The 109,347-nt window shown below is 36.5% G+C and overlaps 5 protein-coding genes, 1 long non-coding RNA gene, 1 other non-coding gene and 1 pseudogene across 12 annotated transcripts; 6 read left to right on the top strand and 2 right to left on the bottom strand.

Moving 5' to 3' along the window:
- Window positions 1–2,782: 2,782 nt before the first annotated feature.
- Window positions 2,783–9,367, top strand: LOC114924066 (pentatricopeptide repeat-containing protein At2g22410, mitochondrial). Of its 6 annotated transcripts, XM_072197382.1 has the most exons (6): window positions 2,840–3,228; window positions 6,017–6,658; window positions 6,976–7,082; window positions 7,194–7,971; window positions 8,090–8,169; window positions 8,893–9,367. In XM_072197382.1, the coding sequence occupies exons 3-4, from the start codon at window positions 7,080–7,082 to the stop codon at window positions 7,962–7,964; spliced, it is 774 nt and encodes a 257-aa protein (XP_072053483.1). In that variant the 5' UTR covers window positions 2,840–3,228; window positions 6,017–6,658; window positions 6,976–7,079; the 3' UTR covers window positions 7,965–7,971; window positions 8,090–8,169; window positions 8,893–9,367. The 6 variants fall into 6 exon arrangements, with proteins under 6 accessions (XP_072053482.1, XP_029143478.1, XP_072053484.1 ...); XM_072197381.1 differs by lacking the exon at window positions 6,017–6,658 and having other exon boundaries at window positions 2,783–3,228; XM_029287645.2 differs by lacking the exons at window positions 6,017–6,658; window positions 8,090–8,169 and having other exon boundaries at window positions 2,783–3,228.
- A 527-nt stretch (window positions 9,368–9,894) lies between these two features.
- Window positions 9,895–59,073, top strand: LOC112805791 (probable leucine-rich repeat receptor-like protein kinase At1g35710; annotated as a pseudogene).
- On the bottom strand, window positions 17,493–19,234 carry LOC114924190 (uncharacterized). The gene is made up of 6 exons (XR_003810992.2): window positions 18,965–19,234; window positions 18,728–18,786; window positions 18,331–18,433; window positions 18,190–18,253; window positions 17,960–18,093; window positions 17,493–17,699 (listed from the first exon to the last, which is right to left on the bottom strand). It is a non-coding gene; the product is annotated as an uncharacterized lncRNA (long non-coding RNA).
- On the bottom strand, window positions 49,881–49,984 carry LOC112700205 (small nucleolar RNA R71). Its single transcript, XR_003153119.1, has one exon. It is a non-coding gene; the product is annotated as a small nucleolar RNA R71 (small nucleolar RNA).
- A 6,737-nt stretch (window positions 59,074–65,810) lies between the features above and the next one.
- On the top strand, window positions 65,811–70,458 carry LOC112697126 (V-type proton ATPase subunit C). Its single transcript, XM_025750159.2, has 11 exons — window positions 65,811–66,132; window positions 66,215–66,283; window positions 66,418–66,545; window positions 66,641–66,740; window positions 68,070–68,137; window positions 68,214–68,355; window positions 68,543–68,659; window positions 68,885–69,010; window positions 69,333–69,416; window positions 69,503–69,582; window positions 70,070–70,458. Exons 1-11 carry the CDS (start codon window positions 66,019–66,021, stop codon window positions 70,161–70,163), a joined length of 1,122 nt encoding a protein of 373 aa, XP_025605944.1. The 5' UTR covers window positions 65,811–66,018; the 3' UTR covers window positions 70,164–70,458.
- An 878-nt stretch (window positions 70,459–71,336) lies between these two features.
- LOC140173498 (uncharacterized) lies at window positions 71,337–73,301 on the top strand. Its single transcript, XM_072197379.1, has 4 exons — window positions 71,337–71,656; window positions 72,128–72,409; window positions 72,523–73,016; window positions 73,089–73,301. The coding sequence occupies exons 1-4, from the start codon at window positions 71,470–71,472 to the stop codon at window positions 73,215–73,217; spliced, it is 1,092 nt and encodes a 363-aa protein (XP_072053480.1). The 5' UTR covers window positions 71,337–71,469; the 3' UTR covers window positions 73,218–73,301.
- A 655-nt stretch (window positions 73,302–73,956) lies between these two features.
- On the top strand, window positions 73,957–76,062 carry LOC140173497 (uncharacterized). The gene is made up of 7 exons (XM_072197377.1): window positions 73,957–74,158; window positions 74,623–74,688; window positions 74,787–74,885; window positions 75,010–75,075; window positions 75,160–75,643; window positions 75,718–75,817; window positions 75,942–76,062. Exons 1-6 carry the CDS (start codon window positions 74,034–74,036, stop codon window positions 75,769–75,771), a joined length of 894 nt encoding a protein of 297 aa, XP_072053478.1. The 5' UTR covers window positions 73,957–74,033; the 3' UTR covers window positions 75,772–75,817; window positions 75,942–76,062.
- Window positions 75,945–77,043, top strand: LOC140173726 (uncharacterized). Its single transcript, XM_072198273.1, has 5 exons — window positions 75,945–76,007; window positions 76,161–76,295; window positions 76,431–76,543; window positions 76,614–76,707; window positions 76,793–77,043. The coding sequence occupies exons 1-5, from the start codon at window positions 75,945–75,947 to the stop codon at window positions 76,964–76,966; spliced, it is 579 nt and encodes a 192-aa protein (XP_072054374.1). The 3' UTR covers window positions 76,967–77,043.
- Window positions 77,044–109,347: the final 32,304 nt, after the last annotated feature.

Here is a 109,347-nt window from a genome sequence, read left to right as displayed (position 1 = left end):
GGTAATTCCATAATATTATAAAAAAAAGAGAAAAGCTTTACATCCATGTAAAAATTACATGGATGGTATCCAAGTAACTTTCACTCCACGCCCCACACCCCTGTTTGTTTTACACGCGCCTCTTATAACCTATATAACGAATTCTTATTTTGCGTTATCAACGTTTCTCAATGTAAACTTTTTCATATAACATAAACCTCTTTTGCGTTCTTCTTTATGTTATTCTTCAACCTAATTAAATTCGTTGTTCTCCTCTTTCGTGTTTTTCTTCTCTGCATTATGGATCTGGATTGATTTAATGCAATTATCTTCGTCGTTCATCTTCTTCTTCATTTTCTTCTTCGATATGCACTTTTGAATTGAAATAATGAATGAATCAACTTCAAATCAGTTGAATGAGTGCAATTTTGATTATTCTCCTCAAACGCATCAATTTGATGAGGTTTGGATTATTGAATTCTGAATCAAATTTAATGGAATGAAATTTCTAATTTTATTTGAAGTGAATTAAATGGACTGAGACTGAATTGAATTCAATTGAATTGATAATATGTAACTGTGAGTAATTTTGAGTGTCAGTAATTATGAGTACCTTTTCGGTTCGGTAAGTACTAAAGAGATAGTTCATCACTTTCATGTTTTCGGTTCGGTCCGCGGAAAGGAGTCTAACAAAAATTAGACCAATATGTTCTGTTTTCTTCCCTAAACACTATATAATTGTTTCACCATAATTAAGATTTCGGTTCACCATAACAAAGATTTTGGTTCAGCATGAGTACTGTGTTCGGTTCATTCTGCACTATTCAAAACTCTTCTTCCTCACCTTCTACTACTTCTTCACCAGAGAGAGAAGGAGGAAAAGACAAAAAAATACAGCAGCAACAACAACAAAAGAACGACGATAGGATTTCAGGGTTTAGGGTTTTAGGTTTTAGGGTTTAGGGTTTATGGGTTTAGGGTTCAGTGTACAAAGGTTTAATGTGTTTCAAACTTTTGGTTCGCCCCGTGTATTAATTTATGTTCACCGTGTTCATGGTTGAAAGTTTAGAGTTTAGGGGTCTAGGGTTCAGGGTTCAGGGTTCAGGGTTTTAGGGGTTTATGGTTTATGGTAGGGTTCAGGGTTTAGGGTTTAGGGTTTAGTGTTTAGCATTTAGGGTTCAAAGTTCAGTGTTCAGGGTTCGGGTTCAGGGTTTATGGTTTAGCGTTCAGGGTTCAAGGTTTAGGATTTAGGGTTTAGGTTTTAGGGTGTAGGATTTAGGGTTTAGGTTTTAGGGTTTTAGGGATTTAGGGTTTATGGGTTCAGGATTCAGTGTTCAGGGTTCTGGTTTTAGTGTTTAGGGTTTAGGGTTTAAGGATCAGTATTTAGGGGCTCATAATTTTTTGGTAAACAGGAGAGCGATTTGGATTACTCTTCTGAAACGAATCTAACTGACAAAGTTTGGATTATTCAATTTTGAATCGAATTGAATGGAATGCAATTGCTAATTTGAATTGAATTAAATGGACGGAAGTGTACTGAATTGAATTGAATTGAATTGATAATATGTAAATTGTAGGTAGAGTTATTTGAATTTAATTTTATATAATGGATTATGTTTCGTTCACTCAATACTATACAATTATATTGTTTTCAATTCACCATGAGTATTATGTTCGGTTCATTCTGTAGAAAGCTGTTTGAATTTGATTTTATATAATGGATTATGTTTCGTTCACTCAGTACTATATAATTGTATTGTTTTCGGTTCACCATAACTAAGATTTCGGTTCACCATGAGTACTGTGTTCGGTTCATTCTGCACTATATAAAACTCTTCTTCCTCACCTTCTACTGCTTCTTCACCAGAGAGAAGGAGGAAAAGACAAAAAATACAGCAGCAACAACAACAAAAGAATGACGATAAGGAGAACACGTGAAGAAGAAAGAATGCGAAAAAGGAGGAGAAGGAGGAACGCGAAGAAGAAGGCGAAGAAGAAGAAGAAGAAGAAGACGCTCCATGCGTAAACGAGCGTGAGAAGAAGAAGAAGAAGAAGAAGTGCGGGATAAGAAGAAGAAGCGTGTGGGAGAAGAAGCGTTGGAAGATTTCGTGTGTATTGGGCGCGTATATTTCACGTTTCATTTAATGGTATTGATTTTTTTGTGTTGGGCCAACTTGATTACATGGTTACATGGATGTGTAGCATCTCCGTAAAAAAAAAATTACTAAAATAGTACTACGTTACAATTCTAATCATCCACAATATGTGTATCAAAATACAAAAAAAAATGATCTTTAAAAATTAATATTGTACCTGTAAATATGATGTTATAGTTTTGAGATACAAAAATATTTTTCCTTCTTTCAGTATAATGCATAAATAAATACTTTTTATTCGTTCACGTATGAATGGTTCTATAACCAAATCTATGCAAGGGTTTGCAGAATTTTGTTATAAAAATTCTATATTTTGCTAAAAAAAATACATTACCATATAATTACTGAGATTATTCTCCTGAAGTGATTCACATAAGTCAGAATGAAATACAAACAAAAAAGAAGACCGTTGGTTATTCCGAGACTCAGAAGTGACAACCAGTGTTGTTAGAATCGGACCGACCCATCCGGTCGGATAAAAAAATCGGCAAACCCGTCACAAGGTTGGTCTTGATTGAGTAATCTGATCGTAAAAAAATGGTATGGCTTAGTTGGACCGTCCGGTTTTGATAAAAATCGGAGAACCGACGGATTTGAAACCCGGACCGTTTTTTCAGGAAAAAAAAAGGAAAGAAACCCTACCCAAGCACCCAAACCCAGTAACCCTTCTCGAAGCAACCAGCCCCCAGCCCCCAGCCCCCAGCCCCCACCCCCCCGGTTCCCCTTCCCCCACCCCCCTCTTTCTCTCAAATCTCAATCTCACTGAGTGCTCTTCCTCTCACCCTCAAAAAAACCATCCGCTGACCGCCACCGCACGGCTGCTGCCACCTCGCCGGCTCCTTTGCCTCGGCTCTCCGGCTCCTGTGCATCACCTTCACTGCGTCTTCGCCTCTGCCTCTCCGTCTGCGTCGCCGTCGTGCTTGGTCTCCCTCTTCTCTGCTCGTTGTCTCGTGTGCGTCTCTCGTCATCATCAGTCTCCGCACGATCGCCGTCTCTCGTCTTGTTGCTGCTGCTTCCCCTATCCAGTCTCTGCTTCGCCGTGCTTGGTCTCCCTCTTCTCTGCCTGCGTTCTGCCTTCACATCACATCATCAGGTAAGCTTTTTAATTTTTTTTAGTTATTCGGTTACTGGATTGTAATCTGTTTAACGGATTAATTGATTAACTGATCAGTTGATTCTTGATTTTTGTTGATTATAATTTGTTGATTCTTGGCAGATTATTCAAGTTTTGTTGATACATTGGAATATATGTAGTGTAATATATGTAGGTTTAGTGGCTGTTTGATGCTTTTTTTTTTTTTTGCTGATGATTGGTGTTTAGCGTTGATTTGTTGCTGTTTTTATATTAGTGTGGTGAATTGAGATGCTGTTCTTATATTGTTGGTGTTGTTTTTTATATTGTTCTATGAATTTATATTGTTGGATAGTGGATAGGTTCTGTGAATTTGAGTTACTGCTTTGTTTATATTGTTTTGGATAGTGGATAGGTTCTGGAAATGTATATTGTTATGCTCATGTTTATTTTGTTGCATAATCTTTGATGGCTTGGTTTTGTTTGCAGGGGTTTAAACTAGGAGTATTTGGCACTTCTCAATTCTAAGCTTTATGTTTAAAAGTTTAAACTTTTGAAACTTTATTGCATTCTTTTATCCCTTTTATCTGCAACATACGACTTTGACAAATAATGATTTGGTGGAATTAGGTCATATTCTGTGCATGAAGGGTTTATGATTATACTTTTGAAAATTCTAGTCACAATTGTCTTTTATGGGAAGCAATAAAAACAAGTCTCAAATTAGTTATTTTTAGAAATTGAGACAATTGTTATTAAAATGTTAGTGACAATATGTATTTCAAATTTTAATTTTAAGTTTTTGATTATTTTATAATTTTTATTTACGTGAGACCGAATCAACCGGTTGAACCAATGATCCAGTGATCCAGTAGTTTGACCGGTTCGATTCCCGCTTCGGTTCTAACAACTATGGTGGCGACTTGTTCTGCCGATAACCCATGTCTCAATTATAAGAAAGTTGTGTTCTTTTTCTGTTTTTCTTATCAAAAGGGGTTCTAATGCATAGTACATGTATAGTAATTCATTGCATTATTCACTTTAGCTTTTTTATTGGACTATGTTGTTATGTTTTTGTTTTGTTTTTCCTTCGATCTTAAACCATTGTTGATGTTGTTGTTGTTGTTGATAATGCCTGCATATGTTTTTGACATCTTAATTTTAGCTTTCCTTGTGATTCATATTTGTTGTTGATTGTTCCTACGGTTTATGTCAAAAGTGTTGTGTACTGAAGTTTGTCATCTACCATGTTCATGTAAGTGACAATAGTTTTTGGCTACATTCTTAAGAAGCAGGGGAAATTTCAGCCATGCTCTTTCTTTATGTCAGCAAACTCAGATCATTGTCTTCTTTGATCCCAGCCGAATTTTTAGGCTTTTGTTCTTGTTTACATACTCGCTCATTGTTGCCCTATGCCAAACACATCAATTGGAACACAACCCACAGTTTTGTTCAAAGAAACCCACTTATTTCTCTCTTAGAAATATGTAAATCCTTGGTTCAGTTAAAGCATCCTTGGTTCAGTTAAAGCAAATTCAAGCTCAAATGACCTTAACAGGCTTAATAGACAATAGCTTTGCTGCAAGTCGCCTTGTTGCTTTCTGCGCTCTCTCAGAATCTCAAACCCTTGGATATTGCACAAAAATTTTATATCATACAAACGAACCAAATGTCTTTTCTTGGAACACGACAATTAGGGGATATATAGAAAGTGGAGACTTAGATGGAGCACTTGTTTTGTACAAGAAAATGTTGCAGTATGATGGGTTGAAGCCAGATAATCATACTTATCCGTTATTGCTTAAAGCATGTTCTTCTCCTTCTCTAAATTGTGTAGGTCATACTATATTTGGACATGTATTAAAGTTTGGGTTCGAATTTAACTTATTTGTGCACAATGCATTAATCTCTATGCTACTGTCCTATGGGAACTTAGAGGCAGCATATGATGTGTTCAATAGAGGATGTGTGAGGGACCTGGTAACTTGGAATGCGATGATTACGGGATGTGTTAGAAGAGGACTGGAGATTGAGGCTATAAAACTCTATCGGGAAATGGAGGTTGAGAAGGTGAAACCAAATGAGATTACAATGATTGGGTTGGTTTGTTCTTGTTCTCGGTTACATGATTTGAATCTTGGTAGAGAATTTCATCGTTACATCAAAGAACACAAGCTTGAGTTGACAGTTCCACTTATTAATGCACTTATGGACATGTATGTGAAGTGTGGAGACGTATTGGCTGCACAAGTTTTATTCGATAACATGGCACAGAAGATCATTGTTTCATGGACTACAATGGTTCTTGGATATGCCAGATTCAGTTATCTTGATATTGCTAGGAAAATTTTATATAAAGTTCCAGAGAAGAGTGTTGTTCCTTGGAATGCAATCATCAGTGGCTGTGTTCAAACCAAGCATAGTAAGGAGGCATTGACTTTATTCCATGAAATGCAAATTAATAATATAGAGCCTGACAAAGTGACCATGATCAACTGCTTGTGTGCATGTTCACAACTAGGAACACTTGATGTTGGAATATGGATTCACCATTATATTGAAAGAAAAAATCTTTCTGTAGACGTCACCTTGGGAACTGCTCTAGTTGACATGTATGCCAAGTGCGGGAATATTGACAGGGCTCTCCAGGTTTTTCAAGAGCTTCCTCAAAGAAATTGTTTGACCTGGACAACTATTATTTGCGGTTTAGCATTTAATGGGAATTCTCGTGATGCTATATACTATTTCTCAGAAATAATTCGTATTGGATTGATGCCTGATGAGATCTCCTTTCTTGGTGTCTTATCAGCTTGTTGCCATGGAGGTTTAGTTGAAGAAGGCCGCAAATATTTTTCTCAAATGAGCTCCAAATTCAATATATTCCCTAAGTTCAAACACTACTCTTGCATGGTGGATCTTCTAGGAAGGGCTGGTCATCTGGAGGATGCTGAAGAGCTTATCCGAAATATGCCTATAGAAGCGGATGCTGCGGTGTGGGGTGCTTTATTCTTTGCTTGTCGTGTTCATGGCAATGTTCTGATTGGGGAGAGGGCAGCTATGAAGCTCCTTGAGATGGATCCTCAAGATAGTGGGAATTATGTTCTCCTTGCTAGCATGTACAGTGAAGCGAAAATGTGGAAGGAGGCAAGGAGTGCAAGGAAACTAATGAAGGAAAGAGGGGTAGATAAGCTTCCTGGTTGCAGCTCCATTGAAATCAATGGCATTGTTCATGAGTTTGTGGTAAAGGATGCATTACATCCAGAGTCTGAAATGATTTATGAAAGCCTGATTTCTTTGACAAAGCAACTGGAGCTTCTTGAAGTTACATCCACAGTTCCAGCTTCTGGAGATAATCTTTCCTTCTAAACTAGCCTACTTACTTGGTGTACCTCTGCCAACATCTCATAAAATCATGTATCTGGACCTCAACGCTACATGAATTTAACATAAGGTGCATTATGGCACACTGTCAAAGTTTGAAGTGTTGGACTCTACTAATGACTTTTTTCCTAGTTTCTCCTATATTCTGTGGGAAGACAAGATCAAGTTAAAGAAATTTAAGTGCTTATGTGATATATAAAACACTTGCTCTTATATATATATTGCTATTATGTTTTGTATTATTAATATACAGAATCAACAATACCTAAATAATATCGGTTTAAGACATTTGCAGAAATTATATTGTTGACACTTGACACTTATTTGCTTGTTTCTCCTACTTCTTTATGCTTCTTGTTTCTAATAGTTCCGCAATTTTGGGTTCAGGGCTTAGGAGTCCAGAAGAAGCTGACATGGTAATTTTGCCTGACATTGAGGAGAGCAATTGAGAACTGGATTCGATTCAAGATCTTGTATATCAATGCGCTGAAATGGTAAGGCAGCAGAAGTGTTTTATTGCGACTATTTCCCCACATCTCCCTTCACCTTTGAATTACATTGAACCATTGATGTTTACACTAACAACAATTTTCTGCTATAAATAGACTTCATACAAGGAGAATAGAACTGCCCAAATTCGGCTTGTGAGTTCACATAACGAGGTTTATGAACCATGTGATGATTCTTTTGCGCTGGTTGACGCTCTTCTTGCCGATCGCTCTAACTTATTGGAACATAGTCCTACAATGTGTATGGAGATTGGCTGTGGCAGCGGATATGTCATTACTTCCCTTGCTCTTATTCTTGGACCTGAAAGAGGTGGCGTCAACTATATCGCAACTGACATAAACCCAAATGCAGTTAAGGTGACCCATGAGACATTGGACGCACACGGGGTTGACGCAGAGTTGATATTAACAGATATTGCATCTGGGCTAGAGAACCGTCTAGCTGGTTTGGTTGATGTCATGGTTGTAAACCCTCCTTACGTACCTACTCCCGAAGATGAAGTCGGCGCTGAAGGTATTATCTCTTCTTGGGCTGGAGGGGAAAATGGAAGGAGAGTAATTGATCGGGTTCTGCCTGTTGCAGACCATCTTTTGTCCGAAAAAGGATGGTTGTACATGGTCACCTTGACGGCAAACAATCCGTCTGAGATATGCCTGCAAATGAAGAAAAAAGGGTATGCTTCTAAGATTATCATTCAAAGATCGACAGAGGAAGAAAGTCTACATATAATTAAGTTCTGGCGGGATTCCGATACTACAGTAGATGAGGTAACAGACCAATCCCTTATTGGGTTCCTGGGCTCCTTGCTTTCACAAATTCCTCTATTTTCTCTCTGGAGAGGCAGCACTAGTAACGATAACTGCTGATTAGAAGGTAATCAATTGTTATTATTTATTCGATATCTTTTTGCTATTTAAACATGAATGTCTTGCTATACCTTGTCTATTCAAAATCCTATAATAAATCCAGTAAATAATCATTGCTTTGCTAGGTGGAGTTAGACATATGGATCAACTGAGGCTAGTGGACTCTGTCAAAGACCAAATTTTAAGAGAAAGCATTTAAAGCAAGGTTTTTTATAGGCTTGCCATGGTTCTTCCTTTGTTCTTTCCCTTTCAATTGTAGTGTGTTCTGCTTGATCCAATTTTCTCACAAGAGCCTCAATTTTTTTTTCTCAATTGAGCAATTTATCACAGGCCAGTTTCTATCGTTGTCACTTCACTAGTTGCAATTTTTTTCGAGTTCATTCATTTCTGATGTTATCATTTCTTTTCTTCTTAATTCACGGATCACCAATTGGTTCTGCTCATATCTTTTGCTCCTTTGGACTTCATTTCCCAAAATTTACTACCATAAAACACTGCTGATCTTATAAGCTTAGACTGAATTTTTCTTTTGACTTCACTTATGATTTGTATTTATATTTGCATTTGCTATTGCATGCAAATATTTTTTTTTCAATCGGAAAAGTGATTTCTTTTCTGTTAGTAAAATGCAAAAATACGCACTTTTAAATACATGACTTCCTGTTTTTACTTTAGTTTTTACAAGCTAATTTTGAAAAGCGATCCTTTAAATAGTTTAAAAAATACTCCTAACTTTTAAAAGCTGCAAGTACAGGTATATCATCTTTTTTATTTATCAATTACAAAATTAGATGCTCGTACTTTTGAAAAGGACAATTTTCTTTTTAAAAAGTTTTTCCAAACCAAGTTTTAATCTAATCAGCGGACATTATGTGTCCTTGTTTGTTTCATTTTATCTATTTGTGGCTTTTTTCTTTTTTCCCTACAGGGATGAGTTAAAATTTAGCATATCATGGGGGTTCGGCTATATTTTTATGTTGGTTGCCGAAGACCTAACACAACCTTCCTCCTTTATCCGGGTTTGGGACCGGCTATGTACCGCAAGTGTAACATAGGCGGAGTTGGATGAGTTAAAATTTAGCATATTGTCCTAAAATTGGAGTATACTACAGGATGAAGGACAGAGGTTGCAAATTCATTAAGGAGAACACACCATAATTATCAGTTATAGATGGATGAATTTGCTCAAGATCCAGTTCTATTAAGTAATTATAAATATTTTGGTAGAATCACATTTTAACTTCCAATTAATGTATTATTACATAGTTTTATATAACTTTTTTTTTTCAAATTTCAACTGATGCATAATGTTGTTAAAGTGACTTAACAAGAAATTGCAGGAAAAGATAGAATAACAGTCAGAGTCAAGCTAAACATTTTCTCATAGAGATTCTATATCCCCATCTCAGACGTTCTTCATATTTTCTTTTCAATTTTGTTTATCAAATCAATATGAAGCCCGTTTTGGTAACTCAACTTTATTAGCTTTATGACTAACTTTATCCATGAACTGGAAATAAATTTGATGCGTAATGTGAGGAATGGACAAAGTAAGAGTCAGAGCTTGTAGGAAATGGTATTTAAGAGTTTAAGATAGTTAAAATAAGTTATTCCTCTTTGGCAAATGGCAACCTATTTTTTTTTCCTTTTTTCTTTTTGGTTTTTTGAAGTATCTCCAAGCATACATCAAGAACTAATTCCACATGGATTTGAGCTTCAATTAAGATTCTGTCTTTAGATTGTTGTATATATATTAATGATAACTAATTAATAACTATAAATCACAAAATATACTGATATTCTAAGACTACTGTTTTCCGCAATGAAGCCGTGTTTGTGCATGCATCGTATTGGTATATAAACATACACACTAACTCATTGTATGTACAAGAGCCTCTTCTTTCAATTTGAGAACAAAACAATATATAAAATGGTGGCAAAATGTAGTAACTATGCTTTACTTATTACAGCAGTGGTGCTTTTGTTTTCTACCACAGGCTCTTATAGGATATTTCCACCAAAGCACCCAACCTCATTACCGTGGAGCCGCCTTCGTCTTCCTTCAATAATTCGGAAAGACAGTCAGAGTGGTTGGTGGGGTAGTCATCACGCCAATGGCTCAAACCGTTGCAAATGGAGGGGCATCAACTGCGACAATGCTGGAAGTGTTGTAGGGATTTACGGATGGGAATTGAATTACGAGTCCAAATTATTGCGGCTACAGGCCTTGAACTTCACGGCCTTCCCCAATTTGGTTTTTCTGAACCTATAGAATGGGACTTACAACAAGCATTTTTAAAAAAATTGGTACTCTCACAAAACTTTCTTATATATGTTGTTTTGTCGAATAATAGTTTTCATAATAAGGTGCATTCAACACTTTCAAACTTCACTCAACTTGAGTTCTTTTATGTTTTTTTCAATTCTCTTAGTAGCATCATTCTTTCTATTTTTGGTCTATTGAAAAATTTGATATATCTCAAGTTAGATTCAAATCAAATTAAAGGTCCCATATCACTACAAATACGGAATTTGAATAATCTTATATCATTGAATTTTTCATATAAGTTACTCAATGGTTCAATTCCTATTACCTTTGGACAATAAAAAAATTTGACATATCTCTACTTAGATTCAAATCAAATTGAAAGACATATACCAATAGAAATAGAAAATTTAAAACAATTACAAATATTAAATCTTTCATTATACATATAATTCTATCAATAAATGATTCCATTTTTTCAGAGTTTCAAAATTTGATCAACCTACACATTTTGTATCTTTCTCATAATATGATATCTGGTATTATACTACCTAAGATGTCTCAGCTCATGAATTTGGTCTCTTTTCATATTTTTAACAATCAATTTGGTGGAAACATACAATCAGAGATAAGAAATCTTGATTCCACCTATCTAATAACAAATTAGAATCATTGATCTCATCTTCGATACTAAACTGTTTCATGAGTTTTGTTATGTGAAAATATTTTTTCAAAAATCGGTTATATTGATAAACTTGACATGAGCTACAATTTTTTCAATGGTAGTGTACTCTTTTTGTCCATTAATGATAATTTTTATATTTCTTGAAGAGAATTTTCTTTATCAAGTTTGGATCTTAACTACAATAATCTTACAGGTACCTTACCTATAGAACTTACAACTATATCTCATATAAATTTGTCATTTAACTTTTTTGAGTGTTCACAAGGCTGCAAAGATTTTCATGTAAAATTATTAATTGGTAATATTCCAAAGTTTATCAACTCTTCCGTTCAAGTTCAAAAAATCAACAAACCAAGAAACCTAATTGTAATTGCTCTTCCCATCAGTTGTTGCTTCCTAATTATCATTTTTGTGGGCATATTATGTTATACTTGATGCACCAACAAAGTTAAATTTGAACAAACTTAAAAAAAGAATGGAGACTTGTTTTTCACATAAAACTATGATAGAAAAATTGCATTTAAAGACATTGAAGCAACACAAAATTTTGATATCAGATACTGCATAGGAACTAACGCTTATTGCAGTGTGTACAAAACCCTACTTTCAAGTGGCAAAATCGTTGCATTGAAAAAACTTCACCTAAGAGAGTCACAAAATCCATCTTTTGACAAGAGCTTCCATAATAAGGTTAAGATGTTATCACAAATTCGTCATAGAAATATTATCAAGCTTCATGGATTTTGTCTCTACAATCGATACATGTTTTTGGTATACAAATACATAAAAAGAAAAAGCTTATTTTATGCGTTAAGAATGGATGATGTAGTAACCAAGAGAGAAAGAAAAAAAAAAGTAAAAAGGACGAGCACATGGGGGCACATGCCCCCACTTCAATATTCCTTGTCCCCCTTTCTGTCTTTTTTTTTTCATTTCTTCCCAAAAACAAAATTTAAAACCCTCTCTTCTTTTTCCTTTCCAATTACATTTCCTTATCTCTTTCTTATCTCTTCTTTTTGCAACTAATCACCCAATATCATCAAACTCACCTTCATAATCTTACTTCTTTTTTCTTCTCTACTCTATTTCTATTTATTCAAAATCTCATTTTTTCAAACTTCTAAATCATGAAATTTCAACTTAATGATTGGAGGAAGCATTCAACTTTTGAGTTCTAGTTATTATTGAGACTTCAAGATAATTCTGACTCAATAATTAGCTATATTTCCAATTTTTGTCATCTCTATATTAATGGATATGCATAAATCTGAATTAGAGTTATTAGGGTTAGAAAATTTGGGGCTTCTGTCAAATTGAGTAAGATTTTATTAATTGATAACATTGTTAGCTTACAAATATTATTAGTGTCATATTTCTTGAGTTGTAAAGTTATTAGAGATCAATTGGTAGCTCGGTGGCGTGCTCAGAGTTGCTTCCAATTCTTTAGAACCAAGTTGTGAGTGGATATTATGTCTATAATTATTTTTAAGTGTATTATTATCAACATTTAAATTGAATCGTTATTTTTAGAGTTTGAAGATATTTGATTATTGTGACTTTGAATTTTTGAAATAAATATTGACGCCGGGACGTCGCTTGGGTCACCAACCTTGGCGAGGTTAGCAACCCCACTATGGTGAAAATAGCCATAAACACACCTTGGTTGGTTAAGCGATGCACCTCTTACTCTCAAAGAGTCTAGAAAAAAATAAGCACACAACTTATTTCATATTCAAATCAACTTCAACTCTATTTCATAAATAAAAGGTACATGAGCTATTTATACTAGTGGGAGAAAAAAAGCCTTCATAATTTGGACTATGTGGGACTAATACATAACACAAAATTCACTATTCTAAACAATATGGTACTTGTATTTCCCTTATTGCAATTAACTAATATAATTAACCTACTAACTCTACTTGCTCCCGCATCATTCTCCCTGGGTTGGAAAGAACTCTTGCGTGAAAAGACTTGTGACAGATGATCTCATTGATGAATCCACACCAAAAGATCTTATTGATGACTCCACACCAAAGACTCGCACTCACAAATCAGATAAATTTTACAAGATTCGTGGTAACAGACGATCTTATTGACGAATCTATACCAAAATATTCCATTAGCAAATCCACACCAAAAGATTCTATTAGCGAATCCACGCCAAAAATCTGCACCCACAAATCAAATAAAATTCTACTAAAGTAAGGTGAAGGCCGCAAGGACCGACCTTGCTCTGATACCAAACTGACGTCGGGACGTCGCATGGGTCACCAATCTTGGCGAGGTTAGCAACCCTACTATGGTAAAAATAGCCATAAACCCACCTTGGTTGGCTAAGCCAAGGATGCACCTCTTACTCTCAAAGAGCCTAGAGAAAAATAAGCATACAGCTTATTTCATATTCAAATCAACTTCAACTCTATTTCATAAATAAAAGCTACATGAGTTATTTATACTAGTGGAAGAAGAAAAATACTTCATAGCTTGGACGATGTGGGACTAATACAAAACACAAAGTTCACTATTCTAAACAATATGGGACTTGCATTCCCTTATTGCAATTAACTAATATAATTAACTTACTAACTCTACTTGCTCTCGCGTCAAATATTGATTTGTGAAAAACTCAAAATTTTATAAAAATACACACGAGATGATATTTATATATTTTGTAAAGCATACATATTTTTTTACTTGACTTTATTAAACTTTGATTAAATTTTAGTATGCATTCTTATATATATTTGATTTATTATGAAATTTATTAATATGTTATAAGTATTAGAAATTGTTATAAGTGATTTGGTTTGGATTGGTTTGGGAGACTCTGACTAGAAAATCGTAGTTAACAACGGTTATAACATTAACTTAGATGCCTCTAACTCAGACCTCAGCTAGCTGAAGCGTTGCTAGCCCAACGTGTAGGCCACATGTTGGATCTGTTATACCGTACAAACACACTAGAGGGAAGAACTACCCTTAGAAATGGATCTGTCCTAAGTGTGTAATATTTGATTTGATTTGGCTTCTGGAATGAGAACTCCCATTTCAGTTCATCTGCTTAACTATTTATCTATTTGTTTACATAATTAATTAATATAAATTTCTCATCTCTCAAAAAGAAATATAACTTTTAAGGTAAATTTTGTATTGTTTCGTGTGGGTTATAGATATAATGTTTGCTCTATAAGTTGCAAAACTCACCCTATTATATTCCCATATTTTTCAGATACAAGTGTCATTCCAGGTTCCATTCCACCCATCCCACAATAGATCTTATTTATTTTAGTGAGTCCTTCTTCTTTTCAAGTGGTATGTGATATGTAATGGAACCTTCATGCAAAAATCTAGAGTTTGTCAATGCTCCATATGTCACAAGCAGGGTCCTCATATGGGATATGTTATTTTGGATCTCGAACTGTTTAGATAGTAATTATGACTTGGTTATGTAAAATGTATGAATTTAACTATATACTTTAGTTATCAACTTAATATATATGATGCGACTTTTAACATGTTGGGTTATGGATATGATTGGAATATGTTGTTGTTGTTGTCCTTGAAAATGAATGTTTACTATTGATAAAGAAAGATAATATACATTTTGGTAAGATTCTAGGAATAGGAGAGATTCTGTCTGTTTTTCTAAAAATTTGGTCGTTTGGCTTACTAAGGGACTTGTCCCTTGAACATCAGTCATAGCTTGGTTCGGGCCATGATAAAGTGATATCAGAGCCTTAGGTTTTTCTGTGTAATATGGAGCAAGTGTCCTTTAGAAAGATCACAATTGTACAAATAAAATCCAGTCCATTTTTACAAAGTGTGATGTTACTAGAGGCCTATGGGAAGTTGTCATTAATCCTTTGTTCTCATAATTCTTTCTATCTGTCCTATTATCTTTGAACCTAATATACATATGTCGTTTATGATTTAATCGCCTTACTTACTCAATAGGTGGAAGATGCCACCTATGAAAAGATGTAGTGGAGCTGTCTGTACTCCTGATACTGCTAAATCCAATAGGACAGTTCTTTTTCACTTAGAGCTCTTTGACGAAGACCAATGAGCCAAATGATAGATGATAGGTGCGGAGGAGAGATACCTCGCGAGAGAGTTCAAGAGAACCCCACAATAGGAGAGGCTTAAGTGGACTTAGCAGCTGAATTAAGGGGAATGAATCAAATCCTTAATGGGTATTATTGGTCCTAACAAATCAAAATAGGGACAAAGTGGGACTTCCTAATGTGCCAAATCCTCAGTCTCATAGAGTTCACCAATTGTTTGGGGATCAAGAGCCACTAATTAAGAAGTATTTGAAGTTAAATTTCTCCACTTTCAATGGAAATTCATTGGATGAATATCCATAATAATATCTAGAGGATGCAAAGAAAGCTATTCGGGCTCTCAAGTGCATCAAGAAATGGGCTGTTAAGTTAGTATCCTACAACTTGCATGGTTCAACAAGATATTGGTATGAATCTCTTCTTGAGAGCAAATAAGCAATTGGACTTCCTTCTCCTTCTTGGGAAGAGTTCACTGAAGAGTTTTTTGCTCAGTTTTATCCAGCTAACAAGCAAGCAGAGGATGCAATTGCCTTTGAAAAATTAAGACAAGAGAATATAACAATGACCAAGTATGCTAAGAAGTTTACTAGACTTTCTAAGAGTGCTCCATACTTGGTAAATTCAGAAGAGATGAAAGTTTGTCGGTTCGTTCGTGGGTTGGCAGAACATATGTTCACTACTCTTATGCCTGAAGTCAGCCGCATATTTTTTAAGGACGTCCTAAACTCTGCTTATGGAGTTGAAGCTAGAATAGTTTTGCGGAATTTTAGAATGTCCACACTGCACTGGGTCGTACCAAGTAATACCTTAGGTGAGTGAGGGTCGAATCCCACGAGGATTGATAGACTGAGCAACTATGGTCGAATGACTCACTTAGTCAGGCTATCAGAAAGTTGTGTTTTGAGGGTTATGAAACGCATTAAACAGGAATTCAAAAAGTAAGAAAGCAAATAATAAAAGTGAGGTGAAATCTATAGGAGAAAGTAGTTAAGGTTTCAGAGTTGTTTATTCATCCGGATTAAGTTTTCTTACCAACTATTCTAATCATGCAAGATTCATTTCATGGAAAACTGTAATTGACTAAACCCTAATGTCTTAGTGATTTAGTCTCCTCTAACCCAAATCAACCGCCAATATCTTGGTCATTTAATGTAGATTAGAGGGTTAAGTTCAATTCTAGTTTATGGCCATAGAAACTCTAATTATCCAAAGCTAAGAGGATTATATATCATGTATCCCGATTAGTTCAAGTAATTAACAATTTAGGAGGAATTTGCTTTCAAGCTGTTGTTCAAGCGAGATAACTCTGTCGAGAATCACAAGAACACATGTAGAATAAGGGTTATACTGTCGTTCTACCCAGATTCATAAGATGAAGATCAAAAGCAATCATTGAAACTGAATCAATAGATTAATTAAAATAGAAAAGAAATAGTCTTAATCCATAGAAATAAACAGAGCTCCTAACCTTAATCGAGGAGGTCTAGTAACTCATGACATACAGAGAAAACAAGGGTTCCGAAAAGTAAAACGTGCGGAAGTGAGAAGATTCCCATGAGGGGTGAATCTTTTCCCTTTTATATCTAACCTAATTTGATTTGAAAAGAAAGTAAAATAATAAAACTCAAAGCTAAAAGATTTTGTTTGTAAATAAAAATTATAAAAATAAAATATAAGATAACAACTAAGAGCTAAATCCACTAAAGATGCTCCTTTGATGAGATTTAACTTCGGATTGCCTGGCGCTAAATACCAGCTGGGTGTTTAGCACCCAAAGAGGGCAGAAACTCTTCTGAGTTCACTGGTTGCTAGCGCTAATTGCTAATTGGGCGTTTAGCGCCCAATGGGGGCAGCTTTGAAACTTCTCTTTTTTGTTTAAAACTCTACCAAATTGATCTGAATTTTACCTGAAATGAATAAAATACTAAAACAACTCAAAGTAGCATTAAAGGAGGATTTTAACACTAAAATATGATTAAACTCATTAAATTCTAACTAAATTCAACTAGAAAATAAGCAGAAAATGGGTATAAGATGCTCATGCATCAAATAGTGGAGAAAAATGCTTATAAGGATGTTGGTAAGAAGACCAAGATGAAGAGACAATTTTCTAGTGGATCCAGTTCAGGAGGATTTTAGTCTCATCATGGTAAGACTAATCAGCAAGGTTATTCGAGTTATCGAGCTCGTCCTCAAATATCCTTCGGTGGGGTTGCTTTTTCTGGATCTATTTCCATGAGTGTTTCGAGTCAAAGACCTTTTGTTGGGGGCACCTTTCAATATAGTGCACAAGATTCTAATCAGACAAGTCTAACTAAATTTTACTGCCAACAGTGTGAGATTTACTATTCCGATATATGCAAGGTTCTGAGAATTGAACCGGTCATCGAACCGCTTTAGATACTGGTTCACTGGTTCATAGGTTCAACCGGTTCGACCGTGGTTGAACCGAAAAAATCGTTTTATAATAAAATAATAAATAAAATATAAATAAATACATTAAAATATAATTATAGTCTAATGTAAACTTTAAAATATTATTCAAATTAAAAGTACTACATACATAAACTATAATCTCATTCAAATATAAATTCAAAAGTCAAATAACAAAACAACCAAACATAAAATGGCAACATCTTCAGATGCAACCTGGAGATCATCACTAGAAATTACTGCTTCTATACCAACTAATGGCAAGGTCATAAGCTCCTCGATACCTGCACAAATAACATGAGTTAACATTCAAAGGGAAAAGCAACATTGCATAGAAAAGCATGCAAAATGGCATGAAAAGAAACAAGGGTTCTACAAAAGAATGGATGGAAAAAAATTGAAAATGAAAATTTCACCAGCAAACAAAAAGGATGTACAGGAGGAAATAGTAAATCCCAGATACAAAAAAAGATTAATAAAAAAGAATTCACTGTTCCTGGAATATAAGATAACACAATCTTCTGTAAAATAGGGTAACCCTTACTTGGCTATATCCTTGAATTTATTAACAAGAAACAGCTTTGCTGCATCACACAATTGTTGGACTGTTTCTTGCTGAAGTATTGGTCAATGTACTACTATACATAAAATTTAATAACTGCATAAGAGCACCTTTTTCTGTAACAAGAAGAAAGAAACATGGAATTTGTAAAAAAAAAATTATTTGGGGGTACGCTCAATAAATAGGTACTATAAAGCTTTTATGTTTTATACCAAAGGCATTAATTTTCAGGGTGACATGTCTTTGTTCTGACTGCTTCGTCTCACTTGAAAAAAGCTGCAACACGTAAACAAATAGCTCTAAGCAGTTGAAAATATATTTAGCAAAATTAATCAGGACAAAAGAAAATCTACCTCGTAGAAATAGGGACTTTTAGCAGCCAAGATAGGGGAACTGATATGTAATGTTTTAACTCTCACAGAACAAAGTTTCAGTCTGCATCATCAGCTTCATCACCTACATTAGCAAAAACCAGAATTAAAAAAAATTGTAAATCAGTGCAGAACCAACAACTTCATTATTAAGTAGAACATATCTATTATCTAGTCAATAGGTAACTGTTATACTCTTTGTAAAACACTAATTTCTAGTTCCAGTTATACTCTTGTTTATATCAAACAATACATTTATATTGATTAATGTTCCACATTTCCAATTCCTATAAACACAATTTTAAACATACCACTAATGGATAAACTAGACACCATAGCAAGTCATCAACTGAAAGCAGATATATGGGAAGGAACTAACATATGGAAAGCCGAGGAAACCCTTGGGAACCATCCAAATGGCCCATTACATCTTTCAACCTGTAACAACCTAACACTTGTTATGCATGATTTCACAGATCAGTATATCATAGTTCATCAGTTCACACTTCAGCGACTTCAGTTCACAAAATCAAATAACTATTCAATCATACTCATCAGGGAGACAGAGACATGCAACAGTTATTCAATCAAATAATCATATCTAAAAAAAAATTACCTGGAAGCTCGAAGACACCTTCAACAGAGCATGCAACAGGGAGACAAAGACACCGAGTGACCAAGCAGTGGTGGAGTACCTTCGAAGGAACGAGGCTGCTGCGCAATGGAGGTGGCTGTTCGAAGGAACAACGGCGGCGGCACGAGGCGGTGGCTGGACGGAGGTGAGGGACGACCGAACGACAAGCTTGATGAGTCACAGAAGCCCTGTCGTGTGAGAGTCTGAGAGAGGCGTTCTCACTTCTGGAAGCTGGAAGCTCGACGAGATTGGGAATTTAGGATTGAATTAGGGATTTAGGGCTAAGCAGAGGTTGAAACGGCAACGTTTGGCTGCCCAGCCAAAAAACCGGCCGGGTCACGGTTCGGTTCGACCGACCGATTATCGGCCGGTTAATCGGTTCAATTCCGGTTTTTAGAATTTCCGGTTTTGCTTTTTGCCCGAGTCATTTTTATGTGCGGTTTGCGGTTCAATCGGTTCGACCGGCCGGTCCGAACCGGTTTTCAGAACCTTGGATATATGTTTCAAGGCCACTGGAACATATTTTGGTTGTGGTCAATCTGGTTATTTTAGGAGAGATTGTCCAAATCCTAGAGGAGGTTTCGTTTCAGGTATTACATGTCCTACAACACTGATTGCAAGAGTTTATACCAGTTCAGAATTCCACAAAATATATCCGTTGTTAGTATAGTCCATACCGATAGTCAATCCTTGAATCAAATTAAAATATGGTTTTGTTACATGCACAAACTCCAATGAAAAGTAATCGAAGTATTTAAACATCAGGTCATCTCACAAAGAATTGTAATGAAGTGAATAATTATTGGCTATGAAGGAACAATGGGGTTTGATTGATAAAGGGGCAAGAAGTTAAATGGGCAAGAATTTAAGACAAGAAAAGTAAATTTAGCAAGTAAAGGAAACAAGGAATAAAGAGAGACATCCTTGGCAAGATTTGAGAATATAGGCTTTCTATCCTAGTCAAACAATGATCAATTCATCCTATTTAGTCAACTCCAACAAATGGAAGAAGGTATCATGTCATCTTCACATAGGGAGAATGTCAAACAAGACTAATCAATCATATCACAATAATAAACAAGAATTTATCTTATTACGTCATCCCCAACGATGGAGGAATGTATCATGTTATCCTTGTACTCGAAAAAAGTCTAATAAGACTAGCTAATCTTAATCCAAAAGTCTTAGTCAACTTACTAATTGAATTAGCAAAAAAACTAATGTCAATAGAAACAATATTAGCTAACAATTCTAGATCACCAACATAGGTTTGGGTTTTCATGACTCAAGATAGTCTAATTACTCTTTCCAAGCCAAGAATGCTCAAAATCTACTCTAACATCCTACCAAGCATTTTGTCAAACACTTGGAAGCAGGGGCGAAGCTCGAACCTCTTTTAAGAGGGGGCTAACATGAAAAATACAACTAAATAGAGAACAAAAAATAAAATTAGGGAGGAACCAAATTATAAAATTAGAAGACTTTATATGTAAAATTTATTTATTTGGGAGGGCCATTGCCCTCTTTATATGTACTAAGCTTCGCCCCTGCTTGGAAGGCATAAAAGGAAAGCATAATAAATTACAAAGAATAATAAAATTTACCAACTACCAATTGCAAGAAAAGTAAAACTCACAACTCAAATCATCAATAAAAAGAACATCAAACATCAATTGCATTAATAGAAAATCCAAATCCAACAAGTGTTCATCAATCCTAAACAAAGAGTAATGAAAAGGGAAATTAACAATAGAGAACAAGAGATTTACATCATTAGAGCATGAAAATGTAGAAGAAACAAGATGAAAGCAAAGAATTAAACATGGATCTATGATGCAAATAACCTAGGAACCCTAATTCTAGAGAGAAGAGGGAGCTTCTCTCTCTAGAAAATAAGCTACATGATGCAAAAGCTCTAAACAATTGCTCCTCCTTTGCCCAAGCTTGAATTCTACATGAAATAGCATCAGAAATGAGTTGGATTGGGCCTAAAATGCTTCAGAAATCGCTTGCCACGAGTTGCTTTTAATGAGTCACGTGCAGCAACCGATGTGGACGCGTCATGCGCGTACGCATCCCTAGGCACCAAGCAACTATAACAAATTTTATATCATTTTGAAGCCCCAGATGTTAACTTTCCAACGCAATTAAAATCGTCTCATTTGGATCTCTGTAGCTCAAGTCATGGTCAATTGAGTGCGAAGAGGTCAGGGTTGACAGCTTTTACGGTTCCTTCATTTCTTCATGAGTTCTCCCACTTTGCATGCTTTTCCTTCATTCCTTCAATCCAATATTTGCCTTCTAAATCTGAAATCACTTAACAAATATATCAAGGCATCAAATGGAATTAAAGTGAATTAAATTTAGCTATATTAAGGCCTAAAAAGCATGTTTTCACACTTAAGCACGAATTTATGGAGGATTACAAAACCATGCTATTTCATTGAATAAATGTGAAAAAAGTTGATAAAATCCCCCAAAATAAGCACAAGATAAACCACAAAATTGGAGTTTATCAAACCTCCCCACATTTAAACTAAGCATGTCCTCATGCTAAACTCAAGAAAGAAGTAAAAGGTATCAACATTTATTCAATGTAAATGATGAGCGGATATTTTATACGCTTTTTGGGGGTAATTTCATGTAGATTTTAGTATATTTTAATTGGTTTTAGTAGAATATTATTAGTTTTTAGGCAAAAATCATATTTCTGGACTTTACTATGAGTTTGTATGTTTTTCTGTGATTTCAGGTATTTTCTGGCTGAAATTGAGGGAGCTGAGCAAAAATCTGAGTTAGGCTGAAAAAGGACTGCTGATGCTGTTGGATCCGGACCTCCCTGCACTCGGAATGGATTTTTTGGAGCTACAGGAGTCCAATTGGCACGCTCTTAACGGCGTTGGAAAGTAGACATCCAGAGCTTTCCAGCAATATATAATAGTCCATACTTTGCGCGAATATAGACGACGTAACTTGGCGTTGAACGCCAAGTACATGCTGCTGTCTGGAGTTAAACGCCAGAAAAACGTCATGATCCGGAGTTGAACGCCCAAAACACGTCATAACTTGGAGTTCAACTCCAAGAAAGGCCTCAACTCGTGGATAGCTTTAGTCTCAGCCCCAGCACACACCAAGTGGGCCCCAGAAGCGGATTTCTGCACCAATTATCTTAGTTTACTCATTTTCTGTAAACCTAGGTTACTAGTTCACTATTTAAACAACTTTTAGAGACTTATCTTGTACCTCATGACATTTTCAGATCTGAATTACATACTTTTTGACGGCATGAGTCTCTAAACTCCATTGTTGGGGGTGAGGAGCTCTGCGACGTCTCGATGATTTAATACAATTCCTTTGTTTTCCATTCAAACACGCTTGTTCTTATCTAAGATGTTCATTCGCGCTTAATTATGGAGAAGGTGATGATCCGTGACAATCATCACCTTCCTCAATCCATGAACGTGTGCCTGACAACCACCTCCGTTCTACATCAGATTGAATAAGTATCTCTTAGATTCCTTAATCAGAATCTTCGTGGTATAAGCCGGATTGATGGCGGCATTCATGAGAATCCGGAAAGTCTAAACCTTGTCTGTGGTATTCCGAGTAGGATTCTAGGATTGAATGACTGTGATGAGCTTCAAACTCCTGAAGGCTGGGCGTTAGTGACAGACGCAAAAGAATCAATGGATTCTATTCCAACCTGATTGAGAACCGACAGATGATTAGCCATGCTGTGACAGAGCATAGGAACGTTTTCACTGAGAGGATGGGAAGTAGCCATTGACAACGGTGACACCCTACATAGAGCTTGCCATGGAAGGGACTTTGCATGTGGAAAAGGATTTCAAGGAAGAGTTGAAGTTCAGAGGACAAAGCATCTCCAAAACTCCAACATATTTCTCATTACTGCACAACAAGTAACGCTTTTATTCTCTTTTATTTTTCCAATCTAATAATTCCAACTGATAATTTTAATTGATATCCTGACTAAGAATAATAAGATAAACGTAGCTTGCTTCAAACCAATAATCTTCGTGGGATCGACCCTTACTCACGTAAGGTATTACTTGGACGACCCAGTGCACTTGCTGGTTAGTTGTGCGAAGCTGTGTTAAATAGTCCATTAATATTGGCCACACAATTTCGTGCACCAAGTTTTTGGCGCCGTTGCCGGGGATTGTTGAGTTTGAACAATTGAAGGTTTATTTTATTTCTTAGATTAGGAATAATTTATTTTTGTTGTTATAGAGTCATCAAATTTTGATAGGATAGTTTCTTTTCAAAAATTTCTTTTCAAAAATATTATTTTTCTTAATTAACTGTTAATTTTTCGTGAGTTTAGTGTCTTATTCTAAGTTTGGTGTTAATTGCATATTTTATATCTTCTTTAAAAATCTCGTGTTAGTGTTCTTGATTCTTTCTTGATTTTTAAGTTGTTCTTGATAATTGGTTATCCCCTTTGGAACCTTTTTCAAAAATAATTTTTCTTGGATTTAATCTTGTGCCAAACTTTAAGTTTGGTGTTTTCTTGTTAATCTCTTTATAATTTTCGAAAATTTTATTAAAGTTTTCTAAAAATTTTAAGTTTGGTGTTCTTCCTTTTGTTCGTGGTGTTCTTGTGAATCTTCAAGGTGTTCTTGAGTTTTTCTTGTGTCTTGATCTTAAAATTTTTAAGTTTGGTGTTCCTTGGTGTTTTCCCTCCAAAAATTTTCGAAAATAAGGAGCATTAGATCTAAAAATTTTAAGTCTTGTGCCTTTTGTGTGTTTTTCTCTTTCATCATAAAATTCAAAAAAAATATCTTTTCCAACTAATTTTAAAACTACATTTTCGAAATTTTTATATAAATTTCAGATTTCAATTTCAAAATTTTTCGAAAAATTTTCACAAAATATTTTTAAATTCTTTTTATATATTTCGTTTTTATTTATTCCACTTTTATAAAATAAATAAAATCAACATATAAATTATCCCTTGTAATCCATCATGGAAGCAAGTAGGAATGAACAGTCCAAGAGGACTCTGGGGTCATATGCTAACCCCACTACTGCTTCATATGGGAGTAGTATCTGTATACCCTCCATTGGAGTTAGTAGCTTTGAGCTGAATCCTCAGCTCATTATCATGGTGCAGCAAAACTGCCAGTATTCTGGTCTTCCACATGAAGAACCTACAGAGTTTCTGGCACAATTTCTGCAAATTGCTGATATAGTACATGATAAGGAAGTAGATCAGGATGTCTACAGATTATTACTGTTTCCATTTGCTGTAAAAGATCAAGCTAAGAGGTGGTTAAATAACCAGCCTAAGAACAGCATAAAAATATGGAAACAGCTGTCAGAAAAATTCCTGAATCACTATTTCCCTCCAAAACGGATGACACAGCTAAGGCTAAGCATCCAAGGCTTCAAACAAGGAGATAATGAATCCCTTTATGATGCCTGGGAGAGATACAGAGAGATGCTAAGAAAATGCCCCTCTGAAATGTTTTCAGAATGGGTGCAATTAGACATCTTTTACTATGGGCTTACAGAAAAAGCTCAGATTTCTCTAGACCACTCAGCTGGTGGATCCATACATATGAGAAAAACAATTGAAGAAGCTCAAGAGCTTATTGATACAGTTGCCAGAAATCAGCATCTGTATCTAAGCAGTGAATCTTCCATGAAAGAAGAAGCTAAAACAGTAACTGCTGAACTCAGTCCGGTGGATCAGGCTAATGAATTTAATCAGCAATTAGACTTTCTAACTCAGCAGCTAGCCGAATTCAAGGAAATATTACAGGAAACAAGAATGGCAAACAGGAATATGGAAGTGCAATTAAAGCAGACAGAAAAGCAATTGTCAAAACAAATAGCAGAAGAATGCCAAGCAGTTCAATTAAGAAGTGGGAAAACATTAAATACCTCACTTCAAAGCAGCAGAAAACCAAGAAATGAACAATTGGTTACTCAAAATCCATCTGAGGACAGTCAGAGCCCAGAGAGGAATAAAGCTGGCGCTGAACGCCCAGACCATGCTCATTTCTGGCGTTCAACGCCAGAAACAAGCATGAATCCGGCGTTGAACGCCCAAAGGGAACATGGTTCTGGCGTTCAAACGCCAGTAACAAATGGGGAGATGGCGTCTAACGCCACTCCAGCTTTTACCCCTGGCATTCAAATGCCAGTGGGTGATCAGTCACATACAAGTGCTGATAACAACCCTTCTAAAAAGGCTTCCCAACCCACTTCTGTAGGTAATAAACCTGCAACAACTAAGGTTGAGGAATACAAAGCCAAAATGCCTTATCCTCAAAAACTCCGCCAAGCGGAACAGGATAAGCAATTTGCCCGCTTTGCAGATTATCTCAGGACTCTTGAAATAAAGATTCCGTTTGCAGAAGCACTTGAGCAAATACCCTCTTATGCTAAGTTCATGAAAGAAATCTTAAGTCATAAGAAGGATTGGAGGGAAACTGAAAAAGTTTACCTCACTGAAGAATGCAGTGCAGTCATTCTGAAAAGCTTACCTGAGAAGCTTAAAGATCCTGGGAGCTTTATGATACCATGCACATTAGAGGGTACTTGTGCCAAGCAAGCTTTATGTGATCTTGGGGCAAGTATCAACCTAATACCTGCATCTACTATCAGAAAGCTTGGTTTAGCTGAAGAAATCAAACCAACCAGGATGTGTCTTCAACTTGCTGATGGCTCCATTAAATACCCATCAGGAGTGATTGAAGACATGATTGTCAAGGTTGGGCCATTCGCCTTTCCTACTGACTTTGTGGTGCTGGAAATGGAGGAGCACAAGAGTGCAACTCTCATCCTAGGAAGACCTTTCCTAGCAACTGGCCGACCCCTCATTGATGTCCAAAAAGGGGAAGTAACCTTGAGAGTCAATGAGGAGGAGTTTAAGTTGAATGTTATCAAGGCCATGCAACACCCAGACACCCCAAATGACTGCATGAGTGTTGATATTATTGACTCTCTGGTAAGAGAGGTCAATATGGCTGAGAGTCTCGAATCAGAACTAGAGGACATCTTTAAAGATGTTCAGCCTGATTTGGAGGAATCAGAGAAGATAATAGAACCTCTGAAAATCCCTCAAGAAGAGGAGAAACCTCCAAAACCCGAACTCAAACCATTACCACCATCCCTGAAATATGCATTTCTGGGAGAAGGTGATACCTTTCCTGTAATTATAAGCTCTACCTTAGAGCCACAGGAAGAGGAAGCACTAATTCAAGTGCTAAGGACACACAAGACAGCTCTTGGGTGGTCCATCAGTGATCTTAAGGGCATTAGCCCAGCCAGATGCATGCACAAGATCTTACTGGAGGATGACGCCAAGCCAGTGGTCCAACCACAAAGGCGGCTGAATCCAGCTATGAAAGAAGTAGTGCAGAAAGAGGTCACTAAATTACTAGAGGCTGGGATTATTTATCCTATTTCTGACAGCCCCTGGGTGAGCCCTGTCCAAGTTGTCCCTAAGAAAGGAGGCATGACAGTGATTCATAATGAAAAAAATGAACTGGTTCCTACAAGAACAGTTACAGGGTGGCGCATGTGCATTGATTATAGAAGGCTCAATACAGCCACCAGAAAGGATCATTTTCCTTTACCATTCATAGACCAAATGCTAGAAAGACTAGCAGGTCATGAATACTACTGCTTCCTGGATGGATATTCAGGTTATAATCAAATTGCAGTAGATCCCCAGGATCAAGAGAAAACGGCATTCACATGTCCATCTGGAGTATTTGCATACAGAAGGATGCCATTTGGCCTGTGCAATGCACCTGCAACCTTTCAGAGGTGCATGCTCTCAATTTTCTCTGATATAGTGGAAAAATTCCTGGAAGTCTTCATGGATGACTTTTCAGTATTTGGAGACTCATTCAGCTCCTGCCTTAACCATTTAGCACTTGTTCTGAAAAGATGCCAAGAGACTAACCTGGTTTTAAACTGGGAAAAATGTCACTTTATGGTGACTGAAGGAATTGTCCTTGGGCACAAAATTTCGAACAAAGGAATAGAGGTGGATCAAGCTAAGGTAGAAGTAATTGAAAAATTACCACCACCTGCCAATGTTAAGGCAATCAGAAGCTTTCTGGGGCATGCAGGATTCTATAGGAGGTTTATAAAGGATTTTTCAAAAATCGCCAAACCTCTGAGCAACATGCTAGCTACTGACACGCCATTTATATTTGATAAAGAGTGTCTGCAGGCATTTGAGACTCTGAAAGCTAAATTGGTCACAGCACCAATCATCTCTGCACCAGACTGGACATTACCATTTGAATTGATGTGTGATGCCAGTGACCATGCCATTGGTGCAGTATTGGGACAAAGGCATGACAAGCTTCTGCACGTCATTTACTATGCCAGCTGTGTTCTAAATGACGCACAGAAGAATTACACAACCACAGAAAAAGAGCTACTTGCAGTGGTTTACGCCATTGACAAATTCAGATCCTATTTAGTAGGATCAAAAGTGATTGTGTATACTGATCATGCTGCTCTTAAATATCTACTCACAAAACAGGATTCAAAGCCCAGACTTATAAGATGAGTGTTGCTTCTGCAAGAGTTTGATATAGAAATAAGAGACAGAAAAGGGACAGAGAATCAAGTAGCAGATCACCTGTCCCGAATAGAACCAGTAGAAGGGGCGTCCCTCCCTCTCACTGAGATCTCTGAAACTTTTCCGGATGAGCAACTCTTTGCCATCCAGGAAGTGCCATGGTTTGCAGACATTGCAAACTACAAGGCAGTGAGATTCATACCCAAAGAGTACAGTAGGGTGCAATCAAAGAAATTAATCACAGATGCAAAGTACTATCTTTGGGATGAACCATATCTCTTCAAGAAATGTGCAGACGGAGTAATCCGTAGATGTGTGCCTAAGGAAGAAGCGCAAAAGATTTTATGGCACTGCCATGGATCACAATATGGAGGACATTTTGGAAGTGAGCGAACAGCCACAAGAGTCCTCCAAAGTGGCTTCTACTGGCCCACTCTCTATAAAGATTCCCGAGCATTTGTGCTTAATTGTGACAGTTGCCAAAGATCAGGCAACCTACCTCACAGTTATGCCATGCCTCAACAAGGGATATTGGAGATTGAGTTGTTTGATGTATGGGGTATTGACTTCATGGGACCTTTCCCACCATCATACTCAAACACTTATATTCTGGTGGCAGTGGATTATGTATCCAAATGGGTGGAGGCTATTGCAACACCCACTAATGACACTAAAACAGTGTTAAAATTCCTCCAGAAACATATCTTCAGCAGATTTGGTATCCCTAGAGTATTAATCAGTGATGGGGGCACTCATTTCTGCAATAAACAGCTTTACTCTGCTCTGGTGCGTTATGGAGTTAGCCACAAGGTAGCTACTCCATATCACCCACAAACTAATGGGCAAGCTGAAGTCTCAAATAGAGAACTTAAAAGAATCCTGGAACGGACTGTAATTAACCGTAGAAGGGATTGGGCAAGAAGCCTGGATGATGCTCTGTGGGCATACAGAACAGCATTCAAGACCCCCATAGGGACCTCTCCATACCAGCTTGTGTATGGAAAGGCATGTCACTTGCCAGTGGAACTGGAACACAAGGCCTACTGGGCAACCAGATTCCTGAACCTTGATGCCAAGTTAGCTGGAGAAAAACGATTGCTTCAGTTAAATGAGCTAGAGGAATTTAGACTCAATGCTTTCGAGAATGCAAAAATTTACAAGGAGAAAGCAAAAAGATGGCATGATAAGAAATTGTCATCCAGAGTCTTTGAGCCAGGCAGAAAGTTCTGCTATTTAATTCAAGGCTCAAATTATTCCCCGGGAAATTAAAATCCCGGTGGAGAGGTCCATATGTAATTACAAGTGTATCACCATATGGATACATAGAACTTCAGGATAATGACTCTAACAAAAAGTTCATTGTTAATGGACAAAGAGTTAAACATTATCTTGAAGGTAATTTCGAGCAAGAATGCTCAAGACTGAGACTTAATTGAAGATCAGTAATAGTCCAGCTAATGACATTAAAGAAGCGCTTGCTGGGAGACAACCCAGCCAATCACAAAATTTAATTTTATTCGTTTTTCTAATTAATAAAAGTTTTACAGGTAGATGCTAAAGTATCTTCAAAAGGTGAAATAGCAATTGGTTGAAGTCACAGAGTTACAGGGAAATTTGGAAGCTCACTGGCGTGAAAAAGCCAGTAAGAAACACTTTGAGCGTTGAACGCCCAAAAGAAGCACCCACTGGGCGTTTAACGCCAGTAAGGGTAGCCATCTGGGCGTTAAACGCCAGAAAGGAGCATCTTCTGGGCGTTAAACGCCAGAAAAAAGCACCTTCTGGGCGTTTAACGCCAGACTGCTAGCATCCTGGGCGTTCAGAAAAACGCCCAGTGACAAAGGACTTCCTGGCGTTCAACGCCAGAAAGAAGCATCAGCTGGGCGTTGAACGCCCAGGAGAAGCAACAATTGGGCGTTAAACGCCCAAAACATGCATCGTTTGGGCGTTTAACGCCAGGATGGTGGGAGGAGGTAAAAAAATTCGTTTTTAATCCTAATTTTTCTAAATTTTTATGTTTCAATTCATGATTTCTTACATAAACATGTTCCAAATTGTCATCCATCATATCAAGTTAGTTTTCTAAAAACCCTGATTTCTAAAATTCCATGTTTCAAAAATTTTAAATATATCTTAATCCAAAAAAACAAATGGTTTTCCAATCCAATCCAATTTTTTTAAGTTTGTTCTCAAAACTCAATTACATTTTTAAAAAATCTTTTTCAAAATTAAAAATTCAGATCTATCTTTTAACTATTAGTTAAATCTTTTTTTAAAAAAAAAAACTATATCTTTTTCTTATCATATCTATCTTTTACAAATCATATCTTATATCTTATCTTTTCCTATTTTCGAAAATTACCCACCCCCTCCCTATATTTTGAATTCGGCGCCCCCCTCCTCATCACCATCAAACACTTGCTCTCCTCCTATTCCTCTTCTTTCTTCTCTTTTGCTTGAGGACAAGCAAAGCTCTAAGTTTGGTGTGTTTTATCCGTGATCACAAAAACATACCCACTAAAGATCATGGCTCCTAAAGGAAAACAACCCAACCCAAGAGGCAAGAAAGAAAACACTCCAAAGCCACTTTGGAATCAAGGGAAGTTCTTAACTAAAGAACATTCAGACCATTACTACAAGATAATGAGTCACAGATCAGTGATCCCGGAAGTTAGATTCGATCTGAAAGAAGATGAATATCTGGAGATCCAAGAGCAAATTCGAAACAGGAATTGGGAAATTCTGGCCAATCCTGAAACGAAAGTGGGAAGGAACATGGTTCAGGAGTTCTATGCTAATCTATGGCAGACAGACAGGCAAAGAATAATTGGAGCTGCTCTCTTTGACCATCGGACCATAGTCAGAGGAAAGATCATTCATACCAATTCTGACAAGATCAGGGAGATATTTAAGCTTCCCCAACTAAAAGATGACCCAGACTCCTTTAATAGGAGAATGATGAGGGTCAATAAAGGGCTGGATAAGATTCTGGAGGATATATGCATCCTTGGAGCCAAGTGGACCACCAGCACGACTGGCATCCCAGTTCAACTCAAAAGGGAAGATCTAAAACCAGTAGCCAGAGGTTGGCTAGATTTCATAGGGCGTTCCATATTGCCCACCAGCAACCGTTCTGAAGTCACTATTAAAAGAGCAGTAATGATTCACTGCATCATGTTGGGAAAAGAAGTAGAAGTCCATCAGCTGATCTCATGTGAGCTATACAAAATAGCAAACAGGAATTCTAAGGACGCCAGATTGGCCTATCCGAGCTTAATTTCTATGCTCTGCAAAGATGCTGGAGTAAAGATGGGAATAACAGAATATATCCTAATTGAAAAGCCAATTACTGGAATATCAATGGTCAGACAACAGCAACAAGATGATTCAACCAAGAGAAGAGCACAAGAAGCCCTCCCAGAACTGCCTCAATTCGAATATTGGGAACATCTTGAGGCTTCTATTTCCAAATTGCAAGAAGCTATGGACCAAATAAAGGAAGAACAGAATAATCAAAGTAGCATGCTTTGCAAACTGCTCAAGGAACAGGAAGAGCAAGGGCGTGATCTAAGGGAGCTGAAGCGCCAAAAATTAATCCTTGAACAACACCCCACAGATTAGAGGAACATCTACTCCTCAAAACAACAGGTTGCTGAGTTCCAATTTTTCTGCTTTAGCTTAGTGATAGTATTATTATAGAAATTCACCTTAGGAGATATTTAGTAGTAATTAGTATGTCTATTTTGATTTTATTTCCAATTAAGCTATAATTTATTTTTCTCATCATCATCAGGCATGAATAAAGTAGTAGATTTTTTTTAGAATAAAGAAGTAATCTATATTTTTCGAGTTCTCAATAATAAAAATTATAATTAATTATATGTGGTGGCAATACTTTTTGTTCTCTGAATGAATGCTTGAACAGTGCATAATTTGTACTCTGAATTTGATGAATATTGGCTCCTGAAAGAATGAGGAACACGAAAAATATTATTGATAATCTGAAAAATCATGAAATTGATTCTTGAAGTAAGAAAAAGCAGTCAAAAAAAAAGAGAGAAGGAGCAATAGAAAAAGCCAAGAGCCCTTAAAACCAAAAGGCAAGGGTAAAAAGGATCCAAGGCTTTGAGCATCAATGGATAGGAGGGCCCAAGGAAATAAAATCCAAGCCTAAGCGGCTAAACCAAGCTGTCCCTAACCATGTGCTTGTGGCATGCAGGTCCAAGTTACAAACTTGAGACTGAGTGGTTAAAGTCGTGATCCAAGGCAAACAGAGTGTGCTTAAGAGCTCTGGACACCTCTGACTGGGGACTTTAGCAAAGCTAAGTCACAATCTGAAAAAGTTCACCTAGTCATGTGTCTGTGGCATTTATGTATTTGGTGGTAATACTGGAAAACAAAGTGCTTAGGGCCACAGCCAAGACTCATAAAATAACTGTGTTCAAGAATCAACATACTACACTAGGAGAGTCAATAATACTATCTGAATTCTGAGTTCCTATGGATGCCAATCATTCTGAAATTCAAGGGATAAAGGGAGATGCCAAAACTGTTCAGAAACAAAAAGGTACAAGCCCCGCTCATCTAATAAGAACCTGAGCTTCATTTAAAACTCTAAAAATGTTATTACTTCTTAATTTCTGTTAAAACCTATTTTATTTATCTAGTTGCTTGAGGACAAGCAACAGTTTAAGTTTGGTGTTGTGATGAGCGGATATTTTATACGCTTTTTGGGGGTAATTTCATGTAGATTTTAGTATGTTTTAATTGGTTTTTAGTAGAATATTATTAGTTTTTAGGCAAAAATCATATTTCTGGACTTTACTATGAGTTTGTATGTTTTTCTGTGATTTCAGGTATTTTTTGGCTGAAATTGAGGGAGCTGAGCAAAAATCTGAGTTAGGCTGAAAAAGGACTGCTGATGCTGTTGGATCCGGACCTCCCTGCACTCGGAATGGATTTTTTGGAGCTACAGGAGTTCAATTGGCACGCTCTCAACGGCGTTGGAAAGTAGACATCCAGGGCTTTCCAACAATATATAATAGTCCATACTTTGCGCGAATATAGACGACGTAACTTGGCGTTGAACGCCAAGTACATGCTGCTGTCTGGAGTTAAACGCCAGAAAAACGTCATGATCCGGAGTTGAACGCCCAAAACACGTCATAACTTGGAGTTCAACTCCAAGAAAGGCCTCAACTCGTGGATAGCTTTAGTCTCAGCCCCAGCACACACCAAGTGGGCCCCAGAAGCGGATTTCTGCACCAATTATCTTAGTTTACTCATTTTCTGTAAACCTAGGTTACTAGTTCACTATTTAAACAACTTTTAGAGACTTATCTTGTACCTCATGACATTTTCAGATCTGAATTACATACTTTTTGACGGCATGAGTCTCTAAACTCCATTGTTGGGGGTGAGGAGCTCTGCGACGTCTCGATGATTTAATACAATTCCTTTGTTTTCCATTCAAACACGCTTGTTCTTATCTAAGATGTTCATTCGCGCTTAATTATGGAGAAGGTGATGATCCGTAACAATCATCACCTTCTTCAATCCATGAACGTGTGCCTGACAACCACCTCCGTTCTACGTCAGATTGAATAAGTATCTCTTAGATTCCTTAATCAGAATCTTCGTGGTATAAGCCGGATTGATGGCGGCATTCATGAGAATCCGGAAAGTCTAAACCTTGTCTGTGGTATTCCGAGTAGGATTCTAGGATTGAATGACTGTGACGAGCTTCAAACTCCTGAAGGCTGGGCGTTAGTGACAGACGCAAAAGAATCAATGGATTCTATTCCAACCTGATTGAGAACCGACAGATGATTAGCCATGCTGTGACAGAGCATAGGAACGTTTTCACTGAGAGGATGGGAAGTAGCCATTGACAACGGTGACACCCTACATAGAGCTTGCCATGGAAGGGACTTTGCGTGTGGAAAAGGATTTCAAGGAAGAGTTGAAGTTCAGAGGACAAAGCATCTCCAAAACTCCAACATATTTCTCATTACTGCACAACAAGTAACGCTTTTATTCTCTTTTATTTTTCCAATCTAATAATTCCAACTGATAATTTTAATTGATATCCTGACTAAGAATAATAAGATAAACGTAGCTTGCTTCAAACCAATAATCTCCGTGGGATCGACCCTTACTCACGTAAGGTATTACTTGGACGACCCAGTGCACTTGCTGGTTAGTTGTGCGAAGCTGTGTTAAATAGTCCATTAATATTGGCCACACAATTTCGTGCACCAGTAAACTACCTAAATGCAACCTATCTACATGCAATCTATCTAAATGAATGCAACCACTTGGTCAAAATAAGTCAACTTCCAAGAATGCATATATAAGTACAAGGGCTAAAGCCATAGCAGTCAAATCAAACCCACAATTGAATTGAATTATTGAAAGATTTTATAAACTTGCAAGAATAGATGATCATGGGTGGAAACATGTAATTGAGCGATCGAACCCTCACCGGATGTGTATCCGCTCTAGTCACTCAAGTGTATGGGGTTGATTCACTCAATTCTCCCTTAATCATACTTTTCAAGATTTGTTTTTCATCTAACAATCGACAATTATTTCATGCATTCATACAAATATCATGAGGTCTTTCCCATAGGTTGTAATGGGGCTAGGGTCAAGGTAAGGATGCATATGGTCAAGTGGACTAGAATTTGAATCTTTGATTAACCTAAACTTTCCACCTAACCTATATAAAAACCTATACAATTCAAAGCTAACCTAACTACCCATTCTTCACTTTTTCACACACTCATGCATTCTAGTTTTTGTCACCACACATATGCATTGATTTTTATTGAGCTTTACTTGGGGCATTTTGTCCCCTTTTTATTACTTGTCTTTTTCTTCCTTTTTTATTTATTTATTTTTTATATATATATTTTTTCTTTATTTTGTATTATTTAGTATTTTTTTCTTTTTTTTTTGTAATAAAGTATATACCAAAGTATCAATGCATATGATTTTATATTCAATGCATGGGTATGTACCCAATTCCCAAAATTTTGACAAAAATACAAAAATACACTTTCATCCCAACCAATGTTCCCAAATCTCCCAAACTTGAATGATAAGCACTCTCACTAGCCTAAGCTAATCAAAGATCCAAACAAAGGACATATATTGTTTTGCACTTAAGGCTTGTAATGTGCTAACATTAAGAACAAATGGATTAAGCATAGGCTCAAAATTAGTTACAATGGAAGATAAAAGGTAGGCTATTTGGGTAAGTGAGCTATTTGAAACAATGGCCTCAATCACATAAGTGCATGTATACACAAAATAATGGACATATAGAATCAAACAAATTAAAGATCACAATCATAGAAAGAGAACAATGCACGCAAGAATGAAAATAAGTGACTATATGATGTAACCACACAATTAGGCTCAAATCTCACATGCTTGTGTTCTTAGCTCAAAAATATGATCCAAAATATATAATTCAAGCAAGTTCTAAAAAAAATTTCAATCAATTGGGGTGCCCTACAGGTAAAATCCTTGGAAAATATCATGATTTTGACTAAGCTTAATATATACATATGAAATGCACAAAAATGCAACTAAAAATCCTAAAATGAAATGCAAAAGTGTTGGGATTAGAATTTGTTACCCAAAAACGCCGAGTGGTTGGATGACCTCCCCACACTTAAAAGTTTGCACCGTCCTCGGTGCACTCATAGATGAGCAAGGGGGTACGGTGACTTTTCTAGTTGCCACTTTCAGCTGGTGGGTCAACCGGTTGCTACGTGTTCCTTTTCCCGCTTCCATTTTTGCTTATGATGATTCATCCTGAACAATAGAAAACAGGATATTAAGAAAAGTGAATGCGCAAGCAAGGAAGCATAAATTATTGGAATGAGGTAATTCACTAGAATTGAGTGAGTGAGTTAATGTGATATTGATGAAAAATAGGTGTGTGGGTCCTAACTTGCATGCGGTTTAGAACTCACACGCTAGTATTTAGGAACCATGTCACAATTATACAAAAGAAAACACACATTTCACTTATTCTAGTGTGCTTGAAATACTTCAAAAGACTTGTAGGTTAAGTCAACCAACAAGTAGTGAAGAGGCATGAAAGCATTCAAGCAATTAATCATGCAATTGTGAAATTGGATAATGCATGGACATTGATTGATGTGTAAGTAGACTTAGTGAACAAAATGGTATATGAAACTTACATAACAATTAATGACACATATTGATGTTGTTGCAACACCTAAGTGACATAGAAGTGAACACATGGATGCTATAGAACTTAGAAAAAAGAAGATAGAAGTGAAAATCAATCACATAGCAAGCATGGTCCACAAAGCTTTACAAAGCTAAAAAATATGTCATTAGGTAAGCTTTCGATCCAATTTCACAATTCTACAATCTCAATGCATAAAATAGGTGATGTTAATAAAGATAAATCGTGAACAAGCATCACCTAAAAAAATGCGATGATAATATACAATTTCCTAGCAATGGATGATGAATGCATGGTGGCCAAAACATGCAATTCAAAAGAGTTAAGAAGCTCAAAGGCAATGTAAAATGTAATTGGTATTCATAATTGTCAATCACGAAAACTCAAAACCAAGTAACCAAATGTAGCCTCAACAAAGAAATCCAACAATAAGAATTAACAATAATTATGCTAAGATAGCATTCAGTTAATACTAAGCAGCAAGAATTAGCAACAAAATTAGTAATCCAACACTTATAATGAAAAATAAAAATTAAATAAAAAATTAAACTAATTAAACAAGTAACTAACTAACTAAAAAAAATGGTTATGGATGGTGTTTGGTAGTGTTGGATGATGATTGAAGGGTGGAAAGAGAAGAGAAGAAGGAAAGAAATGGAAAGAGGAGAAGAAAAGAAGGTGGGTGAAACAAGGCAATCCACGCGTGCGCATCATGTACGCATAAGCGTGGATTGATGAAATGGTAGCGACGTGTACGTGCGGGTGACGCGTACGCGTGCATGGCAAAGCAGAGAGTCAACGCATACGCGCGAAGCACGCGTACGCGTGGGTTGACTTGTGCCTCAGACACAAGTTTGGCACACGTTAGGCATAACTCTCTGGTTTTTGGCTAGGAAGTGAAACTTCTGGATCCACGCGTGCGCGTCATGTACGTGTGCGCGTGGATGGTCGAAAATGCTTGGGGCCGCGCACACATGAGTGACGCGTATGCATGGGTTGGTGCTCTGTTTTTCAAAATTTTTCTGTGTTTTTGCACCAAATCAAGCATTTCAAACCTTCAAACAACTACCAAAACATCATAAAACCTTATTTAACATATTAGACTCCCAATTAAACTTAACTAATCAAACAAAACATAAAACTAAACTAATTATTAGCAATATTTACAAAAAGGAAAAAGGAAAGATGTTACCATGGTGTGGTGTCTCCCACCTAGCACTTTTGTTTATTGTCCTTAAGTTGAACTTATGGGGAGCTCTCCATCAAGGTGGCTTGTTCTTGAATCCATCCTTGAACATCCACCAATGCTTGGACTTCTAATAAGCTCTATCCTCCAAAGTTAATAACTCCAAGCCTTGATGGAGTTCTCCACAAACCATGGGCTCCCACAGTTGATCTTCTTTGTGCGAGCCAGGATCCCACACTTTGTTTTCACACCCGTCTTTGAGTTGGTCATGGTGATTTCCTCTGGGTGACAAGAGAGATGAATTCTCATGGAAGCACCAAACTACCCTTCTAGACCCATCTAATTGAGTACTAGTCCAACCCTTGCTCCTTGAAGCTTCAACCACAATGAGCCTAGACTTACAACGCCAATCACTAAACATCCTCCTCTTACGCTTTATTCCACAAAGCACCCTAAGTTGGCCATCCGTTTCAAGCAAACCAAATTCAAGCGGGATAATAAAGCTAAGAGTTAGAAGTTTTACCCACTCAAATGAAGGATTAGATGACAACCTAGGTAGAGAAATTCCCAATGATCTTGATAGAGCACGTTTCACTCCCGCCCATCCTCTTCTAGAGGCTTTCATCACTTGGCAAGGTTCTTCAAGCTTTACCTCTTGCCAAGCTTCCTCAAGTTCAAGTTCTTCTTCACCAATGTCCTCTAGCTCTTTCCCATCACTTAAATAATAAATAGGAGGTTGAGTGAAATCTACCTCATCATCAATTCCAAGTATAATAGGGAAGGACTCTTCAAACTCAAAAGGATCATATGTTGATGCGGAATCATCATAAATAGGAGGGCCTATTGCTTGGGACACTTCTTCCAATTCTTCAATCACATTGTGCCTTGGAGGTTGTGCACTCTCCTCCTCAACATCAACTTTAAATTCCATGGAAGAAGACTCTTCAACTTGTGATTCCTCTATGTACTCAACATATCCTAAGGTGCCAACCATTACTTTCTTTGGTTCAATCATCTCTACCTTCTCCTCTTGTTGCACTTCTTGTTTTAACTCTTCTTCTCCACCTTGAAGCTCTAATTCCACTTCCTTACTAAGCTCTTTGGTTGCTTCTCCACATTCAACAATGGGAGTGCCTTGATCGTGCAAGCTTAGGCAGGATGAGATTATGTTGCCAATGGTTTCTACCATGACAGCCATCTTAGCTCCTAGCTCCTTAAACTTCTTTTCATCCTCCTCTTGTTGCCTTAAGATACGAGATTCAAGATCTCTTAGTTCTAGCATGAGGGCTTCATCGGGAAGTGGTGGTGGAAGAGAGGGTTCATTGTTTGAGGTAAGGGTATTGTAGTTGGAAGGTGGTTCATATTGGTAAAATTCTTGAGGTGGTGTGTATGGACTTTGTGGTTCATGGGAGTATTAGTGTTGGGATAGTGGTGGCTCTAGATATGGTTCATATGGTGGTTGGTATGGTAGGTATGGGTTAGGGTCATATGGAAGTGAATGGTGGTATGAGACTTGTGAGTATGGTGAAGGGCTATATTGAGGAGGGGGTTCATATGCATATGATGATTGTGGTTGACAACCACAATGAAGGTCATCACATACATTAGATTGAAATGCATCTTGGAATAGTTCTTGTTGATAGTACATTGGTGGAGGTTGTTGCCATGAAGGTTGTCCATAGGCTTGTGGTTCCTCCCACCTTTGGTTGTTCTTTCCTTGATGCATATCCTTATTATAGCTTTCATCTCCTACAATATAGTTAGAACCACACTCATAGCCAAAAGGATGAGAATTCATAGAGAAAGAGAAAATAAAAACAAGTATTAATAAGAAACAAAGAGAACAAAATTCTAAAACTAACAAAAACTAACAAACAAACCAAAAATCAAACTATTCACAATATATACAATAGCCAATAACATAGCACCATTGCAATTCCCCGACAACGGCGCTATTAATTTGATAGCAAGAATTTATACCAGTTCAGAATTCCACAAAATATTTTCGTTGTTAGTATAGTCCAAACCAATAGTCAATCCTTGAATCAAATTAAAATATGGTTTTGACACATGTACAAATCCCAATGAAAATTAACCGAAGTATTTAAACCCCGGGTCGTCTCACAAGGAATTGCAATGAAGTGAATGATTATTGGTTATGAAGGAACAAGGGGGTTTGATTGATAAAGGGGTAAGAAGTTAAATGGTCAAGAATTTAATTGACAAGAAAAGTAAATTAAGCAAGTAAAGGAAACAAGGAATAAAGAAAGACATCCTTGGCAAGATTTGAGAATATAGGCTTTCTATCCTAGTCAAACAATGATCAATTCATCCTATTTAGTCAACTCTAACAAATAGAAGAATGTATCATGTCATCTTCACATAGGGAGAACGTCAAAAAAGACTAATCAATCATATCACAATAATAAACAAGAATTTATCTTATTACGTCATCCCCGACGATGGAGGAAGGTATCATATTATCCTCGTACTTGAAGAAAGTCTAATAAGAATAGTTAATCTTAATCCAAAAGTCTTAGTCAACTTACTAATTAAATTAGCAAAAAAACTTATGTCAATGGAAACAATATTAGCTAACAATTCTAGATCACCAACATAGGTTGGGTTTTCATGACTCAAGATTGCCTAATTACTCTTTCCAAACCAAGAATGCTCAAAATCTACTCTAACATCCTACCAAGTATTTTGTCAAACACTTGGAAGGCATAAAAGGAAAGCATAATAAATTGCAAAGAATAATAAAATCTACCAACTACCAATTGCAAGAAAAGTAAAATTCACAACTCAAATTATCAATAAAAAGAACATCAAACATCAGTTGCATTAATAGAAAATCCAAATCCGATAAGTGTTCATCAATCCTAAACAAAGAGGCATGAAAAGGGAAATTAACAATAGAGAATAAGAGATTTACATCATTAGAGCATGAAAATGTAGAAGAAACAAGATGAAAGCAAAGAATTAAACATGGATCTATGATGCAATTAACCTAGGAACCCTAATTCTAGAGAGAAGAGGGAGCTTCTCTCTCTAGAAAATAAGCTACATGATGCAAAAACTCCAAAAAAGTGCTTCCCCTTTGCCCAATCTTAAATTCTGCATGAAATAGCATCAGAAATGAGTTGGATTGAGCCCAAAATGCTTCAAAAATCGCTAGCCACGAGTTACTTTTAATGAGTCACGTGCATCAACCAACACAGACGCGTCATGTGCATGTACACATCTTTAGGCGCCAGGAAAATATAGCAATTTTGATATCATTTTGAAGCTCCAGATGTTAGCTTTCCACTGCAACTGGAACCGCCTTATTTGGACCTCAGTAGCTCAAGTTATTGTTGATTGAGTGCGAAGAGGTCAGAGTTAACAGCTTTTACGGTTCCTTCATTTATTCATGAGTTCTCCCACTTTGCATGCTTTTCCTTCATTCCTTCAATCCAATCTTTGCCTTCTAAATCTGAAATCACTTAACAAACATATCAAGGCATCGAATGGAATTAAAGTGAATTAAATTTAGTTATTTTAAGGCCTAAAAAGCATGTTTTCACACTTAATCATAAATTTAGGGAGGATTACAAAACCATGCTATTTCATTGAATAAATGTGAGAAAAGTTGATAAAATTTCCTGAAATAAGCATAAGATAAACCACAAAATTGGGGTTTATCAAACACCAATGCCATCATCTTTAGCTATGTCTATTGGAAATTCTTCTGGTCTTAGTGGCAGAGGAGTAGGTGACAGGGGTCAGACTTATAAGAGTGGATGGAGTCAGAGAGGGAGAGGTAAGGCACGTGTGTACGCTTTAATACGTCAGGATGCTCAAACTTTTAATGCAGTGGTGGAAGGTACTTTACAAGTTTGTTCTTTAGATGCTCGAGTGTTATTTGATATAGGTTCTCATTATTCATATGTATCTCCCCATCTTGTATCTCGTTTCGATAAACAATCTGAACCGTTATCCCACCCATTTCATGTTGGCACTCCACTTAGAGTCTCTGGTGCACGAAATTGTGATCTCTAATAATCGCATTCAACTTGGTATGCGCGTTTATAACTCAGCACTTTCTTCACAACTTCGCACAACTAACCAGCAAGTGCACTGGGTCGTCCAAGTAATAAACCTTACGTGAGTAAGGGTCGATCCCACGGAGATTGTTGGTATGAAGCAGGCTATGGTCATCTTGAAATTCTCAGTTAGGCGAATAATATATGGTTATGGAGTTTTCGAATAATAATAATAAATAAACAGAAAATAAAGATAGAAATACTTATGTAAATCATTGGTGAGAATTTCAGATAAGTGTATGGAGATGCTTTGTCCCTGTTGGATCTCTGCTTTCCTACTGCCTTCATTCAATCCTTCTTACTCCTTTCCATGACAAGCTGTATGTAGGGCATCACCGTTGTCAATGGCTACATCCCATCCTCTCAGTGAAAATGGTCCAAATGCTCTGTCACAGCACGGCTAATCATCTGTCGGTTCTCGATCATGCCGGAATAGAATCCCTTGATTCTTTTGCGTTTGTCATCACGCCCAACAATCGCGAGTTTGAAGCTCGTCACATTCATTCAATCCCTGAATCTTACTCGGAATACCACAGACAAGGTTTAGACTTTCCGGATTCTCATGAATGCCGCCATCAATTCTAGCTTATACCACGAAGATTCTGATTAAGGAATCTAAGAGATATGCGTTCGGTCTAAGGTAGAACGGAAGTGGTTGTCAGTCACGCGTTCATAGGTGAGAATGATGATGAGTGTCACGGATCATCACATTCGTCGTGGTTAAGTGCAACGAATATCTTAGAACAGGAATAAACTGAATTGAATAGGAAATAGTAGTAATTGCATTAAAACTTGAGGTACAACAGAGCTCCACACCCTTAATTTATGGTGTGTAGAAACTCCACCGTTGAAAATACATAAGTGATGAAGGTCCAGGCATGGCTGAATGGCCAGCCCCCAAAACGTGATCAATAGTCTCCTAAGATGAATAATGGAATAAAACCGAGACCAAAGATCCCTAATACAATAGTAAAATGTCCTATTTATACTAGACTAGCTACTAGGGTTTACAGAAGTAAGTAATTGATACAGAAATCCATTTCCGGGGCCCACTTGGTGTGTGCTTGGGTTGAGCTTGAGCTTTATAGGCGTAGAGGCTTCTTTTGGAGTTGAACGCCAAGTTGTAACGTGTTTTTGGCGTTCAACTCTGGTTCGTGACGTGTTTCTGGCGTTTGACTCCAGAATGCAACATGGAACTGGCGTTGAGCGCCAGTTTGCATCATCTAATCTCGAATAAAGTATAGACTATTATATATTGCTGGAAATCTCTGGATGTCTACTTTCCAACGCCGTTAAGTGCACACCATTTGAAGTTCTTTAGCTCTAGAAAATCCATTTCGAGTGCAGGGAGGTCAGAATCAACAGCATCAGCAGTCCTTTGTCAGCCTTCTATCAGAGTTTTGCTCAGGTCCCTCAATTTCAGCCAGAAATTACCCGAAATCACAGAAAAACACACAAACTCATAATAAAGTCCAGAAATGTGAATTTAGCATAAAAACTAATGAAAACATCCCTAAAAGTAGCTAGATCCTACTAAAAATTACCTAAAAATAATGCCAAAAAGCGTATAAATTATCCGCTCATTAGTCTCCACAGTGGTTCAAGTCATGTTTCGGTCTTGTGTTGTTAGAATTAGTATGGTTGATATATTAGCTGACTTAATTCTTCTAGAACCAATGGAAGACATTGATGTTATCCTAGGCATGGATTGGTTAGCAGCTTGTCATGCTGATGTGAGTTGTTACTCAAAAATTGTAAAGTTTGACATTTCGGGTATCTCACCTTTTGTTTTTAAGGGTGACAATTGTCCCACTTTAGCTAGCATCATCTCATCTATGAGTGCTATGCAATTGATGGATAAGGAAAACCAAGGATTTCTGGTAGTTGTTAGAGTTGTTGATGTTGAGGTGCCTAGTCTTGGTCAGGTTCCTATAGTTAAAGAATTTCCTGACATGTTTCCTGATAAGTTACAAAGGATGCCACCTGACGGCAAAGTTGAATTTTCCATAGAATTAGTTCCAGGAGTCCATCCTTTGTCCATTCCTCCCTAGCGTATAGCTCCAACTGAGTTATGAGAATAAAATGTTCAATTGGAGGATATGTTAGAGAAATGATTCATTCATCCTAGCACTTCTCCGTGGGGAGCTCCTGTTCTACTCGTAAAGAAGAAGGATAAAACAATGCAACTATGTGTGGACTATCGTCAGCTCAATAAGATAACTGTTCGCAACAAGTATCCATTGCTAAGGATTAATAATTTGTTTGATCAACTTCAAGGAGCTACTTGTTTCTCTAATATCGACCTGCGTTCAAGGTACCATCAATTGAAGATAAAAGAGGGAGACATTCCAAAAACTACCTTTCATACTTGTTATGGACACTATGAGTTCTTAGTAATGTCCTTTGGTCTAACGAATGCGCCCGCGGCTTTCATGGACTTGATGAATCGAGTCTTCAAACATTTCTTATATCGTTTTGTTATCGTCTTTATCGATGATATCTTGGTGTATTCGAAAAGTGCTACGGAGCATGAGTATCATTTGAGGATTATTGCAAACTTTAAGGGATCACAAGCTTTATGCTAAGTTTTCTAAATGTGAATTTTGACTTGATCAAGTGACATTTTTTAGGCATGTTGTATCAAAAGATGGAATCATAGTGGATCTAAAGAAGGTTGAAGCTGTTTAGAAGTGGCCAAGACCTACTACAGTGATGGAAATCCATAGCTTTCTAGGGTTGGCAGGCTACTATCGGTGATTCATCAAGGACTTCTCAAGAATTTCTACACCATTAACCAAGTTAACCCAGAAGAATGTAAAGTTTCAATGGTCAGAAGCTTGTGAGAAAAGTTTCATACTCTTAAGACTTGTCCAACCTCAGTGCTGGTTCTTGTTTTACCTTCTGGGTCTAGAAGATTCACAGTCTTCTGTGATGCGTCTCGAATAGAACTTGGTTGTGTATTGATGCAGCATGGCCAAGTTATTGCCTATGCATCACGACAACTCAACAAGCATAAGCAGAATTATCCAACTCATGACTTGAAAATGGCAACAGTCATTTTTGCTTTGAAGATTTAGAGACACTACCTTTATAGTCAGACCTGTGAGATCTATATGGATCACAAGAGTTTGAAGTATATATTTCAATAGAAGGATTTAAATTTGAGGTAACGGAGATAGATGGAGTTGCTAAAGGATTACGATTGTACTATTTTGTATTATCCTGAAAAGACAAATATTGTGGCGGATGCCCTCAGTAGGAAATCTATGGATAGCTTGGCCCGTATCACTCTTGCAAGGAGACCAATTATTGAAGAAGTCCACCAATTGGAGGCTGGTGGAATCCAATTTGACCTTGGAGAATCAGGAGTTTTCTTAGCACAAGTCCGAGCTCAATCTTCTCTGATAGAACAAAAAATAAGTCTGCACAAAGTGATGACCCAAAGTTAAGGAAGCTTATGGAAGATGTTCGCAATGGAAATAACTTAGAGTTTTCCCTTGATCAATATGTTTTGCGTTGTGGTCAATGCTTATGTGTGCCAAACAACCGCGACCTGAGGAAAACTATTTTGGAAGAGGCTCACAATTCTAAGTACATGGTTCACCCGAGCTCCAACAAGATGTATCAAGATTTAAAACAATTGTTTTGGTAGGAAGGTATGAAGAAAGACATAGGAGTTTTTGTTTCTCATTGCTTAACTTTCCAAGAAGTTAAAGCTGAACATCAAAGACCTATTGGATTATTGCAACAAATTGAGATACCTGAATGGAAGTGGAAAAGGATTATGAGGGATTTTGTAACAGGTTTACCTCGTAACTTTAAGGGTTTTGATTCAATTTGGGTAATTGTGGATAGAATGATGAAATCAGCCCACTTTCTTTCGGTGAAAATAACTTTTAGTGCAGTTCGGTATGCTCAACTTTATATTGATGAGATAGTTAAACTACATGAAATTCCAGTGTCCATTTTTCTGATCGCCAACCTTAGTTCACCTCTCATTTTTGGAAATCCTTTTAGAGAATGTTAGGAACTCCTCTGGATCTTAGCACAACTTTTTACGCTCAAACCTATGGACAATCAGAAAGGACGATCCAAACATTGGAAGACAAGTTAAGGGTTGTGTTCTAAATTTTGGTGGAAATTGGGATAGCTATCTACCTTTGATCGAGTTCTCTTATAATAATAGTTATCAAGCTAGCATTCAAATGGCACCATTTGAGACTCTTTATGGGAGAAGTTGTAGGTGACTATTAGGTGGTTTGAGGTTGGTGAGATTAAGCTTTTGGGACCAAATTTGGTACAAGATGCAATTGAGAAGGTTTTCTTAATAAGAGAACGTTTATTAGCATCTCAGAGTAGGCAGAAGGCTTATGTTGATAATAGAAGGCATAACTAAGAGTTCTTAGTGGGTGATCAGGTATTTCTTAGAGTGTCACCTATGAAAGGAGTGATGAGATTTGGGAAAAGAGACAAGCTTATTCCTTGTTACAATGGTCCATTTAAGATATTAGATAGAAAAAGGTGCAGTTGCTTACCGCTTGGCATTGTCGCCTGAATTGCGCATGATCCATCCAGTGTTTCATGTATCAATGTTGCGCAAATATCTTTCTGACACATCTCATGTGCTCACACCACAAGCCATAAAGCTAAGGGAGGATTTATCATTTGAAAAGGAACCAATGGCTATAGTTGATCACCAAGTAAAGAAACTATGTTCTAAAGAGATAGCATCTATGAAAGTTTTTTGGAAAAACCATTCGGAAAGAAGAAGCAACTTAGGAAGTTGAGGATGCCATGCGCAACAAGTATCCGTATTTGTTTGAGACTGAAGGTAATTATCATATAATTTTCAAATTTGGGGACCGAATTTCTTAAGGGGGAGAGAATGTAGTAACACACACACACACACACACACACACACACACACACAGAGAGAGAGAGAGAGAGAGAGGGGGGGGAGGGAGGGAGGGAAGAAAAGAAGAAGAAATGGAGAGAATGTGGGGGCACGTGTCCTGATAAGCAGATAATTTATACGCTTTTTGCCATTGTTTTTACATAGTTTTTAATGTTTTAGTTACTTTTCAGTATATTTTTTAGTTTTTATGCAAAAATCACATTTCTAGACTTTACTATGAGTTTTTGTATTTTTTTGTGATTTCAGGTATTTTCTGGCTGAAATTGAGAGACCTGAGCAAAAATCTGATTCAGAGGCTGAGAAAGGACTGCAGATGCTGTTGGATTCAGACCCTCCTGTACGCGAAATGGATTTTTTGGAGCTACAGAAGCCCAATCGGTGCGTTCTCAATTGCGTTGGAAAGTAGACATATTGGGCTTTCTAGAAATGTATAATAGTCCATACTTTGCCCGAAATTTGATGGCCCAAATGGGCGTCCAAACGCCCACCAGAGACTCTTTTCTAGCGTAAAACGTCAGAACTGGCACCAAAGTTGGAGTTAAACGCCCAAACTGGCACCAAAACTGGCGTTTAAACTCCAAGAAGATCCTATGCACGTGAAAGCTTCAATGCTCAGCCCAAACACACACCAAGTGAGCCCCAGAAGTGGATTTCTGCACTATCTACACTTAGTTACTCATTTTTTGTAAACCTAGTTTACTAGTTTAGTATAAATAGACTCTTTTTACTATTGTATTCATATCTCTAGATCATTTTTGAGACTATGTTTGGATCACTTTTGATCTCTTGATCATGTTTTGGGGGCTGGCCATTTGGCCATGCCTGGACCTTCATCACTTATGTATTTTCAACGGTGGAGTTTCTACACCTCATAGATTAAGGTGTGGAGATATGCTTTTCCTCATGAATTAATGCAAAGTACTATTATTTTTCTATTCAATTCACGCTTATTCTTGTTCTAAGATATTCACTCGTACTTCAACCTGATGGATGTGATGATCCGTGATACTCATCATCATCCACCCTTATGAATGTGTGCCTGACAACCACCTCCGTTCTATCTGCAAGAGCTTGAGTGTGTATCTCTTGGCCTCCTGGTTCACAACGCATGGTTGCCTCTCCTGACAACAGAGCCTTCCATTCCGTGAGATCACAGTCTTCGTGGTATAAGCTAGAATCAATTGGCAGCATTCTTGAGATCCAGAAAGTCTAAACCTTGTTTGTGGTATTCTGAGTAGGATCTGTGATGGGATGACTGTGACGAGCTTCAAACTCATGACTGTTGGACGCAGTGACAGTGTGCAAAAGGATCAATGGATCTTATTCCAACACAATCGAGAACCGACAGCTGATTAGCCATGCGGAAAACCGTAGCGGATATGTTTTCACTGAGAGGACGGATGGTAGCCATTGACAACGGTGATCCACCAACATACAGCTTGCCATGGAAGGGAGTACGCATGATTGGATGAGGACAATAGGAAAGCAGAGGCTTAGAGGGAACAAAGCATCTCCATACGCTTATCTAAAATTCCCACCAATGAATTGCATAAGTATCTATATCCTATTTTATGTTTTATTTCTTTTTTAATCAACAAAACCTCATAACCATTTGAATCCGCCTGACTGAAGTTTACAAGATGACCATAGCTTGCTTCAAGCCGACAATCTCCGTGGGATCGACCCTTACTCACGTAAGGTATTACTTGGACGACCCAGTGCACTTGCTGGTTAGCTGCGCGGAGTTGTGAGAAAAGTGTGAACTCACGATTTCGTGTATCAAGTTTTTGACGCTGTTGCCGGAGATTATTCGAGTTTGGACAACTGACGGTTCATCTTGTTGCTCAGATTAGGCAATTTTCTTCTTGTTTCAACCTTTATTTTATTCAAAAAGTTTTCAAAAATCTTTCAAAAACATTTTTCTCTTCTTTTTTGATTTTTCCTAAAAAAAATTGAAAAATTATAATATATATATATATTTAATGAAATCATAAAATCAAAAATTTTTGTGTTTCTTGTTTGAGTCTAGAGTCAAATTTTAAGTTTGGTGTCAATTACATGTTTTTATTCTTTTAGCATTTTTAGAAAACTCATGCATATGTTCTTCTTGATCTTCGAGTTGTTCTTGATGATTGTCTTTGTTTGATCTTGTGATTTTCTTTTTTTGTGTCTTTTCTTATTTTTCATATGCATTTTCGAATTTTTAGAGTCAAAAGTTAAAAAAATTTTATGTTTGGTGTCTTGCATGTGTTTTTTTTTCTTAAAAAATTTTCAAAAATGTGTTCTTGATGTTCATCATGATCTTCAAAATGTTCTTGGCGTTCATCTTGACATTCAAAGTGTTCTTGCATGCATCATTGGTTTTGATTCAAAATTTTTATGTTTTGAGTCAATTTTTTTGTTTTTCTCTCTTTCCTCATTAAAATTCAAAAAAAATATCTTTTTCTTATTTCACTCATAAATTTTAAAATTTTTGGGTTGACTTAGTCAAAAATTTTTAAAAATTTAGTTGTTTCTTATTAGTCAAGTCAAAATTTCAATTTAAAAAAATTCTATCTTTTCAAATATTTTTCAAAAATCAAATCTTCTTCATTTTTCTTCTTAATATTTTCAAAAATTTTAAAAATTGATTTTCAAAATTTTTTTCTTGTTTTTATTTCATATTTTTGAAAACCTTGCTAAACAATTAAGGATTTGATTCAAAAAATTTCAAGTTTGTTACTTTCTTGTTAAGAAAGGTTCAATCTTTAAATTCTAGAATCATATCTTTTAGTTTCTTGTTAGTCAAGTCATCAATTTTAATTTTAAAAATTAAATCTTTTTAATTTCTTTTTTTCAATCATATCTTTTTAAAGATACCTTTTTCAATCAAATCTTTTTTAAATCATATCTTTTTCAAATTTTAATTTCAAAATCTTTTTATAACTTCTTATCTTTTTAAAACTTACTATTTCTTATCTTTTTCTTATCTTTTTCAAAACCACCTAACTACTTTTTCACTTCTCATTTTCGAAAATCACCTTCCTATTTTCAAAAATCTTTTTAACTAACTAATTGTTTTAAACTCTAATTTTATTTTATTCCTTTCTTAATTTTTGAATATTAACTAATATTTAAAATAAAAACAAAAATATTTTTCTTTTCTTTTCTTCTAATTAATTTTCGAATTTCTTCTCTCTCTCATCTCTTTCTATTTATTTATTTAATTACTAACACTTCTCTTCTTCTTAAAATTCGAACCCTCTCTCCCTCTCTGTGTTCAAATTCTGTTTATGTTCTCTCTACCTCATTCTTCTCTTCTTCTCTTCTTCTACTCACATAAAGAAATCTCTATACTGTGACATAGAGGATTCCTCTTCTTTTCTGTTCTCTTCTTTTTCACATGAGCAGGAACAAGGATAAGGATATTCTTGTTGAAGCCGATCCTGAACCTGAAAGGGCTCTGAAGAGGAAGCTAAGAGAAGCTAAAGCACAACTCTCTGGAGAGGACCTGACAGAAATTTTTGAAAAAGAAGAAGACATTGCAGCCGAAAATAATAACAACAATGCAAGGAAGATGCTTGGTGACTATGCTGCAACAACTTCCAACTTCTATGGAAGAAGCATCTCAATTCCTGCCATTGGAGCAAACAACTTTGAGCTTAAGCCTCAATTAGTTTCTCTAATACAGCAAAACTGCAAGTTTCATGGAGTTCCATTAGAAGATCCTCATCAGTTCTTATCTGAATTCTTGCAGATCTGTGATACTGTTAAGACCAATAGGGTTGATCCCGAGGTCTACAGACTTATGCTTTTCCCCTTTGCTGTGAGAGACAGAGCTAGGACATGGTTGGACTCACAACCTAGAGAAAACCTGGACTCTTGGGACAAGCTGGTCAATACTTTCTTAACCAAATTCTTTCCACCTCAAAAGATGAGTAAGCTCAGATTGGATGTCCAAACCTTCAGACAGAAGAAAGGTGAATTCCTCTATGAAGCTTGGAAAAGATACAAGCAATTAACCAAAAGGTGTCCTTCTGACATGTTTCTAGAATGGAGCATCATATGTATATTCTATGATGGTCTGTCTGAGTTATCCAAGATGTCATTAGACCACTCTGCTGGTGGATTTCTTCATCTGAAAATACCTGCAGAAGCCTAGGAACTCATTGAGATGGTTACAAATAACCAGTTCATGTACACTTCTGAAAGAAATCCTATGAATAATGGGATGACTCAGAAGAAAAGAGTTCTTGAGATTGATACTCTGAATGCCATATTGGTTCAGAACAAAATATTGACTCAAGAAGTCAATATGATTTCTCAGAGTCTAACTGGATTGCAAGCTAAAGATGCCTCCTCTGAAGGTGAAGCTTATGACCCTGAGAATCCTGCAATGGAAGAGGTGAATTACATGGGAGAATCCTATGGAAACACCTATAATCCTTCATGGAGGAATCACCCAAATTTCTCATGGAAGGATCAATAGTAGCCTCAACAAGGCTTCAATAATAATAAAGGTGGGAGAAACAGGTTTGGCAATAGCAAGCCTTTCCCATAATCTTTTTAGCAATAGATAGAGAATTCTGAGCAAAGCCTTTCTAGCTTAGCAAACATAGTCTCTGATCTATCTAAGACCACCCTCAGTTTCATGACTGAGGCACGGTCTTCCATAAGAAATTTGGAGGCACAAGTGGGTCAGCTGAGTAAAAGAATTACTAAAACTTCTCCTAGTACTCTCCCAAGCAATACAGAAGAGAATCCAAAAAGAGAGTGCAAGGCCATTAATACAACCAAAATGGTCGAACCTATAGAAGAGGAGGAGGATGTGATTCACAGTAAGGAAGACCTCATGGGACGTCCACTGGACTACAAGGAGTCCTCTATTGAGGAACCACAGGAATCTGAGGCTCATCTAGAGACCATAGAGATTCCACTGAACCTACTATTACCATTCATGAGTTCTGATGAATATTCTTCCTCTGAAGAGGATGAAAATGTTACTGAAGAGTAAGTTACTCAATATCTAGGAGTAATCATGAAGCTGAATGCCAAATTATTTGGTAATGAGACTAGGGAAGATGAACTTCCATTGCTCATCAATGAACTAAGTGCATTGGTTCAGCTGAAGTTACCTCAAAAGAAAAAGGATCCCGGAAGGTTCTTGATACCTTGCACCATAGGCACCATGACCTTTGAAAAGGCTCTGTGTGACCTAGGATCAAGTATCAACCTCATGCCACTCTCTGTAATGGAGAAACTAGGGATCTTTGAGGTACAAGCTGCAAGAATCTCACTAGAGATGGCAGACATATCAAAGAAACAGGCTTATAGATTTGTAAAGGATGGCTTGGTAAAGGTTGAAGTCCTTTACATCCCTGCTGATTTCATAATCCTAGACACTGGGAAGGATGAGGATGAATCCATCATCCTTGGAAGACCCTTCCTAGCCACAGCAAAGGCTGTGATTGATGTAGACAGAGGAGAGCTAGTTCTTAAGGTGAATGAGGACTACCTTGTGTTTAAGGTACAAGGATCTTCTTCTGTAAACATGGGGAAGAAGCATGAAAAGCTTCATTCAATTCTCTCCATGTAGAGTCAAGCAAAGCTCCCACATTCAAACTCTAAGTTTGGTGTTGGGAGGCCACAATCATGCTCTGAGCACCTGTGAAGCTCTGTAAGAGCTTCCTATCAAGTTATTGACATTAAAGAAGCGCTTATTGGGAGACAACCCAATTTTATTTATCTATATTACTTACTCATTCATTTTATTTTCCATTGTTATTTTATGTTTTCTTTAGGATGATGATCATGTGGAGTCACAAAAACAACTACAAAAATTAAAGCAAAATAAAAAACAGCATAAAAAATAGCACACCCTGGAGGAAGAGCTTACTAGCGTTTAAATGCCAGCAAGGATACCAAAATGGGCGTTTAACGCCCAGCCTGGCACCATTCTGGGCGTTAAATGCCAGAACTGGCAGGCAAACTGGCGTTTAAACGCCAGTAAAGGTAGAAAAAATGGGCGTTTAAACGCCCATCCTAGCACCATTTTGGGCATTTAAACGCCAGAACTGGCAGGCAGACTGGCGTTTAAACGCCAGAAAAGGGCATCAGCCTGGCGTTTAAATGCCAGGATTAGCATTCAAAGGGCGTTTACACGCCAGAATGGTGCAGGGATGAGAAATCCTTGACACCTCAGGATCTGTGGACCCCACAGGATCCCCACCTGCCTCAACTCACTCTCTCTCTTTTCTTCACACATTCCAATAACACCCTTCTCCAAATACCCTTCACCAATCACCTCTATCTCTCTTCACCATCACCCCTTCACCACTCACATCCACCCACTTTTCCCCAAAAACCCCACCTACCTCAATATTCAAATTCACATCCTTTCCCTCCCAAACCCAACCCCTAATACACGAACCCTACCCCTCTCTCCACTCCTATATAAACCCCTCATCCCTCCTTCATTTTCACACATCATAAACAGTTCTTCCCCCTTGGCTGAACCACTCACACCTCTCTATCTCCTCCATTTTCTTCATCTTCTCCTCCATTATTTCTTCTCTTGCTCGAGGATGAGCAAACATTTTAAGTTTGGTGTTGGAAAAAGTGTTGCTTTTTGTTTTTAATAACCATTAATGGCACCTAAGACTGGAGAAACCTCTAGAAAGAAGAAGGGGAAGACAATTGCTTCCACCTCTGAGTCATGGGAGATGGAGAGGTTCATCTCAAAGGTCCATCAAGACCACTTCTATGAAGTTGTGGCCAAGAAGAAAGTGATCCCCGAGGTCCCCTTCAAGCTCAAAAGGAGTGAATATCCAGAGATCCGACATGAGATTAGGAGAAGAGGATGGGAAACTCTCACCAATCCCATTCAACAAGTCGGAATCTTAATGGTTCAAGAGTTCTATGCTAATGCATGGATCACCAAGAACCATGATCAAAGTATGAACCCGAACCCAAAGAATTGGCTCACAATGGTTCGGGAAAAATACTTAGATTTCAGTCCAAAAAATGTGAGGTTGGCGTTCAACTTGCCAATGATGCAAGGAGATCTTCATCCTTTCACAAGAATGGTCAACTTTGATCAAAGGTTGGACCAAGTTTTCATGGACATCTATATGGAAGGAGCCCAATGGAAGAGAGACTCCAAAGGCAAGCCGGTTCAACTAAGAAGGCTTGACCTTAAGCCTGTGGCCAGAGGATGGTTGGAGTTCATCCAACGCTCTATCATTCCTACTAGCAACCGATCCGAAGTAACTGTGGATCGGGCCATCATGATCCATAGCATCATGATTAGAGAGGAAGTGGAAGTTCATGAGATCATACCTCTAGAACTGTACAAAGTGGCTGACAAGCCCTCCACTTTGGCAAGGTTAGCCTTTCCTCATCTCATTTATCACCTATGCAGTTTAGCTAGAATTGTCATAGAGGTAGACATCCTCATTGAAGAGGACAAGCCCATCACTAAAAAGAGGATGGAGCAAATAAGAGAGCCCACTCATGGACCTCAACAAACGCATGAGGAAGTCCCTCATCAAGAAATCCCTGAGATACCTCAAGGGATGCATTTTCCTCCACACAACTATTGGGAATAACTCAACACTTCTCTAGGAGATTTGAGTTCCAATATGGAGCAACTAAGGATGGAGCACCAAGAGCATTCCATTATCCTCCATGAAATTAGAGAATACTAAAGAGCCATAAGGGAAGAACAACAAAGGCAAGGAAGAGACATTGAGGAGCTCAAGCACTCTATAAGATCTTCAAGAGGAAGAACTAGCCGCCATCACTAAGGTGGACCTGTTTTTTAATTTCCTTGTTCTTATTTTTCAATTTTTATGCTTTATATTTGACTATGTTTTAGCTTCATTACATGATCATTAGTGTCTAGTGTCTATGTCTTAAAGCTATGAATAATTCCATGAATCCTTCACCTTTCTTAAATGAAAAATGTTCCTAATTACAAAAGAACAAGAAGTACATGAATTTTAAATTTTATCTTGAAATTAGTTTAATTATTTTGATGTGGTGGCAATACTTTTTGTTTTCTGAATGAATGTTTGAATAGTGCATATTTTTTATAGTAAGGTTTATGAATGTTAAATTTGTTGGCTCTTGAAAGAATGATGAAAAAAAAGAGAAATATTATTGATGATCTAAAAAATCATAAAATTGATTCTGGAAGCAAGAAAAAGCAGTGAATAATAAAGCTTGCGAAAAAAAAGTGGCAAAAATTAAAAGAAAAAAAAAAGAAAAAGAAAAAGCAAGTAGAAAAAGTCAATAGCCCTTTAAACCAAAAGGCAAGGGTAAAGAGGATCCAAGGCTTTGAGCATCAGTGAATAGGAGGGCCCAAAGGAATAAAATCCTGGCCTAAGCGGCTAAATCAAGCTGTCCCTAACCATGTGCTTATGTCATGAAGGTCCAAGTGAAAAGTTTGAGACTGAGTGGTTAAAGTCGTGATCCAAAGCAAAAGAGTGTGCTTAAGAACTCTGGACACCTCTAACTGGTGACTCTAACAAAGCTGAGTCACAATCTAAAAAGGTTCACCCAGTTATGTGTTTGTGGCATTCATGTATCCGGTGGTAATACTGGAAAGCAAGATGCTTAGGGTCACGGCCAAGACTCATAAAGTAGCTGTGTTCAAGAATCAACATACTGAACTAGGAGAATCAACAATGCTATCTAAATTCTGAGTTCCTAATGGATGCCAATCATTCTGAACTTCAAAGGATAAAGTGAGGTGCCAAAACTGTTCAGAGGCAAAAAGCTACTAGTCCCGCTCATCTAATTGGGACTAAGTTTCATTGATATTTTGAAATTTATTGTATATTCTCTTCTTTTTATCCTATTTTGTTTTCAGTTGCTTGGGGACAAGTAACAATTTAAGTTTGGTGTTGTGATGAGTGGATAATTTATACGCTTTTTGGCATTGTTTTTACATAGTTTTTAATATCTTTTAGTTGTTTTTTAGTATATTTTTATTAGTTTTTATGCAAAAATTACATTTCTGGACTTTACTACGAGTTTGTGTATTTTTCTATGATTTCAGGTATTTTCTGGCTGAAATTGAGGAACCAGAGCAAAAATCTGATTCAGAGGCTGAGAAAGGACTACAGATGCTGTTGGATTCTGACCCTCCTGTACGCGAAATAGATTTTCTGGAGCTACAGAAGTCCAATCGGTACGCTCCCAATTGCGTTGGAAAGTAGACATCTTGGGCTTTCCAGAAATATATAATAGTCCATACTTTGCCCGAGATTTGATGGCCCAAACTGGCGTCCAAACTCCCACTAGAGACCATTTTCTGGCGTAAAGCGCCAGAACTGGCACCAAAGCTGGAGTTAAACGTCTTAAATGGCATCAAAACTGGTGTTTAAACTCCAACAAGAGTCTATGCACGTGAAATCTTTAATGCTCAGCCCAAACACACACCAAGTGGGGCCCGGAAGTGGATTTCTGCACTATCTACACTTAGTTACTCATTTTCTGTAAACCTAGTTTACTAGTTTAGTATAAATAGCACCTTTTACTATTGTATTCATATCTCTAGATCATTTTTGAGACTATCTTTGGATCACTTTTGATCTCTTGATCACGTTTTGGGGGCTGGCCATTCGGCCATGCCTGGACATTCATCACTTATGTATTTTCAACGGTGGAGTTTCTACACCTCATAGATTAAGGTGTGGAGCTCTGTTGTTCCTCATGAATTAATGCAAAGTACTATTGTTTTTCTATTCAATTCACGCTTATTCTTGTTCTAAGATATTCACTCGTACTTCAACCTGATGGATGTGATGATCTGTGACACTCATCATCATCCTCCCTTATGAATGCGTGCCTAACAACCACCTCCGTTCTATCTGTGAGAGCTTGAGTGTGTATCTCTTGGCCTCCTAGTTCACGACGCATGGTTGCCTCTCCTGACAACAGAGCCTTCTATTCCATGAGATCAGAGTCTTCATGGTATAAACTAGAATCAATTGGCAGCATTCTTGAGATCCGGAAAGTCTAAACCTTGTCTGTGGTATTCTGAGTAGGATCTGGGATGGGATGACTGTGACGAGCTTCAAACTTGTGACTGTTGGGCGCAGTGACAGTGTGCAAAAGGATCACTGGATCTTATTCCAACACGATCGAGAACTGACACCTGATTAGCCATACGGGAAACCGTAGTGGATATGTTTTCACTGAGAGGACGGATGGTAGCCATTGACAACGATGATCCACCAACATACAGCTTGCCATGGAAGGGAGTACTTATGATTGGATGAGGAGAATAGGAAAGCATAGGCTCAGAGGGAACAAAGCATCTCCATACGCTTATCTGAAATTCCCACCAATGAATTACATAAGTATCTCTTTCCTATTTTATGTTTTATTTCTTTTTTAATCAGCAAAACTTCATAACCATTTGAATCCGCCTGACTGAGATTTACAAGATGACCATAACTTGCTTCAAGCCGACAATCTCTGTGGGATCGACCCTTATTCACATAAGATATTACTTGGACGACCCAGTGCACTTGCTGGTCAGCTGCGCGGAGTTATGAGAAAAGTGTGAACTCACGATTTCGTGTACCATATCCCCACTTAAATATTCCTTGTCTCTATTCTCCTATCTCTTGACTCCCCCTTCTGTCTTTCATTTTCTTTTCATTTCTTCCCAAAAACAAAATTTAAAACCCTCTCTTTCCTTCTCTTTCCAACTACATTTTCTCATCTTTCCTTATCTCGTCTCTTTGCAACCAACCACCCAATATATCAAACTCAAATTCATCATCTTTCTTCCTTTTTCTTCTCTACTCTATCTCTATTTATTCAAAATCTCATTTTCTTAAAACCCTCAAATAATGAAATTTCAACTTAATGAGTGAAGGAAGCATTGAACTTTTGAGTTCCGATTTTTATTGAGGCTTCAAGATAACTCTTTGACTCAATAATTAGCTATATCTCCAATTTTTGTCACCCCTATATTTAGGGTATGCATAACTTTGAATTAGGGTTAAAAAATTTGGGACTTCTATCAAATTGAGTAAAATTTTATTAATTGACAACATTGTTAGCTTACAAATATTATTATTTTTATATTTCTAGAGTTGTAAAGTTATTGGACATCAAGTGGTAGCTCGGTGGCACGGTTAGAGTTGCTTCCAGTTCTTTAGAACCAAGTTGTGAGTTAATATTATGTATATAATTATTTTTAAGTGTATTATTATAAACATTTAAATTGAATCATTCTATTTAGAGTTTGAAAATATTTGATTATTGTGACTTTTGAATTTTTGAAATAAATATTGATTTGTGAAAAACTTAAAATTTTATAAAAAATATACACGAAATGATATTTATATATTTTATAAAGCATACATGTTTTTTTACTTGACTTTATTCAAATTTAATTAAATTTTAGTATGCATTTTTATATATATTTGATTTATTATGAAATTTAGTAATATGTTATAAGTATTAGAAATTGTTATAAGTGATTTAATTTGGATTGGTTTGGGAGACTCTGACTAGAAAACCGTAGTTAGCAACAGTTATGACGTTAACTTAGATGCATCTAACTCAGACTTTAGCTAGCAGGGATATTGCTAGCCCAACGTGTAGGGTAGACGTTGGATCTGTTATACGTACGGGCACACTAGAGGAAGGGGCTACCCTTAAAGCTTAGAGGTGGAGCTGTCCTAAGTGTGTAATATTTGATTTGATTTGACTTCTGGAATGAGAACTCCCATTTCAGTTCATTCGCTTAACTATTTATCTATTTGTTTGCATAATTAATTAACATGAATTTTTCATCTCTAAAAAGAAATATAACTTTCAAGATAAAATTTGTATTATCTCATGTGGGTTATAGATATAATGTTTGCTTACTAAGTTGCAAAACTCACCCTATCATATTTTTATATTTTTCAGATACAGGTGTCATTTCAGGTTCCATTTCACCTGTCCCACAGTAGATCTTATTCATTTTGGTGAGCCCTTCTTCTTTCTAAGGGCTATGTGATATGTAATGGAACCTTCATGCAAAAAACTAGAGTTTGTCAATGCTCTATATGTCACAGACAGGGTCTTCGTATGGGTTATGTTATTTTAAATCTCGAACTATTTAGATAGTAAGTATGACTTGGTTATGTAAAACATATAGATTTAACTATATACTTTAGTTATCAACTTAATATATATGATGTGACTTTTGACATGTTGGGTTGTGGATATAATTGGAATATTTTGTTGTTGTTGTCCTTGGAAATGGATGTTTTCTATTGATATAGAAAGATAATATTCATGTTGGTAAGATTCTAGAAATAGAGGTGATTATGTCCATTTTTCTGAAAATTTGGTTGTTTGGCTTGTTGAGGGACTTGTCCCTTGAGCGCCAGTCATGGCTTGGTTTAGGCCATGACAGATGATGATGAAGCTAAGAATCTAAGTTGGAGCAAAAAGGTGAATATCATTAGTGGAACAGCTAATGCTTTGGCTTACATGCATCATGACTGTTTCCCATCGATAGTTTCATAGAGATGTAACAAGCAACAATATTTTGTTGAACTCAGAGTTGCATATTATTGTCTTGGACTTCGGAACTGCTAGACTTCTTGATCTTGATTCTTCAAATCAAACATTATAAGTTGGAATATATGGATACTTGTACCAGGTGATGTTTTCTTGTAAAATCTTTTGATATTTTATTAAATAGATTTAGTTCTTGAATATGAGATAGAAATTGGGTTCATTGACACCATTCTTGGTCTGTGCTGTAAAATTGGCCTATACAATGACTGTGACAGAAAAGTGTGATGTTTATAGCTTTGGAGTGGTGGCATTGGAAACATTAATAAGAAGACGTCCAGAAGATCAAATATTGTCACTGTTCAACTTGTCTAACAAAAACATAATGATAAAAGATCTCTTGGATTCACACATCTGCTTACCATTATGTCAAATTAAAGAGACACTCAAACAATAATTCAAGTACTAACATTGGCATTGGCATGCTTGCGCTCTGTCTAAAGTCAAGACCATCAATGCCGCAAGTGGCATATGAACTTTCTAATTTTGAACAATTATCATTGACATTGTCATTTTCTAAAAAATTTCAGTTTATCAGTTGATAGCTTAAGAGATATATTTTATTTCAATTGTGCATGAGTTGTTTAAGCTAAGCTTAATAATAATGTAAATCTTGTTCTTCCTTTTATTATTGCATCTTGTGTTGTTTAAACATGAAAAAAATGTTGTTTGTTTTAAGAATAAATGTAGGCTTTTTTATATTGAATTTAATCTTTGCATGCAGCCAAATGAAGTGCTATTAGTCTCTTATAATAGTACTTAGTTGGATTCTCGTCTAACCTATCTTTTACCTTTTCTCTTGGTGCCGATTTTTTTACTTCCATTTTTTTTTTTTTTTGTGAAACACATGACAACCAAGCATATTGAAGGTTAATTTATATTGGTTAAAGTGAAGTTTTCAGCTTTGACGTTTCTCTTAGCCCTTGTTGTATGTCAAATACTGTATCCAAGCATAAAGATACTCGATTAAAATTGATCATTTTACTAGTTAAGTAATTTTTTTTCAGTTTTAACATCTCAATATGACTTTTGTGTATAGTAAATATTGTTTTTGTTCTTGATCACATTGTTCATTTTTGTGAAAAGTTGTTTAATTACAATCCTTGAATAGGCAAATATAATAACTTGCACAAATTCCTCTGTTTTCACTATAATCTCTGGGGAGATAACAATAGTGAAAACAACTGCTGATTAGAGGATGAATAAGGTAAGGAATTGTTATTATTTAAGCAATTAATTTTTTTTACGAGTAATTATCCAATTCAGTCTCAAAGATTTTAAAAGCGAACATTTTTTGTTTCTCACGGTACCTCCAGCTCAACAAGTTAAGGACTAATCCGACGACGTACTGAGCTCGATTTAAGGTTTTGCTGTTAGCTAATGGGTTGTTGCATGCACATAACAGGATTCGAATCCCTGACACTTATTTAAGCAGATTAGTGAGCTAACCACTAGACCAACCCAACTTGGGTAAAAAAAAGCTAATATTTTAGTCTCAAAATAAATTAATACACAAAAATATCCCCAAAATTTTACTCTGTTAGACAAATTAATCTCTATTCTCCAAAGTAATTACCCAAATCAGCCATTAAGGATTTTAAAACCGAATATTTTAGTCCTTAAAAAAATTAATATACAGATCAATCCCCAATATTTTTCTCCATCAGGCATAACAGTCCCAGCCTATTTTTCGGCATGACTCACTAAATCCTTCAAGTATTTATTAGAAAAAAAATATTAGTATTTTGGTCTCTCTGGATCTTTATAGCATGAGGCTTAACAGAAGCATCTCCAAAAAAATTGGTACTCTCACTAAGCTTTCTTATCTTGATCTGTCCCATAATAATCATCATGGTGAGCTGCCTCCAACACTTTCAAATCTCACTCAACTTAAAGCACTGACGAATGGATTTTTGACGGTTTAGAATTTTACAAATGAAATCTCGTCGAAGTATAGTCTCTAAACCAACAATAATCCTCTCATACAGAAATTTGTTTGTCACAAGTACAAACCCCTAAAATCTATAAACCGAAGTATTTAAACCTCGGGTCGTCTCTCAAAGGACTTGCAGGGTAGTGTTCTTGTTATTGGTTATGGATTTATTTATTTTGGGGTTTTAGATGAGAAAAATGAATAGTAAATGGTAAGAAAACTTTATTAACAAAATGGTCTTGGCAAGATTTGGTTGTCAAGGGTCTTCATCATTATCACTAGCCACAAGTATGGTAGTTGCAAGGATTAATCCCACTTAGTCATCCTTAAATCAATTAACAAAGGAAAGTCAAGTGAGTTATATCAATCCTAGTCCATAAGTCCTAGCTTTCCACTAATTGGATTAATGAAGGCTAGAGTTAATGGCTATCAACTAGCAATCAATTGGACACTAGTGACTCAAGAAATCCTAAGTTACCTTCTCAAGCCAAGAACATAAAATCGTACTCTAACATCCTCTCAAGCATTTCATCAAACACTTGGAGGGTAATGAAAGAAAGCATTTTTGTTTGTAAGAATAAAAGGAATCAACAACCAACAATTACAAAGAATTAACAAAACAACAATCAACAACATCACATTCACATGAATTATCTCAAATTGCATTATTAAAAGAAAACAAAAGAACAACAATATCTCAATTACAAAACCTAGAAACAAAATAAGAGAAATTACAACAAGAGGATAGGGATAGAAAGAAGAACCAAAGTGTAGCAATCATCAATTGAAGGTAGAAGTAGAAGGAGACTTGAATTGAACCTAGAACTATGAGATCCTAATCTAACCCTAATTCCTAATCCTAATTCTAGAGAGAAGTGAGAGCTTCTCTCTCTAAAAACTACTTCTAACTACTAAAACTATGACTAATGATCAAAAGTATCTAAAAGTATCTTGATTCCCCTTCAATACTTGACTTAAATAGCATCAGAAATGAGTTGGATTGGGCCCACATGGCTCCTAAAACCGCTGGGGACGATTTCATTAAAGTGGGCCACGGACAGAATCGGCGCGCGCGCGCAAAGTGCGCGTGCGCGCCCCTGAACGCGAAGCAACATATGGCAAAATTTATATCATTTCGAAGCCCCGGATGTTAGCTTTCCAACCCAACTGGAACCGCATCATTTGGACCTCTGTAGCTCAAGTTATGGTCAATTAAGTGCGAAGAGGTCGGCTTGACAGCTTTCCGGTTCTTTCATTTCTTCATGAGTTCTCCAACTTTTCATGCTTTCTTTCTTCATTCCCTTGATCCAATCTTTGCCTCCTAAATCTGAAATCACTTAACAAACATATCAAGGCATCTAATGGAATCAAGGAGAATTAGATTTAGCTATTTTAAGTCCTAAAAAGCATGTTTTCACTCTTAAGCACAATTAAAGGAGAATATACAAAACCATGCTATTTCATTAATGTGGGTAAAAGGTGATAAAATCCCCTAAATTCAATACAAGATAAACCCTACAAATGGGGTTTGTCAAGCACCTTGATATTTCTTTTAATTTTCTTATTTGCGTCATTCCTTCTTCTTTTGGTCTATTAAAGAATGAACTCTCTCTTCCTTTAACTCAGTTGCAAGAGCTGTACATAGAACTAATTCAAATTAGTGGTTCTATTCTTTCACATTTTATAAATTTGCATAATCTAATGGTATTAGATCTTTCTCATAATAAATTATCCGGTGTTATTCCTCCACAACTTTTTCCACTTGCCAACTTGCATTCTTTACTTCTCTCATCAAATCAATTGTTTGGTACAATACCATCAAATTTTGCAAACACAAGTATTTCATATTTGGATCTCTCTCACAACAAGCTAATATGATCTATTCCATTTCCTATTGATTTTTGTTCCTCAGCATTAGTAATACTAGACTTAAGCTACAACTTGTTGAATGGAAGCATTACTTCCCAAGCTAGTTGTGTTGTTAACCTCAACCTTAGTCATAATTTGCTTCACTGTGAGGTCCCAGTTATGGTTAGAGAGAATTCTATACTAGATACGTTGGATCTTAGTTATAACAATTTCATAGGTGTATTACACAAGGAACTTGCTACAATATGGCATATAAACCTTTCATACAATTCCTTTAACTTTTCTTAAGAAGTGGGCATGAAGTCAGAGTTTACCTGACTATTGTTCTTTTAAAGAAGATTCCTTAATTGGTTGCAATACACCAAACTTAAGATCTTGCCATTCTATCTCACAAACTAGTAAAATTAACAGTGTTTGTATAGAAGGTTAGATTTAACAGTGTTTGTATAGTTTTCTGGAGTGTTTGAGAATACTCTAGATGGTTCCGGAACGTTCTAGAATGTCCTAGAAGGTTCCGGAATATTCTAGAAGGTTCTAGAAGACTCTGGAAGGTCATAGAGTATTCTAGAAGAGTATAGATGTATATAAAAGTATAAAGAGTGGTATGGAATAATCTAGAAACATTTAGAGAGTTGTGGTAGGATAGATATTTGTAAAGAAGGTTCTGGATGATTAATCTGGACCGTTGATTAGATTTAATCCTAACCATCCATTGAGGAGGTGGATGGCTATAAATAGGGGTGAAAGTTAGAGTTTGGGGGTGTGTGAATCATTTGTAACAAACACTTGAGCAATAAAGTGTTCTTTCCACCAAAGCTTCCTTTCTCTTGTGTTCTCTTGTGTTCTTAGCTTTCTTGCTAAGTATTGAGGGTTAGGCTGACTTGGTCTTAGCTCAAGAGGTTGAGTAAGTCCGAGTGCCGGCACGGTAGCGTTGGAGTGTGTCCAAGGCCGTGACAACTTGGTATCCGAGCAAGGTTCGAGAGGGAGCACAAGTGATTTGTGGGTATGGCTTCTAGTATCACCATGGAGCATATTGAGTCTCAAAGGGGAAGGAATGCTATTCCTTCTCAATGGGGAGGCAAGAAGGTCCGTTCTTCAAGTGAACCTAGAGGTAAGGACTCTAACTTCCTAGAAGAGAGAGTTTCTGTGTTGGAGAATGTTCTATCCTCTATGGATGAGCGTTTCCAAAGGATAGAACATGATAAGGAGACCCTCGAGGCTCACGTGTTAGGAGAACTAGATGCTTTCAAAGAAAGCATGCTCTAAATTGAAGAGAAGCTTGAGAATTCCTTAAAGCTATTTGAGGAAGTTCGAATTTGGTTCGAGGAGGCGAAATCTCGACCAACCATTATAAGGGAGACAACAAAGATTGATCTCCCCAAGCCAAAGGAGTTCAAGGGCGTAAGGGACGCTCGCGAGGTGGAGAACTTCCTATGGCAAATGGAGAGGTACTTCGAAGGCCAAGGGGTGGTCGAAGAAGCAATAAAGGTACGCACTGCAGCTCTCTACCTTTCTGATAATGCTACTTTGTGGTGGAGGAGAAAGTGCGTAGATATGGAAAAGGGTACTTGCAACATAGCCACATGGGAAGATTTCAAAAGGGAATTGAAAAGACAATTCTTCCCTGAGAATGTGGTTTATGAAGCAAGGAAGAAGTTGAGGGAGTTGAAGCACAAGAGTACGATTAGCGACTATGTAAAGGAGTTTACTACTCTCACGCTTCAAATCCCCAACTTAGCATCAGAGGATGCATTGTTCTTCTTCATTGATGGACTCCAACCTTGGGCAAAGCAAGAACTACAAAGAAGGAATGTTAAGGATGTCGATGAGGCCATCGTGGTGGCCGAATCACTCACTGAGTATCATAGGGGAGACTCTAAACCCAAGTCTTCCTCCAAGCCTAGTTTTGCTAAAGGTGGGGGAGACAAGGGGAAGAGTTTCTCAACCAAGAAGGAAGGAAAATACTCTTCAAAGAAAGATTACGAAGAAAAGAAGAAGGCTTTCGTGCCCAAAGGAGGCATGCAAGCTATCAAGTGGGAGACAAGGTAATGATCAAACTTCTTCCACAACAATTCAAAGCCTTTCGCAAGGTTCATAAGGGCTTAATCCGCAAATACGAAGGGCCATTTGAGATCATTAGACGTGTTGGGGAGGTTGCTTACAAAGTACAACTTCCTCCCTCTATGAAGATTCACCCGGTCTTCCATGTGAGTATGCTTAAACCATATCACGAAGACCAAGATGAACCGAGTAGAGGTGATTCGAGTCGTGCTCCGCCTGTGGTGATTAGATCTTTTGATAAAGAAATCGAAGAGATCTTAGCTAATCGCGTCGTGCGACGAAGAGGAGTACCACCAAGTATCCAATACTTGATCAAGTGGAAAGGACTTCCGATAACTGAAGCTAATTGGGAAGCTCGTGAAGATCTGTGGCAATTCCAAGAACACCTAGAGCGCTATCATGAACAGAACGCAACGAGGACGTCTGCGCATTAGGTGGGGGAGAATGTCACGGTAAATTTTTAGAAGGTTAGATTTAACAGTGTTTATATAGTTTTCTGGAGTGTTTGAGAATACTCTAGATGGTTCCGGAACGTTCTAGAATGTCCTAGAAGGTTCCGGAATATTCTAGAAGGTTCTAGAAGACTCTGGAAGGTCATAGAGTATTCTAGAAGAGTATAGATGTATATAGAAGTATAAAGAGTGGTATGGAATAATCTAGAAACATTTAGAGAGTTGTGGTATGATAGATATTTGTAAAGAAGGTTCTGGATGATTAATCTGGACCGTTGATTAGATTTAATCCTAACCATCCATCGAGGAGGTGGATGGCTATAAATAGGGGTGAGAGTTAGAGTTTGGGGGTGTGTGAATCATTTGTAACAAACACTTGAGCAATAAAGTGTTCTTTCCACCAAAGCTTCCTTTCTCTTGTGTTCTCTTGTGTTCTTAGCTTTCTTGCTAAGTATTGAGGGTTAGGCTGATTTGGTCTTAGCTCAAGAGATTGAGTAAGTCCGAGTGCCGGCACGGTAGCGTTGGAGTATGTCCAAGGCCGTGACAGTAGGATAAATAATAAAAAATAAAAAAATTTCGCTAAAAAGATAATAAAAAATTTAAATAATGTGAATAATAAATTACAAATTTAGTTCAATAATCAATACATATAAAAATTAAAAAATATTTTGTAAATTACTTAAATTAAATAATTTACTTATTTATTCTAACAAAATAATTATTTTAAATTTTAATTTATTAAAACATTTTATTTTAATATTTTTTTCTTTCTCAATCAGTCACTTTTACCTTCATTAATAATTAAATAATAGATAAATAAATTTAAATACTAATCTTAATTTTTTAAATTTTAAAATTTAAAATTAAATAATTAATTAATAATCTGATTTTCAATTTTAATTTTACTTTCAAATTTTAATTCATTGTTCACATTCCTCACCATTAGTATTATTTTTCTTCCTAGGGGTAATGATTGATAATTGATAACTGATAATAGATATAGACACATAGTACCGAACCATAGCCACATTTTAACGTTGCCCCAGGCAAAAAGGTCTTCTCTCAAGTTATGAATTACTGAATTGTGTTGAGCATCGTAAAAACAACGAAGGAACCTCACAGTTAAAGAAGAACCCATCAGAGCACAGCAGAGAGTCACACAGCGATCAATAATGGCGAACAGGTACTGGGTGGTGTCACTTCCCGTTCACAACTCCGCTTCCACTCTCTGGAACCAGCTCCAGGATCAAATCTCCAAGCACTCTTTCGACACCCCTCTCTACAGGGTATATATAATTAATCTTCTTACTTCTTTCATTTTCTTCTTTTTCCGATTTAACCCTTCATTTTCTTCTCGATACTTCGCAGTTCAACATCCCTAATCTCCGCGTCGGAACCCTAGACTCTCTCCTCTCTCTCAGCGATGATCTCGCCAAGGTGAATCTACTCAATTCCCCCTTCTTCCGATTCGATTAGCTTGTTCCGTTGATCGTGGATCCGCAAATTCACGATTCTCCGAGTTTCTGTTTTGTCTTGTTTCGCTGTTGAAAAATGCGAAATGTTTGATGCAGTCCAACACTTTCATGGAAGGAGTGTCGCACAAGATCCGGCGCCAGATTGAGGAACTTGAGAGGATCTCCGGCGTCGAGAGCAGCGGTCTCACTGTCGATGGTGTCCCTGTTGATTCCTATTTAACCAGGTTTCATTTGAATTCCGTAGTTGGAAATTTGTGACCTCTGTGTGATCTTGTTTGATTTGCATCTGTGTTGAAAGTTAGTGTTTTGATGAATTCAGATTTGTTTGGGATGAAGCAAAGTACCCCACTATGTCGCCATTGAAAGAGATCGTTGATGGAATTCATGGTCAAGTAGCAAAGATAGAGGATGATCTCAAGGTTTTCCTATTTTCTTGCTCTTCTGTAGTGATTGTTGGGTTTAAGATATAGGGAGCAGTAGCATATGATGAATTATCTTTTATCATTCATGGTATCCATAATACTGAACATTGCCTTATAGTGAGATAGTAACTTAAGGAACTGTCCTGCTTACCTTACTAGCCTAACTGCTGTGGCAGAATGCTTAGTCCTTGTTTTCTTATGATTTTTTTTTTTGTTAGTTATTTTCCATGATTGCTACTATAATGTTTTTTCCAAGCTTGTAACTGATGTAAGAAAGAAGTTGATAATCAGTTTTGTGCAGCCTTGGTCTTGTTTTGGGGAAAGAAGGTGCTGTGTGCTTAACTTTTATATTGATGAGAAGGGTACATAATATTGAATCAATGGACTCTGTTTTTTCATTTTTCATTTAGTTGTTGTAATGTCCCGTTGAGATAAATACAGTAAAAGTATGCTACAATTTGATCCTGTAGATCTAGCTTCTTAAGGCTCATCTAAATTGATTTAAACTCACAAGTTAACATCTGATCCAGAAAAAGTTTATGCTATTCCACTGTCAAAGTGTTCTCTTACTGCTTGGAATAAAATCTAAACATATTTGTACTAAACAAGGTCAAATCTTACAACTTTTAGTGCTTGTGTGAGGTTGACTATAGTAAGGTAGTTGAATGATAAGTGCCCTAAACCAGGTCATTTTTCTGCTGTTGCAATGTTGAAGATGTAATCCATTCTAGCATTGAAACATGTTATTTTTCTTGTATGTCATGACATTTGCATGATTAATGATTTGATATCACCAATTCACCATTTCCTTTATGATGCTAATTAAAAGATGAAACATGGAATTATTGGGTTCCATGAGTTCTTCTATAGTGTATATACGTCTATTTCTAAGATCTTTATGCTCTTGAAATTTCTCAATACTTGATAAGATACATGTCGGTTGACAGTTGGTTTCCATTGGGAAAGCATAATTGCTTATCTGAGTTGTAGTATTTGTTGTTTTATGAAACCATGAATATCTTAATTCTTTTTTTCTCAGGGTTCTTCCCTGCTGCTCTCTCGATTTTGTGTCTCCTTTCTTCACTAACAGCTCAAAAGGCCCTCTCTTTGTTTCTGCAAATGAAATGTTTTATGTATGCAAAAGGAATATTTGACCAGGCATTTGAGAAAGGTCTTGGAACTTGAAATTGTTTTTCTTGAGCTTTTAATTGTGATTATCTCCCCTTTTTTGAGGAGTATAGCAAAGAAACATCTCTACTTATTTTGCATTTAGTAGACTGGATTTTCAATATTCAGCTTGGACCTTAAAACTATCATTCATTTCAGGTTCGTGTTTCTGAGTACAACAATATCCGCAGTCAGCTTAATGCTATCAACCGAAAGCAAACTGGAAGGTCTGGATGTTGTTTTGCAACATTAATTTTCAAATTATTTATACCGTTCCCTAGCTGACCTACTTTGCCATTCCAGCTTAGCTGTCCGTGACCTTTCCAACTTGGTAAAACCTGAGGATATTATAACTTCAGAACATTTAACTACTCTCCTTGCCATTGTTTCCAAGTATTCACAAAAGGATTGGCTCGCAAGCTACGAAACACTGACAAACTATGTGGTAAGATAAACCATATGTGCTGCTAAATATGAATCTCAGTTGCTACCTTCTTTGAGGTTACATAAACTGGTCGTAACTGAATCTCTGTATATCATGTATATAGTCCAGTAACATTAAGCTGTCTAATATTTGAGAACATGTTTGTTTTTCCCGGCTTTATTCCTTATTCTGATTAGATTAATTGTAGGTCCCCAGATCTTCCAAGAAGTTGTATGAGGATAATGAATATGCTCTTTACACTGTAACACTCTTCAATCGTGTTGCGGACAACTTCAGAACTAGTGCACGTGAAAAAGGGTTTCAAGTAAGTATTTATTTTTTTCCTGTTTAAACATTAAAAGAAAAAGGAGAAAAAAAACTGCATACAATCTGTTAGTCTGGTGAAATTCATTTTCTCATTTAAGATTTGATCCTGGAAAATCTATTAAGATGTGGATAGAGGAATGCATGAGGCACCTAATATGCATTGTTCTAGTTCAATTCATTGTTTTTCGAGGTGTTTAATGTAATTTTCTGCTGTCTTGTTCAGATTCGTGATTTTGAATACAGTCCAGAAACACACGAGGGGCGAAAGCAGGAGTTAGATAAATTGATGCGGGAACAGGAAAGTTTGAGAGGTTCTTTGTTGCAGTGGTGCTATACCAGCTATGGAGAGGTAATTTCTTTTACTTTTCACTGACGCTAATTTTCAGGAGCAGCTCTGAGTACTACATAAATGAATTTACAGGTGGTAGGCAAGTATGGTCGGTTAAATGACTATCTTCATGCTTAATATCTTGATGACTGTCTATCTTTATTCTAGCCCCCCAACAACATTATGGATTGGTCCATCAGTCCATAGTTTCTCTATTTAAAATATTTAGTGATTGACCATACATTTATAATGGAGTCGCTTTCTGATATAACTTTTGCTTGCTGTATTATTCTAAACATGCTGTGGTTTGTCACCAACGACTTTCACTTTTTATTTTCGGAAGGTTTTCAGCTCGTGGATGCATTTCTGTGCTGTACGTTTATTTGCTGAGAGCATTCTGAGATATGGTCTACCACCATCTTTCTTGGTAACTATGTTCTTCCAAAACCAAAGCTCAGTGCTCCAATTTTTCAGTTTCTGTTTATCATTGAGAAATATTATGTTCGATTCCAGGCATGTGTTTTAGCTCCATCTGTAAAAGCTGAAAAGAAAGTACGTTCTATCCTTGAAGGTTTGAGTGATAGCACAAACAGGCAAGTGGCTTATAATTTCTATATTATTGTATTTGGTTTAAAATCAGTCTTCCTTAATCCTAAACCCCCGTAAACACTCATAAATGTGCAGATTGACCCTTTGACTCATTTTCCCATCAATTGTTAACAAAAAAAAAAAAAAAAAAACACATTTATCAAAATTCAGGTGGACAATTTGCACATAACCAAAGTTCAAGGGGTATAATTAATGCATTTTGGATAAAATGCACATTTGGGGGTAGTTTAGGGAGTCAACTTGCATATTTTAAGGGTTGCGGCTGAACTGCACATGAACTAAAACTTAGGCGTAAGGTGCAATTAGCTTCTCTTTATAGATATAAGCATGCAAAGTTCATGGAAGTCTTATGTTTTATTATCTTGAGGTGTCAATAGCTGAAGATGATACTGAATTCTGTCTCTCAATCTATTACTTTCTCTTGTTAATGCCATAATTTCTCATCTACAACCTTGAATATTTTGATTGCAGTTCATACTGGAAGTCTGAGGATGATGTAGGGATGGCGGCCCTAGCGGGTGAGGATGCCCACCCCTACGTGTCCTTCACAATCAATCTTGTTTGAGTGCTTTCAGAAACCAACCAGTCCCTTTGTAGAGTCCCCCTAAGGATTCCGTTGGACAGAAATAATGCCAATGCCGGACAGGAAGTGAAGATTTTGTACACTACTATCCTATTCCATTCTTTGTTATCATTATTATTATTTATATATAAATGGAGCAATAAGAAGTCTAAAGAGTGTCTAGTAAATTGTAAGGACAGTACCGGGATTGATCATTAGCAACTTGTTTTAATTTTAATGTTTTCTGGTTTGCGATTATGGTACTCGGAAAAATTTATACAATTGCTTATCCATCCCACTCGGAAAAATTGTTAACATTAAAGTTTCGGGATTGAAATCGTTTTAACCCCAAATGCAGAATTCAAGGGGGTTGATGATGGATTAGACTATCATAAAGTTGACCTAAACCTGGATCTAGTTCTTGTTTGGAGTTGCTACCCCTAGTTCGAAATAGCAGATATCTATATTTCTAATTTCATTTCTTTCTAAATATTTGCTTATTTTAATCCAGTTAGAAAAGAAAACTTAAATTATTATTAGGAGAGTGGAAAGTAGAAAGTTTTAGTTTTTTCAATGTATTTAATTATTTAATGTGTCAAAAATTTAAAAGATTTACATTTAACATATTTTAAATTTCTAAAATTTTTAAGATAAAATATATTTTGTCTTTGATGTTTGTTAAAAGTTTTAAAAATATTCTTACGTTTATTTTGTTTTGATTTTTTTGAAATTTTTTATTTTCATTAAATATACTTCTGACAGCTAAATATTCGAAAAATTTAGGACTAATCCAATAATAATGTATGATAATTATGTTCAGTTTGTTTGTGTGAAAGGTTATTTTTGTAAAATTATTGCTGAATTAGTCTTAATTTTGAAAAATTAGCCATTAGATATATGTTTGATACAATTTGAAAACTTATGGGACTAAATTGAAACAATAAAATTTAAAGGTATTTTTAAATTTTTTAACAAATTTCAAAGAAAAATATCTACTTTACCAAAATTTCAATTGTAGGACTCTTGAAAAGAGTATTTTTATGACACTTGTTTTTAAGACCATAAATCTATTTTGTAGGAGTTTCTTATTTTAATTTTTGTCTGAAGTATTGGTATTTTGAGTCAATAAAGCACCCTTAATTTAGCTTGAGCTCGATTAATAATTTGTAGCGTGTAACAATTTTACGGGCCTGCTACACATACAAGTCTACAAGCATACAAGTTGGCTCAACTCAAAGAGAACTCACGCGCATGAAGATAGATAACATGGCGCGTCAAAATCACGCGCTCATCACTCGAACGGTTACGTATGGCAGACTCTTCCACTTCTTCCACTTCTTCCATTTCTCAAGGCGCTTTGAAAACAAGGAAACCCTCCCATTTTCGAGCGAAAATCAAATTTCAAAATATAGAAATCGTTGTTCGAAAACTCCATCAAAACACCATCAAACTCTCCGTGAAGAATCTGAAGAAAAAACAAAGCAACAATACTCAACGTAAGTCCATTAAGATTCCTGTATATTTTACTTTTCTTCTACGTCGTTCTTCTAGGGATTACTATTATTCTTGCTTCTTTGTTACACTGTTCTAAGTTCTACGTCGTTCTTCTAAGTTCTACGTCGTTCTACGTTGTTGTTCTAAGTTCTCCTGCTATTTTTGTTGATTTTTGGGGGTTTATTCCGTAGATTCGGGGGTGTAAACTGCTTAACCTTGTAATGTGGCTTGATATTGAAGCATGGTTGAGTGATATCTGACTGATATCTATATGGATGTATCTGAATAATATCTATGAGTGTATCTCACTGTAATCAATCGGTGTATCTTGTTGATATCTTTGGGTGTATCTAACTCATATATATGGGTGTATCTTACTGTTATCAATGGGTGTATCTTATTGTTATTAATGGGTGTATCTGAGTCATATATATATGGGTGTATATTACTGATATCTTTGGGTGTATTTTTAGTTTCAGAGAAAATGGCAGCAAGAAACCAAACAAAAGACCTTAAATGTGCCACACATCTCCTGAATGATAAGTTCAGAAACATGACTGAGGAGAAGAAGGCCATTGTGAGGGATCTTGGATTCGGTGGGTTGATGCACATCCCACCACTAAGGGTGGATCACCAACTCTTAAGGGAGCTGGCAAACAACTTCAAACTTGGGGAGAACAGACTGAAGAGAGGATATGGTTCTTTTCAAATAACCCCAAAAAAAATAGGTGATGCGCTTGGCATCAATGCAACAGGTAATTAGCCCAAAATTATAGGTGTATATTAAGTTGTTGCTTGGGTGTATATTAAGTTGATGCTTGGGTGTATTTGAACTGACTTGGATGCTTTGTTGTCTTCCTTTTTATAGGAGATCTATTTCCTGAGAAAGTTGAGTATAAGAAACTTTTTGATGATGACAAAATAATTTATAGAAGATTCCAGGGTAAGACCCTCAAAAGTCTTACCGATGAAATGATGGAAATCGGCGTTGGCAACGAAGAGGAACGCCTGATGTTCAAGAGGATATTCATCCTCTACATACAGATGGCGTTCCTTTTGCCAACGACGATAAACAAAATATCGCCCGTGCACCTGGCCCCAATTTTTAAGATGGACGGCATATCGGAGAGAAACTGGGGGGAGGGGCATGTTTTGACCTTCATGATCAAGGGCATCACAGACTACAAGGAGAAGAAGAAGAAGGCAATTAATGGCTGCCTCTTCGCCCTGATGATAATCTACTTTCATCTTTCAAAAAACAAAGGCAAGAACAGGACTGAAAGACTACCAAAGCCCTGGATTGCCAACTGGACTAAGGAGCAGTTGGTGGAAAGAATGACTGCAGAAAGAGAGGAAATTTTGGTAAGTAAACATAATAAGTTGGGTGTATTTTATTTACCCGAATGCTGCTAACTAAAATATCTCATGTTTCAGGGGATTGTGAAGATGGCAGAGACAAGAGAAAAAATGAAAAAAAAGAAAAAAAGAAAAAAAACAAGAAATAAAAAAAAACAAAAAAAGGAAGGCGAGCCCAACATCGTCTTCGCAGACAGAAACTACTGACAGTGACACTTCTACCTCTGAGTCTGAGGCTCAAGAAGACTCAGAGGATTCGGGAAGAAAACACCCCGGCAAAAAGGAGAAAAAGTAAGTACCATACTTGGGTGTAATTTCTTTTTCGGTTTGGGTGTATTTTGTTTGTCCACGTTGGGTGTATGTAGCTTATTAAGCAGGGTGTGTTTTGTTTGCTGCGTTGGGTGTATATTGTATATTTAGTTGGGTGTATCTCGTGAATTCGTTTGGGTGTATTTTTAGTATGTTCTAAATGACAATTGTTTGCCTTCCAGAATGGACTCAAGAAAAAGAAAGCAGAGGCAAGAGGAGTCAGGTTCTGATTCAGAATCTGAATCTGAACCAAGTGATGAGTAATGTCCTGAAATTAATACTCCTTTCTTTTGGCTTCATTATAAAGATTTCGTGTATTAACTGAAGTGTCTATTATTAACTTATAGGAGCGAAGAATCATCACCTGCGGAGAAGGAGAAGAAAAAGAAAAAAACAAAAACAACTCCAAAAAAGTAAGCAATTCTTTGGATAAAATTCTGTGATAAAATTAATTTTTTATTTCTGATTGGTACTGTTTTTTTTTTCACCCAAAACACAACAAAAAAAAGAAAAAAGTTGTTGTGGAGGATTCACCTCCTGAAGAAGATCAATACTTTGACGGGTACAGTACCTCGTAAGCTATACTACGGTCTATCATCGTAATTATTTTTGTTAACGTCTTATTTTATGAATGTAGTGAGAGATATGAAATATCAAGTGACGAACTCGATGAATGGCTAAGGGAAAACGTTGATAAATCTGCTGCAGAGGGGTATGTCTTGCTGGACTGTGTATTTGAGATTTTGGTGTCTTTTGTTTGCTAATAATTGTATCTTGTTTCGCAGGGAGAACCAAGCTGACCTGCGATTGACAGAAGGTCGCTATGTGTCCTCTGAAACGTAAGAAGCTTTATTATTTAATAAAATCTTGTTATCATGATTTGGATGTATTCTGTGAAAAAATTTGGGTGTATTTTGTGGATCAAGTTGGGTGTATGTTGTTTACTAAGTTGGATGTATATTTCGTTTGAATAACATGAAATCTGTTTAGACTACCGGCTGTGAACTTGGGAAGTGATGATCCTTCCTCTCAAGGACGCACAGAACAGAGTAGTGTAAACCAGTCGTCACAGAGCATGTAATTTATCTTTCAAATAACCGTTACTTTTGTTCTTCTAATACCTTCTACTTCTAATTCTGTATATATTTTTTTAGAAAAAAAAGCCCTTTATTATTTTATTCAAGAAAAAAAAGATAGCAAAAAAAAGAAAAAACTGCAAGTATGTAAGTTCTCAAAAAACAAAGCCCGTCTTCTTTTTGAATTGTTCGGGTGTATTTTTTGATCTTCTTTGGGTGTATTTTAGGTTGACTCCGACTGATTCGAATATGATGGTTGTTAGGGAACAAACACCGTCGGAAGCGCTTGCAATGTGAGTTTTCCAAGAATATTTCAACCTTATTATTTTCAACCTTATAACCTTATTATTTTCAAATACGTTGTTAACCTTTCATTTTTATTCTTGTTTAGAGTCCCGATCCAGGTTTTTGTGCCGGCATCCCAACAAACAACCACTGACACATATTTCGAACCAACCCCTATGCTACAGATTGAAGGGACTAGAGAAACGTAAGAAAATAGTATTGGGTGTATATTTATTTAGGGTTTGGGTGTATATTTGCTAACAGTTTGGATGTATATTGTTCCTGATCAATTTTTTTTACGCCATGATTAATTTTGTGTAACTGTGCAGCACTTCTGAAACCCCCAAACAACTTCAAGAAACCACACCCAAGCTTCCCCCAGCTCCAACTAAAATGTAAGTTCATCAGACTAAAATCAATCTTTGCTTATCATCCGTATATTCTTATTCTTACTCTTATTCTTATACATAATGACGCAGTCATCCAGCCGCAGAAGACGCTGCTGCCCTGTTGATGATGGCACGGACAGCAACCTATGTTCCTAAAACAGATCCAGGGATGCCATCATTCAGCCTTGGATTGACAGATTCAAGCCAGGAGGGGGCGTCAACGCAGGAGACAGAAAGGGAAAAATCTCCAGAAACTGCAACTATGCTAGAACAATTAGACAGTTTGGTCCAAAAATTAGCAAGCAGTGCGGCAAAGGGAAAAGACGAAAGTCCACAAATTCAAAGGGAGACTGGGGGAGAAAGTTCTGCAAAGTTTGAAACTCCTGGGGGAATAAATCAAATTCCGGATGATATGAAACAAAAGTGCTACATCTGGGGGACGAGACTGAAGGAAGACGCAAATGGCGATACTGACGAGTATGAGGAGATATGCACTCTGATTGGCCAAGGAGAATACATTTTGATGAGAATGCACCTTGCATCCCTCCAGGCAAAAAGTGATATAGAATCTCAGGTAATTTTAGACTAACATTAATGTTTTTACACCAAAGTCAACTGCAATGTTTATTAATTTAAAATTAATTTCAGCATATATTTCTAGATTGTATCTGCCATCTGCCTCATCCTAAACCAGAAAAATGAAAAGAGGTTTCAGGAACAAATATACTGTCTCCCCCCCGATATTGTGGTAAGTGTTACTTCTACGAACTTTGGGTGTATTTTATGCATTGATTTGGGTGTATTTTTTAGGTTAGATTGGGTGTAAGTTGTGTATTTTCAGTATTTCATTTCTTGTTTCGCAATTCTTGCAGAGCATGGCACTTTCGGATCACCCAAGGGGGGAATTCATATCCCCGAAAATGAAAAAGGAATTCAGGGTGGAAGCCTACCCGAGTTTCATTCACTTCATAGATAGAAAAAAATTAAGTTCGCATCCATATGTAAGTTTTCGTTTGCTAAATTTGTTAGTACGCTTATTTACTTATATGCCAAATAAAATAACACACTGTTGAAATGTGGCAATCCTTCAGATTTTTGCTCCTGTTTGCCACTCGGGACATTGGTGGTTATGGTTGATAAATACAACAAAGCGGAAATGTCAAATACTTGACCCGCTACACAAAAAAGCTCCAAGTGATGAGAGAAAGGACATTAATAAATTCACTGTAAGTTGCCTCTGTCTCCTTTACTTTAATAGATAGGTCTATTTCGAAGGTTGTGTTGGGTGTATATTCCATATTCAGTTGGGTGTATCTTGTCCATTCATTCGGATGTATTACTGATTTGTTTTGGTATTTAAGGGATATGTATTTTCAAGATTGATAACATATGCCGGCGGGAAACCTCTGGAGAAAGGCGAGAAGGATAAGGAAATTAAAGCATCATATGTTAAAATATCAGGCCAAAAAATAAGGTATAAATTTGTGACTCTGAACATTAAACTTTCCTAAATGAGATTTGTAATTTATTTTCTTCGTTTTCAGCTATGACTGTGCTATCTACGTAATGAAGTGGCTTGAGTTAATTGAGCCGGAAAACATTAAAAAGGGGAAGTATGAATGGGATAATTGGCCACAGGTAACTGTCTTTAGAACTATATAACTCTGTATTACTTTACTGAATTAATATTTCTGTTTAAGCATAACATACTTTTTAATTGTAGGAGGAGGTGGACCACTATAGAGTGGAGTATGCTTCCCGGATACTATTCAGTGAGATGAATAAACAGAGAGATCGGGCAATTAGAGAGAGTAGTGCTATAAGGCTGTCGAAGCCATCCTCTGTATTATTGAGTCCGTTTTGTCAAATTAATTCTGCTGATATAGAAACTGGGTAATCCAACTGCTGGGTATTTTGTAAATTGAACAAATGATGTAAATATTTGTCATTTATCAACAACTTCTATTCCATGTATATTTTTTCCGATAGTTAAACTATCTGTGCTGGTAAACTGCCTGTGATGTATTTAAAAGTTGTATTACAGGTGGTAAAATATGAATCAAAAAATCAAGGCATATATAAACGTAAATTATAAACTGTTACACCCAACGCAAGTCTAATAATACACCCGAGATTGAATAAAATATACACCCAACTGTCTGTGCTGTATTCAAAATGTATGAATTACATGTACTAAAATATGAAGAAAAACATCAAATGAAATATACGCCCATAACCTGCGAATTTTTACAGCTTTTGTTCTATATGTATCTATATAACTGTTACACCCAACGCAAGTCTAATAATACACCCAAGATTGAATAAAATATACACCCAACTGTCTGTGCTGTATTCAAAATGAATGAATTACATGTACTAAAATATGAAGAAAAACATCAAATGAAATATACACCCATAACCTGTGAATTTTTACAGCTTTTGTTCTATATGTATCTATATATGTGTCTATATATTAATTATGAATTATAAAAATACACCCAAAAAGAACAGTGCTTTTACACCCATATTCTATATAACTATACACCCAAAGAGTTATCCCCTGCTGCTGGTACCCTGAACTGATAATTTATAACGTGTCCTTGATATTGGCTGCAACTTGAATGCGCCGCTGATGCAGCATCAAACAGGTTTATCTGAATATAACACTCACGCATTAGCTAAACTATTAACGAGAAAAATAAACTCAATCGCCACAAATTTAAAGAACATTACTTTTACCTCGCTTAAAACTTTAGTCTTCTTCTTCTTTGTGGCATTTGCAATCTGTTTCTCCAGCTTTGAACCTAGCCTGTTTTTTGGACGTCCTCTTGTTCGAATCCTTGGCAGGCTTTGAAGCTCGTTAACGATTCCAAGTTGGCGTCTTCATGGGATAAAGAAGATGTCCCCTTCCTTTTGGCTTTTAATGCTTCCATCTCGGCCATGACGTTATTGTACGCACGGTGCAGAATTGCAGTCAGCTCCTCCGATTCGGAGGCAAATTCGCAAATATTTTGCGAACGAAAAACCAATTGGTCGAACCTCTTGCTTCTTGGCTCCATTAGTGGCTCGTCGTGGCTGCTCTTGATGTGTGTGTGTCGCCTCTTTACCTTCTTGCTCCATCGTTCCAGTATATATCTAGGGGACACTTGGCTAACTTGTTCGAAGCTTAACACGCTTAGTGCGTGACGGCACAGTATCCCTCTCGACTCGAATAATAAGCATTGGCATTTTACCTCGGCTGCAACTGAGTCATAGGTAACCGCGAACTTGTTGAATATTGAGCTGGAAAGTTGTTCTCCGACTTCGTATACTGAATAGCCTAGAGCGAAATTCTTTAATCTGGTGATGCAATTCGCCTTTCCTCTGAATTGCGCTTGGACTTCCCTAAACTTTGCGTGAGTGTACGCATCTTGAAACTGAGCTTCAATGGAGGATTTGGTTGCACACGGTATGATCGTATGAAAATCTGCAGCATCTGATTCTCTCTCTGCTTGCTCCCTGCTTCCGAGGCAATTATCGTACTGTTTGACGAACTGAATAAGCGAGCTGTTCCGGGTGATGTACTTGTTAAATAATGAATGCATGCTCTCGCTCCTTTGTGTGCTTCTCATCCCTGCCCAGAAGTGGTGATCCAGATAGATAGGAACCCATATGTGACGGTCTTCGTACAGATCTGCATAATACACCTAAACACAGACTGTAAAATACACCCGAGAGATCGTGCAATTTACACCTCTGCTGCAGAGTTTAAAAAAACATTACCTGAAAGCTACTTGTTGTCCGCAAGACCAAAATTCAGCAGAAAATCGTTCCAATTCCTATCGAATGAGTCTTTGCTATGAGAGTTCCAAACAACATGGCTCATTTCTTGTTCGATATCGGCATGTCCCTTGTACCCGTTTAATTTGCTTGGAATCTTCTTCATGATGTGCCAAATACACCAGCGGTGAACTGTTGTTGGCATACAGGCCTCTAAAGCCCTTTTCATTGATGCGCACTGATCGGTGAGAAACCCTTTCGGAGCGTTTTCTCCCATGCAATGAAGCCAGCATTGAAATAACCATTTGAATGATTCAATTTCTTCGTTCTTCATCAAAGAGCATCCGAGAAGTGTTGACTGACCGTGGTGATTCACCCCGACAAAAGAACCACAGACCAAATTATACCTGAAACAAATTACCATGGTCCAGAATGCAAAATCATTAGGTACACCCCAACAAATGCTTAGAATACACCCAATGAAACAGCCAATATACACCTCTGCTGCGGATTCATAAAAATAAATTAATTTAGCATCATAAACAGGGACAGTTTGTTACCTGTTTGTATTGTAGGTGGTGTCGAATGAAATGACGTCTCCGAAATACTCAAAGGCGGCTCTGCTTCTTGCATCGGCCCAAAAAGCCACCTTAATAGATTGATCCTCCTCGAGTTCGAGCTCAAAAAAGAAATTCGAATTCTTCTCTTTCATTCTTAAGAAATATTTCCCGAATTCCTTTGTATCTTCTTGTTCGGAAACATTCCGCACTTCCCTGGTAATGTAATTCCTCACGTCCTTTTCGATAAAATTTAACTCGCGGTGACCCCCGGCAGCCGCAACAAATGATTGGTAGGTTTTGCTTGGTCTGATACCGGCCTCATCGTTATTCTCTATCGTACGACGAATGGACATGCTTAGTTCCCTGTGCTGTTTGAGCATCTCTGCTTTGCTTGGACAGCAGGGGTGTGAATGATCCAGCACAACCTTTGAAATGATCCAAGCACCGACATCCTTCAATGTGTGTATATAAATTCTTGCAGGACAGTTTAAACTGGCTGTCGGATTGGTCTTCTCGGTTGGAGATATTTTAGATTTCCATTTTCCCTCTCTGCTACATGTAATCAGTTGATTCTTAATCTCGTTTCCCTTCCTATTTGTGCACCGAACTCTTGTAGAGAAACCTGCAGCCTTGGCGTAGTTCCTGTAAAATTTTCCGGCATCTTCAAGGGTGGTAAAGGTCATTCCGACCTTCGGAACAAGCTCGTCATCAACAACCGAGAGAGGCTACACAATACACCGTGTCAGAACTGTGAATACACCCATAGATATGATTCAAATACACCCAATCATGTCTAATATGATACACCCGAACCCCAACAACTCAACTACAGAATGACCTTTAAAGCCATAAACTGTCAATACACAGGCTGCAGAATACACCATGTCAAAAACTAAAAACACACCCAATCATGTCTGATATAATACACCTGAACAACAACAACTCAATTAAAAATAACAAAAAACCAGTAAAGTGTATATACACCCACACTTCTAGCTAAAATACACCCAAAGAAGAATTGATCTACACCCGAGCGTCTGCTATAAATTCCAGGTAATTAATCAATGTTCAGCAATTTTTAAACTACACAATGCTATACAAATTACTGTAAATCAAACCTCAGGAACTTCGTTAGATTCAAATTCATAATCCACTTCGCCTGGATTCAGCAGACAATCTGAGCTTGAATGATCCATTATCTTCAAAACGAGTTCAAACTTTGATTTCAGAAAACAACAAATCAAAAGAGAAAACGAAGCTCGAGTTGCAGAGAGAGAAAAAGGTAACGTAAACGAAGAACATACCAGTGAGAAAAGGAGAGGAAAAGATCGATGGAGAAGAATGAGGGAAGACGCGCGAGAAGAAGAACAACCAAATCTCAAAATAACGAAAACGAAGAAAGAAACAAATATTTTAAATTTGGAAGTTAGATATACGCGGGATGTTATATAGCGTGTGTAATCAACGTACGTGGAACAGCGCGTATTTTGATTTTATTGTTTAATAAACTTGTAAAGCATACAAGCCCTAATGGCTTGTATGCAGAGCTTTTCCGCAAATTTTATGCATTGATTTTGTCAATATAGCTCTACTCCTAGCATGTTTCCAAAATGCAGTTCTTGTCATCAACTTCAATTTGATAAAAGAAATTTCGATTCTATGCCATCCTAAGAAATATGCAAGAAAGGTTTAGCAATGTCTTTTTCCCGAACACTGATAATTTATTCAATTTCAAATGACCATTAGATTCATGCACAAGGGTTTGGAAGGTCTAAATTGGTCTCACCAGCCTTGTCGTTCACCTCAATAGCGTGCATTGTTCTCTGTTGAGCATTCTCACAGGGATTATGCTAGATAATTAATGATTTTCTTAAACAACATAAACAACAAACCTTAAAATTAGTTCAATTAAACTAAAATACACTACACTTTAATTTTGTCCCCCAAGATTAATTTACATTTTTAATCTTATTGTTCATATTGTTCAACAATATTATTATCTACCTATATTTTTCCTTCTCACCGTCTTCAAAGGAGATGCAAGCTTCAAGCATTGAATGCGGTGCATTATAAATTTAAGAAATAGCCTCCAAACTACCTATATTAAATGTGCACGACATGTAGTACATATATATTTTTGGAAAAATTTAAGGTATAGAAGTCACTTTAAATGCCAAGCATATTTACCATTCAAAAGTTACATCTTAGAGAAAAATACAAATAGGATGTTGATTTTTTAATCCATGGATATTTAAACTTTTGAAAATTTAAAAATACATTTAAGTATCTAATCTTTTCAAAATCTGGACACGATTCTTAAGTCTAATTTGTTTCATTTTAAAAATCTTTTCACGTGTATATCCATATATTGGTCAGATCAGTATAATAGAAGTTATCGGAATTTTTTCACAAAAATTTGCCATAATAAAAAAGGAGGAACAAGCACATTTGGAGAGCACAGTACAATGATAATTTACTTTACTGGCGAGGTCTCTGGTTCAAGTCCAGAATAGTCCAACTATGCCAAGGAAAAGAATGCCAAGAAAAAGAATAGAAGACTGACTCCTTCATGCATGCTCTACTTGACTCAGGAGATATAACTCAGTTGGTAGAGTTCTGCTCTTGTAATTGGGTCGTTGTGAGTACGGATTGGATGTCTAATTGTTTGGACAATAATGATAATTTTTTATATTTGAACCTGTGGTAGCTCACTTTTTCTAAACAATGGGAAAGAGAAAGATGACCAAAATATGTCATTGAAAGACTTGGCCAATATAATGGAAGCCATGTTTGATTTGTCCGGTTGAATCTTACATATTCAAGTGAACAAAGACATCGATGTATCTAGATTTAGAGAAAATAAAAAATTTAAATATATTTTTAAATTTTCGAAAATTTAAATGTCTAAAGAATCTATTTGTCATTTTTTCTACATTTTAAAATGTGAATGGTCTTGGTCGAGTGGGTGGAATCATTGGTCTTGCGTGGTTGCGGACCGGTTATATGAGTATCCCATAAAGGAGGATCATTATTTTACATGAAAGGTTTTGGTTTTGGCCCGGCTATTGTGTTTTAGCTGAGCTTTGGTGTTAGCGTAGTTATGTAGCGGGCTAAGAGAGGTTTTGGTTTTGGCCCAAGCATAATGAGTGTTGAAGAAGTTGTTTGGTTTCTTTAGGCTCGGTCAAAATTTTTTCCCAAAAGTTATTTTTGAATACAGTGGATCATTTGAGCAACTAATTTTGAAAGAAATAATTGTGTAACTTAAAAACCGTGTTCCTTGCAATGGTGTCTCATTGTTAGAAAAAAAAAAAGAAAAAAAAGAAAGAAAGTTAAAGCCGAAAACATTTGAGGACTCCAAATTAAATAATTGGGAGTAATATGTTTATTTGATGTAGTAAGGTCCGCTAAAGCGAATAGGAAAAAAAGGGAATGCCAATGTATGGTTAATTGACGTCAAATTTTCCTGCATAAAGAGATGCAATTCAATTGTCCCCCATAAGATGTAAAAAAATTTGAAAAGTGATTTCGTTGTGCTTGTTTGACGTTGTTGTGGCTGTGCTTGAATAGGTGGAAGTGTCATCAAGAATAATGAGTAGTGTTCTTGTCCGGAACCCTTCTCCAAAGTTTAGCTCGGCAGCACCAAAAAAACCTTCAATTCCAGGGTTCTGGTAGCCGCTTCAAGTTTCTCGGAGTCTCAATCCGTGCGTCAGACTTATAAAAAGTACTTTAACGCTTAATTTATAAAATTAAATATTAAAAGTAGACTTATTCATCAATCAATAATTAATTAATTATTTAACAAGAATAATAAATACAATTATTTTTGAATGAGTTTTGAATATGATAAAAAATTATTTAGTATGTAATTTTATAATTTTAAATGTGTTAAAAATTTATGTATTTTTAAAAAAAATATAAATATGAATTTAAACAAAATTTAGATGTGTATTAAAAATATTGTATATTATTTTATTATTTTAAATATATTAAAAAATTATTTATGTTAAAAAAATATAAACACAGATTTAAAAAAATTTTGGATATGTAACAAAAATATTTTGTTATGATTTTAGATGTGTTATGATCATATATAAAATAATAAAAAACTACAACAAAAATAATTACCTAAGAAAGAAAAAAGAAATAATATTTAAATACAAGTACATAAAACTAAAATATAATTGAATACTGAAAAAAGAAGGTGATATTATTCGGATCCAAGTAAATATCAATGGTCTATAATACTTTTACATCATAAGAAAGAATTATAAAAGAAATGCATCCAATAATTTAAATACATATCGAAATAAAATAATAAAATAACAATATAAAAATTATCAAAGAAGCATTATTTAGTGCGCACCAAGAAGCAAAGCAACACAAAACTAGTGTGTTTATGTGAACCAAGTTTGTGCACCAATGAATCATAGATACTGACACAAGGATAGGTAACAGATACGACGGACACAGAATATGCAGATACATTATTTAATTTTTTATAAGATACGGAGATAATATTTTAATATTTTATTCAAATTAAAATATAAATTATATATTTTAGTTATTTTTAATTATATAAAATATTTAAAATAATTTTTTACATTAATAAATGATTTTATATATATTATTTTTAAACTTATTTTAAAATTAAGAATAAAATTGGATACGATTGACATATGATGATATTTAAGTGTACTTAAATGTATCTAAAAAAAATATTTTGTATTTTTTATTAAAACACGATTAAACACGAAAAATATGTGTATTAGACAAGTATCGAATAAGTGTCGTATCCAGAAAATATTTGACACGCAGACATAACAACTCAAAAAAGTATTCGTATTCCATAGTTGCGCACAAATAATGAATAGTGAATTGACTATTGAAAATTCCAAACCAAATAGTTACATTAAGTTTAAAAGGTGGATTTTAGTCTATTTAAATTATAAGAAATTTAAAATAATTTTAAATCGATAGATTTTAAGAATAAACTAGAACTAAATCTGAATAAGAGTGACTTTCCGTTAAAATAGGAGTTTAAATTTTTAAAATTAATTAAATTAATTAATTAAGTTTAAAGGCTGAATAAAGCCTTAATGTTTACAGAAATAGTAGCATTATCAATATAAATATAATATTATAATATATTTAAAGCGAAAAATGTTATTTATCTTTTAAAATTTTATTTTTTAATCGGCCTTTAAAATTAATTATTCTATTATATAATTTTTTAATTAATCATTTTTTCTATGTTTTAAAAACCACTAACACTTTTATTAATTTAAATTTTACATATACATAAAGAGAAATATTAGGAGCCAATGTATGTAGTGTATAATGCGATTTATATTGAAATTAAAAAAAATTAGAGTTAATTAGAGTTCATTATTCCGAAACCACTTAACAAAAGAAACTAGAGGAGCATGTACATGCAAAATTCAGCAAATCAAACAAATGATCAATACTAAAAGTAAAATAAACATCCACTTTTCGAATAAACGAACCATCTGTATATATAATAAAAAGAACATTTACTTTAGTTGATAATAAACATCTAACAAATTAAGAACTTTTATTCAATTATTACATTCTTAATTAAAATTCAATACCACCACCAACATCACAAACAGACAACATATATGCTACTACATAAGGTCTTCTTTTGTTATTATATACATGATATGTTGCTAGTAATTAGAAAGAAGCTAAGTCATAGTTAGATGCATGCTAAAAGAAATGCAGAATACCACTTTTATGTTATGTCATTTATTTTTGGTAAAAGTCTCTTCCCTCCTTGTTTTATTAATTAAAAAAATGCTTAAATTTTCAATATATGTAACTAATGCTGTATTTGTTCTATTTAGGAATCGAATCATACCCTCTCTATAAATAAGATCATCAAACAAAAGCTCATAATACATATAAATGTGAAAACAAATTAAGACTATAATAATGTGTGACTTTTAAACTTTGAAAAACTGAAACAAAAGCTTGAAATAAAAATCAAAGCAAACTTGCAGCTATCCTGCGAAAAATGGTGTATATTAAACAAATTTTAGAAAAGATAGCTTGCTGTTAATTGACTTGTTCCAATGGCCAGATCAACTTTCAGTTTTGTTTTTGAATAAAACTATATTTTATTTGTCTATTTCTTATATTATGGTTTAAAATTCTTGTAAAATGAGCGGATGATGAATACTAGCTAGCCTTGTCAAGAAAGAATTGTAACAGATGATGATATTTAATGTTGATTATACAATCAGAGTCAAATTCGGACCAATTCAATTCATTGGAGCATACCCTAAAATAGAAACCAAACATCTAAGAACATGCTAAAGTAACCATCGGAATAATGTCAAATAAATAACAACAAAGGTCAACTACGTGTCGTTACATGCAAAGGTACCCACACGGTGTGCAAAAAATACTAAGCTATTTAAAACAGACGTTTGCAAAACTTTTCGCGCTAAGGTTAAATGCATTGCAACCATATACAACAACAACAACAACTTATTCTACAAGTTCCAACACAGTGACATTGCAACAACAGAGTTCTTCACAATGAACAATCAAACACCTTAACCAGATTCAATGCATGTACAGCTAGTAGCAAGAGAAATAGATATCATCACAGCAATAAATCAACCCACTAACCTCCAGTAACTCATCGACCACAAAATGGGCTTAGTCGCCGTAGCAACAACGAGATCTACCCGTTCGATTTTCACGGCTTCAAGGAGCTAACAAAGCACAAACGATGCAGGAAGCAGGGGGCACCCAGAGCAGTCTCGGTACTGGCGCTGAGCCAAGCCGTGACCCAGGCTCCTGCGACGTTCAATTGCGGTGAGGATGAGGCTCTCCGGTGAAGCCCACGCGAGACCCGCGATGGAAAGCCGGGGGGTGAGCAAACTGGCTGCGACCGGCGACGTAGGAGGCGCGCGCTGGAGGGTGAGCAGCAGGGGTCTGGTCGGCGGTGATGGAGGTGCGAGGTCACTCGGTGCCGCTGCGGTGGGATGGTCAATAGAGGTCTCAAGGGTTGGGTAGGGAGGGTTGCCGTCGGTGCTCAAAAAGAAAAGGATTGAGGAAAAATTGAATAAGGGATTAGATGGTTATATTTAAAATAAAACTGAATGGGATTTTTAAAATTAGGGTGAGAGGTTAGTTGATTTTCATTTTTAACTCATATTGGGCCAAATGAACAGCCCATTGTACATATTGTACAGATATCTCATTGGCTCCCTAGTGGGATTCAATATGTATTACTACTTTACTAGAATCAAACTGCTATCATATCAATAACGAAGACACATATTTTAAGCAATGAAGCAAAAGTACAACATAAAAGGAAAAATTACTTAATAAAAGCAATAAGAAGCCAGTAACAACAAAGAGACAATAAGAGCAATCAAAACGGCCAAGTGCCTTCTTGATGATGAATGGAGAATTTGTGGTAATTGAACAATAAAAAACGGAATGATAACACTGATTTAGAACAGAAGGCAAGACTTTATAATTAGATGATACAACTATACAAGAATTGCAATAAAAACCTCAACCGACAATATTTTTATATAAAACATCAATTCATGTCTAGTTTGATTAGTTAATCACTTCATTAATAAATATTCATTCACAAAATAAGCAAACAATCCGGATTCAATACCTGTTGGAGACCAAGAGGACCCAAAGACCTTGGCTCTTCTTCAATATCATCCCAAAAGCTTTGGTATTCTAAAAGTTACAAAGTAATAGTTTCTGTAAGTTTCATCCATGGAAAAAAATTCAATACGAGTAAATTAAACATCCAACTTCATGAGAAAAAAAACTACAAAACATAGTGTTGAGTTAAGAAATTAACTAAAGTAATTAGTGATGACAAACATTATTTTTGGCAAAATAAATAATTAGTGTTGATAAATTAATTAATGAGTATATGTTGCTAATTATTTATTATTGTGTTGCAGGCCTTAATTAAGTTGCAGCAGCCCAACATCAAACAAAAGAAATCAGCAAGAATATTGGGCTGAAAGCAAAATAAAGAGCCCAAGCAAAAGCAAAGAAAGAAGCCAAAGAAATTAAATTGGGCCAAGCATACCAACAACCAATCCAAGCCCGATCTGGTTTTAGAAATGCAAATCCCTCTCTTTTGCTTAACCAAAAGCAACGTTCCTCTCCTCTCTAATCAAGTCACATCAAGGCTTCAGAAAAGTAAGAAAGAGAAAGAGAAAAAGCTTCCTCCCTAAGCTAGTAACCAAAGAAGCAAGAAAGAGAAAGTTTAAGCTTGAAGCACAGAAGCTAAAACAGAAAACCCAAACCAAATCAAGCTTAGGTTAAAGGTAATCCATCTCATCTTGCATGCATCAGATCTTCTTCTCTTCTTCCCAACTCTCTGCTCTATCCGAAAATGGCATTCAATGGAAAGTTGTTCTCTGCCCTATTCTGCTTCACATCTACGGTCACAAGTGATACTTGGGGACCAAGTAGTTTTTCAATGGCTAAGATCAAGTTGACCATGAGAAGATTTCTATGGGTGCTGTTTTATGACTTTCGGTCAAGATGAGGAAGTCAGAAGCAAAGTTTCTACTCTGAGGATTAAAGAGAAAAAGTGAAAATGTGGGTTGGTGAAGCTCAAGGCTCAAGGTGTTGACCTTGGAAGAAAATCCCAGCAACATGCAAGGAGAATAAAAGAAGACTTCTTGCTCATTCAGAAACAAGGAGAGAAAACCAGAGTTTGAGAGTTGTGTTCTGTGAAGTATTCCCTGTGAAGTTTCTCTACTTGGATAATGCTTTCTATCAAAGAAGCATTCGGCCAATACTGAAGAACTAAATCAGAGGTTTGCAAAGCTGGTTTTTCACATAGCAAAAGAGGCTATTGATGAAGTCAATCTCCTTCATGTTTTACTGATTGTAATGTACTTTTCTAAGTATATCTTTCTGTAATTTCTTATGAGAAAAGGCATTGTGAGAAAGCTCAAGTAAAAGCCATGAGTGGAAAAAGGCTGAGTGATACACTTGAGAGAAAAGCCTAGAGTTATTTTTCTGATTTCTTTAGGTATGTCTATGTCTTGTATCTTGTACCTGTAAGGTATCCCTTTCTTAGTTGGGTTAGCACTAAGAGTGAATAGTTAGGTATTAGCATAGCTAATGTCAAGTTAGGTTAGAACTTGAGTGTGAAAGGATTGTGTCAATCTTGTGTTATTGGTGTATGTAATACTGTTAACTATAGTGAAATTCTTCCATAGTTGTGGAGGAGACTGGATGTAGGTTGCATAACACAAGACAACCAAACCAGGATACTTGCTGGTGTTAGCTTTTCTCTTCTCTACTGTGTTCTGTTTTCTGATAATCATGAGACAAAAATAATTTGTCTCATAAATTTCCGCTGCTGAGTTCAAACAGAATCAGAATTGCAAATCTGTTTTAAAAGGGTAATAACAGCAACTTAAAAGGAAGGCATAGATTTAACCCCCCTTCTCTAAGCCTACTACAACCTTCAATTGGTATCAGGAGCTAAGGTCTCAAGAATCAAGCTTAACCGCTTGGAGCAAAGATCCAATGGCAAAGAACTTGGGCACAACCACAGTTGCTTACACCCTCACTAAAGGCCAGTCAAACAATCGGCCACCTTTCTTCAATGGGAAGAACTATTCCTACTGGAAAGAAAGGATAAGGATCTTCATCCAATCCATTGACTACAACATATGGAAGATCGTTGTAAGCGGTCCAAAGATCCCAACAAAAACAAGTGCTAATGGAGTGGTGACTCCAAAAGAAGAAGCTGAATGGAATGTAGATGATAAGAAGAAGATAGAGCTGAATGCTAAAGCAATCAACCTTCTTCACTGTGCTATCAGCTTTGAAGAGTACCGGAAGGTGTCTAGATGCAAGACAGCCAAAGAAATCTGGAAAAAACTCCAGGTTACACACGAAGGCACCAAACAAGTAAAAGAAACGAGGATTAATATGCTGCGAAAAGAGTACGAGATGTTTAGCATGAAGGATGGAGAAAGCATTGATGAAGCGTTTGAGAGATTCTCAATCATAATCAACAACCTTGATGCTATGGGTACAAACTATGCAGAACAAACCTTGGTGAGAAAACTCCTTAGAAGCCTCACAAAAGAATGGAAAAACCCTGCCACTGTCTTAACCGAGAGTAACAACATAAGTCCCATAACCTATGATGAGCTGAGAGGAAAACTCCTTGCCTATGAAGCCACACACACAAACACAGACTCAAAGAAAAAGGGAATAGCCCTCAAGTCACAAATAGAACCGAAAGAGAGTGAGTCTAGTGATGGTATTTCAGATGACGAACTTTTGTTTTTTGCTAGGAGATTTAGAAGAATGATGAAGAACAAGGGCAAATACAAAGGTTCAAGTTCAAAGGAGCACAAGATCGACTTAAGCAAAGTGACGTGCCATCACTGCAAGGAGGCTGGATGGTGGACGAAATTGTGATCACTATTCTTTGAGTTGTACTCATTGTAAAATTATGGAATTTAGAAATTGGCACGAGTGGACACAACTCCGTTCAACTAACCAGCAAGTGTACTGGGTCGTCCAAGTAATAAACCTTACGTGAGTAAGGGTCGATCCCACAGAGATTGTTGGTATGAAGCAAGCTATGGTCACCTTGTAAATCTCAGTTAGGCAGATTAAATTGGTTTATGGGTTTTGAAAATAGAAATAAGAAAATAAATAATAAAAGGGATAGAATACTTATGCAGATTCATTGGTGGGAATTTCAGATAAGCGAATGGAGATACTGTATGCTCAAGGACGCCTGCTATTCTCCTGCTTCAACTCAATCCTTCTTACTCCTTTCCATGGCAAGCTGTGTATAGGGGTTCACCATCAGCGGTGGCTACTTTCAATCCTCTCGGGAAAATGATCCTATGCGGCTGTCACTCGCACGGCTAATCGTCTGGAGGCATCACCCATGGTTGATGGCTACATCCCATCCTCGCAGTGAAAACTACGCTCACGCACTCTGTCACAGCACGGCTAATCACTGGTTGGTTCCCGCTCCTACTGGAATAGAATCCCTTGATTCTTTTGCGTCTGTCACTAACGCCCAGCACTTGCAAGTTTGAAGCACGTCACAGTCATTCATTACCGGAATCCTACTCGGAATACCACAGACAAGGTGAGACTTTCCGGATCCTCATAAATGCCGCCATCTATCTAGCTTATACCACGAAGATTCTGTTGGAGAATCTAAGAGATACACATTCAAGCTCTGTTGCATGTAGAACGGAAGTGGTTGTCAAACACGTGCGTTCATAAGTGAGAATGATAATGATCGTCACTTTCATCATTACACTCATCATGTTCTTGGGTGCGAATGAATATCTTGGAATAAGAATAAGAGAGATTTGAATAAAAGACAATGGAATTGCATTAATACTTGAGGTACAGCAGAGCTCCACACCCTTAATCTATGATGTGCAGAAACTCCACCGTTGAAAATACATAAGTAAGAGAGGTTCAGGCATGGCCGAATGGCCAGCCCTCTCCATGATCAAGTGACCGAATAGTCAAGAGATTAAACTGTCAAAAGATGTCTAATACAATAGATAAATGTTCTATTTATAATAAACTAGCTCCTAGGGTTTACATGAGTAAGTAATTGATGTATAAATTCACTTCCGGGGCCCACTTGGTGTATGTTTGGGCTGAGCTTGATTAATCCACGAGCTGAGGCTTCTCTTGGAGTTGAACTCCGAGTTATGACGTGTTTTGGGCGTTCAACTCCGGATCATGACGTTTTTCTGGCGTTTAACTCCAGACAGCAGCATGAACTTGGCGTTCAATGCCAAGTTACGTCGTCATTCTTCGAATAAAGTATGGACTATTATATATTGCTGGAAAGCTCTGGATGTCTACTTTCCAACGCCGTTGAGAGCGCGCCAAGTGGAGTTCTGTAGCTCCAGAAAATCCATTTCGAGTGCAGGGAGGTCAGATTCCAACAGCATCAGCAGTCCTTTTGTCAGCCTTCTTCAGAGTTTTGCTCAAGTCCCTCAATTTCAGCCAGAATTTACCTGAAATCACAGAAAAACACACAAACTCATAGTAAAGTCCAGAAATGTGAATTTAACATAAAAACTAATGAAAACATCCCTAAAAGTAGCTCAAACTTACTAAAAACTATATAAAAACAATGCCAAAAAGCGTATAAATTATCCGCTCATCACAACACCAAACTTAAATTGTTGCTTGTCCCCAAGCAACTGAAAATCAAATAGGATAAAAGAAGAGAATATACTATAAATTCCAGAATATCAATGAATATTAATTTAATTAGATGAGCGGGACTTGTAGCTTTTTGCTTCTGAATAGTTTTGGCATCTCACTTTTTCCTTTGAAGTTCAGAGTGATTGGCGTCTCTGGGAACTCAGAATTTCGGATAGTGTTATTGACTTTCCTAGTTAAGCATGTTGATTCTTGAACACAGCTACTTATGAGTCTTGGCCGTGGCCCTAAGCATTTTGTTTTCCAGTATTACCACCGGATACATGAATGCCACAGACACATAACTGGGTGAACCTTTTCAGATTGTGACTCAGCTTTGCTAGAGTCCCCAGTTAGTGGTGTCCAGAGCTCTTAAGCACACTCTTTTGCCTTGGATCACGACTTTAACCACTTAGTCTCAAGCTTTTCACTTGGACCTTCATGACACAAGCACATGATTAGGGACAGCTTGATTTAGCCGCTTAGGCCTGGATTTTATTCCCTTGGGCCCTCCTATCCATTGATGCTCAAAGCCTTGGATCCTTTTTACCCTTGCCTTCTGGTTTTAAGGGCTATTGGCTTTTTCTACTGCTCCTTCTTTTTCTTTCTATTTTTTTTTCGCCATTTTTTTTTACTGCTTTCTCTTGCTTCAAGAATCAATTTCATGATTTTTTTCAAATCATCAATAACATTTCTCTTTGTTCATCATTCTTTCAAGAGCCAACAATTTTAACACTCATAAACAACAAGATCAAAAATATGCACTGTTCAAGCATTCATTCAGAAAACAAAAAGTATTGTCACCACATCAATATAATTAAATTAAATTCAAGGATAAATTCGAAATTCATGTACTTCTTGTTCTTTTGAATTAAAACATTTTTCGTTTAAGAGAGGTGAAGGATTAATGGGTTTTATTCATAGCTTTAAGGCATGGTTACATACTAATGATCATGAAGTAGAGACACAAAACATAGATAAACACAATATTAAAAACCGAAAACAGGAAGAAATAAAGAACAAGGAATGGATCCACCTGAGTGAGGGTGGCGCCTTCTTGAAGGTCCAATGGTGCTTTTTGAGCTCCTCTATGTCTCTTCCTTGCTTCTGTTGAATGATTCCTAGTAATTTTGGTGTTTCTTCCCTTAGTTGCTTCCAATATTTGTGTGGAGGATAACTTATTCCCTGAGGTATCTCAGGGATCTCTTGATTTGCAGCCACATGTTCTACCACTGAGCTATGACGGCTTATAGTCTTTCCATCTCCCAAGACTCAGAGGTGGAAGCTTTTGTCTTCCCTTTGAGGTTTCTCTGGCCTTAGGTGCCATTAATGGTAATGGAAAAGCAAAAAAGCTATGCTTTTACCACACCAAACTTAAAATATTGCTCGCCCTCGAGCAAGAGAAGAAAGAAGAGAGGAAGAAGAAGAAGAAGAAAATGGAGGTGAGTGAGGGGAGATGGATTCGGCTATATGGGTGGGATTGGGTGGGAAAGAGAAGTTGAATTGTAAAGGTAGGTGGGGTGTATGGGGAAGAGTGGATAGATGTAGGTGGTGAATGAAAAATAGAAGGAATGACCATGAATGGAAAGAGAGAGGGCGAGGTAGGTGGGGATCCTGTGAGGTCCACAGATCCTGAGATGATCTTATGGGGTCCACAGGTCCTGAGGTGTCAAGGAATTCCATCCCTGCACCAAATAGGCATGTAAATTGCCTTGGCACACCATTCTGGCGTTTAAACGCCCATTGGTGCACGTTCTGGGCGTTCAACGCCCATGTAAAGCATGTTTCTGGCGTTGAACGCCAGTTTCATGCTTGTTACTGGCGTTCAGCGCCAGTTTTTCCTCTCTGGGCACATTCCTGGCGTTCAGCGCCAGGATGTTGCTTGTTTCTGGTGTTCAGCGCCAGAATGGTGCTCTGTTCTGGCGTTGAACGCCGGCCAGATGCACCTTACTGGCGTTGAACGCCAGCCCGTGCGTTCTCCAGGGTGAAAAATTTTTTCTTCTGTTTTTGACTCTGTTTTTAATTTTTTTGATTTTTTCGTGACTCCTCATGATCATGTACCTAATAAAACACAAAATAACAATATAATAAAAATTAGATAAATAAACTTGGGTTGCCTCCCAACAAGCGCTTCTTTAATGTCAATAGCTTGACAGTGGCTCTCATGGAGCCACAAGGTGATCAGGTCAATGTTAGTGTAGTCCCAACACCAAACTTAGAGTTTGGATATGGGGTCTTAACACCAAACTTAGAGTTTGGTTGTGGCCTCACAACACCAAACTTAGAGTTTGACTGTGTGGGTTCTTGTTGACTCTGAACTGAGAGAAGTTCTTCATGCTTACTCTCTTTTGTCACAGAGGGATGGCCATGTGCCTTAAACACAAGGTAGTCCCCATTCAATTGAAGGACTAATTCACCTCTGTTGACATCTATCACAGCTCCTGCTGTGGCTAGGAAAGGTCTTCCAAGGATGATGCAATCATCCTTTTCCTTCCTAGTGTCTAAGATTATGAAATCAGCAGGGATGTAAAGGCCTTCAACCTTTACTAGCACGTCCTCTACTATTCCATAAGCTTGTCTCAATGACTTATCTGCCAATTGCAATGAGAACAAGGCAGGTTGTACCTCAATGATCCCTAACTTCTCCATTACAGAGAGTGGCATAAGATTTATCCCTGACCCTAGATCACATAGAGCTTTGAAAAAGCTCATGGTGCCAATGGTACAAGGTATTAAGAACTTGCCAGGATCTTGTTTCTTTTGAGGTAGAGTTTTCTGAATCCAAGTATCTAGTTCACTAATGAGCAAGGGAGGTTCACTTTCCCAAGTCTCATTACCAAACAGCTTGGCATTCAGCTTCATGATAGCTCCTAAATATTGAGCAACTTGCTCTCCAGTCACATATTCATCCTCTTCAGAGGAAGAATAGTCTTCAGAGCTCATGAATGGCAGAAGGAGATTTAATGGAATCTCTATGGTCTCTGTATGGGCCTCAGATTCCCTTGGATCCTTAATGGAAAACTCCTTCTTGCTTGAGGGACGTCCCAGGAGGTCTTCCTCACTAGGATTTTCGTCCTCCTCCTCCCTTGTGCATTCGGCCACATTGATCACATCAATGGCCTTGCACTCTCCTTTTGGATTTTCTTCTGTATTGCTTGGGAGAATACTGGGAGGAGTTTCAATGACTTTCTTACTCAGCTGGCCCACTCGTGCCTCCAAATTTCTGATGGAGGATCTTGTTTCATTCATGAAACTGAAAGTGGCCTTTGACAGATCAGAGACAATATTGGCTAAATTAGAAGTGTTTTGTTCAGAATTCTCTGTCTGTTGCTGAGAAGATGATGGATATGGCTTGCTATTGCTTAGCCTATTGCGTCCACCATTGTTAAAGCCTTGTTGAGGCTTTTGTTGATCCTTCCAGGAGAAATTTGGATGATTTCTACATGATGGATTATAGGTGTTTTCATAAGGTTCACCCATATAATTAACCTCTGCCATGGCAGGGTTCTCAGGATCATAAGCTTCTTCAGAAGCTGCCTCTCTAGTGTTGTTGGATGCATGTTGCAGCCCATTCAGATTTTGAGAGATCATGTTGACCTGTTGAGTCAACACTTTGTTCTGAGCCAATATGGCATTCAGAGCATCAATTTCAAGAACTTCTTTTTTCTGAGGTATTCCATTATTCACGGAATTCCTCTCAGAGGTGTACATGAATTGGTTGTTTGCAACCATGTCAATGAGTTCTTGAGCCTCTTCAGGCGTTTTCTTCAGGTGAATAGATCCACCTGCAGAATGGTCCAGTGACATTTTCGAAAATTCAGAGAGACCATAATAGAATATATCTAATAGGGTCCATTTTGAAAACATGTCAGATGGACATCTTTTGGTCAGCTGCTTGTATCTTTCCCAAGCTTCATAGAGGGATTCACCATCTTTTTGTTTGAAGGTTTGAACATCCACTCTCAGCTTGCTCAGCTTTTGAGGAGGAAAGAATTTATCCAAGAAGGCAGTGACCAGCTTATCCCAGGAGTCCAGGCTATCCTTAGGTTGGGAATCCAACCATATTCTAGCTCTGTCTCTCACAGCAAAAGGGAAAAGCATGAGTCTGTAGACTTCAGGATTAACTCCATTCGTCTTTACAGTCTCACAGATCTGTAAGAACTCAGTTAAAAACTGATAAGGATCTTCAGATGGAAGTCCATAAAACTTGCAGTTTTGTTGCATTAATGCAACTAGTTGAGGCTTAAGCTCAAAGTTATTGGTTCCAATGGCAGGAATGGAGATGCTTCTTCCATCAAACTTGGACGTTGGCTTTGTGAAGTCACCAAGCATTCTCCTTGCATTATTATTATTATTTTCGGCTGCCATGTCCTTCTCTTGTTCGAAAATTTCTGAAAGGTTATTTCTGGATTGTTGTAATTTAGCTTCTCTTAATTTTCTCTTCAGAGTCCTTTCATGTTCTTGATCAATTTCAACAAAAGTGCCTTTTTCCCTGTTCCTGCTCATATGAAAGAGAAGAAAACAAGAAAAGAAAGAGGAATCCTCTATGTCACTGTATAGAGATTCCCTTATGTTAGTAGAAGAAGAAAGGGGTTAGAAGAATGGAGATGGGGATTCGGATTTTTGGATGAAGAGAGGTGAAGAGAAGTGTTAGTAATTAAATAATTAAATAGAAGAAGAAAAGAGAAGGAAGATTTCGAAAATAATTTTTGAAAAAGAAGTTAGTAATTTTCGAAAATTAGAGCTAAGATAAGATAATTAAAATTTAAAACAAAAAGAATTTTTGAAAAAGAGAGGGAGAATTTTCGAAAATTAGAGAGGGAAAAGTAGTTAGGTGGTTTTGAAAAAGATAAGAAACAAACAAAAAGTTAGTTAGTTGATTGAAAAAGATTTGAAATCAAATTTTGAAAACGATAAGAGGATAAGAAGTTAGATAAGATATTTTGAAATCAAATTTTGAAAAAGATAAAATTTTGAAAAAGATAAGATAAAAGATAAAAAGATTTAATTTTAAAATTGACTTAACTAACAAGAAACTACAAGATAAGATTCTAGAACTTAAAGATTGAACCTTTCTTAACAAGAAAGTAACAAACTTCAAATTTTTGAACCAATCATATTAATTGTTAGCTAATTTTCGAAAATTTGATATAAAAATAAGAAAAAGATTTTGAAAATATTTTGAAAAAGATTTTTGAAATTTTCGAAATTTATAAAAAAAATGAAAAAGATATGATTTTTGAAAAAGATTTTGAAAGGATAAGATTTTTAAAATTGAAATTTTGACTTGACTTGTAAGAAACAACTAATTTTAAAAATTTTTGACCAAGTCAACCCAAAATTTCGAAAATTTGGAGGAAAATAAGGAAAAGATATTTTTTTGATTTTTTTGAATTTTTAATTATGAAAGAGAAAAACAACAAAAATATTCAATGCATGAAATTTTTAGATCAAAACAATGAATGCATGCAAGAATGCTATGAATGTCAAGATGAACACCAAGAACACTTTGAAGATCATGATGAACATCAAGAACATAATTTTGAAAAAATTTTAATGCAAAGAAAACATGCAAGACACCAAACTTAAAAATCTTTAATGCATGGAAAATATGAATGCAAAAGTGCACATGAAAAACAACAAAAGACATAAAACAAGAAATCATCAAGATCAAACAAGAAGACTTGTCAAGAACAACTTGAAGATCATGAAGAACACTGTGAATGCATGAGATTTTCGAAAAGAATGCAAGAAAAATTTTAAAAGCATGCAGTTGACACCAAACTTAAAAATTAACACAAGACTCAAACAAGAAACACAAAATATTTTTGGTTTTTATGATTTTATGATTTTTTTGGTATTTTTATTAAATTTTTTTTTTCGAAAAACATTTTTGGAAAAACGAAAAAGAAAAGAAAAATTTTTGAAAAAGTTTTTGAAAAGAAAATTACCTAATCTGAGCAACAAGATGAACCGTCAGTTGTCCATACTCGAACAATCCCCGGCAACGGCGCCAAAAACTTTGTGGACGAAATTGTGATCACTATTCTTTGAGTTGTACTCATTGTAAAATTATGGAATTTAGAAATTGGCACGAGTGGACACAACTCCGTTCAACTAACCAGCAAGTGTACTGGGTCGTCCAAGTAATAAACCTTACGTGAGTAAGGGTCGATCCCACAGAGATTGTTGGTATGAAGCAAGCTATGGTCACCTTGTAAATCTCAGTTAGGCAGATTAAATTGGTTTATGGGTTTTGAAAATAGAAATAAGAAAATAAATAATAAAAGGGATAGAATACTTATGCAGATTCATTGGTGGGAATTTCAGATAAGCGAATGGAGATACTGTATGCTCAAGGACGCCTGCTATTCTCCTGCTTCAACTCAATCCTTCTTACTCCTTTCCATGGCAAGCTGTGTATAGGGGTTCACCATCAGCGGTGGCTACTTTCAATCCTCTCGGGAAAATGATCCTATGCGGCTGTCACTCGCACGGCTAATCGTCTGGAGGCATCACCCATGGTTGATGGCTACATCCCATCCTCGCAGTGAAAACTACGCTCACGCACTCTGTCACAGCACGGCTAATCACTGGTTGGTTCCCGCTCCTACTGGAATAGAATCCCTTGATTCTTTTGCGTCTGTCACTAACGCCCAGCACTTGCAAGTTTGAAGCACGTCACAGTCATTCATTACCGGAATCCTACTCGGAATACCACAGACAAGGTGAGACTTTCCGGATCCTCATAAATGCCGCCATCTATCTAGCTTATACCACGAAGATTCTGTTGGAGAATCTAAGAGATACACATTCAAGCTCTGTTGCATGTAGAACGGAAGTGGTTGTCAAACACGTGCGTTCATAAGTGAGAATGATAATGATCGTCACTTTCATCATTACACTCATCATGTTCTTGGGTGCGAATGAATATCTTGGAATAAGAATAAGAGAGATTTGAATAAAAGACAATGGAATTGCATTAATACTTGAGGTACAGCAGAGCTCCACACCCTTAATCTATGATGTGCAGAAACTCCACCGTTGAAAATACATAAGTAAGAGAGGTTCAGGCATGGCCGAATGGCCAGCCCTCTCCATGATCAAGTGACCGAATAGTCAAGAGATTAAACTGTCAAAAGATGTCTAATACAATAGATAAATGTTCTATTTATAATAAACTAGCTCCTAGGGTTTACATGAGTAAGTAATTGATGTATAAATTCACTTCCGGGGCCCACTTGGTGTATGTTTGGGCTGAGCTTGATTAATCCACGAGCTGAGGCTTCTCTTGGAGTTGAACTCCGAGTTATGACGTGTTTTGGGCGTTCAACTCCGGATCATGACGTTTTTCTGGCGTTTAACTCCAGACAGCAGCATGAACTTGGCGTTCAACGCCAAGTTACGTCGTCATTATTCGAATAAAGTATGGACTATTATATATTGCTGGAAAGCTCTGGATGTCTACTTTCCAACGCCGTTGAGAGCGCGCCAAGTGGAGTTCTGTAGCTCCAGAAAATCCATTTCGAGTGCAGGGAGGTCAGATTCCAACAGCATCAGCAGTCCTTTTGTCAGCCTTCTTCAGAGTTTTGCTCAAGTCCCTCAATTTCAGCCAGAATTTACCTGAAATCACAGAAAAACACACAAACTCATAGTAAAGTCCAGAAATGTGAATTTAACATAAAAACTAATGAAAACATCCCTAAAAGTAGCTCAAACTTACTAAAACTATATAAAAACAATGCCAAAAAGCGTATAAATTATCCGCTCATCACTGGACACTTCAAGCTAAATTGTCCAAAGCTCAAAAAGGATGACAAAGGGAAGAAGGAAAGGAAGAGAGTACTCATGGCAGCTTGGGATGATCTTGAGAATGACTCAAATGAAGAAGAAGAATCTGAAGGAGATGACAAAGACTGCTTCATGGCTGGAAACAACAATCTTAATGAGGTAAACTATTATGATTTGACCATTGAGGACTTGCATGCTATTATTGATGATCTCACTTTAAACACATCAAAACTGCTTGATAAATACAATGAATGCAGATCTGAAAGAGATGTGTTAAGAGCTGAAAATAATTTTTTAAAATAAAAAGTGAAGGAAACTGAATGTGCATTGGACATCATTGAAGAAAACAGATTTCTAAAATCTGAACTTGAAAAATTAAAAGGAAAACACATTGTGGATCCTTCTCATGAGTTAATTGCTGTAAATGAAAGATTAAATGATAAGATTAAAAGGCTGAATGGTGACTTAGCAAAATTTGCTCAAGGTTCCAAAAACTTGGACAAATTACTTGCAAGTCAAAAACCATTGTTTGAAAAATCTGGTTTAGGCTACATAGCCAAGGAAGATGCAGTTTCTAATACTTCCTCTATAAAATTTGTGGCTTTTTCATCAAATACCAAATCCATACCAAGCAAATCAGGTATCAGATATGTTTCAACTTGTGAATAAAAATTTGATGAAGCAAACACAAGTGAAACTGAGCTTTCACCAAGAACTGGTCCGAGTTCAAACCGGCCAGGTAAGGGTTACATTTCGAAAAATGAGGCTACTTTCAAGAAATCATTTTTTTACAACAAAACCTCATTTTTGAAAAGTAAAAATGTTCAAAAAAATTCTGGTGAAAATGTTTTTGCAAAGAGGAATAACTTTAATAAAAATCAGTTTGTTAAAAGAAATGCATCTCCTCCAAAAACCAGAAAATTTCAACACTTTAATCATTTCAAGAAATATAACTCACCTCAGTTTCAGCAACACACACCAGAAAATCATTGTATTAATTGCAAGAAATTTGGTCACTCATATGCACAATGCTTCATTAAAAAAAGAGTTGTTGGAAACAAAGTTTACAATATTCTTTGTGATTTCAATGCACTTGGGCAACCAAGATGGATTAACTTCAAAGGATCCAAATTAATTTGGATACCTAAGGCTACTTGAAACTCATCATGCATATTTGCCTAGCATCCAAGAACAAAAAGGACATGTGGTACATGGATAGTGGATGTTCAAGGCACATGACTGGAAGATCAACCTACTTCATCAAACTAAATAAGTATGATGGAGGTTTTGTGACATTTGGAGATGATGGTAAAGGTAAAATCATTGCTGTTGGAAAAGTAGGTAATGAGCAATCTACTTTCATTGATGATGTGCTTTTGGTATGTGGTTTAAAGCACAATCTTTTGAGTATAAGTCAGCTGTGTGATTTAGGATATTTAGTTGTTTTCAAAAGGCTTGAATGCTGTGTTGTCAATGAAAAGACAAATGAAGTGATGTTTGTTGCCAAGCGTTTCAATAATATGTATGGACTTACTCTTGATGAACTAAAGGATCAAAATGTAGCTTGTCTTCACTCTAAAGAATCTGAAAAGTGGTTATGGCACAAGAGATTGGGCCATGCAAGTATGTTTCAAATAAACAAACTTGTAAAGAAAGAATTAGTAAGAGGTCTCCCTTTGATAAAGTTTGACAAAGACATCACTTGTGATGCTTGCCAAATGGGAAAACAAACAAAAAGTTCTTTTAAACCAAAGGAAGACATATCTACTAAAAGACCACTTGAGTTGCTACACATTGATTTATTTGGTCCAACAAGAACTCAAAGCCTAGGTGGTAAACATTATGGTTTAGTAATTGTGGATGACTATACTAGGTTTGGTTGGGTTTTATTTCTTGCACACAAAAATGAAGCTTTTTCAGCCTTTGAACCTTTTTGCAAGAAACTTCAAAATGAAAAGGATTTAAAAATATCTTCTATAAGAAGCGATCATAGAACTGAATTTGAAAAGAATTTGTTTGAATCCTTTTGTGAGGAATTTGGAATATCTCACAACTTCTCTTGTCCAAGAACGCCACAACAAAATGGTGTTGTGGAAAGAAGAAATAGAAGCATACAAGAGATGACAAGAGCTATGTTTTGTGAGAGTAATGTTCCAAAATTCCTTTGGGCTGAAGCGGTCAATACGGCTTGCCACATTTTGAATAGAACAATCATAAGAAAATTTTTGAAGAAAACCCCTTATGAACTTTGGAAAGGCTACCCACCAAACTTAGATTACTTGCACATCTTTGGATGCAAATGTTTTGTTTTAAATAACAAAGAAAATTTGGGTAAATTTGATCCAAAGGCTTATGAGTGTTTGTTTGTAGGATATTCCACAACTAGTAAAGTATATAGGATTTATCATCAAGATGCTAGAATTATTGAGGAGTCCATACATGTTACATTTTGTGATAATAACTTGGTGCAAAGCATTTTGGAAGATTGTGATGCAGGAAATCAAGCTCAAAAGGAGGATGAAACCGCTCAAAATCATGGAAAAGAAAATTCTGGACAAACTGAACCAGAAACTGAAAATGCTGAAAATTCAAGAGACAATTCCATTTTGTCTCATGAATCTGAAGGAAATCCTGCGGCCAGCAGTGCCCAGAATCCCTTGGTGACTGAATCTGCCTCTAAGTCCACCAGACCTCGTGAGTGGAGATTCTTGAAGAATTATCCTGAGGAATTTGTCATTGGGAACGTCTCTCATGGAGTGCAAACAAGGTCTTCCACTAGAAAGGCCAATGAAGGATCTAACATTGCCCTTTTATCACAAATAGAGCCTCAAAACGTCAAGGAAGCACTTAGTGACCCTTCTTGGGTTAAAGCTATGGAGGATGAGCTTCTTGAGTTTAAAAAGAACCAAGTATGGACTTTGGTTCCAAGTCCAAGTGGAAAGAAAATGACTGACACCAAGTGGATATTTCGGAACAAGTTGGGAGAAGATGGTAGCATTGCAAGAAACAAGGCAAGGCTAGTGGCTCAAGGATATGACCAAGAAGAAGGAATAGACTTTGATGAATCCTTCGCCCCTGTTGCCCGAATGGAAGCCATAAGGCTTCTCTTAGCTTATGCTGCATTTTGTGGTTTTAAATTATATCAAATGGATGTGAAATGTGCATTTTCGAATGGTGTGATAGATAGAGAAGTGTATGTGGAGCAGCCTCCTGGTTTTGAAAATAAAGAACATTCTAATCATGTTTTCAAATTATCTAAAGCTCTCTATGGTTTAAGACAAGCTCCTAGAGCTTGGTATGAGAGACTTAGCTCTTTTCTTTTGAAAAATGGTTTTCAAAGAGGCACCACTGACACGACTCTATTCATCAAGAACTCTAATGATTCTTTTATTCTAGTCTAAATATATGTTGATGACATTATTTTTGGATCAGCAAATGAATCCCTTTGTTCTGAATTTGGAAAACTCATGACAAGTGAATTTGACATGAGTATGATGGGTGAACTTAATTTCTTCCTTGGGCTGCAAATTATGTAGAACCTATGCACAATTACTCAAGAGGGGGGGTGAATTGAGTATTGCAACAACAATTAATCTTTTTACGAAAGTTAAAGACAATATACAAAAAGTGTTATTGTACTAGTATTTTTCCAAGAGCTTAACTCAATTGCTAAGCATTTATAAGGAGCTTTTACTTTCCAATAGACACTAACTCAAATAAATTGATCAAGCTTTTCACCAATCGGACTTAAGCCACTCCTTAAGTACTTACGAAGCTACTTTTCGATCACAATTTATTTGCTCAAAGGTAAAAGACAATAATATTGAAGAGATGAGTTTGGAGAGATGCAAACGCTATTTAGAGTGGTTCGGCACAATCCTTGTCCTACGTCCACTTTCTTTCTCAATCGCAATTGAGAAGTTCCACTATTGCCAAGCTTCAAGGTGCTCGCGCAAAACCTTTTACAATCCGAGTCCTTAGTTTCTAACACCTCACTGTATATGATCACCACTCGTATACTAACCCACTCCACTTAGAGATACCTTCTCTAAGATTTTCCTTGAGTACTTAGTATACCTCTTTGGTATCCTCACCGACTATAGTGTTTATAACTCTTGACTCAACCTTGGAGATCACACTCCAATTTACAAAGTGTATAAGAAAACAATTCTCAAGGAATTGTTGAGATGAAATGAGTACTCTCTAGAAGAGTGTATGATTACAAGTTTAGCACTATTGAACCAATTGATATTTCTCTCTCAAATTGTGTATTATAACACCTTAAAAAAGTGTAGAATAAAAGAATATGAACAAGATAGTTTTCAAAAATTCAAGTCAGTGAAATAAGGCTTCAATCCATCTATTTATAGATTCCCCAAACCTTAGAAACGTTGGGGAATTAATGGGATGAAGCCTTTATGTCAAAACTAGCCGTTTTTTATGTTTTTGAATTATTTGCATCGATGCATAACACTTTGCATCGATGCAAATGTGTCTTTGACGCTGAAATTTGAATTTTCAGCTAGGTTGCATCGATGCAAACATCTTTGCATCGATGCAACAAGTCGTTGCATGCTTTGCATCGATGCAAGATGAGTGTGCATCGATGCAAACCTTAAAGAATGGCTTAAAATCACTTCAAAATGCTTAGGATTGATCTCAAACTTGTTGGAGTCAATTCCTATGCTTTTGTACCTTTGAAAGACAAGTTTTAAACCATTTGGCTAGCATCGAATTGCAAGATGTGCATATGATATGATAATCAAAACATTTTGTGAGTGTGTGTTGAGAGGTTTAGCAATTGGTTCTTAACAAGAAGTTACCTAAGTCCTAAGACACTATACTTGTCTTCAAATGTTGTGGACTTGAGTTTCTTGTTGTTGTTGTGTTGCTTTCAACTCTTCATTCCTCAACGTTGAATGTTGGTTGATCTTTCAATCATGCTTGTTCATTCAAGTTGTTTGTTGGTTTGTCTTTCATGTCGTTTGTTGGTTTGTCATTCATCAAAACCTATGAATACAAACTTCACATACAAGCAACATGATTTACAATTTTCCCCTTTTTGATAATGACAAACCAATTTTGAGGATATGTATTTATAAATGATTTTGAAAGCAAAAATAATGCACTTTGTTTTATAGAAAGCTTTGGAGAAGACTTCACAAAAAAAAATTTTGCAGGAGTTCCCCCTAAATATGTGCATTTGTTCCCTTAAAGGGCGTTTATCAAAGAAAACGATTTAGATATCAAAGTTTTTGCTTAGCGGAAGTCTTTTTGAAATCATTGTTTCGCAAACTTATTTCTTCTTTTCAAATCCTCAAACTTCTTCTTTTTCAAAAGTTCAAAAACTTTAAATATCCTCAAACTTTTTCTTTTTCAAAAGTTCAAAACTTTAAATATCCTCAAACTTTTCTTCCCCCTTTTGACATTATCAAAAAGAAGGGAGTTTGAAATGTGTCATAGAAGCATGCATAAAACAATGAATTTTTATAAGTTCAATTTCTTTATTAATCTCAAGGATGAGATATTCCCCCTGTCAAAAAGAATTTGATTTCCTCTTTTTATATATAATAAGCATGTATAATTCCCCCTAAAGAAGTGAAATATATCAAGGCATGCATATTAACTTAAAATAGGGGTACCAAGCCTATTTTGAGTTATTCACCAAATAAGCATACAAGCATTAATCATTAAACAAAATTAGGAAGGAAATATCAAAGTATTTAAACCATAATAGAAATCCTTAACTTACTAGGAGTTAGTTTAACAATTCATATAATCAAATAAGCATAAAGCAATAAAAAGTGACTTGATGAAGAGGAGACAATCAATCTTGGTCTTCATCATCATCAGTATCCTCTTCATATGGTAGGTGGATGCCGAAATGCTCATATAAGTCATCAATACGACGATCCAAGCGACCCGTGCGATGATCTACACGAGACACACGACGATTAAGTGTTTCAAGTTGCCTACCATGCTCTACTTCAATCCTTTGGATGTTTTGGTTGATGGATTGTAATTCTCTCATTACATCAACCAAGGAGGATGGTTCTTGAGCTTGAGGTGCTTGTGGAGGATCTTGCTCTTGAAGATCTTGCTCATCAACATTTCTTCTTCCCATTTTATTGAGAAGATGAGTGTTGATACAAGATTGGGGTGGTACTTCCTTGGCAATCTCATTTGATACATCAATACCAACATAATCAAAGACTTTAGACCATAGGCAAAGGAATCCTAATCCACCATTCCTATCCTTCATCTTGAGCCTAATCATATGTTGTACTATAAAGTATGGCCAATTAATCTTAATCCCATTTATCATAGCCCACATGACAATCAAATCTTCATCATTTACATTCGCATGCCCGGATATTCTAGGTTGCAATACATAGGTGACTAGATATAACAAAGTTCTATGTTCCGCACTCATTGAATTGCAACTAATTTTGGAGTGAGCTCCTTGTACAAGGTTGAACAAATGCATGACATTTTCCTTTGAATAACCCCATTCATCAATTGGGGTTTTACCACCTTGAAACAAGTCACCTTGATTTGGCAACTCCCAAATGGTGGCTAACTCATCACCATCTAGCCTATAATCCTTTCTTCCTATCTTGAAGAATAATGTGAAATTTGATTCATCTTCCTCATCAATCTCAATCATGAGTGTACTATAGGCTATGGCAACTAAATCCGGATAATATTTACTCTTAATTTGAACAAAATCCATGAGGCCTTGTTGAACTAGAATAGCCTTAAGAGTATCAAACTTATGAATGACAAGAAGGGTCGGATCCAAATACCTCGGAGGAATTTCCTTTCTTCCGGCGAGCCTTGCCTCATAGAATTGAAGATCTTCATTAGAAGCAAAGTACCTTGCCAAAGGATGATTATTTGGAGGTGGAACCACACTTGAAGAGCCTTTTGACTTCTTCATGGTTCTCTTGATTCTAGGCATTGTGGATGATTTTGTTTTATGGGTTTTGTAGAGGAGAATGTGGAGACTTCAAATATGTAGTTTGTTTGTAGTGGGTATCAAAGTTTTGTGAGTTGTATGAAGCTATATGTGAGCTTGTTTTGGAGGTTATGGAGGTTTGAATTTGGGGATATGAGTTGTGAGGTTGAAGATGATGAAAAAGTGGGGTTTTGTTGCTCAAAAATGCCAAATTCACGTGTTTTTGTGCAATTTGGTCGAGTTTGCATCGATGCAATAGGCTTTGCATCGATGCACATAGCACGTCGTGTGCTTTGCATCGATGCAGAGCTTGGTTGCATCGATGCAACATACATCATTTTGCCCAAAATCACCAAATTTTCATCCTTTGGTGGTTCTTTCTTCAATCCTTTGAGTTTCATCATGTATATACTCACTTAAACTATGATAAACTTCAATTTGTTGATCCTCCATTATTTATAATCTTCAAATTCTTCAATCTACCTCAAGATTAATCACTCATTCATCAACTCATAAACCTACAAAACAATGGCTAATTGGATATCTCCAATGCTTAAGTTAGTAATAGATACAAAAAATAGCAATATGAATACAATGAATTCAAACAAATCATATTAGATTAGAATCCAAGATACCAAGTTCATTTCGGATGTTAAAAAAACTTTCTTTACATAAAGGTTTAGTGAAGATGTCCGCTAGTTGTTTACTAGTTTCGACAAATTCAATAACCACATCACCCTTTTCAACATGGTCTCTTATGAAGTGATGTCTAATCTCAATATGCTTGGTTCTTGAATGTTGAACCGGATTCTTGGTTAAATTTATTGCACTAGTATTATCACATTTGATAGGAATGTGATCAAGCATGAGTCCATAGTCCATAAGTTGTTGTTTCATCCATAAAATTTGGGCGCAACAACTACCGGCGGCTACATACTCGGCTTCGGCGGTAGACAAGGCTACACTTACTTGTTTCTTACTATGCCATGAAACAAGAGAGTTTCCTAGCAAGTGACAAGTGCCGCTAGTGCTTTTCCTATCCAATTTGCAACCGGCAAAAACGGAATCGGAATAACCAATCAAATCACAAGTGGATCCTTTCGGATACCACAATCCAACATTTAATGTTCCTATGAGATACTTCATAATCCTTTTTACCGCACTTAAGTGAGATTTCTTAGGATTAGCTTGGTATCTCGCACACATGCATACACTAAACATGATATGTGGCCTACTTGCCGTTAGATAAAGTAATGATCCTATCATGCCTCTATACTTCTTTACATCTATGCTTTTACCTTGTTCATCTTTGTCAAGGTAGCAAGTAGTGCTCATTGGTGTGTCCATTGCCTTAGCATTGTCCATTCCAAATCTTTTGAGCAGTTCCTTGCAATATTTGGTTTGGCTAACGAAAGTTCCTTCTTTTCCTTGTTTGATTTGCAGACCAAGGAAGAAGTTGAGTTCGCCCATCATAGACATTTCAAATTCACTTTGCATGAGGTTTGAGAAAAACTTGCAAAGTGATTCGTTAGTTGAACCAAATATTATGTCATCGACATAAACTTGTACCAAAAGGATATTTTTGTTTTCAATCAAGATAAATAAAGTTGTATCAACCTTCCCTCTTCTAAAATCCTTTTCTATTAAAAATTTGCTCAAACGTTCATACCAAGCTCTTGGAGCTTGTTTAAGACCATAAAGAGCTTTCTTGAGTTTAAAAACATGATTAGGATTTTCATAATCCTCAAAACCGGGAGGTTGTTCAACATATACTTCTTCTTTAATGAAACCATTAAGAAAGGCACTCTTAACATCCATTTGATAAAGTTTGAAGTTATAAGAGGATGCAAAAGCAAGTAGCATCCTAATTGCTTCTAATCTAGCTACGGGAGCATAAGTTTCGTCATAATCAATGCCTTCCTCTTGATTATAACCTTTAGCTACTAATCTAGCTTTGTTTCTAACAATTGTACCATTTTCATCGAGTTTATTTCTAAAAACCCATTTTGTTCCTACAATTGTTTGATTACTTGGTTTAGGCACCAATTCCCAAACGTCATTTCGTTTGAATTGGTTAAGCTCCTCTTGCATTGCCATAGCCCAATGTTCATCATTAATTGCGGACTCAATGGTAGATGGTTCAATTTGAGAAACAAAAGCACTATATGCAAATAAATTTCTAAAAGTGGATCGAGTTGTTACCCCTTTCGAAACATCACCAATGACGCTGTCTAGAGGATGATCCTTTGAAGTACGCCAATCCTTTGGAAGTGCATTTATTTGTACTTGTGATGGTTCAATTTCTTCAACTTGAACGCTATCCTTTGTTGAGCTTGTAGAGGCTTCATTTAAATCTTTTTCTTTGTCTTCACCATTCAAATTTAGTGAATCAAAGTTTTCTACATTTTCATCAAAATCTTTTCTAGCACAACAACGGTTAGTTTCATCAAAAGCGACATGAATACTTTCTTCCATAGTCATGATGCGTTTATTATATACTCTAAAAGCTTTGCTAGTTAAAGAGTAGCCTAAGAAGATTCCTTCATCAGCCTTAGCATCAAATTTGCCTAAGTTATCTTTTCCATTATTTAGAATAAAGCATTTACAACCAAAGACGTGAAGGTGGGAAATATTTGGCTTTCTTCCTTTGTACAATTCGTACGGTGTTTTCTTAAGAATAGGTCGAATGATAATCCTATTCATAACATAACATGCGGTACTAACCGCATCCGCCCAAAAGTACTTAGGAATATTAGCCTCATTGAGCATAGTTCTCACCATTTCTTCTAAATGACGATTTTTCCTTTCAACCACACCATTTTGTTGTGGTGTTCTAGGAGAGGAAAAATTATGCTCAATGCCATTTTCTTCACAAAAAGTTTCAAAAAGATTGTTTTCAAATTCTCCACCATGATCACTTCTAATAGATGATATATGCAAATTCTTTTCATTTTGAATAACTTTGGCTAATCTTTT

The sequence above is a fragment of the Arachis hypogaea genome, chromosome 6 (genome assembly GCF_003086295.3).
Source record: "Arachis hypogaea cultivar Tifrunner chromosome 6, arahy.Tifrunner.gnm2.J5K5, whole genome shotgun sequence".
Taxonomy (NCBI): Eukaryota; Viridiplantae; Streptophyta; class Magnoliopsida; order Fabales; family Fabaceae; genus Arachis; species Arachis hypogaea.
The sequence above is the reverse complement of the archived record's forward strand: the minus strand, read 5'-3'. Positions and strand labels throughout refer to the sequence as shown.

Excerpts from the sequence above, each read along its gene's own strand:
- LOC114924066 (XM_072197380.1), top strand. The coding sequence starts at position 4,753 with ATGACCTTAACAGGCTTAATAGACAATAGCTTTGCTGCAAGTCGCCTT.
- LOC112697126 (XM_025750159.2), top strand. The coding sequence starts at position 66,019 with ATGGCGAACAGGTACTGGGTGGTGTCACTTCCCGTTCACAACTCCGCT. Across the intron at positions 66,284-66,417 it reads TCAGCGATGATCTCGCCAAG|TCCAACACTTTCATGGAAGG; the intron begins GTGAATCTACTC and ends TGTTTGATGCAG. Across the intron at positions 69,011-69,332 it reads GCTATACCAGCTATGGAGAG|GTTTTCAGCTCGTGGATGCA; the intron begins GTAATTTCTTTT and ends TATTTTCGGAAG.
- LOC140173498 (XM_072197379.1), top strand. The coding sequence starts at position 71,470 with ATGGCAGACTCTTCCACTTCTTCCACTTCTTCCATTTCTCAAGGCGCT. Across the intron at positions 71,657-72,127 it reads ACAAAGCAACAATACTCAAC|TTTCAGAGAAAATGGCAGCA; the intron begins GTAAGTCCATTA and ends GTGTATTTTTAG. Across the intron at positions 72,410-72,522 it reads GCTTGGCATCAATGCAACAG|GAGATCTATTTCCTGAGAAA; the intron begins GTAATTAGCCCA and ends TCCTTTTTATAG.
- LOC140173497 (XM_072197377.1), top strand. The coding sequence starts at position 74,034 with ATGTCTTGCTGGACTGTGTATTTGAGATTTTGGTGTCTTTTGTTTGCT. Across the intron at positions 75,076-75,159 it reads CCCCCAGCTCCAACTAAAAT|TCATCCAGCCGCAGAAGACG; the intron begins GTAAGTTCATCA and ends ATAATGACGCAG. Across the intron at positions 75,644-75,717 it reads AAAGTGATATAGAATCTCAG|CATATATTTCTAGATTGTAT; the intron begins GTAATTTTAGAC and ends AATTAATTTCAG.
- LOC140173726 (XM_072198273.1), top strand. The coding sequence starts at position 75,945 with ATGGCACTTTCGGATCACCCAAGGGGGGAATTCATATCCCCGAAAATG. Across the intron at positions 76,296-76,430 it reads AGGACATTAATAAATTCACT|GGATATGTATTTTCAAGATT; the intron begins GTAAGTTGCCTC and ends TTGGTATTTAAG. Across the intron at positions 76,708-76,792 it reads AATGGGATAATTGGCCACAG|GAGGAGGTGGACCACTATAG; the intron begins GTAACTGTCTTT and ends TTTTAATTGTAG.